Source organism: Amblyomma americanum, chromosome 9 (genome assembly GCF_052857255.1).
Source record: "Amblyomma americanum isolate KBUSLIRL-KWMA chromosome 9, ASM5285725v1, whole genome shotgun sequence".
Lineage (NCBI taxonomy): Eukaryota > Metazoa > Arthropoda > Arachnida > Ixodida > Ixodidae > Amblyomma > Amblyomma americanum.
The window spans coordinates 124,442,582-124,574,953 of NC_135505.1; the positions used below are offsets into that span (position 1 = coordinate 124,442,582).

General features: G+C 44.7%; 2 protein-coding genes across 2 annotated transcripts; both read right to left on the minus strand.

Moving 5' to 3' along the window:
• Positions 1–2,508: 2,508 nt before the first annotated feature.
• Positions 2,509–17,923, minus strand: LOC144105454 (arylsulfatase B-like). Its single transcript, XM_077638577.1, has 10 exons — positions 17,646–17,923; positions 15,796–15,955; positions 14,180–14,292; positions 12,909–13,019; positions 10,486–10,635; positions 9,369–9,495; positions 7,008–7,298; positions 5,599–5,836; positions 4,866–5,088; positions 2,509–3,353 (listed from the first exon to the last, which is right to left on the minus strand). The coding sequence occupies exons 1-10, from the start codon at positions 17,868–17,870 to the stop codon at positions 3,228–3,230; spliced, it is 1,764 nt and encodes a 587-aa protein (XP_077494703.1). The 5' UTR covers positions 17,871–17,923; the 3' UTR covers positions 2,509–3,227.
• A 26,164-nt stretch (positions 17,924–44,087) lies between these two features.
• On the minus strand, positions 44,088–91,266 carry LOC144103651 (uncharacterized). Its single transcript, XM_077636314.1, has 10 exons — positions 91,129–91,266; positions 73,286–73,431; positions 73,133–73,215; positions 72,630–72,719; positions 54,671–54,732; positions 50,127–50,285; positions 48,242–48,390; positions 47,294–47,376; positions 44,798–44,887; positions 44,088–44,266 (listed from the first exon to the last, which is right to left on the minus strand). Exons 1-10 carry the CDS (start codon positions 91,264–91,266, stop codon positions 44,088–44,090), a joined length of 1,179 nt encoding a protein of 392 aa, XP_077492440.1.
• Between the last annotated feature and the right edge of the window lie 41,106 nt (positions 91,267–132,372).

Sequence of the window (132,372 nt, forward strand, 5' to 3'; positions counted from 1 at the left end):
CGGAAGGTGATTCGCCTCGGTACAGTCGGTGATGGACGCGATGTAAACGTGCAACCGGTCGATCATACGTTTATTTGCTGACCGTCGTATTCTCAGCAACGCTGTCTGCAGTGTACTTGCTTGGTGTCAGAAGTCTTGCACGTCGTCCGTTACCAGCGCACGAAACTTCGCCTGAGTCATGGCTTAGTGAGTGGAGGCTGGGTGACCCACACTGGGTTGCGATTTTTTCTTTGGGATTGAGCTAAACTTTGACGTCAACGTTTTAAGCCCAGTACATCGTGTTGAAGTGTATTTCAATGGCACGATGTTAGTTCTGAGTATTGCAATGCATGGCGCTTTACCAACTATTGACCAAGAAGAAGCATCTTCTTTTCTGTAAGCTGATATGCCTCGCTGAAATTTTCAGTAGTGTGCGTGACTGAAACACTACGCAGGAAAAGGTGGACTCCAGCATTTTGCAAGCAGCGTAGTTTGTGGGCTGTTTCGCTTCCGTACCACTACCGTGGCTTTCACTCCAGAGTTTCGTACAGGCCACCGGAAAGAGTATTGCGACCTTTAGGGGAAACGTGACAGCACAGCATTCTATGGCGCACTCGCGGCTTGTTTCGTTGCGTATGGCTGGTCAAGGAAGCGAGGCAAGTGGTTATAAATTGCTGCAAAACAAGATCCCCAGTTTCTTTCGTTGTTAGTGCTTGTTTCTTACGATCACAAAGACGCGGTTGCTTTGCCGACGGGCGACCGTGTGGTCACATAATAAACATAAAAGACCTGCACTAAAGAACTGTCGCCATTGTTACAGACGTAAAAACATTTGCTCATTTCCTTTGTTATTTTTCCTTCTACTCAACAATAAGCCGATACTTTTGCACTAGCGATGGGTGTCAGAAACAGGAGATCATATTACTTACTGCCCCCTCCCCCCCCCCTAATCCGGCGAGAGAGGAGCTGGGTGGCAACAAATTATAATTGATTGGACATGCAATATTTATGTGTTTGTCTTTATCACTGCTTCGTTGGCTACCAAAGGAGTACTAGTGGAGACTCTCAGAGATTGTAAATCGCCATTTTCATCGAACTTTAAGCATGCTGCGATTACAAACACGCCTCCGTTCGTAACAGTAATAAAAAAAACGCGAAGCCAGAGTGCCCAAGAGCCCTCAATTCCGAAGACTTCCTGTCACCTTGTTTGATGTTTATGAATGAATATAAAAAGTGGTGTTAAATCTGTGCCATTGTCAACAATCCTTTATTTTTTCTACTAGTCCAGTTAGCGCCGCATGAAAGCCACATTGTTGCTGTGAATTATATAAGAACAGCGCTTGAATAAAGACTCTAATCATGTTCACATGCGCACTGTAATCCGTTATTATCTAGCGTAAATTTTAGGAATAAGGTTTTAAGCTTCGTTGTGTTGGGATTATAAAGCTTGTGCAGGTGCGACTAAACGCTTGGTATTGTTTTGTCAAGCTTTCTGGGTTAGCTATTTTTCCACTTTGTGTCAAAAAGCAAAAAAAGAACCGAGAGGAATAAATATGTAATTAACGCAACCTATTTGAATCTCCTCCGGCTCTCTTATTCTACTGCTTTACTTACAACGAAATTTCCTGCCTTAAGCTATAAACCATGGAAGTTTTCTGCCGCTGCAGTATCATTGGTCCCTCATGAGGCAATTTGGAGGTTCGAAAAAAGGCGTGGCTGGGTCCGATAAAAAGATAAGCGGTCGCTTGAAGCGCGAGCAACCCTATCAGAAGCGGAGCGCGGCTAACCTGGTGTTCCGCTTCCGACGACATGCACGGAAATTCAAAGTGTGTTTCGAAACACCCTGACACTGCAGGCGTCTCCACGACAAAATGGCGCATTAACGTGCATACCAGCTTTCGCAGTACAGCACGCCATAGCGCCCACTTTTATCTAGGAAGCCTCAGTGTCGATGCAGAGTGCGCAAGCCTCTCAAGCACCAATTGCCTGACTGACTGCGGACTATACCTGATAAGCGACTCAACGGGTTAGGGACAACTGGGCACACGACTCGTTCATCTAGGCCTGGTTGCATCAAAAGAGCTCGCACCCCATCTGTTCTGGGATCAGTTTCTCCCCCACCCTTCATCGCCTCAGCCCACCGACTCCCTCCCCTCTTGGAGAGCAGCAAACCGCTTTCGTTGGGGGCTGCGTCCTGCTTTGTATTCAAGTGAGCGAGTCACCATCCTCCGGCACCGTAGCCCTCACTCTAGCGTTTCGCGTGCCGGGCGTATCTGCGAAGCAGCCTCGGGAAGTCGAATTCCTTGGAAAAAAAGCTCGCCGGCGGCTGCGGCCCATCTAATGAACGTGCTTCGCCGTCGGCTAGGCGGTGAACTTAGAGGCAGCGCCGCTCCTCGCCCGGGCAGCGAGACTTCCCTTGCGCTAACCACTTCCTCGATTGTGCACGTGTTGGTTCTTCGGACTCGTGCGGCAGGGGGTCCAAGCGGTTGGGGGAGAAAACATAGGCGACGACTACGGAGAGGGGGGGGGGGGGGGTGCAGGAAGATTGGTGACGTGTCGCACATGACTTCCTCGAACGTCACGAGATTAGGCGTCCTGCAAACAGCCTCGAGCTCACTTGTGTAATTGACGCCACAACAACAAGAGGGTGAAAGTCAAAGGACGATAATCGCCGCGCATCTCTCCGCGTGGTTTTATTTTTTCCTCTTGGGAATGCCCGGAGAGGGGCTCGTGACGGAGTCGTCATATGCATACTTGCTCGTGTTAGCTGGCATGTTTACTGCGTTGTGTTAGAGGGATCAAGCATGTGTTCTTTAGTCTTTTCCGAAGGCTCTCATGAAAACATCACAGCATGAGTTAGTAACATATATCAGTCTTTATAGCTTCAGGAATAAACACAGCGTAGGAGCTGACATTCTTCGCGATATGGATCTTGTTTCTTGCAGAAGGAAGCTGTTTACATGGGCTCTTCCAGAATATTTCCGCTCTATATATTTTCATTACATGGAGGAGTACTGGCTTACATACATGGCCAGTGTTTAGGGATTAATATATGAGTACGGCCTTCATAAAGAGAACTGCATCATTAGTTGTGGCAAATGTAAGCCACCGTAAGGGTTGACCGACCAGCCACGGATATCGCGTACGTCTATTTAAGTTGCGGTTCTTGAGACCACTTCTGAGTGAAGTGAAAAGAAAGAATAATGGTCTTTTTGCTTGCTGGCTCGAACCGGCGTGCAGCTACAATATTATATAAAGGGCGCCCAGGTATAATTGAAGTTTCTTGGATCAGCTTTCTTTGTTGGCGGCTGGTTGAGCGGCGGCACCATCTTCTTTTTGTACTGCTTCAATCTTAGCTGCAGGAAATCCAGTATCTGCGAGAAAGAAAAAAGATTGCTCTTTTCAATTATCAGCTAGAAAACGTTAAAAGAAATAAACAGAGAAAGATCGCAAATGCGTGTCCTAGAGCAAGTCAAACGGCGATGATTTGTAGGAAAGAATCCAAATTTATAATACACAATAAAATAGATATCGTGTACAGAAGACGTCGATCACTGGCGATGGAGTGCTCTTTTAATGCAAGACAGACTTAAGAGATTTTATTGCGCTGGAGCCAAATGAGAATGCTACTAATTACGTTCTTGTCATTCTGAACAAAAATAGACAAATATGCGGCGCCGCGCAAGGACACTGGAGCGGTCGCTCTCCTCCGGACATTATGTTATTCTTTTGCTACAATCTTCGCACTGCTGCTGAAAAGCTATCTGAGCAATTGATCTCAACGTTTTTAGTGCCAGGTGATTTCAAGTTGTTTGAATAATGGACCTTAACAAAACTCCCTTCCATTATACTTATGAGGCAAATTTTTGCAAAGAAAATTGAGTTATTTGCCGCCAGAGCGCATTCCTTGAGATTTAATGTTATACTGTATAAATCGCGAACTCAGATTTAGTATTCTTTATACTTTCTCCAGTCAGCGTAAAAGCATGGGGAACCAAATAGCTTTTTTCTTTTATGGTGGTTCTCAATAAATTTTTAAGAAGGATAGTTCACGGGAAAAAAAACATACACAGAAAGAAGGTACAAGCGTGAAGAAGGAAATAAGGACAAATATCATATTTATTTTGGCACGCTCCTAAATAAAATTTAGTTTCAAGCTCAGCGCTTGCCTCTTCTTTCTGTGTTTTTTTCTGATGCCCTGTTCCTTAATTATGGCAGACCAGCTAGCTCAGTATTCCGCTTTGCTCAATATATTTTGAGTGCAGTTATGCATACAGAGCGCTTCAGTTAACGTGAGCCAAACGTTTAAATAAGACCGGTAGATTGCTGGGGGATGAAACCAATCACATGTTGTTTGCCATGGTGGGGGGGGGGGGGGGGCTCGGAGTATTTTGAAATTAATCTTAATTAGATAATCAGTAATGAAAAATTGTTATGCTCATTTTAGGCTCAAGAGCGGTTTGATAAATTGTAATACAGGTGGTTCAGAAACAGCCGATTCAGTTTTTAGAACGGATTAACCTCCTAATTGTTTCATTTTTACTCGAGATATTTTATCCTGTTTCGGGAGCTGGGACGTTTCTTACCAGGAACATTTTTTTTCCGGGGACATTTTATCGTTAGGCGTTTTTTTAAGGGTATTTTTTCCGGAAGCCCATCGGAACAGTTGACAAGACTGTTATAAACGCTGCGGTTATGAATATAAAATACTTTTTTCACTTCTCTGAATCATAATCACGTTTCTTATGCTAGAAAATTAGACGTTAGAGTTTGTATAACAGCTGAATGGCCTGCTACGGCAATGGCAGTCAGTGCCAGGGTTACGGTAGTAATAATTAAAAATTGCCTAAATGTGTCTTTCTGGCAATCGCGATCGGTGAACTCACGTCAGGATGCTCCTTGGCGATATTGTCGAGCTCGCAAGGATCCGAATCGATGTTGAAGAGGCAGGGGCGCCTCATTGGGTGGCAACTGGTGCCGTTGTTGCGCCCGCACAGCACGAACAGCTCGTCCGGCCGATGCGTCGGCATGCTGCGGCCCATGGCACGGATGGTTCGAGCCGCGGCGCACTTCGTGTTGAACGATCCCGGGTTGCTGAAGAACTGTGAGCTGTGCGTACAACAGTTCGTGAGTCTTATTGAGTTAGCAGTCTGTCCCCGCTTTCGGACAGCAGCAGTCTAAGGCTGTGCGCCTTTTCCATTTGTCTTTTCAATACCCTCTCCCCTCCTCCCCAGTGCTGGGTAGCCAACCAGAACACCCCTTTGGTTAACATCCCTGCTTTCCCACTTCCTCTTTATCTCTCTCTAAGCCTATGCCAAGTGAATGCAAACCCTTTCTCAAAAATAGCAGGCCGTCGTGTTTGCTATATGCTCACCCAGTCAGGCCATTACAGCATTGGTGCAGTTTAAAATTTTTGATAGATGATAAGTATACTCGCGTTCCCCCATCAGGCTGAGCTGTGTAACCCCAGGCCCGTAAGTTTTGGTGCGTTTCTTGCCAGCCAACTTAGCGCTTCAGTCGCAATTTTTGCTGTTGTAGTTAATCCAAAACGTACTCTAAACAGGCTTAGACCGTTACTTTTACTGAATTTAGCCCTTAGGGAGAGGAAATCCGTATTACCGAATTCGATTCGCGTTGCCCGGCTGCATCCCGGGCTCCGACGCTATGTACCATCCGTCGTAGCGTCCCCTGGCCAGAGATCCCTCGACCAACTTGTATCCGTGGTAGCGGAGCGCTGACATGTTCCACACAGGGTCAATGTTGAGCAGGATCTCGGTGCGTGGCGACACGTTGTCCGCGATAAGCGTGTCCCACATGTTGATGCCGTCGATGTCGCCGAGGTCGTCCACTTTTCCCCCTGTGTGTTGATATCCCGGAGGAAAGGCGTCACTATCATACGATGTGTAATAATGTAAGCAGTGAGCGCAGGTTTGAGTGCAGTTTGTTAAAGAAAAAGCACTACCCAAAAGAGGTATGAGTGTGTTTTGTTTTGTTTATGTTTTCATTACAATACATTGACTTGACTTGGAATACGGTTGAGGGAGTTCTTTTTTACGTGAGGGATTTTTTTGCGTTTAATTTTTTCAAGTATGCAAGAGACATGGAGCTTAAGCAGTGGCAGTTCCATAGCTTGTTAAGGAACGTTAGCCGCTGCAGAACGGTTACCGCTTTGTTAAATGCGTTGCATGTTTATTTTGTTAACATGAAAATAAATCCTGGCAATTAAAAGGTACAGTAGGAATTGATTTGCTTCGTATGTAGTCTCCGAGCAGCAAGATGCAGTTTAGCAGCTTTGCCACAGAGGAAGTTGCTTTACTTTAATACTTAAAGAAAGTTGAGAATTTCCGCTTGAGTGTTTAGCGACTCGCCCGGAGCTTTTTTGTTTCACCGACTTGAATTTCACTCGCACTGCTGAGACATTTACTGTCATCTTTGCCACGCACAAGTAATTAGAACCAATATTTATCGTCTGAGCAACTCTTTTACTGTACCAACATATTTGAGAAAATTTCAAACTATTTCTCATGAACTTCTACAGTGAATCACGCTTTTCGTATCGTTCATTTCAAGACTGCCTTTAACTAAGCCTTCGCCAAGAAAGTGATGTTACTCCACCGTCTAATATCGCCGCCACATAGCTTTTGCTTTCATTTCTTGCTTACGCCTTTTTGCTGCCTTTTTTTATATAGCCAGAAATAATAATGCCGTAGGTTTCATGTCATGGCTCTGCTGATTTTTAGTTACATCACTTTTATTGTGTAGTTGACCGGTGTTATCTTGGTGAAAATTCCTCTCTCTCCTTCAAAGAAAAAAAAAAGAACCTGGACGTTCTGCCCATGTAATTGTTGTCAATGCTTATTTGTGGGTTCCGGATCGTTCAATGTAATTCATTTAGAGTTAGCATGCACTGAAGTTTCCGCGAATGAATAAGTTGCTTGCCACGTGCTCTTTCTATATTCTTCGCCAGTGCAAGTGAATTGTGACACTAGGCACACGAATGCACAACCTTATAAGTCGTCACAACGCACCTGCTGCAGCGTACAGCGTTGGCAGCCAATCGGTGATATGCATCAGCTGGTGGGCCACATGGGGCCTTCGGATGAACGTACTCCAGACAAAGGCCACACCCCTGACTCCGCCTTCCCAAAGCGTTCCCTTTGTGCCGCGCAGGGGCCAGTTGGAGCCCGCGCTGTTGTCGACGCCTCCCGATGCCCCGCCGTTGTCCGTGGTCACCACCAGTATGGTGTCCTTGATGGCGTTTGTGAAGAGGAGCGCCTTCATGATCTCGCCAATACTGTCATCCAGAGCCGACACCATACCTAGGAATGGACATCGTTAACGTAAGCCTAACTTCAGTCAAACGCTTTTGTGCAACCAGCGACGCTAATTCGTCGTCGAAGCTTTAGTGAAGTATTTGCTATGAACAAGTCTAAGTTTCTCTGACCGCTATTCCGGCATCTGTCCTAGCTTCATTATTCGTATAGCATAAGGTAACTGCCTACGCCATAGGCGGTCGCGATCTGTTCTTTATGGTTGATTTTATGGAACAAAAAAATAAAATAAGGCGAGAAACTCTAGGTGGGAACCTAAAGATGTTGCAAATGCCTAGAATTTGGTGTCAGCAATATAAAATGAACTTTTTTTTTCTTGCAAAGAACGCCAACAGCTTAATGCTTCACTTTATTCTGTGGTTGCCCGTTTGTAACGTACCTGCAAGCTCCCGTGGAAGTAGCTTAGCGATATCTATCTAATACGCCCACGTACACTAAAAGATGAATTCCTGCTCGAGGCGCACATAGCGCATATAAGGAAAATTAGTGGGTCGGCGGAAGGTTGGGCAGGAGTGATAGCTAGGATTGTTTTGTCACGTTTGAGCGCCTAAGTAAACTATAAATGAGGTAAAATATATACACACGAATAAGTAAAGTAAAAAAAAACAGGAGGAGAGATTTAAGCTCCGCCTTAAGCTTATGACGCGACAGCGCGAATTGGTTAATGTCCATATATGTGGAATGGGTCATTCTTTTATAGATATCTAGGAGTCCTCATACCAATCCTAGTGAAGTTGTGCAGTAGTTAAGCGATGCTTTACTGCGATGCGATGGCAGGTGATGCCTTCGTTGGGGCTGGTGAAAACCAGGTGGCTCTTCCTGAGGAACGTCTTGCGGCCAATCAATAAATGAACTGACACCTGTCACGGTGGGCACGCTGTGATGACGTGACAAGGTTTTGTGATGTACGTGGCCCACCTGTCACCTAGATTGCTTCTCTGGCAATTCTTCGCAGATTTTTCTATCACAGCCAACGACACCGGCTTTTTTGTGACACGGTTAATTTAACACTATCGTGGTAAAACTCCTCAAGTATAAAATTTTACAGAAATGGCACTAGCGGTAGGCCAATTAAGCGGTGCACCAGGCAGCTTACTTCTAACTTTCACAGTTGAAAATATGAGCGCTAAGTATTGCGGCGCAGTTGCGTGCGCTAATCCAACATTTCCATGTTCAAGACAAGGTGTCGTGATCACCATTCTATTACACTATAACCATGGGCAATATTGTTTACAAAATGGTTCTACTCACACACGTAAACAGTGACATAACTTTTTCACTAATGGCTACTTTGTAGTTTTTAAAATAATACTAATAACACTAAAATATGCATCTAAAATTTTTAAACTTTGTATTCATGAATACACTTTAGCTGATTATGAATGGAAAATATATCTGCAAAAAAAATTAATTTTCGTGAGTAATCACTAAATCTGTCCTGCGAAAAGTGAAAGAGAAACATATTTAACATGCAGTTAAACTTACAGATGAGGTGCAACAGCTGTCGTTTAACGAGAATTCACGCTAGAATATTGCAGCCTCCATCTTTTTTTTCTTGCAGAAGCTTCTATAGATCTTCTGATTTAAAAAGTGCAAAATTTCCATCGATTAATATTACTCATGAAATAACAATGCTTAGAGAACCTGCACTTCTTGCTTACTTCCTCTGAAGATATCTCGTTGCATAAACATGAAACTTATGACAAAATAGAGGAATATAGCATTATTCAGCTGTATGAGGTAGAACTAGCGCTCAGGAGATTTGACAGGTATTTCAAAGGTGATATTTTTCAGCCCACAATTGCCTACAACATCTTATATTAGTTTTACAACGCAACTAGTAATTCGTGATTAGGGCATCAGTTTCCCAGCAAAAGTTTTTTTCGCATTCTCGATTATCAGTGGCCACTTTTTTGGCGCTGATAAGCATGTGTGACTTGCTTTAATGCCATCGGTTTGCTAACGCCTGTGAATATACATTCTAGACAGCATGCGATGTGTTTCGTTGCTATCCTACTTCGATACAAGGACTATAACACAGCAGAAAATGTTCTTCACCTGCATACGCTCTTCGCTTTGCATTTGTTATGTGATTTTGCTTGTGCAGATCTTCGTCGGGTGCTTCTAATGGTGTGTAGGAGTTCCCCACGTGCACAGCGGAGTAGCACAGGTAGAGGAAGATGGGCTGTGTGGAGAAGCAATTACACGCATCGATGTAACAAATCGTTGTATAAGTGCATCAACCCACGCCAAAGGGAAGTAGGCTTAGGAGTAGAAAATAAAACCCTAAGGGCTTAAGAGCAGAAATATCTGCGTTAATGTCAATTTACATACATTGTATGGCAGTAAATATTTCATACCGTCTCTGTTGTTGCTTTAAATGTTATTGATTTGAGTGCTGAGTTTATATAGTGCACTAGTTATAAGCAACAAAACGACCTTCTTTATTGTTGGTATATAAATTTCTTTTTATTCCACAGCTTTGATTATGTAGTGTACTATTTATTGACAAAAAAAAGAAGCTGTTATCCTAATTTGTTCAGTTGGTTTCAAGGAGTGATGACGTGAATGAACAACCTGAAACCAGATTCACAAATACGGTCATGGGGCAAGATGCTTTAACATGGTTAAAAACGGAGCCGGTTGGCTCAACACCTTGCGGCGAAAAAAAGTGCTTACATGAGACAGAGTGGAGTGACGTCACGACGCTGTCCTCGCCCTCAGCCTGTCCCCGCTCACCTCTCTGTCCGGTAAGCGCGGTTTTTCGCCGCAGGAAGGGGCGAGAACTTAATCGAACTGCCCCTTAGGGCTCTCTATCTGCAGCAGCTAAAGTGTTAATTACTCAAAAGTATAGGGGGGCACCATCACTTTCCTGCTTTTTAATGCTGCGCTTTTGGTGCTGTTTTCTGAAAAACCTGCGATAAACAACTCAATCAGCTTCCTCCTTTGGTGCCCAAACACGGCTAATGCACACAACGTGCCAGCATAACATAATACTGTAATTATACTGCAATTTAGGCCGCATATTATATAATTTTTCCAAATCCCTATTGAAACTAGCAGCTCATTGGTTTATATTGAAATAATCCAACCTTTAATTTAGAAATTTCCACAAAGATAAGACAAAACATAAAATTAAGAAAGAAGGCCTCAGGTGCTTTTCCATTTGTCATACCTTGTTCTGATTCCTTTTCTTCAAAACTTCGACAGCCTTCTCAGTAAAAAGGCTGGTGCTGTATTTACCGGAAGATTCCTCGTCAGCCCTCATGTTGTCCCACATGTCGAGGCCCCAAGCTGTCCAGGTGTCATTGCCGGAGCTGAAAATCTTTTAACAGAAGAAACTTATTAGTGCAGTTATTAACGACATTAAATTAAGTACTAAGGATGTTCATAGTGCTTCGTGCTTTAAGGAAAACCAATGCAGTTGGTAGTTTTTTTTTTCCCCTAGATTACTCTATTTGAAGCAGAATTCCGTTGCGGCACACTGGGTATTGAAAAGGGAGTTCTAACAGCCGAAGTGTGCCTATTAAACACCTTTCTCTATGGATATGCTCCTGTTCTAATACAGTCGAACTCACTGAAAATGACCGCGTATATAACGACCGCCGTTTATTAGGAACGAAGGCGGGGCTACCGTCCAGATGTGTATTAGGGCAATGGCAATGCATCTCAGACGCAACGAACAACTTTTGCCTCACCACTCGGTATTAGCGAACGTGGAGCTGCTGAGAAGTTTTCCGCGGTCGAAAACCTCGCGCTCCCACCAAGCGCCAAGATCGAAGAGTCTCTCTCAGCCTCCACCACAAGAGTTAAGAAAGAACATGACGTTTAAAAAAAACAATGAAAAATGGGGCACTGAAAGCGTAGGTAACCGCCGGCTATGCGAGCGGTCACGGCCTACAAGGTCGCTCATTTCATGAATTTGTGCTGTCTGGACAAAGATTGAGCAAAGCGATTAAAGCGCAGCTGTCGCGCATCATCGCGGTTCAACCAACGAGAGTGACTTGAGAAATTAGAATGGTTGGCTGGCTCCGCTGGTCACGTGGTATTCGTCGCCTGTCTGGTCGATTCTCTACATTTTATGTTGCTACCAAGTGCAGATGACGCGTTTACCGTTGAGTGGAGGTGATATGTTCTGCCCACACGTGCGCTCGGCTACCTGCGTCGCTGTGTGGACCCATGAAAGACTGATGATGCTGTGGAAAATCCACGTCCAAAGACGCATGTTGATCAGCGGCAAGAAGTCGTTGATGCCAAGCTTGTTGGATATCTCCTGGCATGATTTCTATTGTCCGCAAGCAGACGTTCTCTAAAGGAGCTAGTGAACGTGAAGTAGGGGAACTCGTAGATCAATAGGGACCATATTAGGGCGGCCAACTTTTTTCAACTATCTGCTGTTAACGACTCAACTGCGATCAGTTATGTAGCCTCTATAAAGCAGATTGTCGGCAGCAAAGGCCTCGGCGCAAGAACATGATAAGGCTCGTGACCTTGGAGAGCACTGTAACAAGGTTTGCTTTGAAGAGACAGATGCACTTAACGCACTGTTGTTTTTTTTTTTTCAAGAAATAAATGCCACTTTTGTCGGACTATGTATTTTTTGCAGTGATATGGCAAGTCCGTTTCCTACAAACATAGAATGCAACGAAAGCCACGCGCGTAACAGTCAGTTTCGTTATAAATGGGCTCGACCGTATCTTGAAACCTGCACGGAAAAGTTAAAGCCGCAGTTTCAAGCATCGCACTGAGTAATTTCCGGAGAAGTACATTGGCAGCACGCAAAATGTAGGCTAAAGGCAAACATGCAGAAAACTAATCTCCAGCGATCAAGTTAGGGACTTCTGGCGGCAGCGATAAAGTATAGAGACTGCCGCCTATCTTCGCAAGGCCCACATTGTCGCTCGTGGCCCCTTGAATCGCATGCGCTGAAGCCACGAGTAATTTTGCAACGCCTCAGGCCGCGACGCTGTCTGTGTCCGGAATATCGCATTAAAAGCTGAATCCGTGTAGGTCTGCATTATGTGTTCCGTCGAACGCTATTTCTAAAAGAAAAGTCTCAGTTTATTCTTCATCTGTGATGCCTCGCAAATGCTAGTTCTGGTACGTTTACCGAGTGCTATTTTGATGCCTGCGACATCATATAAGCATGCATAGCAGAAAATTCCTGTCGACGCAAATGTTGAGCGGCACACTTCAAAAGCAATATTAGCGCTGCCTATGGGGAACCCAGACGGCCAGATTTTAAATATGAAAAACTAATTTGTTTACGTTAGATATATGTTCTTTTACTTAAATTTCAGACATCGGCACATCATTTTCGCACAAAAGATTTTCTGAGGAGGCCAGCCAAAAAATGTCCTACTGTAGAACGAGGACATGAGGCAGGTTAATATAAAGACATTCCCAAAGAACGGATAGTGAAAAATATAATTTTTATAATCTTTCGCAGCATCCGGGAGCTTCTATTGTTGTGAATTATTTTAAGGTAATATTTACACTGCACTTCTTGGCCGGCAAGGCGCACATGTCCCCCGCTGCTATGAAAGTGTAATACATCTATACTGCTTGAGCAGACAAAAGTCGGAAAGGCCCTCATACCGAGAAGGATGTGTGATCCATGTAGTCCTGATGGTCCGTGTAAGAACCGTAAAAGCTATCGAAGCCCCGGAAGGTCGGCGTGTAGTTTGTTGACATGTGCCCAAGATGCCACTGGAAGAAAAACATGGACGAAGAAAACTTTAAGCACTCGTATTCATATTGCGTCAACAGCGCAACCAGGACGGGACAAAACGACAACAACAAACAAGTGCTGACTATCCACAGTACGGGCTTGTTTGTTGTTTCCGTTTTGTCCCGTACTTTCTGCGCATGCGCACCAACTGTCCCTGATATCCTGATTCCAGCTTTCCTTTTTAAGCGCTTGATTTAGAAGCGAGCAAGTAGATTGCAGCTTTCTCTCTTTGCTTGCCACATAAATCGTGTGAACCGGGATGGAACAAGAAAGAGCACACAGCCCGTCCTGGTTCCCGCTGTTCATGCCAAGTGAAAGACCAAATGGCGTAATAAGCTTCATTTCTTTCTCTTCATTACTGCAGAGGAATATATAATTCAGCCAGGCTTTGCTTTCGGTCTACCAGGAATGTGGGAGCTCATTTTATTTAATATAAGTGAGGAAAGGAAAATTGTGGAAAATTGAGTTTGCTTTAGTACTGCCTTTACCACGCCATTCATGTTTATCCTGCTGCTTTTTACTGGCAGCTGAAGGCTTTCGAGGCGTTGTGCTGAGTCATTTAAACGCGTTCATATTCTGTCGCATAAAGCATAGAGCCCTTGTTGCCGGACTAGTCAGAGGCTGTCAAGGTGAATCTACGACGCCAGAAAAACACACAAGAAATATGGACCGCGCGTTGCCCTAAGGACAAGACGGGCACCTTCGCAAGCATTTTTTATATGCCTTTCTTATTAGCGCCGTATGCTATAAATAACAGTTTCTTTTGCTCAGTTATGCTTCGGTGTTAACGATTGCCATTGTATTCGGTGTTTCAGAGAAAGCATAACATGTATCGCTCTCAACGTTGGAAAGGAATTGATAAAAATGACTGCTCAATACATAGCCGTCCGTATCTAATTGAAAGGGAACACAGCACAAGCTCAATCCTCTGAGGAGAATGGTGGCTGTGAGGCAGAAGCAAAATTAGCTTAATACTTGTGTAAGTACCCTTCTGGCCCCGGTTTAGTATTGGCAATAGCTCCAATGGAAAATTGCGACATCGTGGAAATGCTCCACGGTAAGCTCTATGGTATTAACGGATAAAAATACTACCAATGCACCACAATGTTCACGTGAACAGGCTGATCAAATTTTGTACCTTTCCAACAGCGTGTGTTTCGTAACCCAATTCCTTCAGGTACTCCGGCAGTAGCTTGAAGTTGAGAGGAAGCCCGAACGGTTCGGCTGCACGAATCTCATCGTGCTGGAGGCCTGGAAAAAAAGAGCACTCAGTACATAGACTGGCATCCATGCGGCATTACAAAAACTTCGTAATACTTGAATTGCGCATCGTCCAGCAAAAGTATGCACGAGTCTCATGTCTAAGGCTTGGGCAGCAAGGAGCACTCATCAATTTCTACATTTTTTTTGTTGCCCGCATTGCGAAATAATTCACGCTTTTATGTTCCCATTGCTTTCGCTGCTGCAGTATCATAACTCTTGTGTTACAAGAATATGTTGTATAGCAGGCAGAACACTCTATTCTCAATGTCACTTATTTTGAGTAAACTTTTCATTACACGTCAAGCCGCAGCGCGGCTTGACGTGCAATGATTGAGTTGTAATGACATGCAAACCGCGGGGCGGCTTGACATGTAGGGCTGACACCATACGACGCCAGCCCTCCTGTTCTGTGATCCAGTACGGATGTCAGGATCAACGATCGTAAAAAAAAAAAACAGGCACCTACAAACTCGCCGAGCCGGCCCTCCCGCAGAGTGCACTCATAAAACATCGCTGGTCACATTTCTGATGCAGCAACCAGAGACGCAGCTTACGTATTTTGTAATACAGAAAAAAATTTGATTCCGGCGACGATACCAAGCGGAGCGACCCAATTTTGCAAATGTACAACGGGAGGGTGGCAACTAAAAGATCCTACACAACTGAACTCTCGACACTCGAGACCCTGAACAATAATGCTGATGAGAAAATTAAAAAAAAGCACGGCTCGCCTCGATGCGAACGACCATAGATTGTTCACTGAAGGAGCAGTAAAGGGACGCGTGTCTGCCACTTCGGCAGCTTTGACAGTGGCACAGACAACTTGAAAGGGGAGCTGGCGCATGTGCTAACGAAAATTAGGACAGACGCCAAAGGTGAAAGCGATGATAAGCACCTGGCTGAAGAGTCAAGCAGAAGAGCTTTTTCAGCGAGGCTACAGGCACTGTTGAATAACGCGGCATGTGACTTGGCGAGCTGTGGGTGAATATGAAATGCCTTGCAATTATTCTTCACTTTTCTCGAAAAAAGTTTTGTAGGCACTGCTGCGACATTTTTGTTATGTTTGGTATATACATAAATAAGCCTTTTCGCGACTTGAATGAAATTCCAAGACATACAGTAAATTTTATCTAGAATGCAGGTATTCTAAAGAAAGGACCAATTATGCAAAGGCGAATGCTGAATGTAACTTCCTACACTGTGCTCATTTCAGCTGCTTTGCACACGTACAGAAGAGTAAAAGAATTTACGAGTGGGCTTGATTAGCATTTGATTCCAAAGATATTTGGCTCTGAAACATCATGATTTACACTGCTAAACATTTATCATTGCTACGGTTAATGTAGGCTGTGATGGCACTTGCCCACATTTTAGTACTTTCCCTTCAAATGAGGTGCGGTAAGCGGCGCACATAGTGTTATGATTACCTGGGTACTATCATGACCAAGAAACACACCTATCTTTATCAGCAGGTATTAACTACAACGTTACCTATGCGGATCGGATAGGTTCCCGTAAGAAGAGCAGCCCTGGATGGCGTGCACAGAGGAGTGACGTAGTAGTTGTTCAGTATGACGCCGTCGCCAGCCATAACGTCCAGGTTGGGCGTTCTGACCTGCGTTGCCTCGTGGAAGCTCACGTCATTCCAGCCCTGAAATGAGACGACATAGAATCACCATGCTGCAGTGAAGAATGGGTTGCTCTCAGAAAAGAGGGGTGTACTCTGGAGAATTCGAAAAGAAAAGATTTCGGTGCTGTAACGAGCTGTAATGAAGGAGAAGCGTACAGTGTCTCTAAATATGACTTTTAAGATTATTAGAATCAGCGCCTACGTGTTGTTAAGAGACAAGCATCATCTAAATAAAGCGTTTTCTGTTATTTGCCTCTCTGGCAGCCGCACAGCTTTGTAGTTTATGGATTAAAACTGTAAATTTCAGAAATGAATGGTTCTTACTGGCAACCTCTTTACAGTCATCAGCTGTGTGATACTGAAACAGAGCACAAACTAAAGTGCCCTCATCAGCCTTGTCATAGTGGTTCGTAACAAAACCTGAAAAGGAGCTATAATTGAGTTCTACATGTGCACACGCTCATAGCCACTAAAGGCCCAACGCAGCCTTACTATGCAGCGTTCAGGCAGGGACCGTTACTCTGCAAAAGTTGACCCACCAATTAGTAAAGTTAACCCCCCAGTTGTATTAATCGCTTCCTTTCTGCATGCTGTCTGCTAATGGGTTTGGACATGCGGACGGCGTTAACAGTTTATACCACGTGCAGAAGACGCCACTATACATTTATATCTGTGGAAGAACTCTCAACGGTGCAACTTATTGCGACGTCTTCATTTCATTCATGCCTTGAGCGGAAGGCGTTGTTTTAGCAGACAAAAATATAAGATCATTTTTTTTCTGCTGAGTGCATGAATGAAGCTTTGATAAGATAGTTCTAGTGGCACTGACAGCGTATATCTTTGCAAATTGCCTCATTTCTCTTCCAGTTCGTATTTTTCGCAACTGAGTATATTCTAATGGATTCAGTTACAAAAAGATTATGCGTGCTTGTCAAATGTTGAGTATTTCGATAACTGCTGCCCTTAAGATCACTGAACCTTTCGCGTGAATTTTTTTAAGACGCCCTCAACGGGCAGTGTTTTCACATTCCGTTCATTTTCAAATGATTTTAGCACCCATTTGTCCGCGTGATGTTCTTTAGCGTTGTCGCAAATCTAGTATTCTTTTAGGTAAAGGGAACGCAAAATCTTGCACACTAACGCACTTCGGTACAAAAAGCCTTTGTATTGTTATTTTTGGCAGGAGAGTTTTCTCTACTTTATAGCTCTCTTATTTGTTTTCCTGAGAACTAGATTTGCGGATTAATTTAGACACCCCTAAGAAGCAAGTACGCAGCGGAGCGGTAGAGCATGGGAGAGGACCTAGTATTCAGAGCAAGTCAGCTATGTTTCGCTGGGTAAAGCTGAGCGGAGCGCGCTTGAAATTAGTGCTGGATAGTAAGCTATATTCAGCACAGTAACAGGAATTGTTGTTCTTTCATACTTTCCTCAACTATGCAGAGGCCCACTTACGAGACGCTCTCAGGACAGTATCAAAAAAGTTTCAAAGGCACACTCCAGTTGGGCAGCCCTGCAAAGTGGGCTGTGGTAAGGGCTGACGAAATCAAGCGAGGCTTTGAGACATTTTTGATAGCGTCTTTAGATTGTGAGCACTCTGCAATTAGGCCTGAGATACTTAATTTTGGATTACAGCAAGGAATACATTTATTATTGAAACTCATGCGACTTGTTCAATCATCGCTCAATGTAAAAACCAAAAAAGAATACTCACCAAGTCGTCCACAACCACGAGCACGATATTCGGCTGGCTTTGGGCGGCAACAGGTTGATATATCGACGCAGTTATCAGAAGCCACACCCAAAAATGAACAAGGCGCGTCATGCTCGATGAAAGCGGCCACGTAAAGAACATGTTGAAGGAAAACATGACCTCAGCAAGAAAATCTATTTTTGCACCTAATGTGACAGAGGGGCTACTCAGAGATAGACATATCATACATGCACGTAGCAAACGACCAACGCGCCCGAGGCACCGCGATGTACTGTCAAGGAGGAGGCCGGATGTTGCATAGGGCTGTAACTCTAGCCTCCATGTACGGTTGCACAGTACAGAGTAGGTGGCGTGACGCTACGTAGCCTTCCGCGCGGTGGAGAATCTCTGTGCATAGAATACAATGTGAAGGATGACGCTAAATGCAATAACGCGAACTCATAAATCGCACATTGAGAAAAATTAACTTCTATTCAAGGACTCAAGCTGCTGAGATGAAACAAGTATTGTCTATTTTTCCATTATTGCACCAAGTTAGCGCATACAAGCAAGTCCTTTTTGCTCCCTCCCATCCGTCGCTTGTCTCACGAGGTTATCAAGGCCACAGGTATAAATGCATAAAATGAGTTTTTTGAGCTCGTTGCTCTCACAAGACCATCAATATTTTTAGAAGCGCGACGCGCAATTACTCTTCTTTTCTCTAAGTCATGATTTATTTTATTGCCGCAAAGGTAGCTCTGAAGAATTATCTTTATAGTTATTTTAGTGCTCACAAAATGAAGTCAAAACCATTGTTTACAATAATTTTTTTTTTGTGAGAGGCCAAACACCACTGTGGAAGAATTGCGCCCAATAAAAGACGATTTTCCAGCCAGTGGTTCTCTGGCAGAATCCCACAACTCGCAGATACGAGGCGGATGAGTAAACAACTGGCCCTCCACTACGGTCATTTATTTTATCGATTGAAAGTAACGCCTCTGAGTGCATTTGAGCGGCGTGCGATTGCAGCATGTGCCTTTGTGTCTGCCAATATCATGGTGCGGGATAGTTGGGGAATCATCATGGAAAGCGGAAGCGCGAAGCAACAAGGACGAGAGAGAAAGTCGGCAACACAGGACAAGCGCTGAACACCGGTTCAGAGCTTGTCCTGTGTTCCCGCGTCTTTCTTTCGTCCTTGTTGCTTCGAGCTGCCGCTTTCCATGGTGGTCTATATGTCGTAGAGCATATATAGACGCATCAAAGTACTAGCCCCCATAATAAGACTGATATAGCTTTTTACCGCATTTCTTACCAGAAAAAACACAAGGAAGGGGGAAAATTGGCGTTGAAATTCCACTTTCAGGTGGGGCATATATTCATAAAATCACGACACAAATACATCGCTTACATAAACGCTGCGCCGCGTGCGTGAAAAGATTTTCTCCTTCACCTGGCTTACCACGGCAACGCATATTTAGAGCACCAGCTGGAAAAAGCAAACGTTTCCAGGAAAGACATGGTCGTATTCGTACACGAAAAATGTCCGAGATAAACACGAAAAATGCTGGCCCGTGTGGTTTCCCCGCTGTGGCGCCCGTGTCTTGAAGGAAACAGATACAAAGAAACTGTGCGCAAACGACAGAACAAGAATTAGGAAAGAAATCAAAAACGCAAGAAAGCCGAAAAAGCGAGAAACACAGCCATAAAATACTCCTCGAGCTTTTGGACACGAAACGCTAAGACGCCCGTGTGCTGTGCGATGCCAGTACACGTTAAAGAACCCCAGGTTGTTGAAATTATTCCGGAGCCCTGTACGGCGGCACCTCTTTCTTTCTTCCTTTCTTCTTTCACTCCCTCCTTCCTCCATCCCTACGGCGCGCTTCGCGCGTCCATCAAGTTGTGAGACAATGACTGCCCGATTTCTTTAACACAAAACGATTTTTTTTTTGGAGAGCGCTGTCGAAAGCCGCGACTCTTTTAAGGAAGACCAGCCCAGCTGAGAGCAGCGGGAAAGCGCGGTTCGAACTGCGTACAGGGGCTACAGAAGGAGGGGGGAAGGGGGTTGCTGCTTGGAAAGGAAATGATAGCATCATCTCCAGACCATATAAATCCTCATAGCTGCTGTCTTCAAAGCTCCTGCTTGCTGGCTTTTGTGCAATTTGGATCTACCCACAACTGGAAACGTGGATGAACTCCGGAGAAGACACGATTTTTAATTAATATCTTGGATCATACTGCTGTAATTATCACAATTGCCAGTGAATGAATGGTATCTACAAATAATAAATACAAATAACAAATAGCATATACAACGTGATTGCACCTCAGCAGCTAGCGGTCACTGTCCGAAATACCACGCGTGTAACCACCATTAACTTCGCTCTCTTGCCGTTTATTGTCAAGTGGTTATTGGTTCTCATTGGAGTCATTTTTTCTTGGCGTCCCAGTTAAGGTATACTAAATTTCTCAAAAAAATATCCAAGCTTCCCTCAGACCATACTTCAACGGACTGTATGTGAAGTTACAACCACTATAGTTTTTGGTCCGTCTACTTTTCCACTTAGTAGGCGCTAGTAATAAGCTCTTTAAATATAGTTCTAATGCCAAAACCGGACTTTGAAAGCGTATGAGCGCCACGGATATTATCGGAAGCGAGGTGCTTCGACCAGGCCGTCTTCGCGTAGTGTACTGGCACGCTTTGTGGTTGCGCCTCCAGTAACCTGTGGCGCTTACCTCGAAACCAAGAACAACGCGACCTCTTTATTGGACAGCGCTGAAGCCATGAAGCTGGCAGCATTTTACGATGTGGAAGATACCTACGTTCAGCCACCGTGTGAGTATGGCAGTTGCAACACTTTTATGTCACTCCAAAACAGGCGTTAGATATTCAAAATCATCGCCATCATCATCAGCCTGACTACGCACACTGCAGGGCAAAGGCCTCTCCAATCTCTCTGATTAACTCATTCCTTTTCCAGCGCTGCGCCCACACTATCCCCGCAAACTTCTTAATCTCATCCGCCCCCCTAACCTTCTGAAGCCCCTGCTACTCTTGCCTTCTCTTGTAATCCACTACGTTACCCTTAAGGGCCAGCGGTTATCTTGACTTCGCATTACATGCCTTGCCCATGCCCATTCCTTCCTCTTGATTGCGACTAGGATGTCATTAACCCGCGTTTGCTCCCTGACCCACTCTGCCCGCTTTCGGTCTCTTAACGTTACACCTACCATTTTTCTTTTCATGACTCGCTGCGTTGTCCTTAAGTTGAGCTGAACCCTTTTTGTTAGTTTCCATGTTCCTGCCCGGTAGATGAGTACCGGTAATGTACAGCTGTTGTATAATTTTCTCCGGTAGAAGATGGAAGCACTGTAATCACGACACAATCGGGCACACGGAGCATGATATCACGTGGTATGTTATGTTCTTTGGCGAGCTTTTATTTTTGCAAAGGAAAAGAGCTACGGTCTGACAACCTCGTCGGAAGCGTCCCGGTTGGACCAGTGTAATGGCGCAGTGCAACCTTCCTCGCCACGCTTGAGCATTTTGAGGCGCATTTGAAAAGTTTATGGATTATTGTCGACTCATTTTAAAGTAGGAGGAATGAAAAACAGGCACGTGTAGTGATAGAATTGCTGAAAACATTAATTTAGCTTAGGTTGGGAGTAGCGCTTTAGTATTTTTGTCTTAATCCAGTGCATCTAAGAAACCAGCAAATGAAAACTACTGCTTTCCGTCAGCGATTAACAACATCATGAGATATTTTGGCGCAGAAAATATTTGCATTGTAGAAATCGCAGCTTGCGACAGTATAAAAAAATGTACAAGAATTAAAACTAAAAACGAGGATGCACCACAGAATCGGTGAGCTCTTTGAATGCAGCAACTGCCATTGGTTCACTTTTTCATCTCGTTCTCGGCATTATCTTTACAAAGCCGATTATTATCGAACGGAAAGATCTATGCTGCAATCCATGCGCTGCTATTGGTTTCTTTTAAATATTTGAAAAGTTATTTAGAGCTCTAGCCTCGGGTTCTTCGGAGAACTGAGGCTGCTACCCGCGAGATTCGTCATCCCCTCTAAATAAGTGCTTTGCAAGAATTTCGCATTTTCTATCACCCAATGCTCTTTCTTGAAGGCATGGGGCGACAAAGGATGCGAGGACATTTTTCCAGGTTGCATGATCAAAAAATATCAATATCAGACGGATTGCTGAAACCGCTTGTCACTGCAACAGAATTATGCGAAGGCCATCGCGAATGTATATTCCTGTGGTAGCGAGTGTTAGAGAGTGCGAACAACATAGCACTTCTCAAAAATCACTAGCGCATGATATGGCAATGCGAAAGTTAAGCTGGAAAAGGCTCATGCAGAAATTATTTTCACGCGAAAACTCTGATGCCTAGCCATAAAGTCATTTAAAATATAAATTCACGCCAATCTCTTCCTTGTCCGGCTTGATCATCAGCTGATAAAGCATAAACATCATCGGATTTGTCCACTACGAAGCTGTTATCATTTAGGCGTCAGCGTTCGTCTCCTTTTGGACAAACTCCAAGGTGGCTGTCTTTCCTCTTGTGCAAACAGTTCTAGATAGCCATTCATTGTCGCTAATTTGTGCTTTAATCTGTTGTCTACAAGTAAAGACTCATTAATGAATCATTCATCATAGGGAGGTATTCGAACGAGCTTGTGATGGATGCCTACATTCGCATTGAGATAGAAGAAAATCAGCAGCTAAGAGCTTTTTGTGAGCTATAGCGATTACTTGATCGTTGTTGGATGCGTTAATAGCCATTATTTTTTTCCTCGGAGCTTTAGTTTTAAGTGCATTTTGTCGTCTTGAGAGTTTTTAAATACGGCCACCACGGCAGAGACTGAACCTTGAAGTCAGGCTTGCGGCGGTGTATTAAGTTTTCTATATTTGTTCTTTGGTAATTGATGGCGGCAACAAGTGGTGTAAACTGCACTTGTAAAATGTTGCACCAAAACCACACCTTTATAAAGTCACACCAAAGCAAAGCTTGTCAGTCTACAGAGCAACGCTACTGACAAGAAAATTAAAAAGCATCCTCAATATGTAACTCTGTACAGCTCATGACATAAACAAGTTGCTGAAATCGCGTGTCCTGCAAACGCAGCATAGACGGAGAAAGCGCGGTTTCCCTTAACGCACACAAAACTGCGGATGATGCACGCATATCAACCATAGAAAAATACAACATTTAAAGAAAATCGGCTGTACACAGACAGCTAAGTATAAATGCTTGCTATTAGCTGGTGCCAGAGTCTTGAAATATTTACACGCCTCTTGCAAGCTCCTGTAAAGAAGGTGTTGGAGACGTAGCGAATGTACTGGCAAGAAAAGTGACATTTTACGTATATCGCATATTTGTCTGTACAAAATGAATTGCCCGCGTATAGTAAATAAGTGCCACCTTCGCACAGCCAGATTTTGTTTGGTAAAACAAACGATGTCTGAAAATCCTTTGTCTCTTGCTCTCGTAAAGAGATGCAACCCCTAAATAAACTGTTTAAGTCGAGAGTGTGACGGAATCCCGTCTGGCCGGGGGGATACATTTCAAAACAAAGAGACGCCGACCAGTAAAACGAAAAAATTTTGTATTGACGTTTCGGCGCCTAGAACGGGGGCCTTGTTCACAATGGAAACACACCAAGAGGGTTCGTCTTTTTAAAAGCTATAGTAATCGCCGTAAAGATCGCGCGTAAATCGGGTTAAGATTGCCCTCGTTACGATTAAGCGTGTGAGCCGTTGTCTGTATCACCAGGGACTCGAGATGAAGCCGTGATGTTGTCAGTTTCTCTTTTTCGATGATTCTTGCTTTCTCCCAATCTATTCTGTGATTTGCCGTCACCGCGTGCTCTGCCAAGGCGTTATTGCGGGTATCTTCTTTCTGCACATCACGAGCATGTTGCTGTAGGCGCTTCTTGTAACTTCCGGTTTCGCCGATGTAAACACCGTTGCAATCTGCACAAGGGATGGCGTAGACAACTCCTGGGAACTTCTCTTTTGGCAACTGATCTTTGACGTTCATCAGTTGTTGTCGCATTTTCTTGACAGGGACATGGGCAACTTGCACGTCATACTCCCGTAATACACGGGCGAGGCACTCACTTGTTTTCGGCACATAAGGAATAGCCGCACGTTTTTTGGGCGGAAGAGGGGCGTCCGGATGACGAGGCCGTGACAGCCGTCGTTCTGTGGACCTGATGAAATGGCTTGGGTAACCACAACTAGTGAGATCTTTTCGTACCCTTGACGCGTCCGCAGCGGCGTCAGTGGTGTTTGTGCATATCTTCTTGGCCCGCTGCATTAAACTGCTCACAACGGCTCTTTTTTGGGCGGCAGGATGGACGGAACTGAAATGTAGGTAGCGGCCTGTATGTGTAGCCTTTCTATACACGCTAAACGACAACTTCTGGCCTTTCCTTGAGACGAGGACGTCCAGAAAAGGCAGACTGCCGTCCACCTCTTCTTCCAACGTAAACTGAATGGCGTCTTCCTGGCTGTTCAGGTGTGTCAGAAACTGGCTCACCGCGTCCTTGTGCAGAATGCAAAAGCAGTCGTCGATGTAACGGAAGAAGACCTTGGGGGCAGGGTGAAAGGAGGTTAACGCGCGTCGCTCCAATGACTCCATGGTGAGGTTAGCGGCCGTCACCGAAACAGAAGCACCCATGGGGGTCCCATGGACTTGCTTGTAGTAGTTTCCCCTAAAAACAAAGTAGGTATTGCTCAGGCAGAAAGCAAGCAGCCGGCGCAGGTCCCGTGCTTCTATTGGCGATCTTTCCGGTAGAGAGGCATCGCTATCGAGCGCAGCGGTGCATACGTCGACAGCAAGGTCAGTCGGTACACTCGTGAACAGGGACTTCACGTCGAAAGACACCATCAATTCACTGTCTTCGATCAGGGTGTTGCGGGTCTTCTCAACAAAGTCGTATGAGTTGCGAACGTGGCAAGTCCCATGGCCAACAAGCGGGGAAAGAACACGGTGCAAGAATTTGGAGAGGCTGTGCAGAGGGGAGCGGGTAAAATCCACGATAGGTCGCATTGAAACTCCTGGTTTATGTATCTTTGGCAAGCCATAAAACGCTGGCGCGGAACCATTGTGGCATAGTAACTTGTAGTAGAGCGGTTTTTGGCTCGGCGGGACGAACTGAAATACGTCGGCGAGAAGCTTCTGAAGTTCCCTCTCCAACTTGAGTGTAGGGTCCTTCTTGAGGCGGACGTACGTGTCACCGTCTTCCAGGAGAGACAGTATCTTGCGGTCATAGTCAGACTTGTCCAAAAGGACTGTCGCGTTGCCTTTGTCTGCTGGCAAAATTACAATATCTTTGTTGTCACGGAGGCTCTTCATAGCGGATTGTTCCTCGCGAGACAAAGCAGAACGGGAAGGCCCGCGATGAATGGCGTTGAGAACGCCCACCACCCGTGTGCGGGCCTCTTCGCGGCGAGTGTTCTCAACTTGGCTGATCGCATTTTCCACAGCGCATACCAACTTCTTCCTATTCGGTGCAGCTCCTAGGTTGAAATTCAACCCCAAATTCAGAACAGCCTCTTCAGCTCGGTTGGGCTTATACGATGAAAGGTTATGCACAGCGGGTTTTGAAATCATCGTCTGCCCTCTCTGGTTCTCGGATAGGAGCCTGCCTAACTTATTGTCATGAGCACGCTCACCTTTCTGGCGTTGACGTTCCATCTTCTTTTGGGCTCCATCTTCTTGGGTTCCATCTTTTGGGTTCCATCTTCTTTTGGCCTTTTGGGCTCAGTGTGGTTGGCAAAGCGGAACATCAGCTCCTGCAAGCAAGAATCTTGGACTGCAAAGGAAAAATCCGCGCACTGGAGAACGAAGCGTTTTTTGCTCGTCGTCGTCTAGAACACCAATCTCCTAATGAGTTCACCAGCATTCAGTTGCACGCAAATCAGAAGATGGAACGTCAACGCCAGAAAGGTGAGCGTGCTCATGACAATAAGTTAGGCAGGCTCCTATCCGAGAACCAGAGAGGGCAGACGATGATTTCAAAACCCGCTGTGCATAACCTTTCATCGTATAAGCCCAACCGAGCTGAAGAGGCTGTTCTGAATTTGGGGTTGAATTTCAACCTAGGAGCTGCACCGATTAGGAAGAAGTTGGTATGCGCTGTGGAAAATGCGATCAGCCAAGTTGAGAACACTCGCCGCGAAGAGGCCCGCACACGGGTGGTGGGCGTTCTCAACGCCATTCATCGCGGGCCTTCCCGTTCTGCTTTGTCTCGCGAGGAACAATCCGCTATGAAGAGCCTCCGTGACAACAAAGATATTGTAATTTTGCCAGCAGACAAAGGCAACGCGACAGTCCTTTTGGACAAGTCTGACTATGACCGCAAGATACTGTCTCTCCTGGAAGACGGTGACACGTACGTCCGCCTCAAGAAGGACCCTACACTCAAGTTGGAGAGGGAACTTCAGAAGCTTCTCGCCGACGTATTTCAGTTCGTCCCGCCGAGCCAAAAACCGCTCTACTACAAGTTACTATGCCACAATGGTTCCGCGCCAGCGTTTTATGGCTTGCCAAAGATACATAAACCAGGAGTTTCAATGCGACCTATCGTGGATTTTACCCGCTCCCCTCTGCACAGCCTCTCCAAATTCTTGCACCGTGTTCTTTCCCCGCTTGTTGGCCATGGGACTTGCCACGTTCGCAACTCATACGACTTTGTTGAGAAGACCCGCAACACCCTGATCGAAGACAGTGAATTGATGGTGTCTTTCGACGTGAAGTCCCTGTTCACGAGTGTACCGACTGACCTTGCTGTCGACGTATGCACCGCTGCGCTCGATAGCGATGCCTCTCTACCGGAAAGATCGCCAATAGAAGCACGGGACCTGCGCCGGCTGCTTGCTTTCTGCCTGAGCAATACCTACTTTGTTTTTAGGGGAAACTACTACAAGCAAGTCCATGGGACCCCCATGGGTGCTTCTGTTTCGGTGACGGCCGCTAACCTCACCATGGAGTCATTGGAGCGACGCGCGTTAACCTCCTTTCACCCTGCCCCCAAGGTCTTCTTCCGTTACATCGACGACTGCTTTTGCATTCTGCACAAGGACGCGGTGAGCCAGTTTCTGACACACCTGAACAGCCAGGAAGACGCCATTCAGTTTACGTTGGAAGAAGAGGTGGACGGCAGTCTGCCTTTTCTGGACGTCCTCGTCTCAAGGAAAGGCCAGAAGTTGTCGTTTAGCGTGTATAGAAAGGCTACACATACAGGCCGCTACCTACATTTCAGTTCCGTCCATCCTGCCGCCCAAAAAAGAGCCGTTGTGAGCAGTTTAATGCAGCGGGCCAAGAAGATATGCACAAACACCACTGACGCCGCTGCGGACGCGTCAAGGGTACGAAAAGATCTCACTAGTTGTGGTTACCCAAGCCATTTCATCAGGTCCACAGAACGACGGCTGTCACGGCCTCGTCATCCGGACGCCCCTCTTCCGCCCAAAAAACATGCGGCTATTCCTTATGTGCCGAAAACAAGTGAGTGCCTCGCCCGTGTATTACGGGAGTATGACGTGCAAGTTGCCCATGTCCCTGTCAAGAAAATGCGACAACAACTGATGAACGTCAAAGATCAGTTGCCAAAAGAGAAGTTCCCAGGAGTTGTCTACGCCATCCCTTGTGCAGATTGCAACGGTGTTTACATCGGCGAAACCGGAAGTTACAAGAAGCGCCTACAGCAACATGCTCGTGATGTGCAGAAAGAAGATACCCGCAATAACGCCTTGGCAGAGCACGCGGTGACGGCAAATCACAGAATAGATTGGGAGAAAGCAAGAATCATCGAAAAAGAGAAACTGACAACATCACGGCTTCATCTCGAGTCCCTGGTGATACAGACAACGGCTCACACGCTTAATCGTAACGAGGGCAATCTTAACCCGATTTACGCGCGATCTTTACGGCGATTACTATAGCTTTTAAAAAGACGAACCCTCTTGGTGTGTTTCCATTGTGAACAAGGCCCCCGTTCTGGGCGCCGAAACGTCAATACAAATTTTTTCGTTTTACTGGTCGGCGTCTCTTTGTTTTGAAAATAAACTGTTTGCACTGCAAACTGCTCAATATATTTGGTGACTATGTGGCCATCAAAAGCTATAAAAATGGCACCCCTGTGTAAGCCTGCCATGATACGAATCACTAAAAGTAAACAAGTCGATCTCTAAAAGAAGGTAATTGGTATAATCAGTCATGTTTGCAGGGTCTAAGCTACATTCCGCAAATATTCTGAAAGAAACATTCCCAAACAGCACTGCAGTGTCATTGCACCTGCCATAATAAACGGGGCAAACTTCCAGCGCAGATTTGTAATAAATAGCGTTCCTTTGGTGACAATTCTCTCTTGTGATTAAGAATCGCAGATAAAGTTTCATGTTATCACGTTATGGCGAACCTTGGCAGTCTCTGCGCACCTGCATGAGTATCAACATGCTTGTCACTACCTCGTAAACGTCACCGATCTCCCAACGGTCGTCACGGGGACATTCTGCCGGTTGCGTCTATACATCTCGTCTTGGACACCATTGCTTCCGAGTCGCCACCATGTCTAGCACGCCTTTCTTTTCTCAAGGCTGGGTGAGCCAACGGTTTGGTCTTTGCCCGAACAGGAAAACATGCGTGCCTTTGCCGAACGATGCCCTGCGGCCGGCAACGTCCTCGGACGAGCGACGCACGCTGAAGTCAAAACACGATTGCTAACATCGGAAATGGCTCTTCGAATTACGACACGTGAGAAACTGTGTGCTCACAGGAGAATCGTGGCTTTGTCTCGTGGTCGTCAAGGGGCTGGGGATTCCATCCGAGCGACTGAGTTTTATCGAAATTCATTATTGCGATAAGGACGGGTCAAGACACGTGCTTGTGACAACTGGCTCACGAGTGTTTTGGGCAGTTGCCCAGATGCGGTACCGCGATAAGCGGTGACGTTTCATCGCGGAGGTGGGGCATGGCCTTGTGGAACGTCATGAGTTCGCCTTTTGGGGTCTTGCCTTGTGTGGAAAGAGTTTAAAAGTGGTCGCAGTGGCGTGGAATGCGTAAGTGAAGAAGCGTGAACAGGTGATTTTGTAACTTACCCAAGCGAATTCATTTTCTTTCCATTTTATTTCCAACTATGACTGGAGTACACGTTCGAATTTTTTCCTCAGCAGTTACTACTCCTCTCTTGATTTAAGAATAGTAGCTGTCATATTAAGGGGCTCGAAATCTGTAAGTATTTATTTGCCACGAACCCCAACTAACCTTAAACTTTCCACTAGCGTGATTCCCACTGTACAGAGAAACAGCACATTTTGAATACTGTAGGCTGTTGCGTAAAACGGAACATTCCCCCGATTCATATGTGTAGTGGTAGCATACGAGATGCTTGAGGATACGACAGAACTTGGAAAATAAGTTGGTAAGAATAACTGCACTTGGATATACCGAGCCTTCAGGGAAACAGTGAAACGTGCGTAGAAACTTACACGAAGGGTGAAAATTGAAAGTTGACGCAATTTATGAACCAGGATTTGCGTCTGTTTAGTTTGTGACAGTTCCTAATGCATTTTTATTGCACTAGCAGGTCACACCCCCCTCCGCACTAATTTCAAGCATGAGCAACAGCTTCTTTGTGCCTTTAAAATGAGCAGTAGACTACATGTTCAAGTAACGCCTATAAAGAGAGAGTTTTGAAGTATGTCTTGCCATAGTAGACAGGAAGAGCAACCTCCAAATGACGCAGGAAGAGTGGTTTCATATGAGATTCCTCAGCGCAGAATATCTGCTCTTGTATTACGTAACGATGATTCCCCGTTCTAGCTGAACGTCACTTCCGCCAGCCTGTTTTTGTTATTTATCTGAAGAGCTTCTCCGTCGCTGCTACCGCGTGCTGCTGACAAAATTACTGCGCAGTTATTACCTGATTGCTTTTAATTGCCCAAACTTCATTCACGAGGTGTTGTGTTCCTTCCTGTAGTCACGAGTTCATTATCACTACGGAGTTCGTTATCATTCTAAGAAACTACGCACACCTGATCTGAAAACACCTTAGGCAGCCTAAGCTGTCTACGTCAAGAGAATAGGGTGAGTTGTCCTCATGTCTCGATCATGTTTCCTCACCACATTCCAGCTATTTCGCCATGGGTTTCACATAGAAGGCTTCGCGTTTCAGGTCTGAAAGTAAACAAGGTGTGGCGTGATTTGATGAGTTCAAAAAAGAAACGTCCGTAGCCATTACGTTGAAATCACGGCACTACAAGATGATTCCTTAGAATAATAACTGGCAGTACAACTAGGCTGGAAGCATTGCTGACTTTGACGAACGCTCGTTTCAAACAATAATGAAACTTTGCCTCAGAAACACTATTCAATGGAGGTAAAGAAATAAAATTATAATCTGTTTCTCGACAGTAGTATATAGACTCAACTTCAAGATCGGCATAATTTCAGCTGAGATCATGAGCGGAAATGTCACGCGATCTTATAAAGATTCGAAGAAATACGATAAAATATATTTTTAATGATTTATTTCAATCGGTATTTGAACATGATGATGGGTTGAGAATAAAGGTGCCGCTTGGCAAGGTTGCCACCTGAAGTAGAGCAAGCGGTTACATTTGACGCCACTGTTGTCACTTTAGGATAGATACGTTCACTGCATACTTCCACGTTTCCGAGTGCAGTGAAAAAATATATAACAAAAACTGTAACTGAAAAGCATAATTCTTGTATTAAAAAAATCTACAAAACCGCCACTGTGGACAGATAACTGGTTTTAGGGTCGCATTGGGTTGTAGATTTTGAAATTCAGTGCAATTAAATTACGCTTATTTCTGGAAGAAAATTATTTAAGCCTGTGGGAATAAAAAGTAGAACGACGAACTGAAAGGCGAACTGACTACCGCTTTAACCTAGATGTAAAAACAAAATGTGCAAATTTTGCTAGCAGAAAAAAAATAGTGCAGCACGGTTTATAAAATGCTGTTCTATTCACGCAGAAAATAAAGACTAGTAAGCGGTGAATAATCAGTAAAACACACCGCGATGCAAGTGCGAGGGTTCGTGCCTTCAGCGGTTGACCAAGCGCAGGAAGAGCTGGCAGCAATAGTCAATGGAAAACACGTCTTACGGGGCCTGCAGCGTTCTATAGTTGCTATTGTAATATAACGGTGTTATTGATAACATATGTTGTTGACGATGACTCATCGTTCATAATTAATCTCCGTGTCGTCAGGAATTTTAAAGAAAGAGCTTAACTGAGTGAGTGAAAAGATCTATGGATCTCTGTAGTGTTCGGCGCCAAGTTCAACGGGAGACTCTCTTATTCAAGGGCTTCATTGTACACGGCTGCACCACATGCCATGTCAACATACTGGACCTCGTCCCCCAAGACTTCGCTGGACAGCAGCGCCTCCTACTGCTTTACTGGGGAATTTGTATGTGTGGGACTGTGGTGATTATCTGACAGCACTAAGACGTGGGCCTCGGTTTATGGTTGGATTGATTTTGTTAGAAAAAAAAAGATTTAAGAGAGCGTCTATGAGCAGTTGCCTCCAGTGGACCAACGATTGCTGCCGGTTTTGTTTTGAAAGAGGGTAGAGAAAAGCTTCCTGGCGCCTCCGAGTTGAACCCATAGATTTATGGCCCTCGCGTTCAGACACTTGAATTGTGAAAGTCGTTTCCTAAACATTATGGTAATCTGTCACCATTGAAACGGCTTCATTGCATCTAAAGTTTTCGAAAGTGCGCGTTATCAGAAATGTTTGACTGCTTTTAGCTAGCACCGCAAAGACTTGCTTCTCATGGCGCTTAGATCGGAGAAGATCCTTTCTCAGGTTTATTTAATCCTACAGGAAACGGAGTGTTTTTCTTTCAGAGGATTTAAGCTATGTTATGGGTAAACAAATAAGGGTAAGGAAGGCAAAAGGTGTTATACACACCTGAAACAGGCCTGACCTCACAAAGCAATAACAACAAGACACGGTGAGATATTTCAAGGTGGTCTGTGCAACATGAAATACGTCAGTATATACATTTTCGCCCACAAGATCCAGGGTATTTGCTAAATAGAGGAAACAGCAATATTGATACCGCATCACACAACAGAACAATTGAAGGATAACTGAAAAGAGAGTGCCCATAAATTACGTGCAATGCTCACAACGGCGGTAAAAGGAAACAAGCTGTTGATTCCACGAAAAGTGCAAAGAAATAATAAATGACTAATAAATGAGCAAGAACTGTAGGTAAGAACTATCGAAACAGCAGTGCGTGAGTCCAGACTTATCCTTAACGATTTGACTAGTACGATACTAGGGCAGCAAATGGCCATAAGTGTGACACAACAGCAATGACTTTCGAAAACAAGCCTCTCAAAATCATCTCAGTGAAAGAGGAAGTTTAAGTAGGAATTTTGTGGTGTTGAGGCTAGGCAGCGGTTTCTAAGCGTATGGCTGTTTAAAGTGTGAACGTTGTATCGTTACCAGTGAAGCAAGTGAAGGTATAATACTCGGACGCATGTGGAATGAATACCCTTTAGATGCTGAGGCGCATATTAGATATGAGTGCTAAAACAACCGCTAAACATGTGTGTTAGCGAATCCTAACATTGCCGTCATTTTTTTTTACTTGGCCTATTTTCCTTACAATGCAGATTTAAGAGAAGATATTTAACAATATTTGAGTGCTGCATTAGAAAGCATTTCATCGCTTTCGAGAGTCGGCCGCGCATCCACTGAAATTGTTGCTACCAAACTATTTCTTTCTCACGGTGAGGATGTAATCAGTGAACTCCCCGACAACTTCCTGGTTCTTCCGATCTATCGTAAGGTGCATTAGGATGGACAGCACTGCAGGTTGCTAATCATTAGTATTGTACGAGCACAACTCAAAGCCCACAGAAAGAGGTAGAAAACACAGGAGCAAGTGATTTTTGAGGAAGGCAAAGGTTTGTTTGATGCTGTCTTTCATTCTTTGTGCCATGTGTGTGCCACACGAACAGTATAAAAGCCATCGTAAAGATTTTTTTCCACTTCAGATACTCAATTCTTCAGATACCTCTAGTTTTTCTCCAACTGATGCTCAAGCCTGCCGGTTAGCCTAACCCTTTGATCTCCTTAGCCATGTGCCGTAATCTACACCGAGCTGTTGAGGCAAATGCACCGAGCAAATCTCAGATTTACATAGCACTTAAAAATCGAACACGTAGTTTTATGTGTTCAAGTTTCAGCATGATTCTTGCAGCCATAAACATAATAATAAGAAGGAGATTCCGTCTGTATACCTCGCTCTCATTCAAAATAATGTTTCCTTCATCCTCCTAAAGGAAATGCTCAGTCGCATTGTTTTTTTAACCTTTACGAAATGTCTTCTAAAATAAAAGGATGATAGATTTGCGTAGTTAGGCCAAATGCGCATGAGCTGCTCGAGCAGCCCGGTTTTCACTTTGGTTCCGGTCACCGATTCAGTGTTCATGGATGGCAGTTGTTCGAATAGCGATAATGGGTTAATGTCTATATATGCGGAATTGGCCATTCTCTGCATTCATAAATCCGTGGGAGTCTTCCTGCCACTCCTGGCGCAGTGGTGCAGTGGTGCAGCGGTCAAGCGATGCGCCACTGCCTTCCTGATGCAGGTGCTGCCATTGATGGGATTTGGCTTGTCTGGTTTGGGTTGCGATCCAGGTTGCACTTCGCGAGCAGCCTCTCACGATTAATTGAGCTGCCGCCTGACACGGTGGCCATTCTGCCCACCTGCGCACCGAGTAGTAGGCAACCTGCCACAAGACTGTCTTCAGACAGACGGACGGACGGACGGACGGGCAAGCAGACGGGCGGGCGGGCAGGCAGGCAGGCAGGCAGGCAGGCAAAAATTATGGTGGGGCAAGAAAAAAGATTGAAAAATAAAGTGCCCCAGCCCGTGTCACTAGGTATAACGAGCTTAATCCAATGTAAGATAAATGATGAGGGATTGCTCCAATAAAGAATTTTGCATTGCAGAAAAAAAGGGTTTCTACTATCCAGCTCTACCGCCGCCACGGGAACGAGCCAGGGAATCCGCGGATTTATTTTATTTGTATACTATACATTGTTATTAAGTGAGCTATATACAGAGTATCTTTTCTAGGTGATTATGTCAGTATTTAGATGATATGATGGAGTAGGGTAACACATGATATCTTCCTGGGCTGATTTTACAATTAAGGTTTTAATCTAATTGAAGGCCTGATGTGGTAATCTTCTGAACTTGTCTTGTTCCTGGTTTGTTGGCCAGTTGTCGTAAGAGGGGGTAGATGGTGACGAGGATTGATGTTCCTGGCGGGTTCTGAAATACTGGTAAAGAAAATTTGAGTGACCCAGTGGTTGTAGAACGTTCATTTGGGCGAGTTGGTATAGATGCATCTTTAGTAAAACAGCGCGAACAACGTAGGACAAGATGAAGGAGGACACAGGACGGGCGCTGCGTCCTCCTTCATCTTGTCCTACGTTGTTCGCGCTGTTTTACTAAAGATGCCAGTGGTTGTGTATTGGTGAGTTTTTTGGTTGGTCTGGTTTCCTTTGGCCGTTTATTCACTCCTTTTCCTTCCTCTCTTTCTTCCTCCCTCCTTACTCATGTAGTCAGTTTCAAGGAGAGAACGAAAGGGAATATATATATATATATATATATATATATATATATATATATATATATATATATATATATATATATATATATATATATATATATATATATATATATATATATATAGCAGACAGGTCAAATGAAGTGAGGGGCTCGTTTGACAAACATATTAAGGAAGCCAACAGTCACCGAAACCAAGGTGCATACGGGAATGTTTCCATCTTTTTTTTTAATATCTAGTGCCAATGATTTACTTTTTTTAAAGAAAATTACTTATCAAGCAGGAAAAAAAAGAACCATGCCGCCGGTGGGATCCGAACCCACGACCTCCGAATATCGCGTCCGGTGCTCTTAACAACTGAGCTACGGCGACGGCTGTCCAATCTGCTGCTTTCGTGGGTATTTATGTTTTGCATGTAAGCGAACCCTGAGAGTGTTCACCAGCGCCACCCTCGTCCTGTTGGCTTCCTTAATATATATATATATATATATATATATATATATATATATATATATATATATATATATATATATATATATATATATATATATATATAAGAAAGAAAAAAGAAAAAAACGGAGAAATGTTATCTTTTGGTGTTCGTTGTGGTTGGGGTAGGAATATCATTGGAGGTACGTTTCCTGATTTTGGTAGATGTAGCGTTTTACGGTGTGCCTGGTGGTGAGTGTTGTGTGTGGTGTTTTTGAATGTTAAGGTTCTCGTCGTACCGGATTATAGTGTGTCTAAGGCGAATATGCTGTCTGTTATTAGCTGTTCGGCAAGGATTTCAAGGTCCAACCCTCAGGGTTCTTGCTTTGGAATAGGGATATGATGAAGTTGATGGTTAGGGGTGGTGATGAAATGAATGACAGGAAAATTGGTGGTATGAGTTAGACTGTGTGGAGAGGGGTGGGGAGGAGTGAGCAAAATATATGGCTGTTAGTTTTTTATTGAGAAGGTACTTTGTTAGCTTTTTTTTTCTTTTTTTTCATTCAAGGAGAGGGTAGAGGGTGTGGTTTGATGCTTGACTAAAGCCGGTCTCTTGCCAAGATTGTTTGGCCTTCTTGAGTTGTTTGGCCTTCTGTCGTAATTGAAGATCAGACAGACAGACAGACAGACAGACAGACAGACAGACAGACAGACAGACAGACAGACAGACAGACAGACAGACAGACAGACAGACAGACATGCAATGGTTAAATGCGGGGAATGGCATTATTAAGTGCTAGCGTACTAAAAAACAACGCTAACCTAATATGACATATTTACCATTTTTCAAAACATACAAAGCCATCTGTAGCTAACATTTGATAATATTAGATATTAGTGATCGATCGAATTTTTGCCAGTGGAGTGAGAATTTTCATTTTGTTCGTAGGAAAGCCCTGCCGAGCTTTACTCACCACGACACAAATTAATGGAGACTCCGTGCACTCTCCTATCTGTTATGGAGTAATAATCCCTTTTATACCGTGATTGCATTCGGTTTTGTATTACTTGGTTTACAGCAGTTGTAAGTTCGAGGGATGATTCCTCCCCGGAGTGAGAAGCAGAAAGAGAAAGCGGAGAGGTGCGTCGCGAGGAATAAGTCTTTGGAGTACTTTGGCGGCGCCGCAAGCATGAAAAGAAAAGAACATGAAGTACACTGTGCCTTAGAGAAGTAAACGCATGGCAATACAGATGAACCACTGAGCCACGAGGGCGGTTAGAACGACGCAGGATGGTGAGCACATTTGTTTACGATTCTTCGTCAAGAAAGTCATGTCAATGTATTCTTGACGATGATCTACCATCACTAAATTGACTCCACGCGCATTGGCTCGTTGTTTTTCATCTGGGGAGCTTCTCCATCATTAGCGTGATGCACTATCCCAGAAGCATCTACGAAGTTAGAGCTTGACTAGTTTTAAATTTTTTGGCGTCATTATTTAATTCCCGAGGACGCGTTTACTTGATAACAGTCACGAGTCCATTATCTAAAGGAAATTCGTCACCTTTCCAAGAAGCTGCGCACACCTAATCTGAGAACGCCTTAGGCGACCAAAGCGTTTGTCCTGAACAAAATGGCGGAAATTGTTTTCACCTTTAGTTGGTGTTTCGTCACTGCATACCGAAAGTTTCGCCTCGGGCTTCCGGAAGCAGTCTTCGCCCTCGGGCCTTGACACTAAACAGGGCGTGACATGTTATAACGTGTTTATAAAAGAATTGTGGCGTCCACCGTTGACGTGCATGCAGGGTGCCTAGAGAGCTCCTTCGGCGTCGATAATTAGGCTTGAGAGAATTACTAACTGAAATGAATGCCTTTTCATAAACAATATTCACAATGGAAACAAGGGCAATAACCTAAAGAGGAAGAAATAAACAATTAATAGGGCCTTTTTGCTCTGTCAACGAGGAGCTTTAGAAAATCAGCCGTATCAAAGTGAGCTTAAAGATTTCGCTTTGTAGCCACGAACGTAAACGTAAATGTAATGAGCCCTGAAAACTGGGATTATCCGATAGAATTCCCGTAAAGCAACTTCAGTTTTACTTTCGGATTTAAGTCCTTATAACAGAAATTTATCTCTCGAGTGCAGTTTTACTCGCGATGGGCGCATCATTTGATAGAAGATGCTCCCGTACTATGCGGTCAATAATTCTGTATTTTGTCGTGTGGTACTTAATAAAACCTGTAAGATGCGGTCAGAAATAAACTTCAAACAGCGGAGTGGCACCTTCGTTTATTGCATGCAGCTGACGCGTTGGTCAAGCTATACTTTTGCGTGGTCAGGCTGTGGCATAATTATTTATTTTGCTTGCATTCAGGTAATTGTACTGATTTCATGCGAACCATCTGATACTCAGGCAACATCATAAGGCTATCCTCTTTATCTTGAGTTCGCTGTTATTTTGCTTTTGCAATGTTTCTTCCTCAAAACTGTGTCTAAGATTAGCTCTTACTAACGAATTTGCCAATGAACGAGCGTTACTATTTTTCTTTTAATTTAGAAGTTCCTCTAGCTGGCCCATCTATAAAGCCCAAAACGAACTGAGGCTATATAAATGGCCACTACATTAACTCGCTGCAGGTTTCAACTTCGTTGGCTGGCTTTCGCGCAATCATGGACGTCTGAATGTTTGTCCGTCTCGCACATACACAGAGCACGCATAGCCTTAGGGGACGGAGAAGGACAACAAAAGGAGAGAGAAAGGCTCGCAACTTTATTTGCCACAGGTGTCGGGAATTAGGGAACGTGGGTCCTCTGTAACCCTCAGGTGGGGGTACCTTCTGGACCCAAGAAATGAGTGAAATTTGAGTGGTCTTGTCTGGCTGGTTGAGGTGTTGTTCCTAGCTGCCTGCAGAGGGAGCCGGCAGGAGGGCCCTTGGGGGCGCAGGAAGCTTGCGGCGGGAAAGCAGATGTAGCCCGCCGATGTAGCGGCTTAGGAAGGGCTATAGCAACGCAAAATATTGCACGAGTAGACAGTGCACACCTCCCAAGCTTCAATAAGAGGTCAAGTATGGCTGGCCGTCAATGTTCCACATGCCTCTCTACAACATTATCAAGGCATCTTTCCAAGCGAATTCTGCACAAATGTGTTTGTGTAAAGCTGACGCAAAACTGCTTATCCAAATCGTTGACACGACAGTCGATTTAGAGCATTGTACACTAGCCATTATTGCTAATACCAAGAGTTAATTTTATGCAATATTAGGGATCTGGACTTGTTCTGCTGCACAGTTTGTTACGTCTTCTTACAAAGTATTGGTTTGCTAGTAGTAACATTTGGCAGTTACCGAAAAAATGCTAGAAAGCTGGCTTTTTAGCTACAAAGCTACAAAGCACGTCTTAGCTTTGCTTCCCAGGTTTCGCGTCGTCGGTGACGGCGATGGTTGCGATCCTGCAAAAACACAGCCGAGGATCGCCGAAGTTCTGCAGACAGTCACAGACAAATTTTTTGAACAGATAATTTAAGCGAAATTGGATTGGGGCGCTTTTGATTAGCGACGAAATTTGTAGCGGACTGCATGGAACAGTCTTGAGTGCTAGCCGCTTCCATGGCTCAGTGGTTAGGTGCCCAGCTGCCGTCCTGAAAGCCGGGGAATTGACTCCGGCCGCGACACTCGCATCTCTATGGAGACAAAGCGCTAGAGGCCCGTGCACTTTGCAATGTCAGTGAACCTTAAAAATCCTCAGGTGGTCTGAATATTCCGGAGCCCTCCACTACCGCGTATCTCATTGCGTGTTTTGCTTTGGGAGGTTAAAGCCCAAAAAACGAAACCTTAGAGCCTATGTACTCAAGCAACACATCACCACTGTTTGCAAGTGCCAAGACTGCAAAAAAATATCATGACGCACTTTATCAAATGTTCCCGAGGTGAATCTGAATACGGAAAACATGTTCGGCCTCACCGTACAGTGTCTTCAAAACGGAATGTCAGTATGAATATGGTTACTACAGCCGTGAATACTACAAGCTTTACTCGAGTTTTAGGGCAACTTCACTAGCTGCAAACGCAAAGAATTAACCTTCGTTAATAAACCGCAGTGCACGCGTGTATATTGGGCTCAGTTTTATCACATTTACAGCAAAGCATACAGCGGTGTCGCCAGCAGACACTGCAGATGTAGCTGACCAGATGTGTTGCTGGAGTTAAGGCCTATAATGCATCCCTGCAAGCAGTATTAAAGAGAAACTGCTAATTTTTCTAGCATTATTAGTTCATGACCAGATTACATTCCTTCGTCTCCTGTCTCCAGCTCAAGAAACCGTTTTAAAAAATGTCAGGTATAACTTTTTTAAAGCAACATAAATATCAAGGCGAAACCGTAATTAGCCGGGAACGATGCTCTGGATGACGCGGCGATGAGGTCGATACATTATTTAAACATTCAGTCACACGGGCGTTAAGCGGCTTAAATAGCCACTTGAAATGCGGAACCATTTCAGAACATGCCTAAGACGGCCTTACACACGCCCAAAAATTTGTTGTTATGCAGGGAGGGGGAATTTACACAAGATTTATGTTTCTAATGGTCGCAAACGCATTGTTACTCGCACACACCAGCTGAGCTGAGGCACCAAAATTGGCAAAATTTAAAATCGATTCACATACCAGTGAACTGCAGTGCGGCTTCCAAACTTGGTGAAGATGGTTAGAACAGAGAGTAAAACATCAGTAAGCGTTTTACTAGCGTACGCTAATATTGAAGACCCCTGAAGTTTTCCTTTAAAAGCGCCAGTGCAGATACACTCACGGGTGGCAACACCATTCTGTGCAAATGCGAAAATCGGAAAAGCACAATGTGGACAAAATCTACATCTTGCGCCTATCGTCCGCATATCGTCCATGTCGTTTATGTCGTCCATAGCATATCGCCCACAGAATATTGTCCGCACTAAGACTGGTCTAATCAAGAAAAATTTTTTTAGTACACTGGAATGCTTTATGAAAGGAAAGACAAAACCACTGGCCGTTAATTTTGAATTCAAAACGCTCTATTGAGTCGGTGGCTCAAAGGTCGTGAGCGTTATGTATTGCAGTTTAACCCGTGCGTACTAAGCAGAACAGCGAGTTCATTCTAGAGACTGTGTGAAATGCTGCGCACGCGTCTTAGTCATGTATTGCTCTCTTAACGGTGTAGACACTTCCCGGCTAGCGCATTATCCCGCATGTGCACCGACAAACAACCACGTTTACGATGCGATTTAAGAAAAGGGAAGTGAGAATGTTTCTAGATCGTTCGATCATTCGTAGTGGTTCATTTCTAGAAGCTATGTCCATCTCGAATTCGGTTACAAAACATTAACGTTCATCCTTGCGGTTGCAGTTTAAAAACGGGTTGGTTTTTGATTGTCGCGGCTGGAGGTACGCGCGAACGTGAACCTTCCTTCTTTCCGCTTCCTGTGCAACGGTAGTAACGAACTATGCGCGCTCCTAGATTGATGATGATGATAGTTAATGCTTATAGCGCAAGGGCATCTGCGGCCAAAGAGCGCCATGGCACAAGGTGTTTTCGTTTGCTCAAGGTGAGGTCAAAGACCCATTTCCCAAGCATTTCACCCTGTTTAAGCCAAGCACCAGGTCAGGGGAAGCTTGTACTCATTTTATTATCAGCGGTTGGTACCCGGCGGCACTGGGGATCGAACCCCGCACCTCCCCGCATGCGAGGCGGATGCTCAAACCACTAGGCCACCGCTGCGACAGCGCGTATTCCTCCGGCTGGAAGCATGAAGGAATATGTGCTGTCATGCTCCTTTGTATAAAGCCTCTGGTTATACGCTCCACACAGCCCTCAAAACGCCAAATAATTAATGAACCAGCGCGGCCACACGCGGAATCGTTCCTAATCCTGCGAAGCCCTCCGGCGCATTAGACGGACCCGCTACCGATTAACCTTCGAGCAAAGATGGAAAACGGGGAGTATAAGCTCAGTAGCCTCATTTACATGAAAGCCACAAGCGCAGGCTGAGTCAACCTCCTGGCTAAGCGAGGTCATCGGAACTGGATAGCTGTGCATTTGTATCTAACAATGTTGGTTTCTATGAACTCGACACTGAAGAACCAGGACAGTCGCGGCGGTGCGACTTGCACACCGGCTTCTGGCCTCCCCTAAAGACATATAATGTGAACGATTCAATGGAAATAAGCTTTATTATATTAGTAACTTGGAGGCGACGGTGACCAGCGAGTCGTCTCAGGTGAGGTAAACAGTATTTATTTCAATGTGCGAATTTCTCACAAAAAAATTCCTGGTAGTATGTGGATTTTTTTGAGTAGGCCTAGCTTACCATTTTTGGAACAGCAACGGCTCGGTGCAGATATTTTTCCCAAAGAAATAATGTGCATCACTGACCTTCAACGCAAACAGCAGCTCGGGGCCTGTCATCTAAACTCTACTTTGCCAACGCGAATGTAACTAGTTCCTCACTGAATACAAGACGAGCAATTTTCACAAGACGTGAGAGAGAGCGGATCCACTTTTCCCAGCGGCAATTTAAATGGCAGCCAATGTAAATGAAAGTAAAAGTGAAGGCATCAGCGTACTGTAGCACGAAGCGTGGGTCCCGTAGGCCCCTTGACTTTAAGGCAGCGAGGATATACAATTTCAGGTGTAGGCGCTCAGCAAGGAGCTCGTACGTCTGGAGGCAGTAGCAATCGTGATCGAGTTTTTTAAAAACTGAAAATGCGCGCAGCCGATTCTATGGTGTGATGCAATTAATCTGCACTATCGAAATGAAAATGATAGGCGTAATGTTAAGTGACCAAAAGCGAGCCGAGTGGGTGAGGGAACAAATGCGGGTTAATGACATCCTAGAGTCGAAGTCAAGAAGAAGAAATGGGCTTGGACAGGGCGTGTAATGCGAAGGCAAGATAACCGCTGGACCTTAATGGTATTACGGAGTGGATTCCAAGAGAAGGCAAGCGTAGTAGGGGCAACACAAATTTTGGGTGGGCGGACGAGATTAAGAAGTTCGCAGGCATAGGGTGGGCGCTGCTGGCAAAGGACAGTGTTAATTGGAGAGACACGGGAGAGGCCTTTACCCTGCAGTGATAGCAGTAGAAGACAACGACAACGTACTTATTTCATCGTGCATAAGCCTGTTTTGCGTAATTGTAAGTTGGCATATCGCAGAAAATAATAGTGAGACCACATATTATTGGTGCGTATGCGGTTCGCGAAAGAAGGTGGCAGTCATTTATAATATAAAAGACTCAGTACCAGGTGATGAACAGTGTCTATATTGCATGAAAGAAGAATGATTCAGAGCTGTCGGTCTCTAGCAGCTCACACAGATAGGTTCAGGTTATAGGGCGCAGAATCGTTCTTGCCCCTATTTCTGCGCTATTTGTAATAAATTTGCTTTTATAAGCCAGCTTCGCTTATGCACACTCTTGCACCCCTTATTGGATAACATAAGAGGCAGAGGGAGCGGGTCACTACGCCTTTATGCTCATTTTAGGAAGTACGTTATATTAAAAAAAAAAAAGTCTTGTTGGAAGGAAAGAAAGGCACCTCAAGAATTCTCGTGGTTACAATATGACGATCACTGAACATAATCCACCGCGCGATCTGTTCACAGCATACTACTGTAGAGTTGAAAATGGCAGTTATTGTGACCCGGTGAAAACTTACCCCGAAGTTCGGCAAAATGAATCGGTTAAAGTGCGAAAGTTGCTACTGAACGGGGCAATTGGTTCTGGACGAGTACATGAATACATTGTTTTTGAGGAGTTTAGATATCTAAAGATCGATGACGTATGGCGGCATGGGCAGCTAATGCAGGATAGAGAGGACGCGCTGGTGTATATGTGCGCGACTATATATATATATATATATATATATATATATATATATATATATATATATATATATATATATATATATATATATATATATATGTGTGTGTGTGTGTGTGTGTGTGTGTGTGTGTGTGTGTGTGTGTGTGTGTGCAAGCATGCGCGGTACAGGTGCCTTATATTTTTAATGCAATTCAAAGCACGCAAATACAATATCGGCAGCTCTGTGTTTTGGAGGCACAACGTTTAAAAAGGACTATCGGCACTTTGTTACTGAATGCTGTGCCCGCGAAGAAAGAGGCTTCGTTTCAGTCATTATGAGCATCTTGAACTTATCTGGGGTGCAGGGGGCGGGGGCAATTTCGTGCTTCCACGAGTTTAGTTATGAGGTGTATTTTTATTTTTTTTATTTATTTCAATACCCTAAAGGCCCAATGCGGGCATTACATAGGGGGGGATTCATCAAGGAAAACTTAAATATACAACACAAAACATGACACTATACCTGCTTCCAACGAGGGAAATGCATTAGCTCTCCCCCTTCTCTATCCTCGCCCACCTGCTCGGCCTTTAGCAGTTCTATTAGCTCTATTGCTTCCGCCATTTGCAGTTCTTATTTATGTTAATATATTTCTGAATTGACGGGAAACGTAGGCTGATATCGAATACAAAGCCATCTAAGAAGCTAGGAAAGCCTTTATGCATTGTCCTATAGGCTGGCCAGAACGTCGCAATCTGAACTGCACTGCTGCAGCACAAGCCTCAGTATAGTGTGAGTGTAGCAGTACTCATTTCAGATATTTTCCCAGTGCTGACAAAAAAATTTCAAGAGTGGTGCTTACATCTGTATGACATCTGAAAAGTTAGTGCACAATGTTGTGACCCCGTGGCTCCAACTTGGGCAAATGGGGGCTTGGGCAGTACTGAAAATGCTCACACGGGACACCGGTGGGGAAGTTTTGGCAAGCCTAAATGCGGGCTTTCGGTACAACCTACATCGCACCGAAACCGACACAGTAAGACTAACAAAGATTCAAAAGAAATGTTCATCCTACCGGGAGTCACGACACCAGTGAAAAGTAGTACTGATGGATGACTTTGTGGGCTACGCACATCGGCCAATGAGGGTTAATTATGGGGAGCCATATTTCGTAATCCTGTCACGGCTCGATATGAGGCCGTAATGGCTGATTTGTAGGTAGCCCACGGAGGCCGATATCAGGCCTCGTTACGCAGCCCGCATTGTTCCCGTGTGGCCAGCCGACATAAGCCATAGAGTGCGTTCCACCTAATAGCCCGCTTTGAGCTGCATGAGCTCGTTGCTAAACTGTAGAAATCGGATACTAAGAGCAGTGAGTGACAAAAAAAAAGGCAAAGCACTGCAAAGAGGAGAATACTGCAGAACAACAGTTTGAGAGAGTAACATGGGTATTAAGTAACACAGAAACGTTAGTGGGTTTTCTCGTCCGGAAAGAAACCACGTGGCTGAAAAACGCTGTGAGACATCTTTATTTCCAAAAACAGCTGTCACACTGATCACGCAGAAAGCCTGCTTTCTAACTGTGCGCACTGAGGTGGCAAGACGGTGTGAAGATTCTTGCAGTACGGCTCGTAAAGCACAATTTGGTCGCCCTTGCAGTTTGCATTGTACACGCTTGAACACTCTGCAGGGACTTTTGCATCCACAGTTTCCTCCGTTTGAACCAACTGACATCCTGCGGGGATAATGAAACAAAAAAACAGCATAAATTGCTGCACCATTTTTCAAAGTAGATAAGAGATTCACAAGAACATTTCGCGAAACTTCTTACACGGAAATGTCTAGATATAGTAATGAGTCTGGAAATCACTAGTGACAGTGCCCATCAAGATTTTGAAAGTGGCAAGTAGGTGCTTTCGCCCGCAGGCATGGGAATAAACATTGAGTAGAAGCACCTACAAAAATCTCGAAAAAGTTGATTATAATGTTCAAAGTGTATTGCCGCAAAGAAGAATGCAGAAAAATAGGCATAAAATATTGAATTTTAAGATTTGTAATCCGAATTCGCATACGTGCAGTACTCGAGCATTTCATTTTCCTGTCCAATTACAGAAAATTCTTTAACTGCCGCTGTCGTAGCCTGCGCTACTGACAAAACTAACAATTTACAGTTAAGAGTATTAAAGTGAAGTCATTGGGGGGCAACAATATTTTTTTGCTTCCTATCTGGTTGTATATTTTAACACTAACCTTTAAGAAGACTTACCTTTGTTTCCGTTGTCAAGGTCTTCTACCAGGATCAGACAAGTTTTTCGCGGATTTATGTACATCAGTTTGCGAAGCGTGGCCGGGTATTCTGCGTATTCAGAGAAACGATGGTGTCATGGTGACAAAGCAAAAAGTGAGACAGTTCTTTAATTTCACCAAATGTTACGACAGGTCGGTCACTATCAATTTTAAAGAAAAGGTAGGATAATTCATTAACTACTAAAATGCTTGTTTGACAGAGACCATTACCTACAGAGTAACTTGAGCTAGTAAAAGCAGTACTAGTAAAAATTACTGGCTCAAGAAGCTAGGAAATAACTCTAGTCGCGAACAAAAACGTTGTAGCGTTTATAAAAAAAAATGGATAGAAACGTGCTAGCATTTAGAACGGTTTGGATTGTTAATTTATACATCCATTGGAAAAATAGAAAAGCAACACATTCAATGCAGCCACCGCCCCACACCAGCGAGAAAAATATAGCAGGGTGTACAGGTCGGAAATCACACACACTGGCTTAGACATACAGAGGGCATTAACTGCCCATATCATGCAAAGCGACAGCATCAGACAACCCTACAGGGCACATAGGAAAGATTACAACGCAAGAAAAGCAAACATTAGAAACAGTGACAAGCCCGACACGCGCAACTAAGCGTTGCACGCGTAAGTCTCTTTCCGCCTTACATACCACGTAAAGATGTCTCTCAGTTTCGGGCTTCTGGCTCTTACCCGTAGAACTAATAATGAAGTGACAATTGATAATGAAGGGACAATTGTAGAACCAGGTTAGTATATTTGATAGCAGGACACTGCAGACATTTTGAATTACAAACCACTTCATTTAAACAATGGTCGGATTTATCCTCGACTAAATCTTAGCGTTGAAGGAATGGGGGCTAATCAGGTACTAAGTAGCGCCTATAGGTAGTAAAAAGATAAGTGCCGACTTTTCCTTACTACCTTGAAGACGGTAGCAAATGTGTAGTAGAAGCATAGCGAAATGCAGTAAGAGTTAGTGCCTGCCGCATTTAACACCTTCTCATTAGTTTTTCTAGAGTATCCAAAATAGAGGCTAGTGGCAGATGTGTTTCAATGACTGCCAAATTAAGTGATAATTAGTTCAATCTAAGCAATTGTTCAATAATACGTACCAATCTATATGGGGAACACTGGCAATCGTACGTAGCTTTACGTAGTGCTTCCCGCAGTTCGGCAGTCATGCAGACAGCGAGAAAGTTTTCGAAAATAAACTTCATTCAGCAGACCTGGACCCGCAAAGAACTGAATGAGTCTGCGGCGGCGTTACCACCAAGCGCGCACACGGTGGTCGTTGAACAAAATTTCTGCCTCTGTCAGCCGCGAGCAACTTGAAGTTGACCAGGAATAATCTAGATACGGCGCCAAAGTGATAACCAGAGCGATGTGCAACGTTGTGGAAGCAGTTGCGCGCCACTGCGAGCATTCATAATAAACTTGGTCGCACCTCGCGTCACTACCAAAATGGTAAAGTGCCGGCGGTTTTAAGCGGAAGCAACCTACAAAGATTCTAGGTGCTATTTGTGTGCTGGAAATAGAGGCGAGAAACGGCTTCTATCAAGAATCTCGCTAGAAAATCAGGAAAAGGCATCTCCGGGTAGAGAATCGCGTAGCCTTAATTGAATTTCCGGCCGCCGAAATGGCTGCCGACCAATTTTTACGGTAAACATACGCATCTGCCACCATTCGATACTGCGTTGCTACAGGCGACTACGAAAATGTTGGGCTCAATGCAGGATTCTTTAAACGCCTACATTCTTCCCGAGTTGTTAGCTGCATGTAGAGTATTCCTCTAGAAGATCTAAGAAAATGCGATACAGAGCACAGCAGGAAATATATGAGCACCAGTGCTCGAATTTCGCGAAACCAGCGGTATGATTATAGAAGCTACCTGTGAGTCAAGCGTATGCTCTCCGAACGCTGACGCTGTGACATGTGCGCCAAACCCGTTTGTCAAGGGAAGATTTTTTTATTTACGTTCTTTATTACTAAACATCTCCGACCGCTGTTAGTAGTGTCTACTTCCTGTTTCCGTGAAAAAAAAAATAAATTGGATGGTGCCAGCCTTTTTACGTAGCAATAAGTACGAGAAAAGTGGGATACAGAGGAACATACATTCCATTGCTTGAACAGGTATAGTGGTCGAAATTTCCGGAGTCCTACCCTACAGCGTCCTTCATAGCCTGAGTCGCTTTGGGACGTTAAACCCCCATAAATCGTAAATTGACCTTGCTGGCAGCAGCTACCGCTGAACTTCTAAGCATGTGCTTTCAGGCCTTCAGCGAAGTTATCGGCGACAAGGCATTCCGATCCCAGGACTATGTCAGCAGTTTACCTGCACAGGCACTGTTAGGGTCACGTCGGTCTAAATATGCCATATGTTTTGCTCTTAAACTTAATTTCGTGCACTTATTTCTTAAATGTGCGCAAAAACATGCGTAAGAGACGTCAACATACCCGGGAAAATCTTGTACGTTGCTGCATTTGGGGCCGTGTGTGGTGCAGTTGCTGAAATCTTCAAAGATGTGTTGTAACCGAGGCTGAAATAGAAGAAAAAAATACCTCGAAATCATCTGCTGCTCTGAAAGAAATAACTCGTGGCTCCTTTACGGTGCTAAGCAGGTTCTTAGGCAGGAAACGTACTGTAACACAGCCAGGGTCAGGTGCTCAAATGATTTTTTGTGCTTGCTCTACACACCACAGATGCTACAAGTCGAAATGCGCTCGGGGAAAATTGGACGGGGAACTTATGCTACGCCTTATAGGAAACACGTGATGGCATTAATGGGCATATATGCGCATTTCGGCACTCGAGTTTACGTTCACAGATTACTGAAAAGTCCTCATAGCACTCCTGGCGGAATGGTGCAGCGGTTAAGCGATGCGTCACTGCCCTGCGATGGCAAGTGTCGCCAACGGCGGTGATTTTGTGACCAAGGGTGCTCTTCGGGAGCAACCTCATGCGACCAGTGATTATTTTAACTGCCACATCCCACGGTGGTATGTTTGCTCACAATCAGATGGGCGGGTTGTGATGACGCCGCAAGGTCACGTGACCTAGGCGGTCTATTTAATTGTCTTTTCTGGAGATTTTCGTTCGCAACACCGACGCCAAAGCGTCGGTTTAGCGCGTTGAAGGACCCTTAGTATTCTCTCCTATTTGTCTTGTATAAAGCACATGAAACGTAAAGTGCTGCTTTAAGATAACGTATGCAGAATCCTATATAATGTCCAAATTTTATCTTTTAGTACTAAGAACGTTTGCAATATATGTACATGTGGGGTTCGCTTTTTGCGAAAGTGATATTGTAATGCCACAGAGTAGGGAGAAGCTCACAAGCAGACAGTTGAAAAGAGAAGATAAAAAAGGTGCCTAAGGAAACTTGTTCTCAAGGAGACACTCACAGTACTTCCATTGTTCTGTTGAAGTCGGCGCGTAGCGTGTAAGTGAAATCGAAATGAGATCCACTTTGCTTCTCCGCCGAGTGACAGCGGTTCGATGTCTTGTTGAAGTTTCGCTGTTTGATGTAGAGTTTCTGTTGCAGACCAATCATCTGAAAGCAATCCAAGAAACACACAATCGTTTTACCTTAGACTCGTTGTGGTTAGGCGCTGCCATTTTTGTGAGGCGCGTAAACCGGCTCATTTATCGACAGTATCGTCTGGAACGTGAAGAAAAAAAGAGCATTCATTGCTCCGCAGCAAGATCTCAGGGAAATATCGAGGATTGCGCGAAATGCGCAATAGTGACAGAAAGAATAATAGAATAATAGCCGTTTAATAGAAAACCACTAACGATAGCAGTATACAAAATAATGAAAGATACGCCTAAGTAAAAAAAAAACACAATCACTATCTTGTCGTAGAGAGTAGATGTGCGCATGAAATGCACTGTAGGAAAAGCGTAGCGTATAGTTTTGGACGCCTGACAGATACAGCCGTACTTCAGTCGTGAGGGAGCGTCGAAAATCAGCCGCTTTTCCATTATATTTCCTTGCCGAGCGACAGTGACCTCAGCTTTCTTAATACTGGATTCTTACTTTATTCTGGCGCCTAACGCAGACAGCATAGTTCGGCTATCGGCTAGAATCTTTGCTCCGTTGATGGCCGATTAATGAGAAGGCGAGATTTTTCAGGAATCCGGCCAAGCCTGCTCCTTTATAAAGATGGAGCAACAAAGTGAAAGCTAGTGGCTGAAGCTGAGGCTCCGCTCTGACGCATCTTCGGCATTGAAAGAGGTGACTGTACGATCTTTACAACGTAGTTCGTCGATCTTTATATCGGCACAACACATTTTCCCAACACGCATATTACTTTCGAAATTAAAACAAATAGTAAATTATGAGCACGCTTTTACAGTGCGCTGGGTTTACAATCTAAAAATACCACAGGTATCATTTATGTGATAGCAGATACGAAAGAAATGATAATGGGTTTGTGATAAATCAAAAGTTAAGAGCTCTATAACAACGTACGTAGCAATTGGCAATTGTACACAATCGTTATAAATTATTGTTTTGATTCAAAGATGCCAATGTAACAGTCTATTTAGACTGACTGAAAAAAAAGTGATTCCGGAATTGACACGGGTCGTCAGATAGAACAGCTTAATTTGATGACTTAAAGTAGGTCTGTTCTTATTCGATAAAAGAAACACTTGAGCTAATTAACCACTATAGAGGCTAGAGTGCTGTAATTTATTTCGAACATAACGAATGCAAAGTGCAAAACTGCTCTATAATCCTTCATCCCGTATATTACACTCAGTTTCAAATTTTATTTGCTGGCACCAACTACACAAGGCGCTTTCTCCTGAACTAGAAAAATCTCGATGTACTTGTAATGCAGCGCCAGCCTGCCACGTACGCTTTGGTAAATAAATGTACAGACACAGCTGCAACAATAGGAAACAAGTTTCGGCAATTAATTTCCTCCCAGGCATTACCTAGCTAACATTAAATGGTACGCAGTACATACTCTGTAAAATGCCAGCGGTACGCTCTTATATGACACCAACAAACGTTCACATTTTTTTTGCGAAACGCCTAAAAAAAGTTGAAAAGCCAGCCCATGGTCAATATTTTGGCCGCACCTGTACACAGAGAACATCTGTAGCACTGCTCGTTTGATTTGAAAATGTTTATAGTGTGTGTCCAAGAGAGTTATAATGCCTCTAGGCTGCAAATCTGCTCACCTCTGAGGCGACATTACTGCAATATTGCAAGTTATCAAGCTTTATGAACCGAATTTCTGTTTGCAAAATTTAAATAAAAGAAAGAATGTCACTTACGTCAGCAATGTGTTGCCTCTCAAAGTTCTTGGGGTCGTCTTCGCACGGCACAGTGTCTCCTGCAAAGCAGGCCGTGGCAGCGACCAACAAGAGGACTGCCCCAAGAGCTAGCGTCATGCTTCGCGCTTCCATCGTCTTGATACGAGAACCGAGGATGTCCTACAATGCAAGAAAAGCACAGGTTTATATACCAAACCATTTTAGCCATTTTCTGGTACCGTTAATATAAAAAAGAGTAACTTCGCACACGAATGAGCCCTGTTGAAATTTATACACTAAAGGTGATACTTTGTAGCTATTTGCCTAAGGTGACCTAAGGTAGCCTAAGGTGACCTATATATTAAATACGCAAAAGGGACCTTGCACCATATAGGCCACGAGAAACTGTTGACGAAATGCGCAAAATGACGAAATGACGAAAACAGACACTATTTGGAAAATAATAAATGCATGTTCACAGCAGCTGACGTGTTTGCCGTAATCGTTTTTACAAGGAAATCTTAACTTCTGAGAAGTAGTACCAAGAAAAAGGTCAAAACCATTTCGATATCAGGCAAAGGTCCATGCATCCTAACGAAGGAGCCAAAAAAACGAATACTGGTGAACTAAAACCCAAGCAATGACTACAACAAACCAGAGAGCAAGCTGGCGGGCTAGTTGGTGATGAATGTTTTGAAGGCAGAGCAAAGAAAGCAAAGAATTAAGCAACTAAAAATAAAATTCTTGTACTATCTGTAGTCCAAGACGTGACAATTGTGTGTTGCGAGACAAGTAACTAGATTTCTATTATACATTAAAAACAGTTTCGCACTTTGTAAAATGTTTCACGCGCAGATATCAAGTGAAGGGACGCGAAATATCTAACAGAAGCACTCGAATATTTACTCAGCTACGATAAAGTTCACGGTAATATAAAAACTGCGCTTTGTTGTCTGAAAACTGATCAATATCCTAACAGGTTTGCGGCGCGCTGCTGGGAACAGAAAGCCTCACTTTTTAGGGACACTTTCGCAAGGTAACCATAGGAGTGAACATTCAGGACAGGCAGCATATTAGTTTCGTGAATCAATATTTGCCTTCTAACACTCAGTGAAAGGGTGAGTCTTCACTCAGCAGCTATAGAGCTCCTACAAAGTCATTCCTCGTAAACCTTATCGTACAAGAGGCCTAAGTTTCAATAGAGCACGTTAGGGGTAGAAAAATTTCAGCACGCTGCCCCTAGGATTAAAAAAAATACAGCGCTAGTGCGACCAAACTTAGTCAGGAAACGATAAAACGACGACGACAGGGTCCGGTATGTCATCCTGTTCAGTGCGCTCATTTAAGTTTGCTGACAAAACATCCCTGGCTTTTCTCGCGAAATTCCCCGATTGAACAAGATATGCAAGGTTAAATTGTGACGTCATCACAACCTCGTCCTTATAATGCGGAAAAAATCAAAATACGGCTCGCACTTGCGGCCTCATCATACCGATGAGTCAGATTGCTTTCCGACTTCAGTGCTTTCAGTGTAGAATAGCGCTCGCGCTGTCAATCCTTAGGGAACTTGCCAAATAGGCTCAATAGATTCTGTAAGCGTAACCGAGGTGTGTAGACAACCTGCTAAGCATCTCAAGAAATTTGCGGTCAATTTTTATTATGGAGCAATTTTCTTTCGTGGTTATGGACCTCGGGAATATTTCAAAAGCGTGCACGGGGCTTTTAACGTAACACGGGAGCCGCATTTTTCGAGACATTATTTCAGCAGATGGGAGAGATGGCGCATTAGTGGTAAAAGTACAGGCATAGCCTATTCTCTGAGTCGTTCCCCGAGGCTTGGTCGCGCTACTTCACTTTTCTCGCAATGGCTTCACACACTCGGAAAAGATCATTCAATTTTGACTAGCACACTTATCCTCGGTGGCCAAGACTTTTAAAGTGTTTTCCAAATGCAATTTGCCGCTCCAACCAGCATCAGAATCTCCGAGTGCGCAAATCTAAAGAAGAATACATCGACAAGGTAAACCAATAAACATCGACAAGGTATAAATATATCCTGAAATTGCATAAAAATGTTACTCGTCGCCACATACTGCATCGCATGCAGTTCACATGTGTCTTTAGTTTTGAAGTTCGCGTTCACTTTTGGTCGGCAGGAGTTTTCCCTATTTTCCCGTAATGATTATCCTCTTTGTACTCTGATTAAGGGTTTTCCAATTCTAAGTCTGATCTTCTGGTGTTGCGAGAATCGTAATTTCTAGCACCGTTGTACAAGCGACCCCATATTTTTGCCATTCGTTTCGTTTATTAGGTGCGCTGGGTACTTATTACTCGGTATTTCTATTCCTGTGACGCCGGTCAGCCTGCATAGCTTTTTTCGCAGGTTGCAATGCTCTCGTCATCTCTGGCAGCCCGAGCATGCTCAACTACATGACCACAAGCAGTAAATCTGTTTCCGCGCTTTAAACGTTGATTGCAGCAATCTGTAATTTAAATGTGTTGGCTTTTCTCTTACAATCACGAACTCAAAATGGCTAGTCAGGGTGTCTCGCTTTTGATAATTTGTCCATACCGTCTTTCCCTCGTTTCGTTATCGCTACAGATCGTGTCACATCTTTTCAAGTGTGGCCGCCCATGTTTATCGCGTCTAGGATTTATATATTAACCATGTTTGTTACCCCTGCCTGTACTTTAAGCGTCTAAGAGTACATAAGGTGGACTACAATGTAAAAAATAAGATTGAAAGTTTCCACTTGGAGGCGTTGTTAGTTTCTCGTAGTGTTGCAATGCGGCAGAGCCTTCTTTGTGAAAACCAAGTTATAGATTCGAGAAGAATCTCCACGCATTGCAATCTGGCCGCAGGCGGTTTATTCAGAAAAAGAGTGCTATTCCTTCTACATTTCCTCTATCGGCGACCCGGATGAAGCAGCGGAATTTGTTTAGCAGGGCGTTGACAAACGTGTTGAAATCACAGTCGAGCAAAGCACGAACCCCGTTGCTATCTCGTGAAATCGTTATCAGGGATAGTGCATACTTAGCGAAGCCGGTAGCGCACGCAGTAGGCGTAGCACAATATTCATTTTCTAAAAAAAACAGTGGAAAACACTTCAATGGAGCGTAAAACGCGTCCATGAAGCCCACAGCGGGACATAGCACTGATCCAGCTGTATCTACTATATGGCGCGGATATTAAACGTCCGCGACGATCGCACCGGTGATACAAGCTGCGCTCGAAGTGTCCGCCCTAAGTGGCTAAAGAGTGAAGAAATTCAAAGTGCACACATTTGCGTTAGCAAAAAAAAAAAGTTATGTATGGTCGTTCATTGTGCGCACATCAAAATGACTCCGGCGTTCATAATCAATAACCTAAATATTAGGCTTGACACGACTGTCTTTAGCGATTCCTCATGTTTAGCACAAACCGTGGTGCTAATTCTATACGGTTTCATTTCAACAACTGAACCGGCGTTTATGTTCCGATAATGGACCAACTTTTCTACTAGGGAACAGCTATTTGGCCTTCCGCTTCAGAAAGCGCATGACGAGAGCTCCCCAACGATATTGCCGTATTCCGATAGGTGTTACCATAAGAGTCATTAATGCTCGGACGCCTGCCAGTGCCATGCTTCTAAGCATTATACTCTGGCATTTTTTATTTAGTGATTCATGCCTGCAAAAAAATACTTAGCTGAAGAACCAAATGCGAGAACTTTTTCGTTATAGGTAATTCTGATTAGGTCTAGCACTATCATTAGTGCAACCGCTCTTTTTATCAGTTTGAAGTAAATGCAGCGACTGAAAGATAATGCATTTCTTGCAGAACAAAACGAATCCCGTAAGACCGCACAGGCTCAGTATCAGTGAACCGACACAAGCAATGCTCATACATCAATAATGCAGGGTGTTTCACTTAAGACTTCACACAGTTTTGAAAGTTGATTTAGAAAAGCACTTTTTCAGCATAGAATTTTCAGTCGTGCAGTACATAAGAATACACCCAAGACGTGTTAACTAGTGTTTTGGCTACATCGCTCAAAAATACATGCGGTTTCGAGAAGTTTACTGGCACATAAATCTCGCGAGTGCACGTAACTGGTAATGTAACTGAAGTGTGCCGAGATTGTGTCCTGTCATAACGCCTGCCAGTATTATTGTGGTTGTTTAGCATTTGGACCCATTACTATGCCTAAAGGCTATCGGTCCAACCAAATGTGAGGGTACTGCTTTTGAAAATAATAAACGAAAAAAAAAGGATAATTGGTTGTGCCACAGAGCCGAGAGTAAGTGCGCTATTGAAACACTAAAACTGATATAGATATTAATTACGATGGGCTACACGCCCCTCAGTAATTAAGGAGGATAAGGTTAGAGCAATGGGAAAAAAGTGAGCTATTCAATATTAGTCAACGAGCCTGCTAGTTAACACGTCTTAGCTGTTTTCAGATGCGCTATACAGTTATCAATACTATGCCGGAGTAAGTGCTCTTATAACTCAAATAGCCCAGTTTACAGAACTATTTAAAATCTTAGAGTCTTAAATTACGCGTCACTCACCTTGAACGTACAGTAGCACGGCGCGGTCCGTCGTCCAGACTGTTTCTGCGCTTCCAGAAGTGACTGCTTTTACCTAGAAAAGGAGGGAAGCAACGCCCACAATATGAAAGTGATAGCAGACATCTGTGCTTCCGTATTTCTCGGACAGATGGCAGCCGTTTTAAAAGGCGGGAAAATTCGAAAGAGGGCCGTCTTGTAGAGCGAAACTTGGTTTTGAGAGTCAGTTGGTTTGTAGGCAGTAAGGAAATTCTATTTCCGCAGCAGGCTTCCACCAGGGCTCTTGCTCCCCATGCGCCTGCAGAAGACAGAGCCATCCTTTAGACTTGCAGCGGTGTGCTTCTGCACATACTTTTTCTGTCATCTGAATAAACTTTTCCTGGTCGCAAAAACGTCAACAAGCTACCCCTAGTCGCGAGCAATCCAGTTCAGGGTAGGGATCCAACGCTGACGAGGCCGCCGTCGGAGTGGCATTACAGCTACCATAATAGTGCTGCAGTACGTTTTCGAGGAGTATAAAATATGCAAGCTACCAAAAGTACTGAGAGGCATCACGTGATCTTATGGCGTTTTGAAAAATTGATGTGATAACTGGCGCTTTACTGTAATTCTGGTTGACGGTTTTCCTCAGGCCCATTTGAGGAAGGCAATCCCTGTTTCACACAAAACAATCATAGGTTACGGGAATTAATTTCTGGCATCGGCAGTTCTTGTCAGGAGTAGGTCGCCATCCATAGAGCGAGATAAGTTGCCTGTTTGTTGGCCTCAGCTCTCGCTTTTTCCGGACTCTTGTACATCGTCGGTCTGGTTACCAGGAACCTAGATAATGCATTTTTGACACGCGACTTCCGTGTTGCGTTTGTGTCGTTCTTTGTAACGCTCAATGAGGCTGAAAACGAGACGTTTTTCTAGAATTATCCAGGACTGCTGTTTTGCACTATCCCGACAGTGAAGTGATATCTCTTGGTGTTGCAAATTAAAATTAGTCCAAATTCGCAGTTAGAGGAACATTGCGGGAGGTAAGTTATGAAATTTTTTGCGGAACTGCAGCGTAATAAATGACGTTCTCAAAGAAAAGACATTAGAAAAGCGAAAAAGCTGCAGGAAGGTCAGAGTGGTGGAAGCTACATCTGACATGGATTCAGTAACGTATACCCCTGCTCAGAGGCTAAAACAAGCGCTTAACGTGGATAATGACGAGTAAACAATTTTTGTTAATTGCCAAAGTACAAATAACGGGCAGTTCAGCAAGCGATGGGTGCGTTAGTGCTGTTCAAGGTGTCCCGTAGCTACGATTAGGGGAAACAGCCATTCTCGTGGAAGCGGATACGAGCATATACGTGGGTGGTGGCCGTGGTTTAGAAAATTTCTGATTCAACAAAAACATTTTTTTTACACTATGCACTCGAGAATAATTTTGCTCAGGCTGTGGACAATAAAACTTTTTCCTGAGAGCTGGGAAAGTCCCTTGACTGAAAATAACTGCGTGAGGTTTTCGAGCAGCCGCACTATAACATGCTGGATGTTGTCACAGTCCGTGCAAAGATAAATAATAAAGCTTTAAAAGAGACAATATATATGATTCTCTGTGTGGAGTTTTAAAGCCGTGCTTCGCATGCAAGTGCCACAGGGGGCGTATAATTTCTGCACTTTTCTCGTTGCCCGCGATACAGCAATGGTGCGGTCTGAGGTCTACCTCTGCAGGTTCCATCTTGCTGCCATGAATGCTCCTGAAAGCATTTGCTCGTAAAAAAAGTGGTTTGCGTATTATTAAATCTCACTGCGACATTCATCACTTTTCTAAATGCATTTATCATGGCCATTCCTGCTGAAAAAATGCATATGTTTAAAACACCATGTTTAAATCTTACAAAATGTGTATGGCGTTGAAATCGAGATTTATTAATATGAATTTCATGCTAGTCAAGGACTGGTCTAATTGACAAAAAAGAGTGCTTTTCTTGACGTCTGATTCAAATCAGTTCAAAAGAAAAAGGGCAGGAAATAAACAAAATGATGCAAACCAAAGAACTGATGCTCCTTTATATACATCAACCCCTTAAAGGTATACGCTCATACCGGCATCCTTCGTAATGCTCAGAAGTATACAGTGTATGAACAGGTGGTTTTTTGTAACTATGCTTGCCGCAAATATATATATATATATATATATATATATATATATATATATATATATATATATATATATATATATATATATATATATATATATATATATATATATATATATATATACGGTACAAGCAGAAATGATTCCTCAGAAAATTATAAGTTGGTTACGGTGCTGTTTGTTCTCGCATTTTTTGAGGACTTAGATTGATGGCACAATTTAAATCAAATTCCTATACCGCATCGCTCGGTTCCTTGTTCGCCTGCTGCCGAAGCTTTTGCTTAGTGAACAAGAATGAAAATGTACTGTTTATGTTCTGCAAGGTTAAGGAAATTGCATAGAACCAGTAGTGGTTCCAAACTGATGAATGAGCCGCATGGAATTTAGTACTAGCAATATCAAGAGAGGTTGTTTAGAAAAGTAAGAATATATGAAGACGAGGGCTCTAGGAGGAAAATGACAGAGATGTGATGAACATGAGAGAGAAGAAATGGATCTAAAATAAAATACTGAGCATTGTAGGTTTGAAATAAATATATATTTTCTTTATTTACAGATTACCTTTGACTTGCCACGTCTATAATGGAAGGTCAGAAAGTGAAATAAAAAGAAACTACGTTTCCACCACTGTGTAAAGGTAGCACAATATAGCGTTGTTTTTTCAGGCTCCTGTATACAGAAATCAAAATAGCAACGCATTTGAAGCATTTCGGCGATATCGCTAACATAACATGGAAAGTAATGCAAGTGGTGGGATGGATGCAGTTGCTCCAAGGGTGACATCTATGAACATGACACTATTTGAAATGAAGTTTGCTGCAAAGACTACAGGCTAACCAGAAAAACAAGTAAGCTGAATAGCTTTAGGTACTGCTGTCAAAATGTCAAGAGAAGCTGTCAACATGGGACACGGGTTGGTAGCCCTGCGAAGCAGTGGGACTCCGATAATTTTTATCATGACCCTACGGCATCTCAAATCAAAAACCAGCGCTCGCGGGGCTAATGAAAATTTATTGCTGTGTCTGCGTGCGCAGCGCTCTTTGATATTGGCGTTGATTGCAAATGTGAGTTGTTCTCAAAGGAACACTGGGGTGCATACATGATTATCCGTGAAAGCTACAGCATATGGAACGGTTTCTTGAAAATGGGGCGTGAAAGCTAAAAATCAATGACCTCTTTTTTTTATTTTTGAAGCAGTTCTACTGAAAAAATTCTTTCTCTTGAGCAGCGAGTAATCGAAGTCTATGCAATGCAGTGGAGTGCTGCAGAGAGCAAACATATCAGGCTGACTACAATGCTTATTATTCTGTACAGAGGCATTTTCACGGCGATATCTGACGCTTTAGAAATAACGGTATGGCCCTGGGGCTTAGAGTCGTGCAGGCGGCAGTCGACTTCGCGAGTCTCGCTGTGGCGGTTCTGCAGAAGGGCGGGAAAGCATGATAACCACTAAGTAATCTTTGTAATGGTTTCTGCATGGGAGATCACTAAATACTGAGATTCAGTTTCTTCTAACGCGTTAGCTTTACTTAGTAACCCCTTCGTGAACAAAATGCGTCGTCCAGGTGTGTAGTGTCGTGACCTTGCTTAAAGAAGTAAATAAAAGCCTTCCATGCTTTTAACGTGAAATGGAATTTGTACTCGAAGCGGCGCGAATAGACAAACTTAGCTGCATTGGTTTCGTGTTTAGACAAAGCTATCGCCGTAGCCTTTCATCGTACATTTCCAGCTGCCAGCCTCTCGCGCTGCGCTCGCACCGCACACAATAGTTTGTCCCGCTACGCTGGGGGGCACCGCAGATCCGGGGCACGTAAGGCGCCTGTATGTTTTAAAGGTATCGAAAAGCCTTGATCCAGACGATGTGATCTGCGGTTGGCCGGTTGGTGACAAGTGAACTCTTCGGCTTTGCGCTCCGCCCAATGGTCCAGTAGTGATCGCTGAACCGGAGAAAGAGACGGGGTACCCGATTGCGACAGTAAATTTGGCCGATAAGGTAAGCAAAAAGTACTTCACTCACATCTGTCGCAATGTTGTTGTAAACTCGGAATGTCCATGTACCTGATGCTTGAGCGGACGCAGGCATTCTGTGTGGAAATTCAGCGTGACAAACTAGTACTGTGCCGGCTTACTGGGCGTCTGGCTTCCGCAGCCGCACGGCAGACGGAAAAAGTTATTCTCCAGCTCTCGCTGTTAAGATAGCATCAACAGAAGGCATGCAAGCACGGCCTCACATGATTGGGCTCGAGTACTTTGTGCCCACAGCAAAGACCTGACAAATTGAAGTTGGTGGTTTTGCAGTGTTTTTTAAAACGTATTCACTGCGATAGGTCTAACCTCAAGCAGCCTTTCTCTTGACTGGTGTGCTTTCGTTTGCTGCGCGAATGCAGTTGCACTAGCAATAGCTCAGCAACGCTGTTATTGTCGCGGCAATTTTTATATCGTGTATTTTTAGGTAGTAGGCATTAATTGCGGTTTCGCGCGCCGTAATTCTAACGTATATAGCTTCGGATTCCAATACAAAGCGTTTCTTTTAACTGCCTGCGACGCGAGTTTTGGGTGTGATAAAGAGCTGGTGTGTTGGCTGAGCATTGAATCATTACAAAATGACGAGGCCTAGAGGAGTGTTTTAGAGCGGCCCTTGGCATTTAGTTAATTTGATCCGTCTGTTCAAAGCAGCCGTGCAGGTGAAAATTTTATTTTGTATTGACGCAGTTGTGATGCATCGGGCCATGTTACACAACGCCATTTCAGCGTGTAGGTGCTGTTTAATACGTTTTAAATGTGATAGCATATTACCTCGGGTTTCTTGTCCGCACAAGATATCTAAGATCACCTGCACATCGTGATAGACGCAAATGTGATGTGAAATGCGCCGAACACTGATTTTATTGCATGCTTTAAAGGAACGCGTGGTCCTATCGCCATGCACATACACATGCACCACACGCAAGGCAGCTACACGGTATGCAGCTGCTTTTGAGGCACTTGTGAGCTACATGAAAGGACCGCTTGGAATCAGTTTTTTTTCCCCACTTTGCCGTGTTCTGCCGCATGGCTTTGCGCGAAGTCACATTGAGGCTTTTGTTTTCTTACATTCTGAATATTATTTTAATTACAAGACGCATGCAGTAATACGGTACCACTCAACTAAAAATTGCACCAAACTGCAATTTGAAAATAATTGTTCCTTTTATTCTATTCCCCCCTCCCACCCTAAAAAAGAGACTAACTCAGCTTTTCTTGCTGATCATCTACAGTTGCAGTGAAACCCTCTTTTTCTTCGTATTCAAGCTATTGAAATATTGTAACGCAATGGTCTCTGGTTAGAAAGACCATGTAACCGTGCGTACATTACCGAACTGAGACAAATGCAATGGAACCCGTAATAGTGCGTAATATTCCCTAAACACTGTTCAAGCGATTTGTGGGCAACGTTTCGAAAAGCAGCAGGAAGATCGCAATCCGCCTATTTCTTTAGCACTAGGGAACGAGCGCAATCAGCTGACCAAAATATCGTCGCTACTTCTGGGCTTACGCTAAATGTTGGAAGATGCAAAAATAAAAAAAAAATTGTCGCTGTATGATCGCCACTCTGGAGAATAGTTCAGAAGAATGAGCTGCTTCAGTAAAGTTCGCGTTTTATTTGAGCGCGCAACGTGGTGCGGGCTCATGAAAGCTATTCTTTCTGCCCTTTTAAGTTCGCTGAGCAGCATAGACAACAAGTTTTATTAATTAACTGGTCCATGTGCGCATCGGGCGTGGTTTCAGGCGTCCGAGGAATGCACGGAAGAGATAGGCGCGTTGTCTGCTAGCGCTGCTGCTTGGAGCCTCCAGAGAGGGCGCGCGTGCAGCGTCATGCTTGTAAACAAAGGTGGCGCTGCGATCGGCAGTGATCCGGGGTGTAGGTAAGGCAGCGTGCCTACACTGCACCAAGCGACGCTGCCTTGGAAACTAAATCGCGTGTGCGAATATTTCAAAGCGTGCACGCCTTTTGTGGTTACAAACATGTTTGTTGGTGCTCGGAAGAGTAGTTCTCCACTCTTTCAACCTGTTCGTGCGATGGAATTAGGCGGAGCGCTGTGTTGGATGCCTTCCCGCTCCTAGTTGGAGACAAGTAACGGCGAGGCTACGGCGGGCTAAAGCACGAGGTATGGGAAGAAACTGGTCATCCACAATTCTCCACTTCTGGACCAATACAGCATATCCGATTGCTAGTGCAAGATATAGACGACGCAATTATCAACGCGAAGTAACTTTTTCACATGACGAAATTTGTGATGTGCTTCCTACATTCGTCTAGCCGCTTCACTCTGCAGACCGTGGAAATTACTGAACACTTTAATTAAGTCCTGCTTTGTATGAAACAATGCGATGAGAGATCTGCACAAGCCCATTTATAGACGTTTTTCTCGAGCTCCAAACGAAATTTAAGCTCACTCTGCTCAGAATAAATAAATCATTTTGCTTCTTATTGAAAATTTACATTAATGTGCGCGCATTGTGCTCGATCATAGTGGCTTTTGGTGTGGTACTTGATGTGGTGTTTGGCGTGTTTGCGAAGTTCTTATCCACCTACAATGAGAAAATTCAAATAATCTTGGAACTAACACACTTTGACTTTGACGAGATCCTAGCGTCGTTGGACCGTTGTTGAAACGACGCAATTGTTGAAGGTTGCGAAAGTAAAAATAGAGCAAAAACTACCCGTAATGCATGCTACTACCCGAGTTTGGGGCTGCGTCAAACATCGCGCGCAAAGCGGCATGCTGCGCACTGAATGTGACTGGCAGGAGCATTTTTGTCTCTTTTTTTTGCGCGAAGTAAATCTCGGGACGTCGTTGGGGTGATTAGCATCTCAAAGTGGCCCCCTCCGTTGCACTTAGATCACAAGCACACGGAATATCGCGCATAAACCTATGCTGTGAGCACAATATTGTGAACTACTTGAAGGCGTTACTTGATTCTTGCACTGTTCGCCATGCGATCGAAGAGCAATGACGTGGATTCAGAGACTCGAGCTGACTGAGTAGATTTCAAATGAGAAATGCAATGCTAGCCGCGAAGCCAATCCGTCAGGGAACTTGTCGGCGCCTGCCCGTCGATTTCGCGCCTATATGGCTGAAATAAACTTGTGAGAACTTATTCCGCTTCCCTTCTTCTGCATTTTGGTTCAACTAATCGGACCACAATTTATCGACACGCCGTAAATTATGCCCAAACGCACGCAAACGCGGCGGACTCAATGCGGACGGTCCCGATTTTTTCCTACACAAAGAAACTCACTGCTGACACCAGCGCCGCCGCATTTACTTGACGTTATGGACTGATGCTTGTCTATAGGAACATTAGTGACACACGCACTAGTTTTCGTCTTTGCGCAGAGAGAGCGTCACGAGTCACAGCACACACGAACTTGGAGCTAACATGCTAGCGTATTCTCCTCCACATCAGTCGCGTAGACCACTGGTGAGTTTTTTTTTATCATGGTTTGGGAAATTAGCGCTTTGCACTATCAACGATCATTGCACGTTGCTATGGAAGTCATAAAAAAATCAGCAGAACCAAAAGCAGTGCAGGCATAAAACCCGTAAGCGAATTCCTTACTGTTCCGGGTCCCAGGGCCCAAGCGCCATCGCCCGTGCGCTTCGCTAAGTGAATGGAGAATAGAGAACCCAAAGTAGATGATATTCGTGTTAACGCTCGGAGAAGGCAGTTGTAAGCGATCGGTGGATACCCGCGGCTTTCTTGGCACCATCTGTCCTTTTGCTGCCGTCACGGAGCCTCTAAGGGGCGATTTCCTTGTTAACCCCTGTCGGTGTGTCGGCAAGAGGCCTGCAAGGCGAGCCAGGAGGGCGTTGACCAGCCAAGGCCGCGACAGGGCTAGAGGGGAGAAGGAAGCACGCTTTCCCGGAACTCCCCAGGTCCCTGTTTGGCGGTAACGATGCGGCTGCGCGCGGAGACACGGCAAGGTCGTACGGTTTGCTAATTGCCCTCCACGGAGTTGTTTCGCGCCAGAGGTGCCAGGAGCGGTAGCAGAAGTCACCCTGTCGAAGCCGCCACACGTCGATCGCCCCATCGTCCTAGCAAAGACCGTCTAGGTTGGACGGTCGGCAGAGTTTGAAGTGTCAGCACCGTCGGGCGAGACGGGTTCGGACGCTCGCGCTTGATTGGGAGCAATTAAGCCTAATGCACGGTCAGCGCGGACGCGGATAGCAGGCGCCGCGACGGATGAAACGCCCAAGGACTGCTTATGCCAACAGCTCTCGGGAAGTGGCTGGCGTAACGAAACGCAGCTGGACAAAATGGATGCCGCCGCACGTTCAAGGACATTTACGACATGGTTTAATAATTAAATAATTAATAATTGGTTTTTGGGGAAAGGAAATGGCGCAGTATCTGTCTCATATATCGTTGGACACCTGAACCGCGCCGTAGGGAAGGGATAAGGGAGGGAGTGAAAGAAGAAAGGAAGAAAGAGGCGCCCGTAGTGGAGGGCTCCGGAATAACTTCGACTACCTGGGGATCTTTAACGTGCACTGACATCGCACAGTACACGGGCGCCTTAGCGTTTTTCCTCCATAAAAACGCAGCAGGCCGTTTCTCGGATTTCGGGTGACGCCTGTCAACAGTCGTCACGAAGACGAGAAGTAAGGAGCAGGGTTCAACGCCCCCGATGGTTTCTCGCGGCTGTAGCGGCTCGGTTGAGATTGATAATTGGCCTAATGCTGGCAGGCGCCAGCGTGACGAATTTCCAGGAAGCCTGCGACACGGGAGAATGTTTTTGATGTAGTTTCGTTTGTTTCTCTTTTTACTTTGTAAGGGAGAGAGTTTGGGTAACACTAAGGAGGTATGGGACGTGGCACGTAATCTAGTGGGCCTATCATTTCGTGGGTCCATTCCCGAAATGCTGTTTTTCTTTAACAATTTTGATCTTCTTTTCGTATTGTGTATTTCAGGGAGAGGGATTAGAACCTTGCGGAACCTGGAAGACATTCCATGCAGTTCTTAACCCAGCCATGTGTTAGTTTGTTGTGATTGGGCGACGAAAAATGTGGGCCAGGCTCCTAGGTCTTTAAAACCGGGCGCCGGAGTCTCGAGAATTGTTCCGAGCAAGATTTACATCGCTTGCATTTTGGCCGATGCCAAGGAGGGATCATTTCCTCTTAGCCAGTTCCATTTTATTGTGCTCGCTGTTTATTTTTATTGTTAATGTATAAATTCCTGTGTAAAGCTTCAGTTTGTCTTCCCTCAAGTCAAGTGTTGCCTGATCTCGTCTGTTATACCGTCTAGGACAGTGCGGTACCTTTTGTGGAGCCCAAAAACGAGCGTTAACTGGCGCAGTCAGCGAGGATCCTTTAGTTATCGGGAGATAGCAAAGGTGAAAGAGGCATATCTACCAAGGCGAGATCAAAAAACTCAGTTTGTTAGAACGCACCGCCGACTGCACTGATGAATCTGTGTTCTGTAACAGAGATGCGGATATACCCGGATTACAATGCTGGGAAGTTCAGATACTCCAGCTTTGTCACTGATCTGACACGCGATAAGAGCACCTTCGTATCAAGGCTGGTTTCGATGACCAATATAATGCTGAGTCCAACAGTGATAAATTTCGCGGCCATCTGGCGACTATCCTCAAGGCGATGCCTACCGTCGAGGCGGCATTTCGTGCATGGTTGAATTTATGCCGCCGCGGCTGGAGCAACATTGTTGCCCTGAAGAAACTTCTGTACACCCTGGCTTTGTCGTGACTAGAGATTAACGAAGTTTAAAGAATTTCTACTATCAAACTCTATAATAGTAATGCGCAGTGAGCAGGAAGCCAATTGCGGCGCCATATACAAAGACAGAGAGGAGCACAGCTGTATGAGGCGTATGTTTTTTTTTTCGCCGTTGTATTGGTTTGGTGTTCGGGGTTCAACATCTAAGAGATGCATGTGGGCTAAGAGAGACGCTGTTATTGGTGGGCCTCGCATCACCTTGGACCCATATGCTTTTTAAACAAACGCTCACATCGCGCACCGGGCAGGAGCGTTTTCCATTTAGTCTCCATGGAAACGGGACCACTGCGGCCAGGATCCCCCCGCACTGCTCTGTCACATAGAAGATGAGAGGGGATGAATGAAGAGTAGGAAGACATGAAAGAATTCTGTGGCAAGTGTTACATAGGTTGAAGGAAAAATGACGAAAAAGGATAACGTGGAATAAAGGCGTGGCATGAGGTAAATGATTCAAAGAAGAGGAAGACTACGTGCAAGATATAAAAGCACATCTCAGACTTGCTAGGCATGCAGCATGGTTTCTTATTCTTGCAGGCTGCCTTTCAGTTCTAATCTCTCTCCAAAATTCGGGAAAATCTTTATTGAGTCGTTCGCTTAGGTTTTTTGTTCCGCACACAGTGCGTGAGATGCGCTTTTTCTGGGTACCTGAGCATTCGGGCGTCTATTTTAACGAGGTCGCTGATTTATTGGCAAGGTCAGCTCTCAGCGCTCCTGTAATCTATCCCGTCCCTCACCGCATTCTGTTAGAAACTTCACGTTTCTAGCGCTTCCAACATATTTCAGCCAACCTGAGTGATCCATTGCTCAGTACGGTGGATTTTAACCACTTAAAGTTCCCATGGAATATCCGGTGGTGTAAATCAAGGCTTTGTGAGGTGTCAATGACGCTTCTACGATGCAGAATCCCTCCTTTAATTTGTACTTATGCAGATGTGGGTTCGCTGCGACAAACCTTTGTGTATCATGTGGGCAAGTTGAAACTATAGATCATTTTCTCCTCTCTTGCCGGCGGTTCGCAGTTCAGAGAAAATAGTATTTGGAGGTCCCTCTTTCGAGGTTACGACTCCCTCTGTCTCTTCTAGTTCTTCTTTCGTTCGGTGTGAGCGCAAAGGGACTCCCGTTAAGCAGTGCCTGCGGTTACCTTCATGATTACATAAGTGCAGCTGATCGGTTACCTTGTTAGCTGTATACAAAATTTTGTCGCATGTCCAAAAATGCTCGATTCTATTCCTGGTAATTCATATCTCTTTAATTCATTAGACTTTTCCATTTTTTATCTTGATTCAGTCTTCTCACGCCTATTTTTCTCCGCGCAAATACCTTATTGGGATTATCTACTGAACCTTGGCCAATCACCCTGCGTGGGCATGTGCCATGCTTACTAAGGAGAAGAAGGAGAAGAAGAAGAAAAGCACATGATAGTACGTGACATAGGGGGCAGCAGGAGCAGCGACGAGCGTGGGAACACCGAAAGTGAAGCCCACAAGTTCTAGCCGGTACTAAGAGCATCGGGCCGCACCAGCCGGTCAGGAACAACTATGTTGCAAGTGTGCATCGCCGGCTGCTGTTCTGGCTTTTCTGTCTTGTTTGTGTCCTGTTTCTGTCCGATTGATGTGAGTTGTTTGCTGAAATAGCTGCTATACGCAGTCAACAGTACTATGTAACTGATTGAGCGATTTTCTCGAATCAAGACAGCAGGTGTGGAAAAATATCTGCACTTAAAGTTTTCACGTGTAGCAGCGTTTTCGTTGTGGCGTGTTTACCTTAGCGGTGATTTTAGTTTCATGAAGAGAAAATACAAAATACGCAGGCGTGTATATTTCAATGAAAACATCAGATTCTTAAGATGTGAAAAACAGTGACTGCGGCCTAAACATATCCATTATTTCTGTCTATAGCCTGTTAATGTACTACCTCGATGGAAAGAAATGCGAGCAACCCGGTGCCAACCCGCCCCGCTGTTGTAACTTATTTTCATCGCGCTTCTGCCTAGGTGGTACGAAGAAGACCTTAGAGTCGTCCTAGAATGTGTCATGGGCGAGTCTAGGGTTTTTTTGCTATCACCGAAATAAAAGCGCGGTGAAAAGAAATTGAAACAGCGGAACGTGTTGGCACCCGGTTGCTCGCATTTCTTTCCATCGAGGTAGTACTTTACCTTGAGCATTGAGAAATATGCTGCAACTCCCTTCACTGCTAATGAAGCCCCTATATTTTTCAATACATCTAATAAGAAAATGACTAAGTTCAGATAAAGAAACAAAGCGATGACATGAGAAATACAGTAATTTTTTTATATGCCTTTACTGTTTTCTTGGTTCTGCCGAAACATTGGAAGCCAGACTTCTTTTTGAAGGCAGTAATAATTTTCATCGAATAATATCTGGAAATCCCTGGCACCAATCTTTATAAAGTTCAAATTTATCACCAGGGCAGTTGTCTTCGTAGGCTTTCTTGCATTTCGGAGGGACAGGTTTGTCAATAGTGCTCGCTGTTCGCACAAGCTGGCAGCCTGAAAGTAATAGGAAGAGGCAAGTTATTTTTAGGCCTAAATTTTATACGTGATTTTGTCGCGGAGTTGTTTTTTTATGTATTTGGAAAATTTAGTATACAAGGTTGGTCTGGGCAAACAGGGAATCAGGCATATACTCTCTGCCTGACGAGGGCCCTGTCACCCATACAGTGGTTTTATCACTGTTTGCGAGCATTTATGTAGTCATTGTTTTAAAATATACATTGTGTGCTTAAATCTTGTCACATAGGTAAGGAAGAGCTCGGCAAGGAGAGAAAAATTATAGCACCAGACGAACACCGATGCTCACAAAGGGTAAGGACCTACAACATTTGGAATCATCCACCATGAGCGCAAACGTTCTCCATGAATAAAAAGCTTGCTTTCTCAGCCTCGTTGGTAACACCTTCACCGCGCTTACATCTGCTTGCCTACCTATGAAGAAGCAATGTGTCTTGGCCGTAAATACTAGCTATTAAACCAAACTCCATCTCGTGAGTGAAGTGGTGCATTTGTTTGAGCAGCCCACCACCTTAATTATCTTTTTATAATCTTGCGTGTTGTGCGATGCAATTTTTCCGCGCTAACTTCGGCGCCTCTGCTGCGACGACTGTGTACCAAAGGTAGGAGGGATGATTTCATTTTAATTTCGTGGCCCACAATGTCATCCTGGCCCTTCGCCTCCAAGAGAAATTTAGACATGACGTTGGACTTAATGAAGCGTCTCAAGATCTTTCTAGGGTTTAACGAGCTGCCAGTGGGAAACTATATGACAATTATTGGTACACCAATATGAAAGGTGCAAACAAGTAAGGCGTTAACATTTCTGTGAAGGCGATACATTCTTAGTGCGCGCGCGTGGAAAAGAACCAGAGACAGAAGGCTTTTAATTTCGTTGAGGCTGGCGAAGACAAGCACGCAAGAACCCTCTCCGTCCCAGTATTGGCGGAGGAGTTGATGTCAGGAACGAGCGAAAGTGCACATAAGTAAAACAGCTCGTTCAACTAAGATTGCTTTTGTGCATCGGGCTCGAAATGCGAATGAACATTAAAATATATTTTGTTTTTACTAAACCATCATTATCAGTGCCAGTTTGTGTGGCATCGCGATAAACCATCAGTATGTACAACCAACCCCAATTCCCTCCTTGCACTTCTAATGGGCGTCCTAAGACTTTGTCTACATCTGGCTGGCCGACTTCCTGCACTGTCACCAGCAAAATGTCTGCCTATTTTCTATTCCCCTCTCTATTGCACTTTTGCGCAGTCCATAATTTTTCATTGCTCTAATTCAAAATTTTCTTGATTGCACCCTAATTTTTGGTATTGGCTCTCGGGGAGTGTAGTGCATCTTTAAAGCTAAAGAAACAATTAGGATTTTTTCTACCGGAATCGTAACGGTAATTGAAAAAGTAAACAGCCTTCGAGAACCAGCTGGATAGCAAAAGAGGGTGGAAGCATGTCATTCTTCCACCTGTCGTTGCGTCCAGTTTAAAGAATTGGAGGCAGTTGCGGTTGCTAACAAAACTTTCGGCTTTCGCATTTTATTGGAATCGCCAAGACATTATCCAAATTTTTGTAGAGATGGTAGGTAAAAGATGGATAACAACTTAGCCAATGAGAATCAAAAGAACAAAGAAGAGCACTTCGTAGACATGTGAAAAGAAAACGTAAAAGGTAGCAGGAGTAACAGGTAATACCTGCTTCATGAAAACAAGTATATTGACGTTATAATTGCAGTTGCGCTGATCGAACGGCTTTCATGGCCACAATCCGAGATTATGAATCTAGTGCGGTGACATTTGCACTATGCAAGGCTACTGCAGCTTTGGCATTCTTTTTCGAGGCGAGTTTGTGGGTACTCAACTAGAAAAAGTGCGCGTGTTTTTACGATGTTGGGAAGCATGTAGTGAGCGTAACAAAGATTTAACCGTCAGCTTTGATCGAATCCAAAAAGTAGGCTTAGTACTGAAATCCAACAAATGCGTTTCTATGGACGTGATATGGCTGCACTTGCTCATCCAATTGCCAAGGGTGGTTTAAGGCTTGATACGCATTAATCTAGAGCCTTAATGTCTTAGAGATTAGGAGCACGTTTAAACTACTATCAACCACCAGTTTGTTCCTAAAATTTGTCGACACAGCATAGCCACAAACACGAGCATTAAAACGACATCAATCGAGTGGACTACAAAATGCGACTCTGGTTTCCATGACTGAAATTATTCTGGTGTCGGGATGGAAAAGAATCAGATTTACTCTCTTCCATCACCTACAACTGAATGCCCACTTTATGCAATAACAGGCTAGGACGGAAATGTTTTTAGCAATTGAGTTACGATAATTCATATAGCCGAAAAATTTTCCGAGCATCTGCACAGTATATCGAGATATTGACAGAGGCAGTACTGCCGATGAAGTGGATATCCAGTTCGAAATAAAGGCGGAAGGAGAACAGAAAATGCAATGGCAATGTTGAGAGACGAGCCGCCGGATAGAATCACTTGGCAGCGCAGCTGCTGGAGGATCCAAAATATTTTTTGCTAGAAAAAATTTCAGCCATGTAGACGCATTGGCTAAGGACCTCAGGCGCGGCGGAAGCTTCGAAAAACGCCAAAAGGCCTTGACGAAAAAAGAAGTCCCCCACGGTCTGGAAGACGTTGAAGTAACGAGCGTTAGCTGTTTGGTTTACTAGACGAAGAAAGCGAAGAAGAACGCACCGCTCGTCTCGAGAAACGGAATTTAATACCCTTTGAAACGGGGTGGATTGCCACCATGCTCGGCTACGCGTGCACGGCCGCCGCCTAGGGGAATGATCGCCGCCTAGCGACATCTATCAGAGAAATTACGATCCACGTGTACCCATTGTCGATTTGCACCCCGTCAAGATAATAATAATAATAATTGGTTTTTGAGGAAAGAAAATGGCGCAGTATCTGTCTCATATATCGTTGGACACCTGAACCGCGCCGTAAGGGAAGGGATAATGGAGGGAGTGAAAGAAGAAAGGAAGAAGAGGCGCCGTAGTGGAGGGCTCCGGATTAATTTCGACCACCTGGGGATCTTTAACGTGCACTGACATCGCCCAGCACACGGGCGCCTTAGCGTTTTTCCTCCATAAAAACGCAGCCGCCGCGGTCGGGTTCGAACCCGGGAACTCCGGATCAGTAGTCGAGCGCCCTAACCACTGAGCCACCGCGGCGGGTCAAGATACGTCCAAAACGGTATTTTTGTTTGGGGGCTCACGATTCGCTTGAGGGGTCAAGGTAGGACTGGAATTCGGCTTGCGGTGCTATATGGTAACGCTTCAATTAGTAATTGCATGTATACAATGCTTACGTATTATTTGATTGTTGTTTTATTTCTATACCACGACCCATAGGGTTTTGTTTTCCTACCAAATTCGGTATAGAACTGTCCCCGGATGGGTGCCTGTTGTTTTCGGAGTATATATAACGGAACGAATGCGTACATGTATAGCGGTCCCGTAACGGGACAGTTCTCCTACCCGTTTTAGGATATTGTTGGTGAAATCGGGAAGGAATGAGAGGGCGCAATCAATTTTAATGACCACCATCTTGGATTCGATAAACCGAAACTATGCCGTCATTTCGTCCCCTGACGTCATACTCACATAGTTCCACCTCTATCCACCATAGTGGACCGTGACGTCCTTATAAGCACGTGACAGGTGGTTGTTTCTACAAGCCTATTGTAGATGGCGCTACAAGTCTCAATGCGAGATGCACTGTTTTCTAGCTGCAGCCACAGATGGCGCTTTGATGTCAGGGTGGTAGGAGACCTCACGAAATCTCGAAACGTGATGAGTAGTTGCTGCCACAGATGGCGCTGTGACCAAGGATGGTAGCGGACCCCACAAAAATCTCGAAACGCGATGTGTAAGAGCTAACGCTATTAAAAGCTGATGCCACAAAATTTAAAAGTAACAGATCGATACGCTCATGCGCGATTACTTGTAACGTATATAACACAAAAATTAATGATAGCTTAAAGTAATCTCCAACTTGAATGAAGCAAAGAACAACGCGCCCTTTCAGAAAGTACACCCGGCATTACACCACTTTCATATAAGTTAGGTGCCAGAGGTATGCGCGAAACATAGCCAACCTCTATATAGACGTTACAAGAAAGACTTTAACTTTCAAAAATAGCATTTCTGAGGTAAAAATATGAGTTTTGTGGCATGGCATTGCCAGCAGCGGCGCAGACCAGAAAACCGGTGAATCATCGTAAGTATTAAGCTGGCTAACTAATCTTCAATTATTAACTTTTTAACCATTATAGTTAGGCATCTGGTTGCAAATAGAGTTCTGTAGCCGCTGGTTAGTATCCGCCATGCCAGTTTTCATAATTTAGAAAAGGCGATTATCTTTCCCGCTGTGGCTCGACAAAATTTGACTATTTCGACTGGTCGCGTGCACTGGAGGGGTTCCTTTGCTTGCATGCTTGCTAAAACGCATGTATCTTCACACGATACAGCCAGATCATCTCGAGCCAAAGCGGCGAGGGCAATCATATTTTGCAAATTCTTAAAACTGATGTCAGGACTACTAACGGCCGGCTACAGATATGTAGTTGCAACCTGGCGCCTAATTCTAATAGTTAAAAAGATAATTTTTGAATTAACCACCTTACTAGTTAACTTCAAAACACGATAGCCCAAACAAGGACTAGGATAAACAGATCAGAAATAACACCAGTAGTTAAAATGATTCCACCGTTTTCTGGTGTCCACCAAGCCTGGCAATGGAATGCCGCAAAAGCCACGTTTTTACCTCAAAAATCCTATTTTTGAAAATAATTTAAAGTCTTCTCTGTAACACCTAGTATAGGGTCATAGATTTTGAGAAAGAATTGAGTAATTTTCAATCATCAGTAGCCCAGCAGCCACGCAGGCAATGTGTAAGCAGGGTGTAGGAAAGGCATAATTGTGTCCTAAAACCTACATGGGCTTTATAGCGCCCACAGTCCTCAGCAGAGAAAAAGAACAAACCGCAACAGGGAGCGGTGTCAGCCAGCGAGACGCCGTCGACGATTACCCCGGGACTGACCTAAAAGAGGAGCTGACAAATTGGGCGGCGGTCAAGGGGCCAATGCAGGCTGCGCGGCCGGATCCCGTGGGACGCATGCGGGTGCCGGAAGAACCACTCGCCTGCGTATCTTTTCACTGCTGTTCGCAATTTGTTAAGTGGCGGAACTCCTAGAAATGAACTCCTAAAATTAAAGTAATAAAGTTGCTCGGGAATACCTGAGCCATATATGATTTGGTAATGAATATGCGTGGCAATCTAAGTCAAGGAAGCGATTGCAGGATGTATGTTGTGTTTCGTTGTCTGACGTACTGTACAATTTATCTCAGAAGCGTCCCGTTTCTGTTATTAAAAAAACTACAGTGTAATGGTACGTGCAAAATTTCAGGTGCTCACCAAGTATTTCATGCACCATTTTGAAGCGGCATTGTTTTCTAGAATTATCACGCGGCTTCACGCACGGAAGCAGGCTTAACAAAGGTTTTGGGAAAAAAGATCTTACCTGTTTCATTGTTCTCTAGCTGTTCCTTCAGAATGAAACAATCTTTCCTTATGTTCGTGTATATGAGCTCTCGCAGTACCTCTGGATAGCCTGAGTCATTAAAAAAAAAGAATAGAAAATAAGTAAAATTCTGGGTGAACTTTGTATTTTAAAATGTGCGTCTTCTTAGGACTCACCAACAAAATTTTGACATGTATCGAATCATTGTACAATCCGTGGTTCAGATGAAGTTTAACTAAAGCGCAACTGTCTTGCGGAACTGTCTGTTGTGCCATCGAAAGTAATGTTTCGGTTTAAAAGACAGATTTCAGATGCTTGTCTCAAATCTAAAATGGCCTTCGGGCACAAAAACATTTAAAGGGTGCCTTAAATGCCATTTCATGAATTTCGGAAATAAGCTGACACCATTCCGCTCGAGATGTCAGTGTTGCTTGCACTGATATCAACCTCTTTGCTATTCTTTTATCTTAAAGCTAGCGAATGGATGCAATATGTATCTTTACCGGGTCCAAACTTGTATCGGGCTGCGTTGTCTTCTCTGTGACCACTTGTCGCTTCAGTGGTCATGTTGGTATTGTAGAGATACCTTGGGTAAGAAGCAAATTAGTCGAGCACAACTTTTATGTACCAATGAAAAAGATTTGTTCAGTACTTACATATGTTCCCAGCCTTTTGGATGGACACGCAACGTGTATACAAAATGTTTACCGGAGCCGCTTTTTTTTGTTGCTGAGTGGCAACGGTTTTCTGTTCTGTTGTAGTTTCTCCACTTGATGTAAAGCCTTTCATTAATATCAGTCAACTGAGAAAATGACAACAATATATTACATTACAATAAAATGTTGCACATGCCTTTATGAGGCAGTGTCAATTTTCTTTTAGTAGCAACAAATATAACACAAAACGCAATGTAGTTAATCGGAAAATTTTTAGGGACACTTCACATCAGATAGATTGGTCATAAGGCCTCATTGGCACTTCTGTTTTCCCATTAGATAGCCCAGGTCAAGGAATACAAAATTACAGGAGTCGGCGCTTGGCTTGTACCTTGGATACGTTGCCTAATAAATAATACGAGATTGTCTGTGTATGACCTATACACGGTTATTACTGGCACTAAGCTGAAAGAAAGTTCAAGCATCAGTATCCGTTCAGGTTTGTGAAATTCCAGCTCGTCTAGAGAACGCGGCGCTGTACACTACTTATGAACATGCTTTTTTAAGGGGTTAGCGTTATCTTCTCACAGATGAGCGAAATTATAATCTCCATGGCCTTCCGGGTACTTATGAAAAATGAAGCATTCCTTGATCAGCTCGTGTTCGTGTGTCATCATCATCATCATTGTCACTCTGGCTAGCCCACTGCAGTGCAAAGGCCTCCCCCATGTCTCCAATTAACCCTGTCCTTTGCTAGCTGCTCCCATTGTATCCCCGCAAACTTCTTAATCTCTTCCACCCACCTGAGCCGCCACGGTGGCTCAGTGGTTATGGCTTTGGGCTGCTGTTTCGAAAGACACGGGTGCGATCCCGACCGCGGCGGTCGAATTTCGATGGAGACAAATTTCTAAACGCCCGAGTACTAAACGCTCGTGTATTCCCGGAGCCCGCCACAACGGTGTCCCTCATAGCCTGAGTCACTTCTGGACGTTAAACCCCCATATGACATAAACAAATCATCCGGAAACCTAACTTTCTGGCGCCCCCTGCTACGCTTGCCTTCTCTTGGAATCCACTCCGTTACCCTTAAGGACCAACGGGTTATCTTGCCTTCGCATTACATGCCTTACGCAAGCCCGTTTCTTCCTTCTGGTTTCGACCCGAATGTGATTAACCCGCGTTTGTTCCCTCAGCCATTCTGTCTGCTTACGGTCACTTAACGGTACACTATAAGTTTTCTTTCCATAGCTACCTGCGTTATCCTTAACCTAAGCTGAACCCTCCTCGTTAGCCACCGCGTTTCTACCCCATAGGTGAGTACCTGTAGATACAATCAATCAATCAATCAATCAATCAATCAATCAATCAATCAATCAATCAATCAATCAATCAATCAATCAATCAATCAATCAATCAATCAATCAATCAATCAATCAATCAATCAATCAATCAATCAATCAATCAATTATTTTTCCAGAAAGGAAGCTGGATGGTGCCCATGTTTAAGAGCTGCTCAAGTAGATTGACTGAGGCCCAAGCGACGACTACTAGACACTGGCAGTCAAATAGAGAAGCGTTGCATACTTCTCTCTTGAGGGATATTGGTAAATTGCCACCCATCACCTGAGACATCCTGCCATTTGCGCTCCACCCCATTCTTATTCTTCTAGTTATTTCCCTCTCATGATCTGGATAAGCCGTCAATACCTGCCCAAAGTGTTCCTTTGCCACTTCCAGAACCTCGCCAGCAATTGTGAACTATGTTCCCTTGCTTGACCGTTGGACATTACTTTGGTGGTCTGCATGTCAATTTTTATAGCTACTGTTCTGCTCTGCCTAACTCATTGATCACACGTTGCAGTTCGTCTCCTGAGTGACTCGGCAAGGCAATGTTATCAGCGAATTTCAGATTATTAAGCTATTCTCTATTAACGCTTATCTCCAACTTTTCCCAATTCAGGCCTCGGAATACCTTCTGTGAGCAGGCGGTGAGTAGCATTGGTGAGATCGTGTCTCCGTGCCTGACGCTCTTCGTTTTTTTTAATTGTATTGCGTGCATTATGAACGACTGTGTTAGCGGTGCATTCGTTATGAATATTTTTTAGTATTTTCACATAAGGCTCTTTGCCCCCTGATTATGCAATGCCTGCCCGACTGCTGAGCTCTCCACTGAGTCAACTGCCTTCTCGTAGTCAATGAAGGCTATATATAGAGGATGGTTATAATCTGTGCATTTATCTATCACCTCAACGATAGTGTGAATATGATCTACTGTAGAATATCTTTTACGAAAGGCTACCTATTATTTGGTTCATGAAAGTCTCCGGTAGCCCTGGTTCTATTAGTGATTACCTTTGTAAATAGCTTGTAGGCAACGGACAATAAGCTTTAAGGTTACGTCCGTTCGTTAAGGTTAGAATACTCGATTCTCTCCATATTAAACATCCTTGAGTATGCTAACTTGCACTTGTTTATCAGCTTAAAACCCTTTCCTAGTTCTGTTTTGTCTGTAGGGTTTGGCGCCCTGATTGTTTGGCGTTTCCTAATCAGACCTTTCGTCTCCTGAGATGGCTTGCCGGTATCGTATCGACCCATCCTACTGCTTACTTCTACAGCGCACTGCATAATGATATCAATGAGAGTATTTTTATGCGTTTCCTCCGTGTCATATAAAAACAAAAGACATGAATTAATTATTTGCTAACTTGCACAGAGGAGAACTCATTTGCACCAAGCGGTATGATGTATTTAGTGTTCTTAAGAGAATGTTACATTTATATACTTTGGTACAGCTTATTACCGGTGCAACACACTTCTTCAACAATTTTTAAGGATATAAAAAAAGTACAAAGAAGATATTAACCCTGCGGAATTCAGACACCATTGCATCTTTGGCAAAACGACATGTCGCTCTGCTTAAAGCTACTATAAAAACATGACGAGAGCTAACGGCCACCCGTGGCGACAGGTCTGCGCTGCCTGCCATTATCAGTCTCACTATGCCCACTAGAGGACAAGGCCTCTCGCATATCTCGTCAATTATCCTTGTTCTGTGCCAGCCACCCTTACTTTTTCCCCGCAAGCTTATTTACCGCATCCCCCCAAAAAAGCTATTTGCCATCGCTCGCTTCTGCTCTTGCATTTTTCTTAGAATCCAGTCCGCCACCATTAACGAACATCGTTTTTCTTGCCTTCGAATTAAATGACCAGCCCGGGTGCATTTTTCATTGATTTAGATTAGCATCTCAATAAGCCCCATTTGTTCCCTGACCCATTGTGCTGTCTTCCTTTCCCTTAACGTTGCACGTATATTTTTCATTTCTTAGCTCGCTGCGTTGCCCTCAATATTAGTTGAATCCTTTTCTTTAGCCTCCACATATCGGCGCTATATTTGAATGCCGGCAAAGCACAGCTGTTATATACCTTTCGCTTTAGAGATATTGGTAAATGTCATTCATGATCTGAAGGTACCTGACAACAACTCATTTCTCCATGAACTCTTATGTCAAAGTGTTCCTAATCCAGGTCTCCTAATACCTACTGAAAACAGGTGGTGAACAGCATTGAAGAGGTCATGTCTTCCTTCTGGACAATCTTCTTTATTTCTTTGATTAGAATTTTATTGTTGTATTTAAGGAGGACTACAGTGTATTTGCAGGTGTTATAGACACCTTCCAATATTCTCACCAAAAGGTCTTCTCTACAGTGACTGCGTAGTACCTGCATAATCGCTGAGGTTTCAAATTAGTCAAAGATTTCTGGTCATCACTGACGACTATAAATACCGGTTGATTACATTCAGCGCATTTTTCTATCCCCGTGTTTGGTTGTGCGAATATGGTGAACTGTGGAGTAGACTTTGTGAAAGACTTCGTGACATTTTGTTTGATTGAAGTCTAGGATTATTGTATTTCTATCAGTGATTCCCGTAGAAAATCCCCTGCCTGGCGCTCGAATTCTTTAGGGTCAAATGCTCGAGATATGGGTCTCTGACCGAACCTTGAGCGGAAGAAAAAACTTTGAGCCATTGCACTTTATGGCCACAGATGCCGTTACGCTATAAAAGTTGATCATCATCATGTCTTACCAAATACCCTTCAAGCAACTGGCAGGAAGCTTATTTTTTCTAAATTTCATGTCCTTGACGGACTCTTCCTTATGAATTAAGATTATGTTAACTTTCTTCAAAGATTTCGATTCTCTCGAGGGGATAAGGCTTTTTATATTCAAGAAATATAGCTATTCTAGCACAAGTTACCCACCGTCTTTCTAGTAATGTGCGGTTGCCTGAATATCCGCACCTTTTTTTCCGTTTTTGCACTGCTCCCAAGGCTTTGCTTACTTCCGCTTTCGTTACTTCAAGTCGTCAACTGCCCGGTATCCAGCCTGCTTCTTGCCCAATTTTGCAAAGAAGTCGCCCATCAGAATAATGTAGACATTTTTTACACTGCTCAAAGTACAGTCGTCACGATGACTCAGGGGTTATGACGCTTAGCTGCAGACCCGAAGGATTCGGGTTTGATTCCAGCCGCGGTGGTTGAATTGCGATGGAGGCGAAATTCTAAAGGCCCGTGTACCATGCGATGTCAGTGCACGTTAAAGAGCCTTAGGTGTTCGGCATTTCTGGAGCCCTTCACTAAGGCGTCCCTCATAGCCAGAGCGGCTTCGGGACGTTAAACCCCCTATACGACACTTTCCTGATTGCCAAATCCACGTTTTCATAGAAGTTTTCAACGATCTGGTCGCCATGGCTGCATGTAGACGTTTTGGTCTGTACCACATCCATTTGGTAAATGTTATTAAGCTACAATACGGAGACGACCACCCTCTCATTATTACAATAGAATTTCTCTACCTTGCAAGCTATGTGCTGACTGGTCAGGAATGCCACGTATAGTTCTCGTCTGTCCGCTACCTCGAGATAGCTTTGTACGTGCCCGCTCTTCAGCACTCTATTGCAGAGCACTATATTGGCAGAGTGACGCAATTGCGCCACTCTGCCAATAGTTCGGCCGCAGTACGGCTACATGGCACGTTGCTCGTAGCACTGTTCGACTTACTGCCACTGATGCAGCTTGCGCCATCTATAGAAGGTTATTTTAACATTATGAGCCTAAATCGTTAGTTTTGATTTAAAAAAAAAAACTTTGTTGGCGTGATTCTTTGATATTGAAACTCTGTAGCTTTGTGACAAATATGCTCTATATAACAGTCTTACTATCAGACTGTGTTCTTGGGGGAACGACTAACTCGATGTGTCATGTATATATCGCTGCTTGAGAGAACACGCCGGGTTTTGGGTGTGTAGATTTTCCAGCATTTGCAAGAAAATTTGTAGCTGTGTTCAGCGGGTTTACGGTGTGATTCACAAAATGACGACGCAGTGCATTGAGAGTTCTGTGACTGCTTCAGTCATGATGATGGTTGGTTCTTTGTTAAACACAATGTAGAAATTTTACCCACACTGTATTAGATTTATAGATGGGAGTGCCACAGAATGTTTATTGAAACAGCAAAAAACAAATTGTGAAGTTAGAAAACAGCAGGAATGAGAACGCCCAACGTTAACAATAGCTTTAATGAGAGAAAAAAATTAAATGATGCTCTAAATGCGAGATGTATAATGCATACTGAAGTGTGCTTAAAATATTTTGACGCGAAAGTTGAAGAGCTTCGTTTTGGACACTGAGCTCAGAAGCGTTAGATTCGCGGATTCAAAAACCTGAAGGCGTTTTATTGCGTTACGGCACATCATTGGTTGCCTCTAGGCCATTCTTTTTTCTTCTATCCTGGTTATTCCTTAGCGAAAACTAATACGCTTGGTAAATGCGGCGATATATTTATGTTGTATTTTAAACGTATTTTGTATTCATGAATTTCCTACAAATATGCAAGGAATAGGTTCTTGAAATTTCATGCTTAGTATTCAATATATATCCATAAAATTTTCCAAAAATACCTCACTTAAAGCATACTTCCAGCAGGGTGCAAAAACGTGAAAAATATGTATGCGGTTTTCGCATTATGCCAGTGTATGAAAATTGCACTTTCGTAATTATGAAATAATTCTTCTGAAGTATACTTCAATTCTAGCAAACGAGCAGTCCTAAACAAATTTGCAGCACACTTCTAGCTGTCGCAGAACAATCGAGTGCTCGAAATTGCGTTTCGAGAAATTTAATTTGCATGTTGGCAATGTGTTTCTTGTGTTCTTTTGTAAATATAAAATTAATTCTTCCAAATTTTACTTCAATTCTAGCGAATGAGCGGTCCGCGTAAACATATCTGCAGCACTCCTAAAGCTGTCGTAAAACAATCTACTGCTGGAAGGCGAGCTTCCTTAAATAGAATATGCTTGTTGGAATTGTATTTAAAAGGTTCTTTCGTAAGTACGAAATGAATTCATCCAAAGTATGCTTAAATTCTTAAAAATAGGCAGACCGCGTAAGCTAATTTGGAGCACACTTCAAGCTGCCGTATAAAAATCTAGTGCGCGCAATCGCGTTACGGGAAACAGTGAAAACTCCCTTTTCTGCCATCCTTTCGTTCATTGTAACGTCTAGCCGGAAGGAAACCACCACTTATTTTCATTACGTGTGGAGAACGTGATAGCATTATACCGGCAAGGGCGTCTTGGGCACCTCCAGGCCTGACCATGCCAGCGGAAAGGACCGCGAATGGAAAGGCCTACGGGCTTCCATAGATGCCAATGCATTTCTTGCTTGGCAGTTCGAGTCCTGACCGACGCCTGGCGCAATTTACGACTAGCAATTCGGTTCTAGATCGCCCACTGCTTCGAACGTGACCTGTACGGCCCTTGTGCGACAATTTGGGGGCCCACAGTCTTTGGGCAAAAAACGTTTCTTCTCTGGGCAAGTTAATATGTCGCCTCTCGAAAATGGAGGGTGGGGGGGGGGGGGGGGGGGTTATTTAAGGCAAGCAAAGTACCACTCCTGTCGGAGCGCTTCCTGTTTTCTCACGTCACTTTTTGTCGGCATTTGCTGTGTGGCGACATCTTTCCCATGCGGGCACTTTCACGAGACCTCGCATTGGCCTAGACCTCTTGATCACAACTCCGCCAGTTTATAGCAGGGCCAGTCTTTAGTTTGTTTAACAACATGAATCACTCCATCCGACAAGCCGACTAGTAGCGCTTTTTAAAGCGGAAGCGAATATACTTTTAATGTATACAATGTACATTTTTTGTGTCTTTTGAATATAATGTAACGTATTTGATGCACATTTTTAGTATGTTTGTAATGCCTAATAAATATACTAAGCGGACAAAAGATGTGTTTTTCACGTGTTTGTAGCAGTGTCCAAAACATTACGCTTAGAATGTTTAGAAAGCATTTGTATTGCATTTTAAGCAAAAAGACAATAAGATACATAATTAATATGGAATTAATGCAATATGTTCGAAATGAATTTTAACGCAGCCTTTTCGTGCTAAGGTGTGGTTGTTATTGGGCTAAACAAAATGATTGCATATTAGTGGAATCACTTTAGAGCTGCATGTCTACTGAATTTGAGATTGATTGCCGTGCTTCGTGATCATGCCGATTGCGTTGGATTGGTTTCGAAAGTTAAGGCCGGTGACTGCGGCTTTCGCGTTGCGGCCTTCAGAAACTATAATTTGTGAAGTAGAGAAACGAAGAATGTGAAGATAAATGAGTAAAGCAAGCTGTCGGGCAACTTAGTGGGGCATCACTTTTGTAAGAGGGTGGATTGAAACGATGGAACGACAGCGTAGACACAAGGCAGTGCTCGAAATAAATTTTCGGACTGGATACATCTAGCCCTCCGTATATATTAGGAGAAATTCTTTTTGCGTGATGTAAATTTGCTCGATTCTGTACCCGTCTCCGTGGTTTAATTTCCCGCCCTGTTCTAGAAAACCTTTAGTGTGGAAAGTATTTTGAAAAATTCTTTCTACACGCGTTATCTGCAGACCTTTCCTCTACACAACGTTTTTCGGTAACGGTAGGTGCCATGTTACTAGTTACTTTTTATGCCATTTGCCCCCCCCCCCCCCCCCATCCGCCCTTTTTTTAGAAAAGAAATTGCAGGGCATCTAAAGTGATGTTGCAAATAAACAAAATGCACAGCTGCTCTCGACGGCCCTTTCTGCAGCTCGCATCCATGCCAGAAAACAGCTGCCCTTGACGACGCACCTTACTTAAAGAAAGACAGAATGCCCATAAAGCAGAAAACGCGTGCACGAACACGCATTCATACACTTGCCTGCACCTACCTCCCCTACCCAGATCACTCACACGCACAGCTCTCTATTGAGTGGAAGCAGCTTAGCGTTTTGGAGCATCACATCTTTCAGGATTACTGTAAATTTTGTTCAAAATTTAGCGATGTTTTCTTTATAAAGTTAGAATTGCTGATGAGGTGTCATTTTGTACTCAATGTCAGATTCCAAAATGGCTTCACCATGTGCCACAGAGTTGGGAGCCATCACATGTAACTCTACAGGCAACTCCAGGCCACTATAACATTGCTAAGCTCATGCACATTTGGGCAAAGTATCCTCGTTAAATGTGGATTTCGGGTAAGATCGTTGCTTGGGCTGGAAGTTTTATGTGAATTACGAGCTTTATACGACTGTTATCGTGAGTTCTTGCAGCGAAGATGCACTGATTAAAATTTATGCCCATCGAGTAACGACAAAGTAACGTGCGGTACTTTTTTTCGGAAACAGTAAAGGTAACGCATTACCTTTTTTTGTAGCTAACGTAGAACGGTAACGCGTCCCTTTATTTAGCGTAACGATTAACGTATTTAGTTAATTTTTTTTTCGGTAATGCCTACAACACTGCTATGATCCCGTTGGAGAGCCCTTTTCTTTAAAGAGCTTGCGATAAACACACATTCCAGGTGGTTATTCCACCTTTCATCTTTTCAAATATGTTGACTTCACCGGAGGCTGACTGGTGGCTCACGGCTCAGCAAAGAAAATCTAAGGATGCGCCTCTGGTCCGCATATTTGGGCTAATAATTTCGTGGTGCCAGGATATAGACCCCAGTTTTTGTAATTCTGGTATTTGCCCCCACAGATATATTTTCATGTCTAACAAGAAGTCTAGTTTCGAATTTGCTGCTTAAAAGCACGTAAGTTTTAGAAGACCGAACAGTTATTCGAAGTGACTGCCTAAATGATCACCTTCAGCTTCCACTTTGCCATCAATAAATATTCCAAGGCGAAACAAAATCGATAAATAGACTGAGACAAAGGGGTAGAAAGTGCCAGTGCTAATGTTTTGTACCAATTTGTCCGAGTCTACTGCGCTCGTATTTTTAATCAGTCGTGAACCACAACCTGGCCCAGCCTTCTGCCTTGACAAAAACAACTTTATTCTGGTCTTACCTGCTGCTAGCGGACTCCCCGAATATTTGAGGTGCTCTCCTTATATCGGTTGCCTGCCGATGTTAACTAACCTAATAATTTCAGCTTATTCGTTGATGGTTCATTCATAGGACCAAGCGTGCCTTCAAGCTTAACGAGTGACAGTATGCGCCTAAAATCAGGATTCTAGTATCAACACACACATGGTTGGGCCCACAAGCAAATTTAAATGTTCGAAAAGCTCCAAAAAAGATTGGTATGAAGACTTCGGGAAGTAGTATACAGGTGTGCTCATGGCAAAACATGAAGATTGGGATGCTTTCGTATTTACATTGAGCACGCTGAAGAATGTAGCCACGGGAAAAGAAATGCTACAGGTGATAGATAATCAGCTGCCAAAAAATGGCACTAGTAATTAATTTTAAAAGTTTGCGCTACTTTGTGATGCTTGACGATGTTGCGTAATAATCGCTCCTTAATGGCTTTACATGCTTTCGTCTTTGTTTTCTTCGCGGAGTAAAAAATGCTGTTATTCTTCTTGGTAGCTAAGCATCAACAGTGACGGTTAATGAATTATCACTGCTTCCTTCGGGAGAGTTTCACTACACTGTATTATCCATGCATATAACCGCAATGTTCCTCCAGGTAGTGATGACATCTCGCTGTCTACTCCAAAAGTATAGATGCGGCTACGAACTAAATGGTCGCTTATTGTTTGAAAAAAAGCGAAGAGTGATGCACAAACATAAAATATTCGCTGGAGATAGGAGCTGAGGATGACCACGTTAAACTTCGTGCAATCGGATTCATCGAACAATTGTACCAGCTATTACGCCAAAAACCACAATTGCAGCACTTGTTTTGTAGAGTTATTGCTAGAACAAATCGATAAGTAGTAATACTTTTGTCACAGGGGCAAGGTAAAGGAAGCAAGATTAGGTGCTTAAAGAAAACATCGAAAACAGGAGCCTTCCAAAAATTGCTGATCATAGAAACGAAACTTAATTTGTTTTGAAGCACAAGGCAACCGAGTTCGAATAGATATTAACTATGACAAGAAATAAAGTTGTTTTAGTTCATAGGAGCAATTATACTTGTAACTGAACTAAAATATTCAGTAGAACGCTCTTCAGGGCTAGGCAGTTCATTTAAAGAAAATATATGATGATTCTGTGGTATCTTTTTGATCAGTTATTGAACTAATGACAAATGCGATTGCATGCTTCGGAGCTTTCACTCAAGAATAAACAGTTGGAATTCTGCGCCTGTGGTGTCGTTCTTCTTGTTATGCCTCCTTTTCTATCTTATGCGCGCCGTCCTAGCTTTTTAATAAAGTATCTACATTTTTATTTTTTTGCATGCACAAATTCCTCACAACACTAGGCGCCATCAAAGACTATACAGGCTCCTATGCTGCTATTACTTTGCGCTACCAGGCCGTGAAATTCCACAGTTCTATCCTCTTTTTAAGTGTACAAGGCTGTGTCTAAGATACGATTTCATTCAGATGCTTGATTCTAAAAACTCGCGGTCTTGAAAACACCACTTAGCAGGCCAAGAAATGCAAACTGGGCCGTTTTCATATCAATTAGTCAGTGAAGGCTCCTGCAGCCAAACGCTTGCCAGGCGTAATTAGGCAATAAAAACAAAATTTGCATGAAGAAGAAAGCTGCGCAGATTATCCTTGCATTTGCTTGCAAGACATGAAAAAAGTAATGGGCGCGAGCTCCCATGCTAAGGGTAACTGGGAATTCCAAAAGAAAACGCACGCCGAAACGAGGAAAAAAAAGCAGTCAATTGGCGACAAAAGAACGAGTATCTTACTTACATCTTTTATGCGGATTGTTTTATCGCGCCGGTTAGGCTTCGAGTTCGCTGCTGCCATCGTGAAGAAGGCGACAGCAAGAACGAGCATACCCTTCATTACTTCCATTGTCCGTGTGTGAGAACTCAGGACACAGTATTTGTTGCTGCAGGCCCGGTTTATATACTAATGCTTTCTGAAAAGGTGCAATGCAATGACAAAAAAAAACGTACCCCGCTTCTTTTCATCAATTCAGGAATTAACATTCAAGAATGCAACCTTTAAAGAAAAAAACTTTTCCCCAGCGAATGAACTTTTCACAAAGGGTTTTCAACCTCCACAAATTAGAAGCGATATTTAAAAGGTCAAAATACCTGCGAGCGTCAGCGCTCTTGTATATATTGCCTTTGGATATAAGAAAAAAATATAAAATCAGAGAATCAGAGTGTAGAGGAGCCTTATGTCAAAATACTGGAAGATATATATAGGAACTGTACAGCTACCATTGTCCTCCATGAAGTCAGCAATAAAATCCCAATAAAGAAGGGTGTCAGGCAAGGAGACACGATCTCGCCAATGCTATTCACCGCATGTTTACACGAGGCATTCTGACACCTCAAATGGGAAGAGTTGGGGATTAGAGTAAATAGAGAATACCTAAATAATGTGCGATTCGCTGATCACATTGCTTTGCTGAGTCACTCATGAGATGAAGTGCAAATCATGATCAATGAGCTAGACAGACAGAGCAGTACGGTGGGTCTAAAGATTAGCATGCAGAAAACCAAAGTAATGTTCAGCAGTCTAGCAAGGGAACAGCAGTTCACAGTTGCTAGCGAGGTGCTTGAAGTGGTAAATCAATGTCTACTTAGGGCAGGTAGTGGCAGCTGATCCGGATCTTGAGATTGAAATAACTAGAAGGATAAGAAAGGGGTGGAGCGCATTTGGCAGGTTCTCTCAGATAATGAGTGGCAGGTTGCCAATATCCCTCAAGAGCAAAGTGTACAACAGCTGTATCTTACCGGTATTCGCCTACGGGGCTGAAACGTGGAGGCTAATGAAAAGGGTTTAGCTAAGGGTAAGGACAACACAGCGAGCCATGGAAAGAAAGATGATAGGTGTAACGTTAAGAGACCGGAAGCGGGCAGAATGGGTGAGGAAGCAAACGTGGGTTAATGACATCCTAGTCGAAATAGAGAGAAACAATTGGGCTTATGCAGTGAATGCAATGCGAAGACAAGATAACCGCTGGTCCTTAGGGGTAATGGAGTGGATTCCAAGATAAGGCTAGCATAGCAGGGGGTGGCAGAAGGTGAGATGGCCGGATGAGATTAGGAAGTTTGCAAAGATAGGATGGGCGCAGCTGCAAAGGAGAGGGTTATGTGAAGAGACATGGGGGAGGGCTTTGCCCTGCAGTGGGTGTAGTCAGTATTATGATGATGATGAACACATACAAAAAAAAAATTCTTTTCTTCACTCGTGTTGTTCGCCTAAAACGAACAGCCGACTAAAAAACATCTCTATGGCATGTTCGTTTGCACGTAGTTTTGTTTTAAAATAACATTATGTCTTTTGGGAAGTCGGCAAGCTGTCTAAATCAGGAAGCACCAGAAAACTGACACCATAATAACAACAGTTTAATGATGTAGCTTAAGCAAGCTAAAAAATCAGATAAATATGTAACCATAATAGGGAGCGAAAAGAGACTGAAAAACGCATGTAAATTGACAAACCATGATCAGTCATCGCCTGCTTAACTAGCCTAATATCATTTTGAGCAATTTAGTATCTCTCTCTCCGTTCCCCTCCCCACGTGTAGGGTAGCATACCGGGCGCTGCCTAGTTAACCTCCCTGCCTTTCCGTCTTTCTCTCTGTCTCTCTCTCTCTCTAGTATCTTTGCAAATCATTCCGATAGCTCGCATAGTTTCCCTTCAGAGCCATTTCATGGTACCAATAATTTTTAAATCAATATTTCAGAAGTTTCTGGTGCGTCCGTGCATTTCAAACAATCAACTCCCATGGGTGACTTTTAACCTAAAGCGATACACTCTCTCTGGCATATACATTCAGTGTTCCTACCACGTCTGTCATATACTTGTAAAATTAAGACCGGCAAATATTGTATTGGTTAAAAAAAATATGTTCGATTTGCGCAGTTAGGCCAAATGCGAATTAGACACGCTAGCAATTCCATTTTCACTTCAGTTCCGGTGTTCAAGTCCAGTTTTGACAGATGGCATTATTCAGATAGCTTTAATCGGTTAATGTCCATATGTGCGGAATTTTTCGTTATCTGCATTCGTAGATCTAAGCTTTTCGTATAGCGCGCGCCACATTTGTCTTCAGCTGTTACAACTTTGCGCTGGGGGGCGGAGGTGGAGGCAAGGAGGTAGAACAGGGAAAGGAGAAGCATCATAAGTTCGCGCAGGTCGGTGTTCGAGTCCGAGTTCAATATCTGAGGAGGTGGTCGGACACTCACTTTTCGCACAAGTGATAAAATCCCAGCTCCATCGCACCCGACTCCTATGCAGCTGGTGAGAAGAGAGCTCGTGCGACGGAGAAGCATGTGGCCGCGCCTACTCCGCGCTAGTGCCCCGCAAGACGGCGTCCAATAGTGCAGTCGACGGCGATTCACAAGTACGAGGAGCTTCCTGTGGTATGTGCACACTTCGCGGCGGTCCCTTGAGAAGACTGCATTCCTGGAGAAAGGCATCGCGCTCTCCCAGGTGCGCGCCTGAAATTTCGGCACTCAGGCTCAGCTCAGGAACGGCACGATATGCGTTAGGCATCTTTACGTGATGAAGACATGGGAGGGCCGTCCGACATGAAGATTTCTTGAAGACGAATCTACCGCGTATAGCACTTGTGAGGGTTCCGGCTCACCTTCAGCCAGAGGTTATAGTGGGCCGCTCACCTCAAGCCAAGGCGGCTGTTCAGCGGCGACAGCATAGTTGGCCTCCGGCCAGTGACGTAGCCAGAAATTTTACTCCGTGGAGGGGAAGGGGGGGGGGGGGCTCATGCTGCAGGGTGGCCTCCTTATAGAATTTATGAAAGAGTCAAACGCAAGAAATATTGATTTATTTTTATTTATTTTATTTATTCATATACAGACACTGTGATCTAGTGCAGAAGATTCCGGGATAAGAAAAAACAAAATACAAGCATATAGACACACTCAAATTCATAAAATTTGCAGGAACATTTTAGAACATCAGTAAAGAATTATGATTAACATTCTCGCTATTAAGTTTGTTCCATTCAGTAATTGGCCTCAGAAAAAAAGAATATTTAAGGCAGTTATTTCGAGTGTTCAAAGTGGTTATTGTTAGTGCATGCTTTTGTCTCGTGTTATAACCTAAGCAGTAAGCAAAATAATTAGAAGTATTACCTTTGTAATGACCTTCTATAAGCTGAAGAAAACTTTAATCGAAAAACGCGATTGCGCGCAAAGACTGGGGGCAACCCACTTCGCCTCACGAGCTCACTGCACGGTCATATGAGTTAAACATTAATGTAACTATACTTCATGCTGTTTTTCCTCTAATTTATGACTGCTTGTTAACGTAAAAAGGTCCCAGATGATTACAGCATATTCTAGTAACGGACGGATAAGAGGATTGTACGCCAATAGACGCACTCTAGGTGGGGATGACTTTAGTGAGCGCCTCAAGAAAAATAGTTCCCGCATTGAATTTGCTACGACAGCGTCTATGTGTTTTGACCACGGAAGGTTGTTAGTAATCCATAGGCCCAAATATACTCTGTCATCTAATAATGATACGTTGTTAGTACCGTACACAAAATGAAGAGGTATTTTCTTGTGTGTAATTTTCATAAAAACGGTGTCTTGAAAATAATGCACACATGCCATTTGTTGCACCACGCAACCACCTTCGCTAGGTCATTATTTAGACGTACCTGGTCGTAACTGAAGACACCACTTCATACAAAATACAGTCATTCGCGTACGGCTTCACGCGGACGGCAAGATCTGCCACAATGTCATTAATAAACAATAGAAATAAGGAGTGGTCCCAAAACGGGTCCCTGGGGGTCGCCAGACATAACCCGGACACTGCTCGAAGATGTATATATATATATATATATATATATATATATATATATATATATATATATATATATATATATATATATATATATATATATATAGTGATTTCTGGCAGCTGATTGGTGTATATAATATATATATATATATATATATATATATATATATATATATATATATATATATATATATATATATATATATATATATATATAGTGATTTCTGGCAGCTGATTGGTGAATATAATATAATAGAAGCTGCGTGGTTCAAACGCTGTACTACACTTGAAAAAGGCTGGTCATCGAGCCGAAACGTCGTGAATTAAATCCTGTTATGTTTTCCAATTTTTGGTGATTTTATAATATATATGTAGAATAATTTCTGCATTGCCACTGACAATGTCATTATGTATTAGACAGCGCTACGCCCTGCCTAGATGAGGGAAGTATGTATTATTTAAATAAAATAATGTATTCGTATGACTTAAAAATCGTGGCAGACTTAACTGATGCCAATGGTTTCATGGTTTTGCGTATTTAATTAGTAAAGAAAATATCGCACCACACAAAGTCTAAAACTATATCAGTCCGAAACCAGCAAAGGAGTGCATGGCGCTGATATGAAAAACGCAAAGAACGTGAAATGAGCAAGCAGAGGACAGACATTTTAATGAATCTTTGTCGTTAAAGAACATTTAGATTTTTGTACATATCCAACGGAGAGGGAAAAATCTGAATGGCACTGACCTTCGTTCCAGTGTACTGCGCAGCAGCAGCTGTCACCGGCCATGTATGGCGAGTAATTGCACTGAAATTTTATTCTTAACAGCGAGCACATGTATAAACGAGTTCTGCTAAATATACATTATAAGTTCGAAGATAAAATGGAGAATTATAAATGCGAAGATACAACTTGATAAAGGACCAGAAAGTGTCACTGGAAACAAAGTCACTGTATGTAGGCAAAAAACATCGCAACAAGATATTTAAATACACGTGTGACTCCATTAAATCTAGGTATCTAAGCAAAAGTCACTGTATACAATGCGTCAAACTGGGCAAATAAACAACTTTCACAATCGCAGACAGTAAACTTTACACACGGAAAGACAGACAATCCACTCAAGAACAATACTATGACAGCAGAAGTCGTGATATGTACTTGGGTCATGCTGCGGTCGCGACAGCTCCATATGGTTAGAATAATACAGGGAAACTGCAGAAATCAATAACAAAGTATGCATTCTTAATTGCCTGCACGGCGGCAATTATTCTGCATCCATAATTGCAGAAGGGTATTCCTTTGATTCAAAGAAAAAGTAAAACCAGGTATATAAAGGGACAAACGAAAGCCAGGACTTATGCAGCAAATTGAAGTAACCAATATCCGAGTGTGTAGGTTGGGAAACACCGCGTGGGCAGGGCTTTCAATGAGCAAGGTCAATCAAAATCGATTCTTGATGTCCTCAAAATTTTTGTATTCGCATGGTAATTTTGATGTTGATGCTAACTGTTAATATGAACGGCACAAATATCTGCGGTATGAACCGTCATACATTTTCGTAATTGCCAGTATATGCCCGTAATTGCCAGTTCGCGCCATGTCTTTTCTACTCTGAAAAAGGCATTGTAGGTTACAAAAATCCAGAATGACTTCCGGCGCCGGTGATTCTTTGGTCAGCGGTGCGTGACAGTTCGAGAAAATTTCGGGGGAGGGGGGGAGGGGGGCTGAAGCATTATAAGCCCCCCTCCCCCCTGGATACGCTCCTGACTCCGGCTCTTGAACCTCCTCTTGTGGCTTCGAGTTCGCTTCTGCAAGCGCATCTCAGGTGTGCCCTCTTCTGGATCTACCATGAGATACGAGGTTGTTTCCCTGTCTACACTCTGAAACGACACACTTCGAAACATGTGATCGCGCCACCACATCTTCGTACAGAGATGTGATGAAGATGGCCTTCGAATCACCTTTTCCTTGGACGGTGAGGAGGAGGAGGAGAGATGGTGCAGGAACGTGGAGGAAGCATCTGGTGAAACTTTTCGTCGACATCAGAGTTCACCCTTGTGTTAAGGCGCTCGCAGTCGTTGAAGAACGTTCCTTATCGGCCAGGATACGGCTCTGGAATGGCGATTCCTCACAATCTTTTAAGCAGGCTGCATCGACAGTGTTCGCATTGAGAGAAAAATAAGGCGTGACAGAGTGACCACCACTGCCTTCCGGTATCTCGGTACGCACCGACCTGTCCATTTTCTTTCTCCGCTTAACCTTCGCAGCCTACTTCTTTGCAAACTCACGTCGATTCGTTTTGCCTTCGGAGTACTCCATCGTTCCGGAGCGGCTTTGTCCCCACAAACGCCACATACTTCCTCCTGGTCTCTGTCCTCTGAACGCGCCGCATCTTCTGCAGACGGTGCCCACGCGGCTCTCTTTGTGCGATGTTTCAAAAGACGCGTCGATGCTCTGCACGCTTTCGCGAGGGCGTCTTCCTGCCCCCACATTCAACGGACGTTTTCAGAGAGGTAAAAAAGTTCTCTACTGACCCTGGCGCCGCGGTCGGAATCCCGTCAAGCTTTTTGTCCCGACTGTTCGCCGCGCCGAGCAGCGATTTTTTTGTGCGAACCGACATCTCGACATTGGCACACATCCAGCGGCCTTGTCGAGTGGCGCGTTGCTCTTTGGACAGGGACTCATTGGCCTCCGATAGGGCGGCCTTGTCGCCTTCTATATCTGCACGAAGGGTGTCCTGCTTACCGCCCATATTTTAGTCCTTCAACACCGTCGAAATGCATCCCTGAGGACCGGGCCACAAGGCGGGGCTCGAGTAAACGCCTAGTTGTTGCGGCTGCTGCAAAAAGTTAGAACCAGAGCGTTCCGCAGATGATGGGATGAAAGTCATGTTGTGCATGCATGTGGCTGCTCGGGCGGGGCCCCCAGCGCATCTGACTCACGTATGCGTGTGTTCAGGGATCGGAGCACTGCCATTGCTCCAGACGACTTAGACGCGGCTGGGGTAGTCTGTAAATCCGCCTCTTGTTGGGCTACCTCCTTCGACCCTCTAAAGTATCCCGAAGCGCCGTTGTGCTCACGCAGGATGTACGCTAGCACTGCGTAAGTGCCCTTATGTCTGTGGGGCACATGAGGCAGCAGTTTCGTCCCTGGCACACGCAGCTTGGCGATGAGCAGCTTGGCGATGAGCAGGTGGGCTCACATTAGATCTCTTCAGTCATTTAGGGCGGCGGTGGCGTACAGCCGAGATTGGTATGTGTCCCTGGACAATGAGGCGTCGAAGGTGCGGACGGAAAAAAACACTGCAGATGGTAGCGCGGCGCCGGAGACTGCGTCATTGGGCGTGCCGAAAATGGCGTTCGGAGCTTAAGGAGCGCAGGCGGCACCACGTGGGCCGCAGGGCCCGGACGTCCCGGAACACGGCAGATGACATCCGCCTTCCCATCGTGCAGGTACGTTCCTGAACACCCAAGCAGATGCGGTCCAGGATGCGCTTGAAGCTGGTAACCAGCTGCTATGCGAGGCTGACCCCGTCGCCAGCTCTGGCCACCGTTACGGTGCTTGAGGATCTGACCGGGCTACCCTGCTTCACAAGGTCTCTAAGCCATACACCCATTGCACCCGACCCCAAAGTGTTACTACTTAAAAACAAAGGACCCACGGGGAAGTCTTCGACCGGCGGCCATTCTTTCTATTCTATCTGACTCGCGGTCACCCGTTCCGGGTCGTTGTTGTTATTGCTGCCCCCAAGAACATAATGGCGCGTACACACTGCGGAGGACTGGGCAACACAAAGGCGGCGACTGACAGGTGCTCAAAACGATAAAAATTATTCAAATAAAATAAAAATTAAAAAATCATCTGGTCTTCTTCTTGCCTTCTGCGCGCCACGTTTGTCTTTCTTTAGCCGTTACAATATCTAGGCATACAGGGTTGAGACAACCCCTAAACCGCTGCCACAGTGCAGACAAGCTTATATACCGGACGAATAGGGTCGCAGAGAAAGTTATTGACTTGCTTGGCTGAAATTGCTATCGATCAGAACCATCCATTTTTACTAGCAACCTGGAGATCCACAGTGTGGCGCTGATTGCAGCATGTGAGAATAGCATTGAACATCTAGTGTACCTCGCTGAATTAAGCCCAGGCACCGTTAGTCTCTCATGGACTCCAAGCTATATGAACGCTAGTGAATGAAGACTAGACGGTCGCGTAGCAGCAGCAATTGCATATTCTGCAAGAAAATGCATGAAACATTCATCTTTTTTTTTTAAAGCATGTCTTGTGATTATGCCATGACAGTACTGGAAATGTCGCAGCGCATTCCAGCGCTTTTTTTCCAAAAACGAATGCAACCAGGCCAGTTAACTAATTTTTGCAGGCACTGGGTAGGACCTTAGTCACATGTGCTTGATAGCCTTCGATGATGATTTGTTCGTTGAAGAATTATATGAAGGGGCCGCTCTTCAGAAAGTAGAGCGGCAAGCCCATGCAGGGAATTGATTCACACCGATATGGGTCTTCTAGTCGCAATACCGGTGTTGCGGCACCTAAATCTTTCTTAACGGCACTCAGATAACGTAATGTGTGAACGCATCAATTGCCCAAGAGTGCTGCTTAACCTCGAAATGACAGTCGATGTACTAGCGCCTCTGACGTAAATGTCATCAGTACGCCAAATACTGTTAATTGGAAGATAGAAATTTTTATTAGACATATCGCAAAGCGCATCAATTAAAATTTCTTTCTATTAATACCTCGATTTATCCTCTCAAAGCGCGCATATTGTCACGGGTGAAATATGGGAGCACAGCATGCCGGCTCGGCAGAAGTCGGACAGCACGTACACACACTTCGTCGTCTTCAGCTTCCAACGAGCGAGCAACGCCGATTCCATCGACACTGTTCGCACAATGCATGTGAAAATATTCTTCCCATCTTTACTCTCTGTTTATAGATTCACGTTTCCAGCTATAAAATGGTTCATGAGGTTTAACGTCCGAAAGCGACTCAGGCTGTGAGGGGCCCCGTAGTGAAGGGCTGCGGAAATTTCGACCACCTTTGGCAATTTAACCCGCACTGACAACGCACAGTACACGCGCCTCTAAAATTTCACCTCCATAGAAATTTGACCCCCGCCGCCGGGATCCAACCCACGTATTTCGGGTCATGAGCCGAGCGCCATCACCACTTAGCCAACGCTGCGGCTTGATGAGAGTGGAATTTCTTATTTCATCTTTTTAAGAAACACTTAGGCCAAAGGGTTTGCCAATGCTGTGGGCCTTGAACTGGTGTGTCCGATGAAACTTTTTCCTCAAAGCGAAAACGGAATCACAATCGGTATCAGGAAAGTACCGTTAGGAATCGAAGCTGCTTTGTTTGCGCCGGTAAATGTTCAGGACGCTGCTCGCGACTGACGCATATGGGAAATACTTTGCGGCTCGATTTCATAACATTCCAAAAATTTTGGAGAAGTTCTGCTTCCGGTTCGGTCTCATGTCTAAACACAGGTTCATCGCAGGCTACAGACGTTGTTCTTGTGAGTATGGTGAAAATGAGAGCTAAATCACTTTCTTTGTTATGAATACCACTAAAAGCCACGGAGCCACAGCCAGGCGGCAAGTACTCATCACCTCGTTGAACAGAGCACAGCTGTGTTTGCCGTGTTTGTTTGCCTTGTCCCTTATTGCATTTTTGAAATTTCGAGCCGAAGCAACGTTAGCGGAAGGAAGACAAATTACACCGTATTTGTGCCTAATTGCGACTAAACTGGTTATTTTTTCTGCAAGAAATATATTCCCGATAAAACATATAGTTCCACAGAATGGAAGCGCCTCACACAAACTGCGCCACTAGAGCCAAATGAGGAGCCAAATCTCTTATTCTAAGCACAATACACAGGAGCTCCTGAGGCAGAATTTATTACTTTGTGCTCCTAGCAACTCAGCAAGAAGGTAAAATATGGAATTGAATAGGACGTAGGATTTCTATGTGTTTTGTCCGATACGCCGTTAATATGGTTATTACAATCTTTGCGTTGCTTGTGTTCGTATTACTTGCATATGTTATGTGGAAGAAAAAAATATAGTTGCGAATCCGGGTGCGGTTCGTGTCAGGTCTTTTGGATTTGGGCATGCTTTTGTTGTGCTGCAATACAACCAGCCTGCCCCAGCCCACCAACTAGCATACCTTCTTGCTCTGTTACTTGTGTTAATTGTCAACCATGCATGCAGAACAATAAGTAATTTGTTGACACAGGAACCTTCGAAACCACAATAGGCACTTTCATTACCATAGATGACTGCAAAAGCAATTTTGTTATTACTCTGCAGTAAAATCGCTTTCTGGTTGTGGAGCTGCTTCCGGTAGGCCTGTGCGGCAGGGAATATAATGACCAGTAAAGACGACAAGAATGAACTGTGCTTCTACCCTAAGAAACATTCACTGCCGGTATAAGAAACGGCGGGAAGATTTACCGGATAATGACCTCGTCAAAAAGCAACCGTCGTTCTTGACTTCTCTGCACAGTTGCTCTGGAGGCCAGGGAATTGACGTCAGCGTGACGTTTGTTGTTTATTTTTTTATTCAGTAGCTGCGTCACCCATAAGGCATAAAAACTTGGGGCGCTTATGCGTAAAAAAAATGGAATGTATTTATACACTCTGCTCTTGGTAAAAAACATCAACAGATGTATTTTCTGCGACAACAGGTGGAATGAGATTCCACGCATGTCCTTTCTCGGAAAAAAAAAGAAGAAAAAGAATACCGCTAAACGTCACCTTTAAAATCAAGTTCCTTGTCTTTCTATGGAGACCCTTTCTTTGGGATATATAGGAAGGCGGCTTCCTGTATATCTCTCGACTAATGCCAGCATAGGTATTATCTCAGCTATAAAATGTCAGGTTTCTTCAGGGAGCCTTAGGGTCCGGGCACTGCGAAGTTTGGGGGTGGTGGTGTAAATATACAGGCGGGATTAGCGGTGAAGAGGCCCTTCGGCAATTTCTCCCCCTATGTCACTGATTTATAAGATTTCGTCTCTACCACCGGCCCATAAGACCAGTTTCATCTAAAATCTTCACTAGTGATTGTGACACTAGAAGATTCAGCATCTTTTTTGATAAGTTTTCTGCAATAGTTTTCAAGGACCAATCTTTGAGCCCTGTTTTCTATATTTTTCAAGTTTATTAAATACCTCTAAGGTATAAGAGCCATAACAAACCTTGCGCACTCGACTTTTCATTGTACGCACGTTAAATGCAATTACTGCTTCAGGAAGATGGGTCGGGAACTGAAATTTTGTCTTAAAAACTTATAACCAAAACCTCTATTGTTCGTTCAATAATTTATGCGCCCAGTCTATCGAAATTACTAGGTGACAAATGCCCTTAGTATTTAAATTCTCTTGCTGTGACAAAATTAACATCACGAATTCTAAATCTGTGCTTTTGGTAGGATTTAGATTTATAATTCTAAATCTGTGCTTTTGGTAGGATACTGATCCGGAGTTCCCGGGTTGGAACCCGACCGTGGCGGCTGCGTTTTTATGGAGGAAAAACGCTAAGGCGCCCGTGTGCTGTGCGGTGTCAGTGCACGTTAAAGATCCCCAGGTGGTCGAAATTATTCCGGAGCCCTCCACTACGGCACCTAATTCTTCCTTTCTTCTTTCACTCCCTCTCTTATCCCTTCCCTTACGGCGCGTTTCAGGTGTCCAACGATATATGAGACAGATACTGCGCCATTTCCTTTCCCCCAAAACCAATTATTATTATTATTATTATTATTATTATTATTATTATTATTATTATTATTATTATTATTATTATTATTATTATTTTGGTAGGAACCCTTCTTGCATGTCGATATTTTAGATGCACTAAACCGTTTATATTCTTCCTTTTCCTGCTTGTACGGAATACAGAGTACCTTTCTTTAGCACATGTGGTGCTTCTTCAAAAACTTTGTTCACTAATGTATAAGCGATTTTTTGCCAAGGAAACAGAAAATTTTGCGCTGTAGCAATTCATGAATGACAAAAGATATTGCACGTCTGGGTCGTAAACTGAAGAAAGCGACAGCGCAACACTCAAAGCTTCCTTCATCGGCCACTGCTGACAAGATCTCAGTGCTACGCCTTTAGTTGCGGAACGCTGTCAATAAGGCCAAACACCAATTTTAGAAATTTCCTTGTTTCGTCTTCAAGCAAGTTTTGGGGACATCTCGCGCCAGGCAAGAATTTTATTCTTGGCTTTTCTGCACGTAATGCGGGTATGCACGACAAGTTAGAAATAGCCCAGGCGCTCAACCGGTACTTAGGCTCGGTATTCACTCACGATGACTGCTGCACGCCACATGCTCTTTATTTTGATGATTTGGCACCAATAAGTGACATTTGTACTGCCAAGGAAGGTGTGTTAGGTCTTTTGTTTAACTTAGACACAAAGAAGCTGCCAGGTACTGACGAAATACCTAACACCTTTCTAGTGCGGTACGCTGAATGGTGCGCAAAGTACTTGACTTTAATATTTAGAAAATAACTAAACTGCTCAGAATTGCCGAGCTATTGGAAACTCGCCAAAATCACCCTGATTCCTAAAGAACAAAACAACTCAGCATCTTCTTCCTACCGGCCAATTTCTCTTTTATGCATTTAAGTACAATTGCTTGAACACATCATCTGTAAACACTTACCTAACTTTATCGAGGAGAACCACATCCTTGATAACATTTTGACAGCTTTTGGCCGGACTGTTCGTGCGCCGAGAAGCGATGATTTTTTTGTCCGAACCGACAATCCCAACATTGGGCATTTCCACCGGCCTGGTCGAGTGGTGCGTTGTTTTTTGGGCAGGGGCTCATTGACCTGCAGCAGGGCGGCCTTGACGCCTTCTCTATCTGCACGAAGGTTGTCCTGCTAGCAGCCCTTATTGTAGTCCTTCAGCAGCCTGCACAGCCCGCGCCACAAGGTGGTGCTCGCGTGAACACCTGACTGCTGCGGCTGCTGTTCAGAGTTATCACCAGAGCTTTCCACCGATGGTGGGATGAAAGTCATGTTGATGCATGCGGCTGCTGACGGGGGGTATCCAGCGCATCTGACTCACTTACGCGGGTGTCCAGGGATCGGCGTACAGCCGTTGCTCCAGACGCCTTAAACGCGGCTGGGGTAGTCAGTGAGGCCGCCCCATGGCGGGCTACCCTGTACGGTGCACCGAAGCGCCGTTGTGTTCACGCAGGATGTACGCTAGCACGGCTTTGGTGCCCACATGTTTGTGGGTCACATGAAGCAGCAGTTTCGTCTCTGGCACACGAAGCTTGCGATGAGCAGCTGGGCTGTCATTAGATCGCTCCAGTCATTTAGCGCGCCGATGGCGTCAAGTCGAGATTGGTGTGGGTCCCTGGACAATGAGGCGTCGAAGTTGGGAAGTTGCCGCGGGCGAAAAACAAAAAATAAAACACTGCAGATGGCAGCGCGGCGCCGAAGACAGCGTCCGTTAGCGGGGCCACGGTTCCGGCGAAAACAGCTTTCGGAGCATAAGGAGCGTGCGCACCACCACATGGCCCGCATTACCCAGATGTCCCGGAACAAGGAAGGAGTCGTTCGCCGCCCCATCTGGGAGGTCAACTCCAAAACACCCACGCAGATGCGGTCCAGGATGCGCTGGAAGCTGGTAACCAGATGCTATGCGAGACTGACCTCGGCGTAGGCTCTCGCCATTGTTACGGTGCTTGCGCAGCCGACCGGGCTACCTTGCCTCACAATGTCTCTAAGCCACAGGCACCCATTCGGCCCGAAACCAAAATGCTACTGTTTAAAAGCACAGGAGCCAGTGGGAAGTCCCCGACCGGCTGGTATTCTTTCTACTCTTTCTGTTTCTCGGTCACCCGTGCCTGGCCGTTGTAGTTGTTGCCCTCGAGAAGATAATGTCGTGTACGCGCTGCGGAGGATTAGCCAACACACAGGCGCCGAATGGCAGGTGCTCCAAACGTTAAAGAAGTTACAAAAAAATGAAAACAAAACAAGTGCGTCTGGTTTTCGTGTTTCGTGCCGCGCGTCACCTCCTTCTTTTTTAGCTGTTACAATATTTAGGCATACAGGGATGAGTCAACCCATCAACCGCTGCCACAGTGCAGACAAGCTGATATACCGGACGAACAGGGTCCCAAGAAAAGTTATTGAATTGCTTGGCTGAAATTGCTCGCGAATAGAGCCATCTTTTTGCTACCAAATTGGCGCTCACAGTGTGGTGCTGACTCTAGAAGGTTAGAATGGCATTGAACATCTGGTGTACCTCGCTGAATTATGCACAGGCACTGTTAGTCTCTCATGAACCCCACGCTAGCTGAGTGGTAGTGAATGAAGACTAGTCGGTCGCGTAGCTGCAGCGATCGTATATTCTGCAAGGTAATGCATGAAACAGTCATCTTTTTTTGAGAGCATGTCTTGAATTTATTCCATGACACTAATAGAAATGTCGCAGCGAAATCCAGCGTTTTTTGCCAAAAACAAATGCAACGAGGCCACTTAGGTAATTATTGCAGGCTCCAGGTAGGACATTATTCACATGTGCTTGGTACCCTCGGATGATAATTTGTTTGCTGAAGAATTATATGAAGGGGCCGCACTCGAGAAAGTAGAGCGGGAAGCTCATGTAGGCAACTGATTCACACCGATATGAGTCTTCTATTCGCAATGCCAGTGTTGCTGCACCTAAATCTTTTTGAACGACGCTTAGATAACATAACGTGTGAACGCATCAATTGGCCAAAAGCGCTACGTAAACTCGAAATGACAGTCGCTGTACAAGCGCCTCTGACGAAAGTGTCATAAGTACCCAAATACTCTTACTTGGAAGATAGAATTTTTTATTATCCATATCGAAAAGCGTATAAATTAAGATTTGTTTCTATTAACACCTCTATTTATCCTCACAATGCGCGCATATTGTCACGGGTGAAATATGGGAGAACAGCATGCCTGTCGGCTCGGCAGTGGTCAGGAAGGAAGGAAGGAAGGCCTCAGACGCCAGCACGTACACACACTTCGTCGTCTTCAGTTTCCAACGAGGGAGCAACGCCGATGCCACCGACACTGTTCGTACAATGCATGTGACAATATTGTTCCCACCTTTACTCTCTATTCATAGATTATAGCTATAAAATGCTTCATGGGTCCCAAAGCGACTCAGGCTGTGAAGGACCCCGTAGTGAAGGGCTTCGTAAATTTCGACCACCTTTGGCACTTTCACCCGCGCTGTCATCGCATAGTACAGGCGCCTCTAAAATTTCGCCTCCATCGAAATTTGACCCCCGCAGCCGGGATCCGACCAGTGTCTGTCGGGTAATCAGCCGAGCGCCACAGCCACTGAGCCAACGCTGTGGCTTGAGGAGAGTGGAACTTGTAATTTGAACTTTTTAAGAAACACTTATGTCAAAGAGTTTGGCAATTCTGTTTGCTTTGAGCTGGTGTGTCCGATGAAACTATTTTTCAAAGCGAAAATAAAATCACAATCGGTATCAGGAAAGAACCGTTAGGAATCGAAGCTGCTCTGTTTGCTCCGGTACAGGATCAGAACGCTGCTAGCGGCTGCAATATATGGGAAATAATTGCGGCCGGACTTCATACATTCCAAAAATTTTCGGGAAGTTCTGCTTCGGTTCGGCCTAATGCCCAAGCACAGGTTCATCATAGACTATAGATGTTGTTCTTGTGAGTGTGCAGAAAATGAGAGATAAATCACTTTCTTTGTTATAAATACCACTAAAAGCCAGGGAGCCACAGCCAGACGGCAAATAGTCATCACCTGGTTAAACAGAGCACACCTTTGACTGCCGTGTTTGTTTTCCTTGTCCCTTATTGCATTCATTGAATTTTCGAGGCAAAGCAACGTTAGCGGAAGCAAGACAAATTACACCGGATACGTGCCTAATTGCAACTCAACTGATTATTTTTTCTGCAAGGAATATATTCCCGGTAAAACATATGGTTCCACAGAATGGAAGCGCCTCACACAAACTTCGCCACTAGAGACCCCCCTGCCCGCCCCAAATGAGGAGCCGACTCTCGTATTCTATGCATAATACACAGGAGCCGCTGAGGCAGAATTTATTACTTTGTGTTCCTAGCAACTCAGCTAGAAGGTAAAATATGGAATTGAATAGGACGTAGGATTTCTATGTGTTTTGTCCGATACGCCATTAATATGGTTTTTACAATCTTTGGGTTGCTTGTGTTCGTATTCCTTGCATATGTTACGTGGAAGAAAAAATATAGTTGCGAATCCGGGTGCGGTTCGTGTCAGGTCTTTTGGATTTGGGCATGCTTTTGTTGTGCTGCAATACAACCAGCCTGCCCCAGCCCACCAACTAGCATACCTTCTTGCTCTGTTATTTGTGTTAATTGTCAACCATGCATGCAGAACAATAAGTAATTTGTTGACACAGGAACCTTCGAAACCACAATAGGCACTTTCATTACCATAGATGACTGCAAAAGCAATTTTGTTATTACTCTGCAGTAAAATCGCTTTCTGGTTGTGGAGCTGCTTCCGGTAGGCCTGTGGAGCAGGGAATATATTGACCAGTAATGACGGCAACAATGAACTATGCTTCTACCCTTTGAAGCATTCACTGCTGGTAAAGGAAACGGCGAAAAAATTTACCGGATAATGACCTCGTCAAAAAACAACAACCGTGGCTCTTCAATTCTCCACATAGTTGCACTAGAGGCATGGAAATTGACGTCAGCGTGATATTCGTTTTTTATTTATTTATTTATTTATTTATTCAGTATCTGCGTCACCAATAAGGCATACAAACAAGGCGCGCTTATTCGAAAAAAATGGAATGTATCAATATACTCAGCTCTTGGTAAAAAGCATCAACAGATGTATTTTCTGCGAAAACAGCCGGAATGTTATTCCACGCATGTGCTTTCTCTGCAAAAAAAGAATACCCCTAAACGTCACCCTTAAAAGCAAGTTCCTTGTCCTTCTAAGGTGACCCTTTCTTTGGGATATATACGAAGGCGGTTTCCTGTATATCTCTGGACTGATTCCAGCATGGTTATGATCTAAGCTGTAAAATGTCCGGTTTCTTCATTAAGCCTTAGGGTCAGGCCACTGCGGAGTTTGGGGAGTTTGGTGGTGGTGCTGGTGGTGTAAATATCCAGGCGGGATTAGCTTTCAAGAGGCCTTTCGGCAATTTCTCCCCCTATGTCAATAATTTATGAGATTTGGTCTCAACCACTGGTCCATAAGGCAGGTGTCATCTAAAAAGTTCACTAGTGGTTGTGACAGCAGAAGGCTCACCGTCTTTTTTGATCAGTTTTGTGCAATATTTTCCGAGGACAAACCTTCGAGCCCTGTTTTATATTTTTTTTTCAAAGTTTATTAATTACCTCTAAGGTATAATGACCATAACATAAGCTTGCGCACTCGACTGTTCATTGTACGCATGTTAAATGCAATTACTGTTTCGGGCCGATGGGCAGAAAATTGAAAAACTTATTACCGAAACTTCTTTTGTTCGTTCAATAATTTATGTGCCCAGTCGATCGAAATTCCTAGGTGACAAAACCCCTAAGTATTTAAATTGTCTTGCTCTGACAAAATTAACATCACGAATTCTAAATATGTGCTTTCCGTAGGAGCGCTTCCTTGCAAATCGATATTTTAGATGCCCTAAACCGTTTATTTTCTTCCTTTTCCTGCTTGTACGAAATGCAGAGTAGCTCTCTTGAGCACATGTGGTGCTTCTTCAAAAACTTGGTTCACCAATATATAAGCTATTTTTTGCCAAGGAAACAGAAAATTTTGCGCTGTAGCAATCCATGGATGACAAAAGATATTGCTCGTCTGGGTCGTAAACTGGCGAAAGCGAGACAGCAACACTCAAAGATTCCTTCATCGAACACTGCCGATAAGATCTCAGTGCTGCGCTTGTCGTTGCAGAACGCATCAATAAGGCCAAACACCAATTCCACTCTGTACATATAAAAAATTCCTTGTTTCCTCTTCAAGCACTAAGGTGGCAGACTGGGCATGTTGGTGATTCATAATGGAAATGTACAGCGCAAATACAGACAAGGCAAATCAGCACCTTCTTCCTACTGGCCAATTTCTCTTTTGTGCAGTTCAGTGAAATTGCTCGAACACATCATCTGTAAACACTTAACTTTAACGAGGAGAACCACGTCCTTGATAACAATCTGCACAGATTCCGTCGCTGTCTTTCTAAAGTCCATGCCATTCTTTCTTGTGTCCTTGTCTGTATTTGCGCTGTACATTTCCATTATCTTCAAGCACGTTTTCGCGACATCTCGCGCCACGCAAGAAGTTGATTCGTGGCTTTTCTGCAAGTAGTGCGTGTATGCACGACAAGTTAGAAATAGCCCAGGCGCTCTACCAGTATTTCAGCTCTGTATTCACTCATGATGACGGCTGCACGCCACAAGTTACTTCTTTTGATGATTTGGCACCAATCAGTGATATGAGTATTACCGAGGAAGCTGCGTTAGGCCTCCTGCTTAACTTAGACACAAAGAAGTCACCAGGCATTGACGAAATACGTAACACCTTTCTAGTGTGGTAGGATGAATGGTGTGCCAAATACTTTACTTTAATATTTAGAAAATCACTGAACCGCTCAGAATTGCCGCGCGATTGGAAACTCGCAAAAATCACCCCGATTATTAAAGAACAAAGCAAATCAGCACCATCTTCCTACCGGCCAATTTCTCTTTTGTGCAGTTAAGTGAAATTGCTTGAACACATCATTTGCAAACACTTAATTTTAGCGAAGAGAACCACGTCCTTGATAACCGTCTGCATGGATTCCGTCTTGGTCTCTCTACAGTAACGCAACTTATTGCAACTGTTCACGATTTAGCGGCAGCACTAGATAGGCATAATCAAGTTGATATTGTGAGGCAGAAGAACGCACCAGCAAATTCACCTTTTTACTTCAGGTAGGCCGAAGCAGCAGCTACCGACTAGTCACAGCTTAGCAACACTTCGTCTTCTTCGCACGACCCGATGACCGATGATGATTACGCTGAGATGAAGATGAAGGTCACTCACAGTGCTTACAACATTCCCCCTCCCGAACGAAAGCGACCATCCTGGTCGCAAATTAAATCTTAAGGTCGGCGGTTAAAGGGTTTCAAGCGCGACACGTGCACAATCTCGGTGCCGCGACACCGACGATCGCGAACAGGCGATGCAGGTGTGATGAGATAGTTTACAGGGGAAGTTTGTTCCAGAACCGTGTACGGGCCAATAAAACGGCTCAGAAACTTTTCACACAGGCCGGGGATGCGAGTAGGTGTCCAGAGTAGCACTTCGTCTCCAGGGCGGAAAGACACTGAGCGATGAGTCGCATCATACGTGCTTTTCCTGGAAGCTTGAGTGGCTTCAGTTTGAAGGCGGGCACGATCACGGCAGTGGGCGATACGAGACACGAACTGTTCGTGGGAAGGCGCGGCAGACGGAGTAGAAGCTGTGAAGAAAGATGCTTCGAGGGAGAAGGTAGGATGGCGGGCATAAACAAGAAAAAACGGAGAGTAGGTGGTGGTTCGTTGAACGGCAGTGTTGTAGGCGAAGGTTACAAAGGGGAGTAAAGAGTCCCAGTTGTTGTGCTGAGGGTGAATGTAGGTGGATAGCATATCAGAAAGGGTGCGATGAAAGCGTTCTGTGAGGCCATTGGTCTGAGGGTGGTAAGGAGATGTAGTTTTATGCACCGTGCCTGAAGCATGAAGCACTGCGGCGAGGACGGTGGAGAGGAACGACTTGCCACGATCGCTAAGGAGGAGGCGAGGGGCGCCGTGGCGAAGAAGTATGGTGTGGAGGAAGAAGTTGGCGATTTCGGAAGCGGAGCCGGAAGGAAGTGCTGCGGTTTCAGCGTATCGGGTGAGGTGGTCAACGGCAGTAACGACCCAGCGGTTGCCAGCTGGAGTCAAGGGCAGGGGTCCATACAAGTCGATTCCGACGACTTCGAAAGGTGTGGAAGGACATGGGAGAGGTTGCAAGAGACCGGCAGGAGGCGACGTAGACCGCTTGCGTCGTTGACAAGGGATGCAAGACGCTACGTATTTTAATACTGAGGTTGAAAGGCCAGGCCAGAAGAAACGACGTTTGATGCGGTCATAGGTTTTGTGGTACCCAAGGTGACCTGCGGTGGGGTCGTCGTGGAAGGCTTGTAGAACTTGAGGACGCAGGGAAGAAGGAATTACGGGAACCCATGTGTGGCCCAGTGGGCTGTAGTTGTGCCAAAATAATGTGCCATCCTGTAACTTGAAATTTTTGAGCCGACGACGGAGACGGGCATTTGGAGGTCTAAGAACACCGCTGAGACTATCAATCAGCTTTTGACAGTAAGGGTCAGCACTCTGGTGGTGAGCAAGATTGCAGTGTATATCTGGCATGGGAGCAATAGAGGCGGCGCTCAAAGACTGCATAACTGTAGGGTTTAAATGGCTTGACTCCGTTGGGACAGGAGAGGAATGCGAGGACATGGGTTGCGACGGCAAAGCAATAGGGCAACGAGAGAGAGCGTCGGCGTCCTTGTGCTTCTTGCCCGATTTGTAAGTGACAGTAAAGTCGTACTCTTGAAGGCGGAGGATCCACCGCCCGAGACGACCGGACAGATTTTTCAAAGTGGATAACCAGCATAGGGCGTGGTGGTCAGTGACGACTGTGAAGTGACGGCCGTACAGGTAAGGACGAAACTTCTGAACAGCCCAGACGACGGCGAGACATTCTTGTTCGGTAATAGTGTAGTTTTGTTCCGCAGAAGTCAGAGTTCGGCTCGCATAGGCAACAACATTTTCTGTAGAGGTGTTTTGGCGTTGCAGAAGGACAGCGCCAATGCCATGGCTACTGGCGTCGGTGTGCAAAATTGTCGGTGCTTTATCATCAAAATGGCAGAGGACGGGACCCGAAGTCAGAGCACGCTTCAGAGTTTCAAATGCTTCTTCGCAAGCAGGAGACCAGATGAAAGGCGTGTCGTTGTGAAGAAGCGCATGTAAAGGTGAGGCAATAGAGGCGAAATTGCGGATGAATCTGCGGAAGTATGATGCCAAGCCGAGGAAACTGCGGAGATCTTTGACCCGAGTTGGACGGGGAAAGTGCAGCGCAGCAGCGATTTTTTCAGGGTCAGGCTTAATTCCTTCGCTGCTTACGAGATGGCCAAGAACTTTAATGGATTTTGATGCAAAACGGCATTTCTTCGTGTTTAGCTGTAGGCCAGCGCTGGAAAGTGCTGTCAAAACTTCATCGAGACGAGTAAGGTGATCAGGAAATGACGAAGAAAAAATGACGATGTCATCTAAGTAACAGAGACATGTTTTCCATTTGAGGCCGCGGAGAACTGTGTCAATCATACGCTCGAATGTAGCAGGAGCGTTGCAGAGTCCAAAAGGCATTACATTGAATTCGTATAAACCGTCCGGTGTTGCAAAGGCGGTCTTCTCTTTATCATCTTCATTCATGGGGATCTGCCAGTAGCCTGATCTTAAGTCAAGGCTGGAGAAAAATTGGGCACCTTGCAAACAATCGAGGGCGTCGTCAATTCGAGGGAGGGGATACACATCCTTACGAGTTATTCTGTTTAGAGCACGGTAATCTACACAAAAACGAACCGAACCGTCTTTTTTTTGCACTAGCACAACAGGCGATGACCAGGAACTAGACGATGGGCGTATGATGTTGCGTGCAAGCATGTCAGCAACATTTTCCTGAATAACTTTGCGCTCGGTTGGAGAAACACGATAAGGCCGGCGTCTAACTATGCTTGATCCGTCGGTGAGTATGCGATGCGTTGCTGCAGCGGTTTGACCCAGTGTGCCGGAATTGACGTCGAACGAGTCTGCGTGCTTGTTCAATACAGCGAGCAATGCGTCTGTCTGGTCTGTTGTCAGGTCGGTGCTGATCGTGTGGCGAAGTGCTGCACTGAGCGAGGCAGGGGATGAATCAGAGCGATCGGAGGTGGAAATGGGAAGAAGTGTGACAGGCTGGGCGGAAGCAATTGATGCAACAGTAGAGTCGCGTCGCAGAAGAATGGGCTCTGATGTGGTGTTGAATGCGGCGAGAAGAGAAGAACCGCTGGAGAAGCGAAGAAGGGACACGATGATGATAATACCTCTTGACAGGAGACGAGGGCTGGGTGTAATCAGGACGTCGCCATCGGTGACGGCGTCAGAAGTCACAGATAGAATATCTTCGTTGCCCGGATAGAGGACGTGATCGGCAAGCATAACTACACGGGAAGAAAGTGGTTCTCTATCGGCAAGAATGTTGCATTCAGTGACTTCAATAGTGGGAGGGGAACACGTAATGACTGCTGAGGCGTTTTGGAGGAAATCCCAGCCGAAGATGAGTTGATGGACACAGGAGGATAGGACAGCAAACTCAATGAAGTGCAAGATGCCATCAATGGTGACTCGGGCTGTACACGCTCCACAAGGGTTAATATTCTGTCCATTTGCAGCACGTAAAGGAGGACCGGTATAAGGTGTGCGCACTTTTCGCAGTTTTAAACACAAGTCAAGTTTCATAATAGAAATAGCGGCGCCGGTATCAATTAAAGCTTCCAGTTCATGTCCCTCAAGGAATACAGTCAACATGTTTGATGGGAGCAGAGGAGGAATTGGAGCGACGACAGGCGGTGCAGTTTTACCTCCGGAAACTGCACAGGTTAGTTTTCCGTTTGGCGGGCAGAAGCTGAAGATGGAGGGCGAAGGGGCGACGAAGTCCGGCGAAAGGGTGACGGGGAGCGACGACGCGATGGCCGTGCTGTCCTAGACCGGTCAGGAGAAGTCGACGGGGAGGAAGAGGGACGGAGGTCATTATCGGTGTAGTACTGGCGAGGAGGAAGCTGGTAGGCGTCGTCACGTCGAACGTACCCATAGCTCGCACGCTCATCTCGCAGTCGTCGGCGACAAACGCGTGTTACATGGCCGCGGATTCCGCAGTAGAAACATACTGGACGAGGTGGGAGAGGCCGCCAATTACCATACACCGGTGGTCGCGGGGACAGGGCGGCGAGGCTGGGTGGGACGGGCGCGTGATGGACAGGAGGACAAGCCTCGTTCAGCCTCGACCATGCCATTGTTAACTCGCCGGCAAAGGGCGAGTACGTCCTCAATGTATGATGTGTATGTCTCTCCTGGAAGCTGCACACGGGTCTCTAGCTTCTTTTGAAAAGAGGTCGGACCAGCACCAACAGTTCCAAATATCTGGCGGATCTGTGTCGTGAATTGAGGCCAGTCAGGAATGGCGTCCTCATGGTTGAGGAACCACGTCTTAGCCACGTCACTCAGGTAGAATGAGACGTTGAGTAGCTTCATAGAAGCGTCCCAACCGTTAAAAGCGCTCACCCGATCGTACTGCTGTAGCCAGTCTTCGACGTCGTCACCGCGGAGACCGGCGAAAACCGGAGGGTCGCGCTGACGTGAGGTAACTGACCAAGTTGGGTGGGTCAAATGGTGCTGAGCAAGTGCACCTTGGGATGTCAGTGGTGCAGAGGTGGCATGGGCAGCCGTGGGATGCCCATCGGTAGCTATAGGCGCCGGAACGGTGAGAGCAGGGGGATGTGACTGCGCCATGGCGGTTGATGTGCCGCCAAGAACACGACCGGAACGGAGCTCCAGGGGGTGCCGCGTTGAGGACGCTGGGATCAGGAGTCACCTCCACCACTTGTGAGGCAGAAGAACGCACCAGCAAATTCACCTTTTTACTTCAGGTAGGCCGAAGCAGCAGCTACCGACTAGTCACAGCTTAGCAACACTTCGTCTTCTTCGCACGACCCGATGACCGATGATGATTACGCTGAGATGAAGATGAAGGTCACTCACAGTGCTTACAATATTGTTTTTCTTAATTTCTAAAATGTGTTCGACCGTGTATCTCATCACAAATTATTGCAGAAGTTAGAACCTATACTAAAACATGAGTTCCTACTCTCATGGATCGAAGCCTACCTTTAGCACAGACATCAAAATGGGGTTGTTGATGGCATCCTTTCTGACGCTGTCCCAGTAGAATCCGGCATTCCACAGGGCTCAGGTCTTGGGTCTCCTTTTCTTTCTAGTATTTATTTATGTCATAGTTCAAAACGTACAAGTTTAAATACGGCTATTCGCAGACGATTGCGTAATCTATCAAGAAGTTTCTAGCCTCGAAGATCAACTCCTTTTGAACGATTCTCTGTCTGAAATAGAAAAATGGTACCTCACGTTGTAAATGACTTTGAATTGCAATAAAAATGTAGCAATAACCGTGACACCTAAAAAGAATCCTTTAAGTTTCACATACCGTTTAGCCCATGAACCTGTCTTAGTTGTCAACGCTTTTAAATACTTAGGAATTCATGTAACCTCTGACCTTTGATGGAATGAGCTCATATCGTATATAGAAAAAAAGCCCTAGGACAACTGCACTATTTGAGAGGAACGCTGGCACAATCCAAACAAGAAATCAAGCTTTTAGCTTACAAAACATTTGTTCGGCCAATATTGGAATATGTTGCGGCATTGTGGGATCCCCGGGCTTAAACTAACAAACTTAAAATAGAAAGTGTCCAACGCAAAGCAGCGAGGTTTATCTTCAATTGTTACAGTTGGAACGTTTCTCCAACAGCCATACTGCAAACCGCAGGACTTGAAAGCTGACCATGCGTCGTCATCGGGAAAATTAAAGTTATTCTACTTATTATCACAATAAAATAAAAATATTGGAAGGAATTTTAGTTGAGCACACATCTTCCCGCCCTACATGCTAGTACTATTCTAAAAAAAACAAACTTGCCGCGTTTTCATGTGAAACTAAAGTTTTTAAATACTCGTTCTTTCCCATACCATCGCTAAGTGGAATGGTTTACCCGCTGAAGTTGTAGGTTGCAAATTCGTAAATTTATTTTTACAAGCTCTGAATGAAGCATAGGGCTCCCAAATATCTCTGTTTTCGGCTAAGTTCGGTGCCTTTGTTGCCAAGTTCAATGTCATTGACAGTCCTCTGCCTTTGTAATCGATATTTTGTTGTATGTTTTGCTTTAGACTTTGTTCGCTAGCTATTTCTGTTGCAATAGACTTCTCGTTTTATTTATTATGCCTGTACCCAACTCCTGCTTAAGGCCTGTAGTACAGGCCGGCAGTATTTGCTAAATAATAATAGGAGGCGTGCATAACATGGCCCGCCTTCAACCTTCCAGCATATACGAGTACATCATGCTGCCACCATGTCCAAATCGTTCTGCAAAGCTCCATAGTCACTATGATCCTTAATATTTCCGAATAGGATATATTCGCTGGCATGTCCTAAATGTTGTTAAAAGCTACAAACTGTCTTCTGAAATGCGCACTGATTCATTCTTCTCCCACGGAAAAATAAATCGCATATGTCACCCTTATTCATGCCCTCCTTGAATACTCCAATATAGCTTGGTTCCAGTGCGTGAAAAATGAAGTGGCAATCTTAGAAAGCGAGCAGCGCAAGGTTGTCCGATTTATTTTAGCAGATATCGCTCCCGTGATTCTCCAACTGACCTACTATGGCACGCATGCCACCCTATGCTGCCTGACCGATCAGCCTTATCTGAGTCAGCTGTTCCAGGCATACCCGTCATAAACCTGCTCTGACACTTCAGTAACTTTCGTGCAACAACGATTTCTTTTCTACCATGCTTCGACTCACAGTTCGTGAGTGAAACGAAATTGATCCAGAAATCTCACAACAGCGTTTAGCGGAAAGGGCTACCCAGCTTGTGGTATAATCGCTGTGCCCATCAGACCTACAGTTAATTTTTCTACTGATATTTTCTACTGAAACTTTTTTACTGATTTTATTGTACTGCTCTCTTTAGTTTTCAGTGAGTTGATTGTACCGTGTGTGTACCCTTCTTATCATGTATATCTACGTTGAGACGTAATGTTCTGTATCACTTCTTTACTATTTGTACCCATCCTGGGCTTAGAATTGTAGTGATCTGAGCTGTCGATTGTGCTGCCTTTTGTCCTCTGCTGTAGTGGTTTACTTGTTCGCTCAATTTAACCAGAGTGTGCCATTTCCTTGTACACGCCCCTCTTAGAATCCCTCCACAGATTGGCAGCGTATTGAAATAAATAAATAAATAAATAAATAAATAAATAAATAAATAAATAAATAAATAAATAAATAAATAAATAAATAAATAAATCGAAATGGGGTTCGTGAACCCGTGAACCCAGCGATACAGTTCACAAACAGCTGAGCGGCCGGCAGCAGAAGCGCAGTTAGTCTACACGGAAAGAGATCTGGAGCCGCGCGCCGGTACTTCGTCTTTCACTTATTCGTCTTCCATGGAGCCAACATCAGCCCATTCATCATAGTTCACTACAATAGCCCCTGGAAGGAAGAGGAGTTATCCTGGCGACCTAAGGCGACGGCAAGAGGAGCTGATCGTAATAAGTCTTGAGGCGACTGACATGGACAAGTTCACGCCGCGACAACGCAAGTCCAAAGAGGGTGTGAGTGGCTCTGAGATATAATTGGCAGAGGACGTTGACTCGAAGACTGTCCCGTTATAGAGGAAGGGACCCAAAGCCAATCTAGTGATCCAATCTAGGCTTGAACCCGAAACGTAAAGCTCAGCAGGAGAAAATTTCAACTACAGCTCCAGAGCGGCGAGTAATAAAATGCTGGTGATAGCAGTTGTCGCAGGAACTCGCTCAGTCCAAGATGTTTCAAGGGTATTGTAATTTTAGAGTACAGTGTCCTTACTTAGCGTTTTCTTAATTACTTACACTGTTTATTGTAGTCAAAATGTACTTAGACTGAAGCGAATTAAGGGGCCGCTTAAGAGTACATTTTCCTTGTCATTCAGACCAAATTCTATTCTAGTTCGTTACCCTTTCAAGGCATTGCTCACTAGCAGGCCGCTGATCTTTATAAACCGAAACTTTAGCATCTTTAATGCGTGCTGTCTCTGTGACAAAGGTCGCTATCGTGAAGAATTTTTTTTAAATCTGAAAGATGGGGTATGTAGGCGGACAGTGGGCGTAGAAAAGATGGAACGGCATATTCAACATACCTTTGTCGAGTGCTAAGGCGTATGGTGGTTCAATAAAATGCGTTCATTGAATAAAATAAAAAAGCTATTCGCTACTGAAATTCATGTTTTTGTTTGAGAGTAGTTATTGAACAGGTGGTATTTCTCATTACAAATACATTTTGTAGTTCAGGTCGTGCTCAGCATTTAATTTCATTTTCACTCTGCAGGCGTGAGGGAGAAAAATACGCGCAATGCGCCAAACAAATTTTTATTACATGGCTGCCCAAAGAATAAACAGGAGTGTGCACGAATCTCGCACCGGACATAAAGTTTGCCTGTATCGCAAATCAAATGCTATTGTTGTATTTCACCGCCATCAACAAAGTGAAGAGGACATATAAGCTCCGCCTTCAGGATATGACGCGATAGGTTAATTGAATAATACCCAGATATGCGGAATTGGTCATTTTCCACTTAACATTAATAGATCCCTCGGAGTCTTCATACCGCTCCTAAAGCAGTGGCACCGCAGTTAAGCCATGCGCCACTGCCCGGTGATGGCAGGTACTGGAGGTACTGCCACTGTTTCGACATGTGAGACCCAGTTTCCTCTCCTCGACCTACCTCTCATGACCAATCATTCATTTGACTGCCACCGCCGTGGTGTACAGTTTGCTCACAGTCCAGTGGGCAGTTTGCTCACAGTCCGGTGGGCAGGTGTCTCAACTGCCGCCTATGTTGCTTCTCTAATGACTTTTCATGGATTTCTCTGTCACGGCCCACTCTGAAGACGTCGAACGCGGACGGCGATGACGACGCCGGCTTTTCTGTGACACGGGCTCCTTAACGCTGTCGCGTTTGTATATGGCGGCCGCAGATGAAAAGGAACTCGCGACATGGGATAAGCAGCCGAACGGCAAGTCCACTTAGCCACCGCGGCGGGTTCTCCCCTTCATTAAGTAGTACTCCCAGACCTGCACAATGCCCTTGGAAACTCAGAATCAGACGGAGCTTCACAAGTAGAAGAGGTTCCGCTTTAAGTTGACGTTGATCACCACGTAGCCGTCCTGGCACCGGTGTGAATGGCAGGTGAAACGAAACGCATGTATAAAGGTTCACTTAGTGACAAAGCTCGGTTTCGAAGCGTAGCAACAAAGCACAGCGCAGTACGCATGCATTCCTGCTGTGGGCTAGTAATGGTGTGTCATGGACTGGACCGCAGGTTCTTGAAGATTTTCCACCCACAAAAAAAAGTGGTGTTTGCGTAGAGTCAATGTTATTTATTTGTTATTGACACTTTTCAGACAGGATTTTAAAAATACTTCTGTATTAAACAGGAGACGTTTTATTAGTAATTGATAGCTGCACATCTTAAAGCTGAAACTAGAGTTAAGAACCTACAAAATAGCAACAGCCCACCAACTTGCTTGATCTCGTCTCACGACAAGCTGACTTATTTTCTTATTTCTTGTCTCTAGTGGACTTAATGAAAAAGTGACATTAACCTTAACTACATGACTCTGCAAAAATAGCGCCGTTTTAAGATATTCCTGTAGACAGCTACATCAAATGCCAACACCGAAACAAAGAGTTCCTTTCTGAGAAGACCTTCGAGAAGCAGCTGTCATTTTGGACAGTGTTGCAGCTACCTAAAAAAAATTTGGGCTGGTAAAAGGTTCGCTCAATTTTTCTTGTTCGTGAATCAAGCGAACCTTCATGACAGTTTTATCTGCCGATATGCCAAAATTGATGCATGAGGAGCTTATTTTTTAGTCATATTCAATGTAATTTGTCCTTTGAAGTTTTCATTTTGACATACTGCGTAATGAATGTGGAAAACATTATGACCGTGATAATATTAATAGCATTACAACTTTGCAGCAATTTCCAATAAAAAAATTCGCACTCGAATTATAACTTCGCATTGCGATGTTTAGTAGGATAGCTTAAGATTGTTCTCTTGACTGATAGCCAGACGAAAAATGAAGACCAAATTCAACTTGTTCAGGCAAATCTAGGTACCAGTGTGCCATCATCACCTTTGGTTCTTTAACGTGCACTGACATCGCACAGCACACCGGCCTCTAGAATTTCGCCTCCATCGAAATTCGACCGTTGCGGCCGGGATCGAACCCGCGTCTTTCGGGCCAGCAGCCGAGCGCCAAAACCACTCAGCCAACGCGGCGGCTGAAGAGACTGACGGAGCTAGAAACATAAGTGGCTAAGTCGTTCACAGTGTTACTTGACACCAATCAGATGAAGATACAGCCCCTCCACCAAAAATGTATTTTCATGACACAAGATCAGGATTACGCAAGGATGGCCAGGGCACACACAGCACGATTAACGATGCAGGAAGTTAAGGGCATGCACGCCAGCCGGCTTCGTACAGGCAACCAATCCATTTAAGCGTGATAGTGTTAAGGAGCTCATGAAGCAGATCATCCGGCTCCTGCGTCTTTGAGCGTGAGCGAAAAAATCACAAAAACTTCCCTGAGAAGCAACAGAGGGGGGAGGTGGTCCGCATAGATCACGTTGCTTTGAGGAGTCATCACAACCTGCTCACGGAATTGTGACCAAGTTGATCACAGGGGCAGGTGGCTGTTCGATTATTCGTTGCGAGAGATTGCTCAGAAAGAGAAACCGCACAAGCCCAACAGGTGCCAGCACCTGCCTTCGCACAGCAGTCGCGCATGACTTGATCGCTGCACCACTCTGCCAGGCCTTGAATGAGGACTTCCAGGGATCTATGAAAGTAGAGACTAACAGTTTCTTCATATATGCGTGTCAATTCTTTAAAGCTGTCGCGCAGAGTCTTAAGATGGAGTTTAATTGTCTCCTTCAATACTTTTTTCTGTATAGCTGCTTTGACAACATTACGCATTTATGTTCACACACGTGACGTGTTCACGGTTGGTGTTTGGAGTGAGTTCATGATTTTGGTGTTCTCACGTTTATGGTGGGATTAAAAACATTCATGTTCGTCAAAAAGATTCCTGTAACGTTTTAAGACGTTCGTCGGCAAGAAAAGACGCAACAGTGGGGAATATTAAATTGAAGTGCGCCAATAACATCTAGTTAACCTTGACTAATATGAGTTAAGTATGTGTGGTATTCTGCACTCTGCGTCCATCCGAATTCGGAAGCGGTGACAGAACCTATATCCTCATACCTTTCAAAGAAAAACAATCTGGTGAAGACGTTTCAGGCACATCATAGCCTTCATGTTGTTGATTTTTTTTACTCTGAGAGTGACCTTTAACCGAATAGTTTACACGCACATGTCAAACTACAGCTAATTTATGTGGTGTCAGAGAGAGTGATGACATTTATAGCTCGTGTGACTTTATTTCTTTGTATTCTGCTTTCGTGGAGTGTTTCTGTATAATCCTGAGCGGACGTTCGTGTTCTGTAATTTAATGGCGCTCTTAGCAGCGGCGTCTAGTAAAGGTCATATTCAAGCGTGAAGTGCTTAAATTTATACCACGACGGTTTAGGCGGTATCATGTCTGCTGTATTAACGACAGCAGAATGACAGTCATAATAAAGTTCTTTTTAACACGAACGTAGCGTGTGACCACGTAGATGTTAATTTTGTTTCTGAAAGACTTAATAATTCATTAAGGCTGTGCGTAATTATGTTCAAGATATTCAGCCAATACGATGGGCTGAACATCTCTTGAAATAATAAATGTATACAAGTGTGCTCCCACCGCAGCAGTAGGGACTGAGAAAAATTCGTAGTACGATGGTTTGTATCTCATAATACGTTGTGCCCCTGTGCTGTGTCCCCTTCTTTTCGGTTCTGTGTCACCAGTGTTTTCTAACGGCCACTTGCCCCCCTTCGCGGGCCGTCGCGAGATGCCCCCCAAGGCGGGCCCCCGCCTCCTCTTGTTCTGGGAAGCCACTCCCTTCTGTGGACGCCCACCGTCCCCTCTGTCCTTCAGGCGGCCAGTTCGGCACCCGCCTCGGTCGACGCTGGTCGCACCCTCTTTAGTAGTAAATAAACAGTGCGAAATTACCACGTGTCTTTTGCTGCATTGAAAACAACTACCATGCACTACAGTGGCGACGAGAAAGTGGATTCGACCCGCGCTACGCAACGCTATTGACAAGCCATGGCTACGCGAGAGTTTCCCAACCAAATATCAGAATTCAACAGTTCATCGTGGTCATCGTGGGTTGGACGCCTCCAGTTCTACTTTAATCTAACAACATCACAGACCCAGCCTTGAAGAGGGCCAACCTGCTGACGCTATGCGGGGAGCAAACCTACAACACTGTCTGCGCCCTTATTCAGCCAAGCACAGCTGCGGCAGTGTCTTACGACGACATCGTAGTAGCGCTGCAAAAGCACTACGACCCAAGGCCATCAGAGGTCTACAGCCGGGCTCGCTTCCAACGAAGAGATCAACAGGAAGGAAAAAATGTGAGCGCCTACATAGCAGCGCTCAAGAAGCTTGCTACCAACTGCAATTTTTTGACGCTGACCACAACAGCTACCGGGCAGGAAAGACACGTAGCTTCTCCTGCTAACACCACCGTGCTCCCTTCGACGTGATGTTACGTGACATATTTGTGTGCGGACTGAGCGACGAGTCACTGCAGCAGCGCATGTTCGCTGAGAAGGATCTCCCGTTCAACGAAACTTACGACATCGCCTTACGAGCGGAGAGCGCCGGCCACCAGCAGAGAGAGATTCGCCGGAACACCGAGCCGGTGCACCAAACAAGAAATCAGGTACGCAAACCTTCTGTTGTTGCGAACTCGATCAAGGAAGCACTACGCTGCTGGCGGTGTGAGGACCAACAAAACCACTAGGAATGCCGATGCCAGTCAGCCACGTGTAATTTTTGCCACAAGCAAGGACATATCGAGAGAGCTTGCATTACGAAACGGAAGCTTGTTAAGATAAAGTCGCCTTCCTAGCCTAATCACAGCGTCGACGCCTCAGAGAATACGCCGTGATCTGATGTCCATGGAACAAAATCAGCAGCACCATCTGTGTTGTACGATTTGAACGCCATGAATCTCGGCAAGCGACCGAAGATTTTTACCCAATAAGCGTGCATTATCAACTGATTAAGTTCGAGGTGGACTCCAGCGCAGCCTGTACTCTGATCTGTGAGGACACATTCCGAACTTCGTGGCCATCTGACGCACCAACCCTGCAACAAGACGACAAGCACCTGCGAACGTGGTTAGGGAAAACCTGCTACTACTGTGCTCTGCCAACGTGCGGGTTGATTACAATGGCAAGACCCATACGCTACCTCTGCTTGTTGTGAAGGGCTCAGAATCAAGCCTTCTAGGTAGAAACTGGTTGCTTCATTAGGCGTGACCATATGCGGCATACAACAGGCGCCGAACCAGGATGTGGTTGAGGAACTGCAAGAGAAATGCGAAATAGTATTCTCGGAAGAAATTTCAGGAAAGGAAGGGCCCCCAGTCACACTGGAGTTGATAAGCAATGCGCAACCGAAGGAGGCCCAGTCAGGTAAGTGCATGGTAGATGCAATGGCCAAAGGCCAGGAGGTGGTAGGGGACAACATGGATGGCGAATACCTTGTAGTTATCCATGCTGGTCACAACGATGTACTGAAGAGGGGGAGCCAGAATAAATCTCTAGAAGCAATTATAAGTGGGGATGTGACTTAGTGAGGCCTCTGAGGGTGTGCATGTGACCATATGCAATCCCAGAGGTCCAGGGGTAGTCTAGCGAAACGGAAAGGAGGGTCGTTGAGGCTAACCGTGTAATTAGGTTAATGAGTCGACCACTAGGATACGGGGTAATGGAAGTTAACAGGTAAGTGTACGAGGTCAGTTCCCACCCTTTTGCACAGGGTGGTATTCACTACGGTGGTGCCACTGGCAAGAGCGTGGGTAGTACGATGGATCGCCAGGCAACAGCGTTGTTGGGGAGACCCAGAGCTCTGAGGGAACCACTGTAGAGAAGGAAGAACCGAGGTCAAACCGTCGATAGAACCATAGGAGAAGAAATAGACACAAGCGCCAGGGCCAAGTTAATTCTCATATAGGTTTCATTACACGCAAGGGAGCAGGAATAAACTGAAATGGGAGGAAAGAAAAGAACAGTTAAGGCAGGAGGAATTAATGGTACATGGTTCAGTGGAAACACATCTTAGAGACATGCAGCAACCACCCTGTAACCCAGACTACGCATGGGTATATTGCAATAGAACAGATGGCAGCAGAAAGGGGGGTGGAAATGTGGCATTAGTTCATAAAAGTATGAATTTTCAAAGGGGTAAACTCGAATGCAAGGAACATTTATGGCAAAAAGGAAAAGTGGTAGGGGAGCAAACACTCTGCGGCTTTGCATACGTGTGGACACGAGCTAATGCCAAAGAGGAAAAAAGGAAAATGTTAGAATGTATTGCAAGCGACATTGCTGAGCTAGGTGGAAAGGGCAAGATAATTATATTAGACGACATGAATGCACCAATAGAAGACCTGGATGGGCATGCAAATTCGACAGGAAGCATGCTGCTGGATATGTGTGACAGGCATGATTTGGTTGTATGCAACAGTACCGAAAAGTGTGAAGGGCGCATAACATGGGAGGCAGGGAGTCTGCACTCGACGATAGATTATGCGCTTATGTCACAGAGGATGTGTAATAGATTAGGGGTAATGAGCATAGAAGAACATGGTTCCAGAAGTCAAGGTAGTGACCACAAGCGTATGAAGTTGAGTTTCAGAAGAGAAATCAATGTAGGACTGAAGCGAGATGAACAATCAGAGGGGAATTTTTACTCAGAAAAACATTTGGAAGCAGGAGCGAAACAAATTGAGAAAGTATTTTTGACAATAATGAAACACAAAGGACTTATAACAAATTAACTCGATTACTTGAGCTAGAGCTAGCTAAGGTGCGAGTCAAGCCAAAAGGGAAAAGACGCAAACCCAAGAGTTGGTGGGATGAGGAGGTCAAGAACGCGATAGAGAAGCGTCAAGAAGCGCCCAGGGAACACAGATGTTCCAAGACGAGGAGGAAACCAGAAGCTGAAGTAGACAGAAAATGGGATACCTACATAATGTGTAGAAGGGAAGCATCCTATATACGCGAAAGTAACGTAGGGCAGTACCTCGTCCCAACTGCGATGGGTGACGTCCACATACATATCGATCAGGTCGGCTATCGTCTTGTTCAGCCTCTCCGTCAGTCCATTGGTTGCGTATGGTACGCCGTAGTTCGGCGGTAGCTGGTGCAGCTGAGACGGAGGACCTCCTGTGTGAGCTGTGCCAGAAATGCGACACCCCGGTCAGTGATCAAAACGGCGGGGGCACCGTAACGGGGCACAATGCACTCAATAAAAAATAGAGCTGCCACAACAGCCGTCGCCGACGGAAGTGCTCGGGACTCGGCGGATCTGGTTAGGTAGTCTGTGGCTATGATAATGTACCTGTTACTCGACTGCGACGTTGGAAATGGGCCGAGAAAATCCATTCCGATTGTGTCGAACGGAGCATGTGGTGGGTCCAGCGGCTGGAGAAGACCAGCTGGTCATGTAAGAGGTCTTTTCCGCCTTTGGCACTCTCGACAAGTTTTTACGTAATGACGGATCTACTTAGGAAGTTGCGGCCAATAATAGTTTTCTCGAATACATGCAAGTGTTCGGCTATAGCCAAGGTGACCAGCTGTAGGATCATCGTGACAAGCTTCGGACACCTCGGCGTACAGGTCTTCTGGCACAACAGGGAGCCATGACTTCGGGCTGCTGTCTAAGTTCTGCTTGTATAATGCGCCGTGCAGAATCTGGAACGTCGGCAGAATACGCCGGAAAACGCAGGGTGCCAGGTCTTCGTGGTCTTCCAGGTGTGCTATCAGCTGACGAATCTGAAGATCGTTGTGTTGCCGAGCAGCCATATCTACCGTGTCCAATGCCCCAAGGAACCCGTCCTCCTCGTCATTATTTTTTATTTCAGATACTGCAGACCATACATATACATGGCCCAGACAGGAGGGGCATCCGCGGCAAAAAACATGAGTACACATATAACAAGCATACAGCTGTTCAGAAACAAATTTCACACAAAAATTTCATAACGAGCGAACTACAATTAACAGCGCAAAAATTGACGTTCCAGTTCTTTAACAAAGTCACAGGCTGCGAAAGTGTGCGAAGGCAGGGAATTCCATTCACTGGTAGTCCTGGGAAAAAAACTATGCTTATAGGTATTGGTTCGTGCAAAAATTGGGGCCAAGGAGTGAGGGTGTGTGTGTCGAGTTTTCCTGGTGCAATGTGGCTTAACACAGTCTGGCATGTTTAACCTCAGCGTACCTGAGACGCAGTTATGCAAAAAAGCGAGCCGACTAATTTTTCGACGGGATTCCAATGTTCCTATACTATGTTGCCGCATTATCGCCACCTGGCTCCGGAATTACGGGGATCACGATGTTTGTGGCCGGATTTGTAGATGATAGTGACGTCGTACTCATGGAGCCGCAGGCTGCACCGAGCAAGGCGGAAGGCGGAATCCTTGAGATTGGCAAGCCGGCACAGTGAATGTTGGTCGGTAACAAAAGGAAAAGGGCGACCGTACAGATAGGGCAAGAATTTGGTGATTGCCCAGAAGACACCGAGACACTCTTTTTCACTTGTCGAGTAATTGCCCTCCACCTTCGAAAGAGCTCCGCTCAGCGCCGTCCTGGAATTGCGCAAGCACTTCCCCTATTCCTTTGTTGCTGGCGTCCGTGTGGAGATCAGTGTCGACGTCTTGAATGAAAATGGCCTAGTATGGGAGGCGCAGCAAGGGCGTTATTTAATTGGCGGAATGCTGATTGCTGCTTCTCGGTCCGCTGAAAGGCGACGCTATCATTCTTACGGCGGTAAAGTGGCTCTGCGATCTGGGTGAAGTTGCGAACGAAACGTCTGGAGTACGCGCAGAAGCCGAGAAAGCTACGGTCAGTCTTCTTGTCGGATGGTGAAGGGAAGGATTCTACGGCAGCCCTTTTCTCTGGATCTCCAGTCTCCAGGTTGGAGACTCTGGATCTCTGGATCTCCAGGCTATAACTACCCCTTTCGTCAGGTGCTGCGGCTCGTTCCTGAAGTTGGTGACGAAAATGTTGGCACAGCCCACGTTGAACATTGGTGATCACTCACGTTACACCAATGCCCCGGGTAAGAGCATCTGGACACTTCCTTCGCGAATGCCTCCGCCACGTGCAGTTGTATCGACTCGGACCGGCCGAAAAACTGTCGACAACGGCGGCAAGTGAACATGGTCAGCATCAACTTTTACCGCAGGGAGGGAGGGGGACGAGCAGGTATTGGCGATGAAGAACTTGCGCGGAGGGTCAACTTGATCCTCCCTACGTCGATTGCAGCGCCATACGCACGAAGAAAGTTCATGCGAAAAATAATATCCTAGAGCTATTCTCCAAGATCCAGAATGAGGCGGGGCATGTCTCACCGTGATTCTCTACGTGGGCAGTGCACTTGCCAACAGGGTTTATGAGGTGACCTCCCGCGGTACATCAACTTTCATCGCAGCGCGGGGGGGGGGGGGGGGCGAAGAGGTATTGGCGATGTAAAACGTACGCGGAGGGTTAACTTGTTCCTCCCTACATCGGTTACAGCGCCATACTCTCACGGAGAAAGTCCATGCCAAAAATAGCATCCCTGGAGCAATTCTCGAAGATTCCGAATGTTGTGAGGCACGTCTCACCATGAATCTCTACGCGGCAACTGCGAACACGGTTTACAACGTGACCTCCCGCGGTACGTATGGGCGGGCCGTCCCACTCGGTGGTAACCTTGCGAAGACGCCGAGCGCAGTTGCCGCAAAAGACCGAGTAATCGGCCCCGGTGTCGACAAGCGCCATTACGTCACGACCGTCGATAAAACCTTTACATTGCTACAGGCCACAAAACAGTCTCCGCTTCTAAGGGTCCCATCGGTCGAGCTGGGACATTCCAACGTAGGCGGAGGTTCTTTACTGCATGCAACACCGGCAACGTCACCTCCAGGCGTCGCCGTACTTAGTTCTCTCGAAGTGGTGAAAGGCTCTCACGGCGAGATCCCCGAGAAGGGGGTGATGAACGGCGAGGGGGCGGCGACCGGGAGGTGCGAGGTGGTGCTGACACTGTGCGATGGAGAGCGTCGAAGGTAGTCCGGTATCTTGCGGGGCTTCGCCGTGGTGGGGGCATGGATCAGCCCGGTGGAAACATCGAATACCGAGTCCGCGGTACGGACAGCAGCGGTACATGTGGTCAGGATACACAGCGGCCTCCAGCCTGCAGACCTCTATATGTCTGTTTTCTTGCGGCCCAGCGGTTCCAGGCGTGCATCAGACGGGGGCACGAACTCATGGCGTTGAGGGCCGGAATCGGCAGCGTTCTCGAACTGACGATGTACGGGAGGTGGACGACGGACGGCGGCAGCGTAGCTCAGAGATGGTTGGTCGGCTTCAGCTACAATGGGTACGTCTTCGGGCGTCAGCGCGTGTCGCAGTTCGTCCCAAACAGCCGTCGCGATGGAGAAAGATGCAAGCTGCTCAGGAGCTGGAAACAGCTTTTTTTAGCTTCTCTCGGACGACGTCACGGATCATTTCACGAACATCGGCGAGGCCAACACCGCTCAGGCCATACGAAGCAAAACTTGAGACGACAGGAAGTGCGCTCAGTCGCTGAAAGTGACTAGTTGATGTCGCCAATGCGTGCTCGATGTTGGTCGCTTCAGCGCCGAATTCGGATACTGTGGTTGGATGATAGCGGATGAGGCCTCCAAAGATGTAATTCCGGACACCCCTCATCAAGGCCCCTACCTTCTCTTCAGTAGCCCGAGGGTCAGCGCGGGCGCTCAGCCGCAGTACGTCTTCGACGAAACTCCTCACGCTCTCAGTGGGAGCCTGGATACAAGCGTGGATCAAATCTTCAGCATGCTGTCGCCGGCGCGGGTTTGCGTATGTGCGTACCAGTTCGCTCTTGGACGTCTCCCACGATGTTAGCGAAGCCTCGTAGTTCTCGAACTAGTATTTCGCTGTGGCATCTAAGGAGAAGCACAGGTTCTGCGGACATTGGTCGGGTGTCCACCCATTATGTCGAGCTACCCGTCCATAGTGCTGGACCCAGTCTTCAATATCATCAAAGCCATCGCCATGGAACGGGGCGACAGATCCTGGGGTGACACGTACGTAGACGATCCTCGGCGCAATCGCGGGGTTGGTTTGTTGATTCTGGGACGCTAAGGTGACGTTGGTCTTAGATGTCTTCACTCCCTCGGGCAAGAGTCCGAATTCCGGCGCTTGGTCTTGCTGACGTCGGCTGGCACGAGTCTCTGTTTCTCCCAAGGCCTGTAAGAAAACCCGACGGCCAGGACTTAGTACCGGGCTCGAATTGCGAGGCGGGGTGCGCTGCATGAGAGGCGTCACTCAGCACCTCCACCAAATGTCACGGCTTGACGTAGAGGCCGGCGGCGAGCACAGGTGATGATAGCAAGAGCACAAACGCAGACAGGTCCGCCAGCCGCAGCGTCGTCGCGGGCACGCGGTGATCGCGCTTCGACTTGCTCTTCGCTACAATATGTTAAAATTTCTAACGTTTAAGGATTAATGAACTATATCGTCGTGTTCGCAAGCACTAGTTTTATACGGTTAGAAAGGAGAACCACATTTTCGCTATAAAAATCATCTTCGTTGACAAGAATGCAATCAAGGCACAGCGTCTGCAATCAAACCTCTCCCCTCGGAAGAGCAAGCCGTACGCTTATTAACAGCACATATCTACTAGCAGAAATAGAGCGTCGTCGCGTTCTCTCTAAAGATGCGTCGAATCTAACCGCGGGATCCTTCATTCAGTGAATGTCAAATAGAGTGAAACGCAGACGACAATTAAAAATATTTCGTCCGTTTGATCTCCAGCTGTCCAAAAAAGTGCATTAATTTATCTCGAGCTATCTGACAGTAAACAAATCCCAGCCAGGCACAATGAGCGCTTCCTGCATGCGTTTACTTTAAAAATGCTGGCCCGGAAAGAGTAGTCGCCAATGCCACAGGGTGCATCAGTAGTTGTGTTGCTCAAGAGGAGTTTGAGAAGATCCTCCGACCGGGCAAAAATATCAACTACCACGCATTCCCTATATTCAGAAGCTTGTACAATCGGTCTGAACAATTTTGTATAACTATAAAAGTGATTTAATCGCTAGCAAACAATTCGCCCAAACAGGCACCCACAACCGACGTTCTAAGCACTGCCTGCGACAGCATTCCTTGTGATGCTTTTCGAGATTTTGTTTTCTATTCGCTCAGATCAGTTCACTTTCAGACATGACTGAGGGACTCAGTCTATTCACGAGAGATAATATCTACAACCTCACAAGAAAATTTCAAAACTTCACTACCCTCACTGTGGTGACATCAGCTTGGAATACCCTTGCTAGCCTAGCAAGATAACATCTTCTTAACAGCAATTATTCGTTGTGTTTTTGCACAGTTGTATGTAGTGTAGCACTCAGAACGTTGGAAAGCTTCGAAACAGAATCTCTCGGACCCATCTTTCACGTCAATGCCTTGATAAAAGTCAATATTCTGTTTTGAACTCTGAACGCAGCATTTACTGAACACTTTACATTCATTTCATTTTGAAGGCTCGTTAAATGCTTTATCAAAGTGTTTTCTTCGAAAGCGGGAGCAACAAATGCCGGAGAGTATAATACTCTTTGCAGAAGTTCTGATACGACACTAGGAAAAGGCATTCAAGTGTGCGCTAGCAGAACAAAATACTACATTTACCTCTCTGGCTGTCAACTCCTAACGAACGAAACAAAATCTTTCAGTTTTCAGGCACTCGCAGGCTGTAATGGTTTGATGATATGATGATTGGAAAGTAATTAGATCCAATAAATCAATGAAATAAACATTGCATCAGTCCCAGGAGCTCCGTTCAAAATTCTTCGTCAGGATTTGGATTCTGATATTTCAGATAGGAGACTTCCAGCGGCGTATTCAGACGCCTATTGAGGCCTGCCAACGAGTTCGGCGGTGAAGGGCAATGAGTTCTCTGTAGCACGCGTCTACTAACGGTGTTGATTTCTGTGTTTCGGCATGAGTGTTCATAGAACCAATTGCTCGATAGTGACTGTCTGGTAATAATAAATTTGTATAATAAATCGGAAGGTCAGAATAAATGACTAGTACGCTTATGAAGTTAGAAATTTTTGACTGTTGTCTAATAAAAGACTATGGTCGATGGGTATTGTTTCTGTATATTTTCTTAATTATTCTGCCCGATTTTGTGAAATGCTAATAGACTAGCAGGACCTATTACAGCATGTCCTAAAGTGCGTTCTGAATATTCGACAGATCTCCGCATTCGCCACTGCTAAAAGAGTTATTCTATAAACAAAGATAGGTTTCTGCGTGCATATACCGCTTCCGCGCTATCATACTCATTTATTTTACGTTTGTGTACATTAACAAAGTTGGCAATGAATGCTGCGACCGAAAAAAGTAGAGATAAATACTACCACATAAACACATATCTCTTTGCTCACAGAATGCTTATATGGTTAATTGTTTGCAAAAAAGCTTGAACTAAAATATCCTAATGGCTTCCTGTATTCTCTGTCTCTTGAACGCACAGATTTCAGCTGTCCCGTGAAAATCTTGTCCTGGCAAGTGGTTTATTCTTGAGACCAATAATTTAACATATTTAGTTGACTAAACAGCCCATGAGCTTAAATAAAGGTAATCGAATTGCTTTTGTCTAGGTATAATTCACAGAAAACATTTTACTAACCTAGAAACAAAGCCTGCCGAAGGAGCTTCTGCAAAAACGCTTCGAAGACTGATGTATTTGTTTTTCAGAGAGCCCGTGTAGGGGCTATGTAGTGCCCCCTTAAAAAGATACGCGTACTATAATGCGCACACTGCCACACCGGAATTAAACCAGGCGATGTCGTCGAAAATTCAGGCAGTGGCTCGGAAGTGTACTATGGACGATTCCTACATTTCGAACTAGATGTTGGCGCAGACACCGCAATCCACTTACTCCGCTAGAACAGAGGAGAACAGTCAGGAAGAGAATGAATGTAGAGTTGGCGTTAAATCAAGAAAAGGACTCTCCAAGGGGGTTGTTTAATATTTGCTTTTTAGCTAATGCTGTCTAGGCTGTGCAGTTTCAAAGACTGTTTTAGTGAGCACACGCCACATTCGATGATCTCTGTCTCTGACCCCCCGCCTCTCCACCCCAAAGCTTGCCTTTCGCAGTAGCGCTGTGCTATGCCCTTTCTATTCTCCTTCCCGAAGGAGATTCGAGCCATTCATGCCAGAAGCGAATAAATCTTTTAAGCAATAGGCAATGTGGTAATATAAACTCGGGAACAGTTTCTTACAGGATATTTTCAGGAGCTAAGTTGTTAACATTCAAAACTCCGAAGATGTAATAAAACACATCTGAAATGGTAAGCATCTTCTTTTGAAGTCTCTTCATGAAGTAATGAAATTCATGCAAGTATGGACACCGCTCAGGGGTGTACGTCGCTGTTGATACTGTTGGGCTCAGAGATGTAGAGCTGGTACTTTATTATTCCTTTGCACAATTTATTACGAGGTAAGGAATGAATTATGTCCAGATATTCGAAAGTAAACCGTTCGTTAATTACGGCTCTGTCTTCGGATTTGGTTCTGCCCTAGAACTTAGTATTTGCAATGAGTAAAAACGGGATGTTTCAAAGAATGAAGGAGTACCCACAAGATCGAGGAAAATAATGGTAATGGGGGCCTCACGATATGCTTTGGCATCCATAGAGAGCTGTCAGTTGTCTACAGTGGGGCGAATCTAACACCTATTATCAAATGCTCAGCTCTTGAATAAAAGCGACACTGACTGGAGGAGTACACAAAATATTGTTGCGTGCTATCTTCGATGCGATTTCGTTCCAGAGGCGGCCGTTTAGCTTTTTTCTTATGCTTTGTTTTTGAATAATTGCAGAGGCTAGAATGCCACGGAAAGCGTAATGACGTGCGTCCAGATATTCAAGCAACCTTTTCAGGTTGATCATTTCCAAAAAAAGCTGTTTACAGGCTCATTTGATTATTTCCTTTATGCTGTACGTTGGCTTCAATTATAGAGGATTGTGCACTTGGCTTACTCTTGTTTTTTGGTCTTGTGCGTGTTGGTTGAGAAATATCTATAAAAGTAGTTACGTTTATTATTCTCAGCCTTTGTAAAAAATTTTCGAGTGTGAAGTGCTCGTCACTGCTTGGCGGCTTGTATTACACATTTCTACATAGAAAAGCATTCATTTCGTCAATGAGCCGTGTAATGAGCTAATAATGAAAACAAGGATGTGCAAGACTAGTTTGTCGACTGAAAACTTCTTTATAATGCTTATGGAATTATAAGTTTTTCTTTGAAGCCTAGGGCAGTTAGGTAACTCAAGTTTTTGTCTTTAGTTCTGAACTCTGTCACCCATTTCACTTCACAGTGTATGACTCGCGTTTCGAAGTTTCGCACACTTAAACTGAAAAAAAACGAAGTGGCAAAATGAACGACTAACTATACAATAATCTGTGATTGGCTGACACCGCATTGTCTGATTGATTTTCTGTTTCCAGGGAATGAACAGGTATAGCAAATAACACGCGTTGATGGCTGCAGTATTGTACAAATGGTCCTGTTAATGGGAACTGCATTGACCTTGAGTCTTCAAAATGAGCCGAAGTCTACGAGCCGAGGCACTGAAGTGTCGAAAGTAACTGAGTCAAGAAGCAAGAATGCTTTTTCCTAAGGCAGAATTAATTTCGCAAATAGGTGATGAGCCCATTTTACAGTTCTCTTGTCATTTCAATAGAGAAGTAGTCATTTGAGTTAATCTGCTTAGAACACATTGAAAGTGATTGTCTCAAGACATGGTCGGTGAAAAAATAATACCCAGAGATTTGATGTTCTCGACCATTTCGAAACTTGGTGAGTTTATTGCTATATGTTGATGCGCAGGTATAACCTTGTTTTTTGGCAGTAATATAACAGCCATTCTTTTACTTTCCTTTATCTCTATTGAATTTACTCTCTGCGATTTCTCTAGGTATTTCATCGTACAGTTACCTTGTTCAACATGCAGATGAATATCACTGCCGGCGAAAAGAGCCCTGGTGCCGCTTGTACACATAGAAATCCCCGACTGAGAGTTGATATTGACGATATCAATAACACAGATATTAAAAAGTGATCGCCCTAAAGTATTTCCTTGGCGCACTATAAAATGGACACTACTACCATTAGAAGTAAAGGTATCTCTTCTTACTGTTCTGTTCGTTTGGTAGGATTTGATAAGAAATTTTGGGTGTCCTCTTATGCTATGATAATTGATTTCTATAGAAAATTGTTGTTATCAAATAAACCTAAGGGCTCAAGAAAGTGCACGAAAATGCCAACAACTGCAGCTTTGTTTTCAAACTCTGAAAATATATATTCTTTCTTCTCTAGTAGTGCTAACTCAAAGGAGTGCTTTTACGAAAACCAAAGGTTTCTGCTGATAACAGTAATGTTTTTCAGTAAACCTGCTGTTCTTGAATGCAACATTTTTCAGACACCTTAGAAAAGTTCTGTAAAATGAATACCGGCCAATAACTTTTCAGACCATTGCAATCTCTTTTTTAAAGTAACTGTAACTTTGTCAGGCTGCAGTTTTGCCGCAATAATTGCGGATTCAAATTACATGTAAAACTTTCATAAAGGTTCAACAGCGCTCTTGTTTTATGTCATGCTGCCTAGAGTGGTTTAAAAGTGCTAGTTATGGATTACCAAATCGTCCAATCTGACGTGCTTCCACAATTTATTTCATCTACTTGGGCTTCTTTTTTCTGTCAGATCAGCGCCGTGTTTCTCTCTTCTTATTTCTTTGTCCTGTTGTACACCACTGACTGAAAAATCCCGTTAAAGATGTGACACTGAGCACAAACTGTGTACGACTGGACAGCCGATTAAACAACCAGAGAGAGATCTGACAAGGAAAAAATTTTGGTCTAGGCGACATGGCAGTAGAAGCAGGGTAGGGGGCGGGGTGAGAGCAGGCAATTGGTTGTCTTGGAATGTATGCAAGTGAGTTTGCTTTGCATTTGGGCTGTGCATTTATACTATAAACCTGTAAATATGGTGATATGCTGATAAGTTCTTTTGATCCTGTGGGAGGGAGAGCGCTGTAGCGGAGGGTGAGCTTAGCTTGTATCAGCTGACAGCTGAAGGAGGACGGATCCGAAACGAGTCGTCACAATGGAAGCGATATGTAGTATTTAAGCTTTAGCGCTGGATTATTTTACTGGCTTAATAAAGGTGGCTTCTAAATCGATGCACGGCATGGTGCGATGTCCGGGGGGAAACTCGAATAAGGGTGCGAAGGGGACAAGGGCGCTGCTAATGGCGGTAAGCGAGCGTGCAGCATGATTAATGAAGCAAGACGAGGCTCACCGGCAACGCCGCGAAAGGTGCCGATGCACTGCAGTGTGTATGAGAGGATGAGAGCGGCGATGAGAGGCGACGATAACTTAACTGAGGAAATATGATCAATTACTCCAACGCACACACAATACTCGATGGTGACAGTGGCTGTACTCTGCCGGACGGCACAAGTGGACTCAGGCTTGGCGACTGAACGACTGTCGAGACGGTTGTCTAGGAACTGATACTCTATGTTAACTTTTCCGAAAGTATGTGTAAGGGTGCTCCAATACTGGGCACAGCACAGTGCTTGAAGAGCAAGAAATAGTTCATTATTATTAACCATGGTCTTTCCGGATTCCCCCTTTCCGAAAAAAGAACGCTTTCTTCGTCGCATTCAGAAGCCGAGAAACAGCACGCACAGGGCCCTGCAAAAAGATCCCTTCTGCGCCGTATGGAATTATTTTTTTCATTTACGGCCGTACAGCACTTCCAGATCCCTGCCATCAATGCAGCACCGACACCTGCAGAGGACCATCACTAATTAAGCTAATTAGTTACCATATGTCTAACGCAGTCATGCTGGTATCACACTTTGCCGCCTGCAAGGTCGCAAGACGCACCTTGTCTGTTGGCAAGGGCCAGCTCGCAGTTTTGTACACGGAGCAGCCAGCTGCAGCCTGCCACTTACAATGGTTCGCAGATGAAAAACTGGGAGAAAAGTTAATCCCCTTCTCATCTTTTCGGTAATAGGAGCGAGATACCGAATGGCGGTTGACGTGGGAAGAACCGTGTCGCCGGCCATGATCAGTAAACGGAAGAGCCAGCTGCGTCCCTCCACCTGCCGCAGTTGGCAGGTGGAAAAGTGGATGGTATGGGTTGCCGTGCATGACAGGCCACATGGAGGTTTTTGCCATCGCATTCTTACAGCCATTGTTAATTTCGTGTCCTTTTTTTTAGCCTTGCAGGTATCTAATATAAACCTTTTAAAAAGATTGTGGAGCATGGTGCCCTAGCAATCGACAAAAAATTTTCAAACACTATTCTGACGCAGAAAAGCGGTGAAAAAAGAAAGGCTGCAGTATGTCGGCCTATTTCTTAAGCGTATCGTATAACAAGCGCCGCTGATTTTATATTTGTTTAGTTATTTACCGGCAGATGAATTACTTGCTTTCTCCAACGTAACATGGCATTAGGGTGACTTTTTTTTTAAGACACGCCAGTCGTCGAGGCAAGAAACGATATAAGTTATTAGATCGAGGAATGCACAAAGATTTACGATATATATTATGATTGCGGTAAAGGGTCTGATTTTGTGCCTCATGCACTCTTTCAACGAAAGGTATCCAGCCACAACGCAATGAGAAAGCTGTTAAAAGGGATTGAAGCATCCGTGTTTGAAATAAACGATTTTTCGAGATGCTGGTTTTTATCAAATTTCCCTGTTCTCAGGGCTGTGCGGGGTCTCTTCTGAGCCCTCAGCATTTCTTGGTTCAAATCAATAAATCAATCAACCATACCATCGGTCGACCTATATTATTTGCTGATTCTGACTTTCATATTTTTTACGGGATAAACTTTACAGCGGACTGTCGTCAACTGCGCAATGGTCAGAACACGTTTGTGGTGCGTCAGCCGCGAAAGATGGCTCTTAACCGTTTCTAATGAATTCTCGTGAGACTTACAATAAAACAATAGCCAATGGGTGTAAATATATAATGGATGGAAGTTGACCATCTGTTTCAACGGAGTGCTAATGCATAGGTTTTCATTTTTTTTTGCAGTCTTGTCCTCTAATGCTGCTGTAACCACTCGTCATTGAAAGTTATCCTTATGTTGAAGTCGCTCAGACCGAATTTAACTACGCGACATTTTATGTCAAAGTAACATGTCTGTCTAATGTGCGCCCGATCATTGAGTGTGCTTGCAATGATTCGGGCCTTTCACTGTCCCTTTAAACAGCGTTTCGATGGCGTAAGCCACGTTACGTATTGCAATAACTATTTTTGAAATGTCAATTTTCGTCGAATAAAATATATGCTCATACCACAGCTTGCGATCGAGCAGCTGTCGATCATTTGTGATTGTACTCAAGATAACACTACATGCAAGAAAATAGCCGTGCACATTTGCATCTGTTTACAAAATATGTGCACAATAAAAATGAGTATTATTATCATTGGTGACGTCGCTCGGCTGTAGTGAAGACGTGGCTACACGGCGTATTGTGAGATCAAACTCGTGCGTCAAACTTGCAGCACGTGTATTGTATCGAAGGAAGCACTATGTTATAGTCCATCTGTGTGTTCTCTGGCACGGAACTGGACTAGGCCCTCCAGCGAAGATGCCGAGAATCTCTGCGTTATTGTGTGCTCGCTGAATGTGGCAAAACGAAATTGTCGCTACAGTCGTACAAGAGCACTCTCTATTCTGCTTTGTATAAAAATAATGCGGGGAGACACAGAAAGGAACCAGAAACGTCACCCATTAACATGTTGGTTAAAGTAATGTTTTCGAAGTTTAGCTTCTTATCCTCTGCAGTGAAGGAGGTACGTTTACATAAATCCAAGCCCTGAACATTTGGACTTCTGTGCTAAGGTGTCTTTGGGCGCTGGACTGATTCGTTATAACCGAAAACAAAACGAATAAAAGTGCGCCTTATTTAGTCTTTAGACTGCGGTTTAAGCGAAAAAAGCCTGTAATCTTGGCATCCAAAGCAAATCTTGCTGGCTGTTGAGTAAGAGTTACGCCCAAAATGAAAATTAACTGTGATAGAAGCCAGGGGCGTGATGAGACGGTGTTGTTGTTGGATAAGCCGCGCAGTTCTGCTACGTGAGCCAATTTTTTGCTTGTTTGCACTCCTCTGAAGACCAAAAAGCACCACTTCCTCGCCGCCTGCTAGCTAAGCACTAGGTCCTTCACTGCAATCTTCCGCCTAGAGCAGTAATTAGGCTTAGTGCACGCATCAGGTGCAACTAGAGCTCTGACACGAAACCAAGCATGGTCGTCATGAAAGTATCATGCTCGGGCTACCACTACAATGAAGTCGCATTTCCATCTATGCCATCAACACGCAGACTACATGATGTCCAGCCATCTCACTCTGCTAAGTGCGAAAACCCAAAAACAACTTGTCAACCTGGTTCCTAAAGTATATTTCTCTTGCGTTCTTGACTGCCGGCTGCCTCATTAAACTTGCGTTACTTTTTTTACGAAAACAATTTCTTCTACAAGCACACTTCCCCGCGCAAAATTACTACTAGATTATGTCAATTGTAGGTAAACACACTGCTCATGCCAAAAAAATGCCGAGATCGAGAATGAACGACTTACGACCACGAATTGCCGCATTAAGTCGCTGGAAAAAGCCAGTATTTTATTTTCCACTAAAAATTGAAAGTTGCACTCTGAAACAAACACCGAAAACAATCCGA

Coding starts and splice junctions, on each gene's coding strand:
- LOC144105454 (XM_077638577.1), bottom strand. CDS start 17,870: ATGATATGTCTATCTCTGAGTAGCCCCTCTGTCACATTAGGTGCAAAA. Junction 10,636..12,908: donor TGGATCACACATCCTTCTCG/GTATGAGGGCCT, acceptor TTCTGTTAAAAG/ATTTTCAGCTCCGGCAATGA. Junction 5,837..7,007: donor AACGCTGTACGCTGCAGCAG/GTGCGTTGTGAC, acceptor ATCAACACACAG/GGGGAAAAGTGGACGACCTC.
- LOC144103651 (XM_077636314.1), bottom strand. CDS start 91,266: ATGGGCGGTAAGCAGGACACCCTTCGTGCAGATATAGAAGGCGACAAG. Junction 73,216..73,285: donor CCAAAAGGCTGGGAACATAT/GTAAGTACTGAA, acceptor TTCTTACCCAAG/GTATCTCTACAATACCAACA. Junction 54,733..72,629: donor GCTAGAGAACAATGAAACAG/GTAAGATCTTTT, acceptor CTCCTTTTCTAG/GTAAAAGCAGTCACTTCTGG.